This window comes from Somniosus microcephalus, chromosome 8, assembly GCF_052327205.1.
Source record: "Somniosus microcephalus isolate GS21.2 chromosome 8, FLI_Smic_1.0, whole genome shotgun sequence".
NCBI classification, from domain to species: domain Eukaryota; kingdom Metazoa; phylum Chordata; class Chondrichthyes; order Squaliformes; family Somniosidae; genus Somniosus; species Somniosus microcephalus.
Genome location: NC_140994.1, coordinates 111,628,970 through 111,773,148, shown reverse-complemented (window position 1 = coordinate 111,773,148; position 144,179 = coordinate 111,628,970). Strand labels below are relative to the sequence as shown.

General features: G+C 48.1%; 1 protein-coding gene across 1 annotated transcript; it reads right to left on the bottom strand.

Moving 5' to 3' along the window:
- Positions 1-98,829: 98,829 nt before the first annotated feature.
- On the bottom strand, positions 98,830-141,538 carry LOC147113750 (A-type potassium channel modulatory protein KCNIP1-like). Its single transcript, XM_085995062.1, has 5 exons — positions 141,173-141,538; positions 108,146-108,253; positions 106,535-106,639; positions 102,792-102,854; positions 98,830-99,351 (listed from the first exon to the last, which is right to left on the bottom strand). Exons 1-5 carry the CDS (start codon positions 141,233-141,235, stop codon positions 99,304-99,306), a joined length of 387 nt encoding a protein of 128 aa, XP_085851188.1. The 5' UTR covers positions 141,236-141,538; the 3' UTR covers positions 98,830-99,303.
- Between the last annotated feature and the right edge of the window lie 2,641 nt (positions 141,539-144,179).

Sequence of the window (144,179 nt, the reverse complement as noted above, 5' to 3'; positions counted from 1 at the left end):
GACGGGAAGTTAGACTCCCCGTCACAGGCTTGTGATTGGACAGTGTTCTCAGATCACAGAAATCACAGAAACCTCACAGTACAGATAGAGGCCATTTCAGCCCATCGAGCCTGCACCGACACATATCCCACCCGATCCCCGTAACCCCTACACCAACACATATCCCACCCTATCCCCGTAACCCCACGTATTTAATCCCCCTAACACTAAGGGTCAATTTTTATCATGGCCAATCAACCTAACCCCACACATCTTTGTGACAGATAGTTGGATTCTCAGTCACAGAGTTGTGATGGACAGTGATCTGAGACAAGATGTTGGACTCTCAGTTGCAGATTTGTGATTGAACAGCGATCTGAGTCAGGATGTTGGACTCTCAGTCTCAGAGTTGTGATTGTACACTGATCTGTGACAGGAAGTTCGAATCTCAGTCACAGAGTTGTGATTGGTCAGTGCTCTGAGAAAGGATGTTGGACTTTCAGTCACAGATTTGTGATTCGACAGTGACCTGAGATAGGAGTTTGAACGCTCAGTCACAGAGCTGTGATTGGATAGTGATCTGAGGTAGGAAGTTAGACTTTCAGTCACAGAATTGTGATTGGACAGTGATCTGAGCCAGTAAGTTAGACTCCCAGTCAGAGAGATGTGATTGGACAGTGATCCGAGGCAAGATGTTGGTCTCTCAGTCACAGAGCTGTGATTGGACAGTGATATGAGGCAAGAAGTTGGACTCACAGTCACAGAGTTGTGTTTGGAAAGTTATCTGAAACAGGAAGTTAGACTCCCAGTCACAGAGTAGTGATTGGACATTGACCTGAGATAAGAAGTTGAAATCTCTCTCACAGAATTTTGATTGGACAGTGAGCTGATACAGGCAGTTTGTCTCTCAGTCACAGAGATGTGATTGGACAGTGGTCTGTGACAGGAAGTTAGAATTTCAGTCATAGCTTTGTGACTGGACAGTAATCTGAGGGAGGAAGTCAGACTCTCAGGTAGAGATTTGTGATTGGACAGAGATCAGAGACAGGAAGTTGCATCTCAGTCACAGAGTTTTGTTTGAACAGTGATCTGAGTCATGAAGGTGGAATCTCAGTCGTAGAGTTATGACTGGACAGTGGTCTGAGACAGGAAGTTGGACTCTCAGTCACAGAGTTGTGGTTGGACAGTGACCTGAGGTAGGCAGTTGAACTACCCGTCACAGAGTTGTGATTGGACAGTGATCTGAAGGAGGGAGTTAGACTCTCAGTCACAGAGCTGTGAATGGATAGTGATCTGAGACAGGGCGTTTGAGTCTCAGTCACAGAGATGTGATTGGACAGTACTCTGAGACAGGAGGTTGGACTCACAGTCACAGAGTTCTGATTGGACAGTGACCTGAGACAGGAAGTTGAAATCACTGTCACAGAATTTTGATTGGACTGTGATTTGAGACATGTAGTTGGACTCTCAGTCACAGAGTTGTGATGGACAGTGATCTGTGACAGGAAGTTAGACTCTCAGTCACAGAGTTGTGATTGGACAGTGATCTAAAGCAGGGAGTTGAACGCTCAGTCACAGAGCTGTGATTGGACTGTGGTCTGAGACAGGAAGTTGGACTCTCAGTCACAGAGTTGTGAATTGACAGTGATCTGCGGCAGGAAGTTGGACTCTCAGTCACAGAGTTGTGATGGACAGTGATCTAAGACAGGATAGAAACATAGAAGACAGGAGCAGGAGTAGGCCATTCGGCCCCACGAGCCTGATCCGCCATTCAATGAGATCATGGCTCATCATCCAAACGCAGTACCCTGTCCCTGCCTTCTCCCCATATATTTTGATCCCTTTAGTCTTAAGAAATATATCTAACACCTTCTTGAATATATTTAATGAATAGGCCTCAACTGCCTTCTGTGGTAGAGAATTCCACAGGTTCACCACTCGCTGGGTGAAGAAATTCCTCCTCAGCTCTGTCCTAATTGGCTTACCCCTTATCTTTAGACTGTGACCCCTGGATCTGGACTCCCCCGCCATGGGGAACATCCTTCCTGCATCTAGTCCGTCTAGTCCTTTTAGAATTTTATAAGTTTCAATGAGATCCCCTCTCATTCTTATAAACTCCAGACTGTATAAGCCCAATCGAGCCAATCTCTCCTCATACGTCATTCCTGCCATCCCAGGTATCAGTCTGGTGAATCTTCCCTGCTCTCCCACCATGGCAAGAACATCCTTCCTCAGATAAGGCAAACAAAACTGCACATAATACTCAATGTGAGGTCTTGTGGCGTACCGATCACAGAAAGGACACAATCTGCTTTTCGGTCCGTTGACTATAAATCAGGCGTCATGCCTTTAAGAAGGATCACACCTTTAAGAAACTCGATTTGCAGCATAGTTAAGCCCAGAGCGGGGGAGGGGCAGTCTGAGCTGTGGACTGATGAAAGACAGTCGGATTTGGTGTAGTCTCTGGCGCCATTTTTGTGTTCAACATGTGGCCTCAGCAATTAAACCTTTTCTGTTGAACCTTTCCGAGTTCAGTATATTTTGTTAGGAGTACGTAGACTCCTACATTGGTGACCCCGACGCTCAAGACGACTCCTAAGCGTAACCATGGCTGACACAAACGCAGTTTCTGTGAAGCTGCTGGAGTTCTGGGAGAACCTAGTCACCGCCTGGTTCCTACAACCCGAATCGCAATTCCGACTCCGCGGCATCACCGCCGACGCAACGATGTACGACTACCTCCTCGCCTCCCTGGGCAGCTCCACAATCACGAAAGTCTGGACAACACTACAAAACCCTTCGGAGGAAGGCAAGTATGCACATCTCAAGGCCGCGCTCCTTAAAAAATTCACAGTCTCCCAATTCGTGCGCAACTGCCACCTCCTCGACCTCCCGGGCCTCGGTGACTCCACGCCGTCAGTCTTGCTCTCACACGTGCTTGCTCTGACCGACGAGAAACCACCCGGCTCCCTCTTCCGCATGCTCTTTATCCGCCAACTACCCCCCAGCATCCGCCCGGCGATCGTGGCATCCAGCCTCACGGACCTCGAGGACCTGGCCGACGAAGCCGATATGCTCCTGTCCGCCGGCTCCAACCACGCCGTCACTCCCGACCTGGCCTCCGCAGCGTCGGCGCGCGCTCCACCCTCTATCGCGCGGCCACACAGCTCGGCCACGAGGCCCCCCAGCCCCCACGTCCCCCAAGCCCTCCAACCCAGGGCTACTGCTACTTCCATACCTGGTTCGGTGCACGGGCATGCCGCTGCAGCCATCCCTGCACGTTTCCAACTGCCCCCACACCGACCTACACGATGGCCATGGGGCAAGCAGGCGCGCTGCTGTACGTTACGGACAGCGCCTCCGGAAGCCGTTTCCTATGCGACACAGGCGCGCAGCGCAACATCATCCCTGCGTCCGCCCTCGAGATCCAGCGAGGCGGCCGCGGCCCTGCGCTGGCTGCCGCCAACATCACCGACATCTGGACGTACGGCACCCGCACCGTCACTATCGACCTCGCAGGCCGCCGCTATCACTGGGAGTTTATCACCACCAAGGTGCTCTCCCCGCTCCGCGGTGCGGATTTCCTGTGCGCCCACGGCCTGTTGGTCGACATGCCTCGGCGCCGCCTCGTGGACATGAACACCATGTCACCTATCCCGGGCGCCATGGCTCCCCCACAACCTGCCGAAATGGCGTGGCAGTGCCGCGCCCGCTCAACGGATGACTACTCAGCACTCCTAGCTGAGTTCCCAGCCCTCACCAACCCGACCTTCTCCACGAAAGTTGCTAAGCACGGGGTAGAACACTTTATCCCCACCACAGGCCCACCGGTGTATGCCCACGCCCGCAGGCTGGACCCGGCCAAGCTGGAGATCACGCGGGCCGAGTTCGCCACAATGGAACAGCTCGGCATCATCCACCGCTCCAAAAGCCCCTGGGCCTCCCCACTCCACATCGTCACCAAACCCGACGGGGGATGGCGCCCCTGCGGGGACCACCGGAGCCTAAACAATGCCAGCACGCCGGATCGGTACCCCATACCGCACATTCACGACTTCTCGGCTAGACTGGCCGGCCGCTCAGTCTTCTCCAAAGTCGACCTGGTGCGCAGTTACCATCAGGTGCCAGTCCACCCCACGGACGTCCTCAAGACGGCCATAATCACACCTTTTGTGCTATTCGAGTTTCTCCGAATGCCCTTCGGCCTCAAAAACGCGGCCCAGGCCTTCCAGCGGCTCATGGACTTGGTCCTGCGGGACCTGAAGTTCCTCTTTGTCTACCTGGATGACATCCTGGTAGCTAGTTCCTCCAAGCAGGAACACATCGAGCACCTCCACACCCTGTTCCAGTGGCTCAGTGAGCACGGGCTCATCATTAGCCCAGCCAAGTCCCAATTCGGCCTCAGCAGGATCGAATTCCTCGGCCACCACATCACACAGGACGGAGCCATTCCCCTGCCCGCCAAGGTGCAAGCCGTCCTGCAGTTCCCCCGGCCTACCACCATCAGAGGCCTCCAGGAGTTCTTGGGGATGATCAACTTTTACAACCGCTTCAACCCCGGAGCGGCCTCCCTCATGCGGCCCCTATACGACGCCCTCCGGGGTAAGAAAGACAGAATGGCGATCGAGTGGTCGGCGGACATGTTGACCGCTTTTGACTCGACCAAAAAGGCGCTCGCCGACGCCACCATGCTCGCTCACCCACAGCCCAACGCCAGGGTGGCCCTCACCACGGACGCCACCGACCACGCGGTCGGCGCCGTGTGCGAACAGTGGGTCGACGGGGCCTGGCAACCACTGGCCTTTTTCAGCCACCAACTGCGCCCCCCGGAGGCCAAATACAGCGCCTTTGACCGCGAGCTCCTCGCACTGTACCTGGCAGTCCGCCATTTTAGATTTCTTCTGGAGGGCCGCCCCTTCACCGCGTTTGTCGACCACAAACCCCTGACATTCGCGATGGCAAAATCTGCGGACCCGTGGTCAGCCAGGCAACAAAAGCAGCTCGCCGCGGTGTCCGAATTCACGACGGACATCCGGCACGTCTCCGGTCGAGACAACGTGGTGGCCGACTGCCTATCCCGCCCCGCCGTCCACGGCGCCCACCTGGCAGTGGACTATGCTCAACTGACAGCGGAGCAATGCACCGACCCCGATCTGCTCTCCGTGCCCACAACCCTCCCAGGGCTGCGACTGACCGACGTCGCCTGCGGCCCATCCGCCATCACAGTCAAATGTGACAGCTCCTTGGCGCAACCCCGCCCCATAGTCCCGGCGTCCTGGCGAAAACGGGTGTTCGACATCGTCCACGGCCTCTCACACCCCGGCACCCGCGCGTCCATTAGACTGGTGGCCAACCGATTTGTCTGGCGCAGCCTGCACAAAGATGTGCGCGTCTGGTCCAGATCCTGCATAGCTTGCCAGCGTGCCAAAATCCACCAGCATGTCAAAGCCCCACTCGAGGAGTTCACTGTGCCAGAAAGAAGGTTTTACCACGTCCACATCGACCTCGTTGGCCCCCTGCTGCCATCACAAGGTCACACGCACCAGCTGACAATCGTGGACCGTACCACCCGCTGGCCCGAGGCCATTCCACTGACATCCACCACCACCGCCGACATCGCGAGGGCGTTCATCGGGACCTGGGTCGCTCGGTTCGGCGTCCCCTCCGACATGACGTCGGATAGAGGCCCGCAGTTCACCTCTGATCTGTGGGCCGCCATCACCCAAAACCTCGGGGTGGCCGTTCACCGCACCACGGCTTACCACCCCCAAGCCAACGGACTGTGCAAGCGATTCCACAGGTCCATGAAGGCATCCCTCCGTGCCAGCCTCGAGGACGAGGCTTGGATCGACCGCCTCCCGTGGGTGCTACTTGGCCTACGCTCCGCGGTCAAGAAAGACCTGCAAGCCTCGGCGGCGGAACTCGTTTACGGCCAGCCGCTGCGCGTACCCAGAGAGTTCCTGCCCACCGCCACGACCCCCTGGTTGGCTGACCAGCAACGCCGCGCTTTCGCCAACTGAGCACAACAGTTCGCTCCGGTATCCACCAGCCGGCACAGCGAACCAGCAGCCCGCGTACAACCTAGCCTGCACATGGCCAAATTTGTTTTCGTGCGCCATGACACCCACCGAGGACCTCTACGGCCCCCATACGATGGACCCTACAAGGTACTCCAGACGGGTAACAAGTTCTTCCTCCTCCAAGTTGGCGGCAGAACTGACAAGGTGTCGGTCGACCGGCTCAAGCTGGCGCACCTAGAGCCCGACGAACCCGTTCAAGTGGGCCAACTCCCACCGCGGGGCAGACCGCCTAAGAGCCTGACGCGTCCGACCGCCCCACTCCCGACACCAGCCGCCAAGAACCGTTCCGGCCGTGCCATCAAGCCGCCACGCCGGTTCGTACACTCCCTACTAGCAGATTGTGGGGGGAGCTGTGTGGCGTACCAATCACAGAAAGGACACAATCCGCTTTTCGCTCCGTAGACTATAAATCAGGCGTCATGCCTTTAAGACGGATCACACCTTTTAGAAACTCGATCTGCAACATAGTTAAGCCCAGGGCGGGGGAGGGGCAGTCTGAGCTGTGGACTGATGAAAGACAGTCGGACTTGGTGTAGTCTCTGATGCCATTTTTGTGTTCAACATGTGGTCTCAACAATTAAACCTTTTCTGTTGAACCTCTCCGAGTTCAGTATATTTTGTTAGGAGTACGTAGACTCCTACAGTCTCACCAAGGCCCTGTACAACTGCAGCAAGACATCCTTGTTCCTGTACTCAAACCCTCTTGCTACGAAGGCCAATATACCATTTGCCTTCTTAACCGCCTGCATACTTACCTTCAGGGACTGGATTCTTAACTCTCAGTTGATACTGGACAGTGATCTGTTGCAGGAAGTTGCACTCTCAGTCACAGAGTTTTGATTGGACAGTGGTCTGAGACAGGAAGTTGAACTCTCAGCCACAGTGCTGTGACTGGACAGTGGTCTGAGGCAGGAAGTTAGACTTTCAGTCACAGAATTGTGATTGGCCAGAGATCTTTGACAGGACTTTGAACTATCAGTCAAAGAGATGTGATTGGTCAGTGATCTAAGATAGGAAGATGCACTCTCGGTCACAGAGTTGTGATTGGACAGTGACCTGAGATAGGAAGTTGAACGCTCAGTCACAGAATTGTGATTGGACAGTGATCTGAGACAGGACATTGAACTCTCAGTCAAAGGAATGTGATTGGTCAGTGATCTAAAACAGGAAGTTGCGCTCTCAGTCACAAAGTTTTGATTGGACAGTTGTATGAGGCAAGAAGTTGGACTCACAGTCACAGAGTTGTGATTGGGCAGTGATCTGAAACAGGAAGTTAGACTCCTAGTCACAGAGTTGTGATTGGACAGTGATCTGTGCCAGGAAGTTGGAATTTAAGTCGTAGCTTTGTGACTGGAGAGTGATCTGACGGAGGAAGTTAGACTCTCAGGTAAAGATTTCTGATTGGACAGTGATGTGCGACAGGACTTTCAACTCTCAGTCACAGAGTTTTGATTGGACAGTAATTTGTGGCAGGAAGTTAGAATTTCAGTCATAGCATTGGAATTGGACAGTCATCTGAGGGAGGAAGTTAGACTCTCAGGTAGAGTTGTGATTGGACAGAGATCAGAGACAGGAAGTTAGAATCTCAGTGATAGCGTTGTGATTGGACAGTGATCTGAGGCAGGAAGTTGGACTCTCAGTCAGAGTTGTGATTGGACAGTGATCTGCGACAGGAAGTTGGACTCTCAGTTACAGACTTGTGATTGAACAGTAATCTGAGAGACGAGGTTGCACTCTCAGTCACAGAGTTGTGATGGGACAGTGACCTGAGATAGGAAGTTGGACTCTCAGTCACAGAGCTGTGAATGGATAGTGATCTGAGACAGGGCATTAGACTGTCAGTCACAGAGATGTGATTGGACAGTACTCTGAGACAGGAGGTTGGACTCTCAGTCACAGAGTTGTGATGGACAGTGATCTGTGACAGGAAGTTAGACTCTCAGTCACAGAGTTGTGATTGGACAGTGATCTGAAGCAGGGAGTTGATCTCTCAGTTACAGAGCTGTGAATGGACTGTGGTCTGAGACAGGAAGTTGGACTCTCCTTCACAGAGTTGTGAATTGACAGTGATCTGCGGCAGGAATTTGGACTCTCAGTCACAGAGTTGTGATGGACAGTGATCTAAGACAGGATAGAAACATAGAAGACAGGAGCAGGAGTAGGCCATTTGGCCCCACGAGCCTGATCCGTCATTCACTGAGATCATGGCTCATCATCCAAACTCAGTAGCCTGTCCCTGCCTTCTCCCCATATGTTTTGATCCCTTTACCCTTAAGAAATATATCTAACACCTTCTTGAATATATTTAATGAATAGGCCTCAACTGCCTTCTGTGGTAGAGAATTCCACAGCTTCACCACTCGCTGGGTGAAGAAATTCCTCCTCATCTCTGTCCTAATTGGCTTACCCCTTATCTTTAGACTGCGACCCCTGGATCTGGACTCCCCCGCCATGGGGAACATCCTTCCTGCATCTAGTCCATCTAGTCCTTTTAGAATTATATAAGTTTCAATGAGATCCCCTCTCATTCTTATAAACTCCATAAGCCCAATCGAGCCAATCTCTCCTCATACGTCATTCCTGCCATCCAGGTATCAGTCTGGTGAATCTCCGCTGCACTCCCTCCATGGCATGAACATCCTTCCTCAGATAAGGCAAACAAAACTGCACACAATACTCAAGGTGTGGTCTCACCAAGGCCCTGTACAACTGCAGCAAGACATCCTTGTTCCTGTACTCAAACCCTCTTGCTATGAAGGCCAATATGCCATTTGCCTTCTTAACCACCTGCTGCAACTGCATACTTACCTTCAGGGACTGGATGCTTAACTCTCAGTCACAGAGTTGATATTGGACAGTGATCTGTTGCAGGAAGTTGCACTCTCAGTCACAGAGTTGTGTTTGGACAATGATCTGTGTCACGAAGGTGGAATCTCAGTCATAGAGTTAATATTGGACAGTGAACTGAGACAGGAATTTGGACTCTCAGTCATAGAGTTGTGATTGGACAGTGGTCTGAGACAGGAAGCTGCACTCTCAGTCACAGAGTTTTGATTGGACTGTGATCTGAAGCAGGGAGTTGAACTCTCAGCCACAGAGCTGTGACTGGACAGTGATCTGAGGCAGGAAGTTACACTTTCAGTCACAGAATTGTGATTGGACAGAGATCTGAGACAGGACTTTGAACTCTCAGTCAAAGAAATGTGATTGGTCAGTGATCTAAGATAGGAAGTTGCACTCTCGGTCACAGAGTTGTGATTGGACAGTGATATGAGGCAAGAAGTTGGACTCGCAGTCACAGAGTTGTGATTGGACAATGATCTGAAACAGGAAGTTAGACTCCTAGTCACAGAGTTGTGATTGGACAGTGATCTGTGACATTAAGTTAGAATTTCAGTCGTAGCTTTGTGACTGGACAGTGATCTGAGGGAGGAAGTTCGACTCTCAGGTAGAGATTTGTGTTTGGACAGTAATCTAAGACAGGAATTTGAACTCTCAGTCACAGAGTTTTGATTGGACAGTGATCTGCGGCAGGAAGTTAGAATTTCAGTCATAGCTTTGTGACTGGACAGTCATCTGAGGGAGGAAGTTAGACTCTCAGGTAGAGTTGTGATTGGACAGAGATCAGAGATAGGAAGTTAGAATCTCAGTGATAGTGTTGTGATTGGACAGTGATCTGAGGCAGTAAGTTGGACTCTCAGTCACAGAGTTGTGATTGGGCAGTGATCTGAGACAGGACATTAGACTCTCAGTCACAAAGATGTGATTGGACAGTCATATAAGGCAAGAAGTTGGACTCGCAGTCACAGAGTTGTTATTGGACAGTGATCTGAGAGAGGAAGTTATAATTCTAGTCACAGAGTTGTGATTGGACTGTGATCTCTGACAGGAAGTTAGAATTTCAGTCATAGCTTTGTGACTGGACAGTGATCTGAGGGAGGAAGTTAGACTCTCAGGTAGAGAGTTGTGATTGGACAGAGTTCAGAGACAGGACGTTTCATTCTCAGTCACAGAGTTGTGAGTAGACAGTGACCTGTGACAGGAAGTTGGACTCTCAGTCACAGAGTTGTGATCGGACAGTGATCTGAGATTGGAAGTTGGAATCTCAAGACACAGAGTTGTGATTGGACGATGATCCAAGACAGGAAGTTGGACCCTCAGTCAAAGAATTTTGACTGGACATTGATCTGAGACAGGACATTGGAATCTCAGTCAGAGAGAAGTGATTGGACAGTGATCTGAGGCAGGAAATTAGACTCTCAGTCACAGATTTGTGATTGGACAGTGATCTGAGGCAGGAAGTTGGACTCTCAGTCAGAGAGTTGTGATTGGGCAGTGATCAGAGACAGGAAGTTAGAGTTGTAATTAGGTCGTGATCTGAGACAATGTTACCCTCTCAGTCATAGATTTGAGATTGGACAGTGATCTGAGATGGGAAGATGCACTCTCAGTCATAGAGTTGCATACAATCTACAAGTTGTAACAAGTAAATTCTTGCACTTTAACTCTTAGCCAGCTTAGTATCTAAGGACTAATCGAGTGTAAGCTGTCTTTGCGCGATAAGTTTTTTTGAATTCACATTTTGGAAAGGGCAGGGAAATATAATTCCCGACATTGTGTGTGACAGGGGTCACATGTTGCCAGACAGGATATGGATCAGGCTCCATTCCAGGAAAGACATCACTGAACTTGTTAATTTTCTTTTACAACAGTCTCACATCTTCTGTTCTTCCTGGAATGATATCAGCAAATAGTGATGATATTTGTCTGTGTTTGATTACTTATGCCTTACAGCATATTTGTCTGTGTTTTTGATTACTTGTGCCTGACCAGCAGAGGTCATGTGAGAGACAAGTAGTCCAGAGGAGTTTTACTTTCAGTTTCATTCTTGATGCATCACAGCATAGTGTGTTCTGTAAAAAGCTGTAGAAAGTCTTGAACAAGACTTTAGATTAAACAACATTCTCTTTCAGAAATGAGTCTTTATTGAACCCAAAAAGAAATCAAAACATGATGTCAGAAGTGGCTGAAAGAGAAAAAATCTGAAGTTAGCAACTTGATGGGACAGTGAAAGCAGTTGTGGCAAGTAAGCGAAATCAGCTCTCCACATATTAGCAAGCCAGAAGAGAACATCGTTGCTTACCATTAGAGAATAGCTAACGAAGTGAAAAAATGGAAGGTTTACTCCCACTGGCGATGCTTCAATTGACAGGTAATGTGGCTGAAAATTGGAGAAGGTTCAAACAACGTTTAGAGTTGTATTTAGCGGCAATCGGAGCTGACGAGAAAAGTGATAAACAAAAATCGTCCGTGTTCTTACATGTCGTGGGTGATGCAGTGCTGGAGGTATATAATAATTTCATATTTGCTGTTGATGGAAACAAAATGAAGCTAGATAAAATAATGGAACAGTTTGAGGCCTACTGCATACCTAAATGCAACGTGACCTTTGAGAGGCACAAATTTTTCACATGTGTACAGAAAATCGGCGAGACTATTGATCAGTATGTGACTGAATTGAGAAACCAGAGCAAATCATGTGAATTTGGGGGACTCACAGACTCGCTGATAAAAGACAGATTGGTGTGTGGTATTCCAGATAATGGTCTAAGGGAAAGGCTGCTAAGAGAGCAAGATCTAGACCTGGGAAAAGCCATAGCATTGTGTAGGGCTACAGGGACTGTGAAGTTGCAGGCAAAGGAGCTGTTCAGTGACAGTAGCTGCAACGTGGATGCAGTGAGAAAGAACGGATACAAACCGTTTAACAAAGAGAGCGCCAATGTGAAAAAAGAGACGTGGCCAGCAAACGAAAATGCAAGAGACAATCGGAAGTCATGTAGTCGATGCGGTACACAGCATCCACCAAGAAAGTGTCCAGCATATGGTAAAACATGCAATAGATGCAACAAAAACAACCATTATGCCCGTTGCTGTAAGAACCAAGCGCAACAAAGCAAGGTCCATACAGTAGATGAAAGCGAGATAGAGGAATTCAATGTAGATGTTGTGTCTGAAAACAAAAAAGAAAGAGACTGGATGTTGACACTAAAAGTGAATGACATACACATTCCATTTAAATTGGATACTGGAGCACAAGTTAATGTGATATCAGAGACCGATTTTAAGAGAATTAGACCCAGACCAAAGTTACATGGAATACAAGTGAAAGTGACCGGATACTCAGGTACTGATATACCAGTGAAAGGAAAATGCATTGTCAAAGTAACACACAAGGACAGAGAGCACACGCTAGCATTAATCATGGTGCCAAAGGATGTGCAAGCCATACTAGGGTTAAAAGCCTGTGAGAGACTGAACCTGGTAAAGAGAGTCCTCGTTGTGGAAAGCGAAGGAGAGACAGTCTATGATGAACTCATGAAAGAGTACAAAGACCTATTTAAGGGTCTAGGCTGCATTCCAGGAGAACACACGATCAGAGTAGATAAAAGTATGACACCGGTCATACATCCATGCAGAAAAGTTCCGTTTGCTCTTCAAAAGCAATTGAAGGCAGAGTTGGACAGGATGGAAAGCCTGAACGTGATTCAGAAGATAGATGAGCCAACTGAGTGGGTGAGTTCCCTCGTCGTAGTGGACAAAAAGAATGGAAAGCTCAGAATTTGCCTGGATCCAAGAGATCTAAACAGAGCAATAAAGAGAGAGCACTTCAAGCTTCCTACACGTGAGGAAATCATGGCACAGTTTGCAAATGCAAAATATTTCAGCAAGTTAGATGCGTCCTCAGGATTTTGGCAGATGAAGCTGGACGAAGCAAGTTCAAGACTGTGCACGTTCAACACTCCATTTGGCAGATACAGATTCCTAAGGTTACCATTTGGCATTGCCTCAGCTCCTGACATGTATCACAAGACTATCCATATGATCTATGAGCACCTGGAGGGAGTTGATACATCAATGGATGACATCATAGTATGGGGAACCACGAGAACTGAGCATGACGAGAGACTGAAAAAAGTGCTGGAAGCAACAAGGAAAACAAAGCTGAAGTTGAATAGAGAGAAATGCCAGCTCGGGGTGACAGAACTGACATTCGTGGGAGATATCCTTAGCAGTGAGGGCATCAGACCAGATCCCAGAAAGGTGTCCGCCATTGAGAATATGCCAAGGCCACAATGCAAAAAGGACGTGCAGAGGTTTAATGGAATGATCAACTACATGGGTAAATTCATATCCAACCTCTCAGAAAAAATAGCGCCACAGAGAAGACTAACTGAAAAGAACATAGAATGGGAATGGAATCATGAGCATGAGAAGTCATGGAGCGATCTAAAGAAACTGCTCACAGAGGAACCAGTTCTGAGGTTTTATGACCCAGCGAGACCCATCAAGATATCATCAGATGCATCACAGAGTGGGCTCGGTGCCGTTCTTCTGCAACAATATGACTACTGGCAACCTATTGCATATGCATCACGCTCAATGACAGACGCGGAGACGCGATATGCTCAAATAGAAAAGGAGCTGCTCAGCATCACATACGCCTGTGAAAGATTTCACCAGTTTGTGGCAGGACAAGCAATCAGTGTAGAGACTGACCATAAGCCCTTGATTGCATTGTTCCAAAAGCCACTGAATAGCTGTCCGCTTAGAATACAAAGAATGATGATCAGGCTGCAACGCTATACACTGAATGTTGCGTACACACCGGGTAAGCTGATGTATACAGCAGACACGTTGTCCAGAGCCGTTGACCCAAGTGAGCCCGCAAACACCACAATGGATGAAAAAGTGAACGCCTACGTGGACATGATCACAAGTGCACTGCCCATAGCAGATGCAAAAATGGAGCTCATAAAGACTGAAACAAACAAAGATGAAACAATGAGACGACTGAGAAAATGCATCTTGGATGGATGGCCCAACATGAAGCAAGACTGCTCACCTGATATAGCAGAGTACTGGAACTGCAGGGCGGAACTATCAGTGGTCGAAGACATCATCTACAAAGGAAGTAAAATAGTTATCCCAAAGAGTCTGAGAAGAGAGATGCTAAAAAAGATCCATGGAGGACATCTGGGAATCGAAAAGTGTAAGAAAAGAGCACGAGAGGTGATGTACTGGCCATGAATCAACCAAGATGTGACAAATGAGGTGTCAAACTGCACAATAGGCCTGAAATATCGAGCAAGCAATCCGGTAGAACCACTAAAGCCACACCCAGCACCAGACAGACCTTACCAGAAGGTAGGCGCTGACCTATTCGTATGTCAAGGGAAGGACTATCTTGTCGTCACAGACTATTACTCCCTGTATCCAGAGGTTTGTAGACTGTACACCACCACTGCAGAAGCTGTGATAAGAAGTATGAAAGCCATATTGTCCAGACATGGCGTGGCAAGCGAGGTCTTCACAGACAACGGACCCCAGTTTAACAATGCAAATTTCCGACACTTTGCCAAAGAGTGGGACTTTGTCCACACAACGTCAAGTCCTCACTATGCACAGTCCAATGGACTAGTGGAAAAATCGGTCCAGACAGTGAAAAGACTGATGTACAAGGCAAAAGACAGTGGAACTGACTTCTACCAAAGCATGCTTGTATACCGCACAACGCCGCTCGAGTGTGGTATGTCACCAGCCCAACTCCTGATGGGACGTCGGCTAAGGTCAAACCTACCCATCCCGGAGAACCTCCTGAAAACAAAAGAGGGGGAGAAAGTGAGGAAGTTCAAAGAGCAACAGAAGAAAAGCAAAAGTACTACTATGACAGAGGAACACAAAACCTACCTGAACTCCACACTGGTGACCAAGTAAGGTTGAAAGACAAAACAAACACATGGACTCAGAAGGGAACTGTCCTGAGTAAAGTTCAACCAAGATCATACACCATTCAGACAGATGAGGGTGCTGTTCTGAGAAGAAATCGTCGAGATCCTCTCATGGGACCAGCCACAGCAGGTCAAGAGACTGATACTGGTGAACAACCTGCTCACACAGCTGAGAACCAATCAATCAGAAAATCCTCAAGACACGTGAAGCCTCCTGAGAGACTCATTGAGCAAATTTAAGGACTATTGTTAAAGAAGGAAGTAATGTTATCTTATTCTTTCTTCAAGTTCTAGTGTATTGACATATTTCATGTGAACACACAAAGCAAGGGTAAAAAACCTTGATCATGATAATGATAATGTAAGTTCATTAAATGTTGTTAGTTAAAAGTAAAATACTTTGGTTTTAAGAAAGGGAGATGTAATGATATCAGCAAATAGTGCTGATATTTGTCTGTGTTTGATTACTTATGCCTTACAGCATATTTGTCTGTGTTTTTGATTACTTGTGCCTGACCAGCAGAGGTCATGTGAGAGACAAGCAGTCCAGAGGAGTTTTACTTTCAGTTTCATTCTAGATGCATCACAGCATAGTGTGTTCTGTAAAAAGCTGTAGAAAGTCTTGAACATGACTTTAGATTAAACAGCATTCTCTTTCAAAAATGAGTCTTTATTGAACCCAAAAAGAAATCAAAACACTTCCCAATCAATGTTAAAAAAATATTCAGGGCGCTGGTACAACAGAGTTTGTGATATAAAAAGAGTTGTGTTGAAAAGGGATAACTGGCCTTACAATGGATTATATAGGGCATTCGGCCCAACTAGTCCATGTCGGCGTTTATGCTCCACTCGAGCCTCCTCCCGTCTTTCTTTGTCTAAATCTATCAGCATAACCCTCTATTCCCTTTTCCCTCATATGCTTGTCCAGCCTCCCCTTAAATGCATCTATTTGTTTCAACCACTCCCTGTGGTAGTGAGTGCCACAATCTCACCACTCTCTAGGTAAAGAAGTTTCTTCTGATTTCCCTGTAGGATTTCTTGGTGACTATCTTATAATGATGTCCTCTAGTTATGCACTTCCTTACAAGTGGAAACATTCTCTCTCCATCCACTCAATCAAAATTTTTCATAACTTTAAAAACCTCTATTAGCTCACCCCTCAGCCCTTTTTCAAGAGAAGATAGACCCATCCTGTTCCTCCTTTCCTGATATGTATACCCTCGCAATTAGGGTATCATCCTTGTAAATCTTCTCTGTACCAGCTCCAGTGCCACTATATACTTTTTATAATATGGTGATTGGAACTGTGTTCAGTGTGGACAAACCTAGGTTTGATACAAGTTTAGCATACTTTTTAATTCTATCTCTCTAGAAATAAACCCCAGTGCTGGGTTTTCTTTTTTATGGCCTTGATAATCTATGTCACAACTTTTAATGATTTAGAAACATAGAAGATAGGAGCAGGAGTAGGCCATTCGGCCCCTCCAGCCTGTTCTGCCATTTAATGAGATTGCAGTGGGGAAAGAGTTTAACTGACATCGCTGGCAGTTTCACTGAATAGTGTAAGGACAGGGACTAACATGACAGACCACATCCATAAAAATGCGGTGTAAGATAGCTGACCTTTGGAGAGATATAAAACAATTAAATGGAGACTGGATGTCCAGCATTTCAACTGCCTGTAAGAACTTTATTACCTAGGTTACCTTCCAAGGAATCTTTTAATTAGCATTCAGCAGTTTGAGTGATTGATTGAGGAGGCAGCTTATATATGTTTATATTAAGATTCATAACCAATCCATGAAGGTGCATGTGGGCCAAGATCCAATCAGGTGGCAGGAATGAATTTAACATGAGGTGGCCATGCTTATTGTAATGTATAAAAATGTAGTGTTTTCTGTAACAATTTGGAAAGGTCTGGCTAAGACAGAGCAGACTGTTTCCCCACCGGTGCAATAAAGACAACTTGACTATCGATCTAAAACCTTGTGTCGAGTGTTGGTTTAAAATACTCCACCAAATTGGCATCACGAAAGGATCCACATGGATGGGAGGCACGGGCGAGTGAAGCTGAAATAAAAACGTGAGTACTTTTAAATACCATGTACAGTTAGGGCAAAGCAACACCATCTTGCATCCACTGCCCCCTTTGGAATCAAAGAACTAAAAGGTTTGAATCGATAAGTCAAGCGGTCTTGGGGTTAGGATGAAATGCGCGGAAGTATAGGCGGTGTATGAGTTGCAAGTTGTGCATTCACTTTGGAGAAAAACTCTAAAGCTTACCTCTGACAATTCGAGTTGCAAGTAGTGCAGAAAGTTTAAGCATACCTCTGACAATTCGGGTGAGAAATTGAGTATAGCCCCGTTTGGGGCGCCAGCCTCACCAGGGCGCTAAAAGTAGCGCCCCGGAAACATTCGCGTCCCCGCACCGGAATTTGAGTGGTTGTACCCCAAAGGAAAGCGCGGCGCTACTGGAAGCGCCCCGCATCCCTTTTGGGGTGCTGCGAGTGAATATCGTGGTGCAACGTGCTGCAGCGCCACACGCTGCTGCACGTTGCGCTGCAGTATTGCAGGCCTTCCTCCCCTTCTTAAAGGGGAGGGGCCTTGTGCAGCTCGATCTGGGGCCCAGCTGGGCCCCCTAGGATCGGGCGTGCAGGCAAAAGAGCCCAGCACCGAAGAGAAGTGCCGGGCTCTTGGAGCGCAGCTGGCACTCCGCGGGGGGGGGGGGATTTAGGAGGCTGGGGACGGGAGCGCAGGCAGGTGCTGGCAGGCGGCAAACAACAAAAATAGCCGCCCCGCACCTCGCCTTTAATTTGCGCCTCCCCAGCCGCAGGTAGGCCCCCCTGATCCCGTCGGACATAGCGTCCGGCGGTAAATCAGGGGGCGCTGCTGAATATCGTGGCCGGGGTGTCAGCGGGGTGCTGCGCACACCGATGATGTCATCGGCAGTGGCGCAGCGCTAACGGTTAGTGCCACCACTAATGTCCCGCGGAATTTAGCGGGAGGCATGGGCAGTGCTGCGCCCGGGCGCCTGTTGGCTTGTGACCCACTTACTGCCCTCTTAAGGTGCTAATAGGCGGCGCAACCAACCGAATTTCTAGGCCTTCAAGTTGCAAGTAATGCTATGCATACCTTTGACAACAAATTACCAGAATAAAATTGTTGCAAGTAGTGCGTTAACTTTGGAGCAAAAGTCTAAAGCATACCTCTGACAATTCAAGTTGCAAGTACAGGTTGACTATCCCTTATCCGAAAACCTTGGGACCAGCTGTGTTTCGGTTTTCGGAAATTTTCGGATTTCAGAAGGTATTATTTCAGACTGGGAAACTCTGAACATTAAATTAATTTGGTAATTAGTAATTGTATTTAATATAAATTTTTAAAGTTCAGGCTACCTCTTGCGACTGTTCCGTGTCTCATTCCCCTTCCTGCTTCTCTGAATTCCTTGACTTAGCGGGGGTCTGTGGCTCGACTGCCGCCGCCAGTTGTGGGAAAGCCGGATATCGTCTGACTCCTACGCTAAGCTGGCCCGCAAATCAGGTCAGGGGGGGAGAAAAGAATATCGGACGGGCCGCTGCAACAATCGGACGGGCCGCTGTATTGTTGGGTTCACTCTCCCGGTACCTCCTACACACTGCCCGGCTCGGCCTGCAATCTCCTACCCAGGAGGGAACTCTGTGACCCTCTGGCCTGCTCACAGGGAAAGGCAGAGCTCCCTCAGTCACACTTAACCTTGAGAGCGAAGGCTGGCGTGTCGACAATCTGCAGGAATTCTTGTTCTGGGCCCCGGAGGACCACTCCTGTCTTGTTTTGCACCACTCGGGTCATGTCGTGCGCACGACTTACGCTGATCGAAAAAACTTTCGGTTTTCAGAGGTTTTCGGTTTTCGGACGTTCAGATAAAGGATAGTCTACCTGTAGTGCTAAGCATACCTCTTACAACAAATCAGCAGAATAAAATTGTTGCTAGTAGTGCGTTAAATTTGGGGAAAAAGTCTAAAGCATGCCTCTGACAATTCGAGTTGCAAGTAGTGCTAAGCATAACTCTGACAACAATTCGCCAGAACAAAATTGTTACAAGTACGATCTCACTCTGTGCTAGTAAAGTAAGGGACATACCGCTGACAACTGTGGTTACAAGTACGATCTCACTCTGTGCTACTAAAGTAAGGGAGGTACTGCTGACAACTGTGGTTACAAGTACCGTCTCACTCTGCGAGAGTAAAGTAAGGGACGTACCGCTAACAACTGTGGTTACAAGTACGGTCTCACTCTGCGAGAGTAAAGTAAGGGACGTACCGCTGACAACTGTGGTTACAAGTACTGTCTCACTCTGCGTGAGTAAAGTAAGGGACGTACCGCTGACAACTGTGGTTACAAGTACCGCCTCACTATGCGAGAGTAAAGTAAGGGTCGTACCGCTGACAATAATTAACCATGGGAAGTGAAAAACTTGAGTGGGGACCGGTGGGGTTTCTGACACGTTATTTAGCGGACAAAAATAAAAGATTAATTGACAAAGTGGTTAAAAATGATTGGCAACCGAATGACCCACCAGCCAAACAAAGAGAATGGTGGGCTAAAGAAACAATATTAAAGGAAGAAAAAGCCATCATTTTAGTGGCTCACGCATATTATGAGTTGAGTAGACGTACTCGAATTTGGACCAAAAACGGGTGCCAAAATTGTACCCGAGTACCAGTAATTTCAGAAATAAGGAAAAAAATTAAAGTTTTATCGACACAGATGATATCAGTTTCTGTCCAAAACAAGTAAAATCCAGGATTTGCTGAGTAAAAGGAATCTTAAAAGGAATGCTGGAATCTCAGTTTGTGTGAAAGTGTGTGTTAAAAGTGTGGAAGTATTCTGTCTTTGAAAGTAAATGTCTTTGAAAGAAAATGTCTGTTGTGTTTGTTTTAACTCCATCCACTCTTTTGTACAGAGAGCTAAAAGCTGTTTAACCCTTTGAAGACTTGTCTTGAAGGATGGACAAGCGTGTGTCGTTTTAAGTTTGTTAATTGTTTTACAAAAGATAAGCTTCAGCCTTGAAGTCACAGTTGCCAATGTGCCTGGAAGAAAATTAAGCTATGGTTTCTTTCTTTTGCAGGTGATACTGGTTAGTTTAAAAAAAATTGAGCTGGATTGAATTGGAGTTACTGAGGGTAATTAACCTATTAAAACCAGACTTTTATTGTGGCCACGGTGAAATTCTGGTCGGTGTAAATTTGTGTAGACCACATTGACTAAGATATTTAATGGTCTGAAACCAGACTTTAAAATATTTACAGTCTTGGATATAGCGAACGGGTTCTGTTCCATACCATTGGCAGAGGAATCACAAAGGGAAACTTCGCCTTTACTGTCAGGTATAGACAATATACATGGATCAGGGTCCCACAGGGGTTCCACAATAGTCCAAATATATTCCACCATGTACTGAGTCAAGCCTTAGATGAGTTAGACCTATCAAAGTACCAGAGCGCCCTACCAATATGTCGATGACATAATGATTGCATCAAAGGATGCCAAAGGGCACATGGGAGCAGTACTAGCCACCCTCCAGACACCTAAGAAAGCTGGCTTTAAACTGAACCCCAAAAAGGCACAGGTTGGACTGTCCAAAGTAAAGTATCTGGGGCACGAAATTAGCCAGGGGTATAAGGCACTCCCGCAGGAACAAAAGGCAGCCATAAAAGACATGCCAAGGCCAGTGACTGTCCGGGGAGTAAAGAAAGTGTTGGGACTATTTAACTACTGCAGGAATTTTATATCCGACTTTGCAGGGAAAGCAGAGCCGATTCAATGGTTAGTTAAAGGTGGGAGACCCACCACGGATAAGATAGAATGGGAATCGGAGCAGGACGAGACTTATGCAAAATTAAAAGCAGCCCTGACATCCGAACCTGCACTAGGATTGCCAAATATAGTCAAACCATTCCATATATACTATAGAATAGATGGGAACTTCTATAACACTGTAGTCACCCAAGAGTACGGGGGAGATATGAGGCCAATTGCCTATTACTCCAACCAACAAACCCCCTTGACTAAAGGAATGGTGAGATGCATGGCGGCCCTCAACTGCACCGCATGGGCGGTGCAGATATGCGAGCCCGTCACTATGTCAGGACAGCAGATATTGCACACACAACACACAGTGGTGGACCTGCTAAACACAGGCAAAATGAAGGCTGTATCAGACAGAAGAAAGGCAGCTTGGGAAGCAGTATTGATACCCAAGGACAGATCAGACCAGATTATAAGGGAACATAGAGTCAACCCCGCAGAGGGAATGCTATCAAAGGGTGAGGCACACGATTGTCAGTTAGTAATCAAAGAAGAGGTCAGAGGAACCGTATCAGAATCGCCCCTTGAAAATCCCGAAAACTCCTTTTATGTAGACGGATCTCATGATATATAAATGGGGAGCCACACACGGTTGGGCAGTAGTATCCGAGAACGGAGAAACAGTCGCAAAGGGAGGGCTTGAAGGAGGAACCTCAGCACAGTTAGCAGAACTAGTGGCTCTCACGGAAGCATTGAAATTGGCAAAAGGGAAAACAAGTAAATATATATACAGACAGTAGATATGCATTTGGGGTAGTACATGATTATATGATAGCATGGAATAGGAGAGGATATGTAACCTCCGGAGGAGGACACGTACAGCATGAGGAGGTAGCAGTGATTAAAATAAAGGCACACCGCAAGATAGTGAGCAAGTAACAAAAAGGAAATATGCTAGCTGATCAGGCAGCAAGAACAGCAGGTAGAATAACAGCAGAGGAAGCAAACATTAAAAGAATCCAAGAGGAGACTGAAATGGAGGAGCAGGAGCAGTGGACAAAGAGAGGTGCAGCCAAAGGTAGAGATGGGATATGGAAAAAGGACCACAGGGTGACCGGACTGACACCATATGAACTCATGACTGGACGAGCAATGTGTCTGCCGGAAGGCGTAGTATCTGGTAGCGAGGGACTAGGACCCTTAAAAGATAAAATTAGGAAATACGTACAAACATTGGATAATCAATTGAAGGAGCTCAAACAAGAAATTAAAGAACAACAAGACATCAGAGATAAAAATACACAAAAGCAGGGGGCCTCAGAGCCCCTACCCAAGGTGGGCGAGCAGGTATTTGTTAAAATATTGCCAGAGAGATCGGGATTCTCACCTAGATGGACTGGACCATTTGAGGTTATCATGACCAGCGATATGTGTGCATGTATCGATATGAAGGGAAAGGGTAGATGGAAACATTGGACCCAATTAAAACGATAAAGCAATAACCCCTCTTATCTTAAATCCCACAGGAACAATGGAATAAACACCGGAGATAAACTAACCTCTTGTGACGCCCAGGCTTCTGCTTAATTTACAGGGAAACTTCACCATGAAGGTGGGATTACTGCTGGGAATCGTATGCATCACGAAATAAGCGAAGGGGCATCCCACATTACACAACAAGTACATGATGAAGAAGCACCATGTCCCAAATACACAGAAAGAAGAGACAAGCGAACCGAGGATGCTACAATGTCCAGATATGAAACCTGGGCCTATGAATGGACTAGTATTATTTACCAAGGGAGAACAATTGTATGGTAACGTGAGACACAAAATTGTACCGGTGCTACTGAACTTAACTATGTTACAGTGGCCAGGATATTGTGAAAGGTTTACTAAAACTAGAGAATTGTATGCATATATGATAAAGAATGTAATTATGATGCAACAGGGGCAACTAATTATCGGGGACATGCTGCATTCCACTAAAGGATTAAGAGGAGCTTAGGAATCGATATACTCACAGGAATAAACATGGGGACATCATTCATTAATGCCCGAGATATACAAGGAGTCCAAAGTAGTGTGGAACGACTACAAAGGGTAATACAACAGATTTTAGAGAAGGATACTGGTTTGGTTCGAGAAGGGTCAGAGTTGAGAGGACATACGATAAGGAAATTACTCGAGGGAATCAAGGTTACAGAGGACCATGCTAGCATTATCAACAAACTAAACTATAGAGATGAGGAACAGGCAAAAGACGGGATAGGGAGAGGCTTGTGTCATGCCTATGGCCAATGGATCACCGGACAATTAAAACATAACCTGGCACAGATACAGCGAGTCAAGGTATCAGACTGGATTAACAGCACACAGCTCTATGGCCGGAGCCATAATCCAGGCCCTCTGAGTGCTTGCATCCCCAAAGGGATGACCAGAGTATATATGGTGATACAAAAATGTAAAGCAGAAGCGACAGCAATGATAGGCATGGTACTCCTGATACCAGTGGTGGGACGACACATGACTATATGCCCAAACATAGGCATAGTGAGGGGTGAGACATACCTCCAATATGATCCAATTGATACCTATGCCATCAGAAAGAATGGTACTATGAGGGGAGTCTCCCTAAACGGATGCCACGGGAAAGGCACGTTTCCGATATGCCCACATCCAGTAGGAGAAGGCCCTAAGGATGAGTGCGGCTATAATAAGACAGAGGGGTGTGTGTTAGAATTATCACATGTTGATCACCATCACACCTGCTCGGGATATAGAGGTGATGGGGAGTATTGTATAGCCACCACAGAGACTGAGTACCAATATAGTAACCCTGTATGTGCAATCACAATGCCTAACTTCTGCTTTAACCCAAAGATCCCTGTGACAATTGGACACACCAGATTGGTGTATGTACATTCAAGGGAGGAGATAAAACTAGATGTGCCAGATAGTCTAAAGGACGAGTTGGTCAATTACGAAGATCCGGTAGTTGTTAGGTCCGTGCATCTTGATGTTGTGTCCTTCAATAATTAGACAAGAGACTGCAGGGAACAATCAACAGGTGTTTACTGGATGAGGGTTAATCTAAAACTAATTGTACAGATCCCTACTCAGGGTTTATATACAGGTGTGGTCACTGCCGGTACTACACTATATAGGAGCTGTAAAAAGTAGTTCTCCCCTTAAAGGTACATACATGACAATTCCTCCCCTTTTAGACTAACAGTACCATAACATTCATTTAACAATTAAATATCAACTAATTACAATTAACACTTTTAACATGCAACATTAACTGAAAATAGTCTATTTATAAACTCAGTCTTTGGGGAGGCTTCCTGATCCTTTCTGGATAGCGCCTTTCCTGAGTGTCTTGCTCGTGGTGCGGAGGCGATTCTGGCCCCCTGTCGTCGGTTGGTTCATCAGCTTCTGATGCTACTGTTTCTGGGGTAGATGCTACCTGTATGTTGGGTTCATCACCAGGTACGTATGGGTGAGACATGGGGTTGACTCGTTCCTGTGACTCTAGGATCTGGTCAAAATGGCATCTCACAATGTTCTCCCCAACATCCAATGTGTACATTAGTGGCCCCTGCCGTGTGCATATCGTTCCTGGTTGCCATTTCTCTGTTCGGTAGTCGCAGGCCAAGACTGGTTGCTCTACATTGAAGCTCCTTGTCGGCTTCTCATTGATGTGCTGGAATTGCTTATTCTCAACATCTCTTCGTACATTTGGTCTGAGCAAATCGAGACGAGATCTCAACCTTCGGTTGAAGAACATCATGGCCGGGGTCTGGTCGGTGACTGCATGTGTCGCATTTCTGTAGGCTAACAGGAAATTGTCCACCTTATGCTGCAGTGGAATGTCGTCATCGCACATGGCCCTTACTGCTTTTTTAAAGGTTTGTACGAACCTCTCAGCCAATCCATTTGTGGCTGGATGGTACAGGGCTGATGTGTAATGCCTTACCCCATTCCTTTTCATAAATCTTCGAAACTCTTCGGACACAAACTGTGGTCCGTTATCAGAGCAAATCTGCTCTGGCAAGCCGTTCCTGGCAAATATGGTCCGTAGGACTGCAATCGTTTTATCCGTGGTGGTGGAGGACATTTTGATCACCACAGGCCATTTCGAGTGCGCATCCACGGCTATTAAAAACATTGAGTCCATGAATGGACAAACAAAATCAATATGCACCCGTTGCCATGGAGATGAGGGCCACTCCCATGGGTGTAGAGGGGCATGTGGTGGTGCATTTTGGACCTTCTGGCATCCTGAGCAGCTCTTTGTCAGGTCCTCGATTTGCTGATCGATCCCTGGCCACCACACATAAGCCCTAGCAAGGCTTTTCATTTTCACCCCTCCCAGATGGCCTTCGTGAAGCTCATTTCGCACTCTCTCCCTTAACTTGGGTGGAATTACCACTCGGGATCCGCACATCAAGGTCCCCTGGCATACTGACAGCTGTTCTCTTCTGGATGAGAATGCTGGCAACAGTGAGTCGCCATGTGTTGGCCATCCCTTCATCGTCAAGTCATATACCCGAGACAGTGTCGGGTCATTTCGGGTCTCCTTCTCTATATCAGCGTTAGTTACTGGCAAGCGTTCAATTATAGTCGAATGAAATAATTCGACAGGGTCCACTGCTGGTGCTTCCTCCGCAGTAGGCAATGGCAGGTGTGATAGCCCATCAGCGTTTCCATGCTGTTTCGTGCCCTTATACTCTATTTCATATTGGTTCGCCCCTAGAAAAGGGGACCATCTTTGTAGCCGTTGCGCAGTCATCACCGGAACGCCCTTCTTTGGATTAAAGATGGAGACAAGTGGTTGGTGGTCAGTCAGCAAGGTGAACTTCTGCCCGTGCAGATAGTGATTGAACTTTTTCACTCCCCACACTAGGCTGAGGGCCTCCCTGTCAATCTGGGCGTAGTTACGCTCGGCTGAGGTTAGTGACCGAGACGCAAAGGCTACTGGCCTCTCCGAGCCATCCGGGAATTTGTGCGACAGCACCGCTCCAATGCCATAGGGTGATGCATCACACGCCAATCGAATTGGTAGTGCTGGGTTGAAATGAGCCAGCACCTCTTTTGATGTGATCAATGCTTTGCTCTTCTGGAAAGCTCGTTTACATTCGTCATTCCACTTCCATGGTATCCCCGTTTGCAGTAGGGTGTTCAGTGGGTGTAGAACTGTAGACAAATTCGGCAAGAACTTATGGTAGTAGTTCACCAGCCCGAGAAACCACCTCAGTTGTGACACAGTTTCCGGTGCTGGAGCCTGGACTACTGCCTCAATCTTTTCAGTGGACTTATGTAACCCCTCTTCATCAGTAACGTGGCCACAATATGAGATCTGCTTCTGGAAAAACTCGCATTTGTGGCGATTAGCTCGGAGCCCATATTCCTTCATTCGAGAGAGCACCTGCTCCAGGTTGGCGAGGTGATCACTGTCATTTTCGCCCATGACCAGGGTTTTGTCCAAATAACACTGGGTCCCTGGAATCCCTTGCAGGACTTGATCCATTGCCCTTTGCCAAATAGCCGGAGCTCATGCTACCCCGAACACCAGCCGGTTGTATTGGTAGAGACCTTTATGAGTGTTGATCGTGAGGTACTGTTTTGAGGCTTCTTTTTCCTCCATTTGCAGGTACGCCAGGGCCAGATCAATCTTAGTGAAGCGTTTCCCTCCAGATAGCGAGGCGAAAATATCTTCAATCCGCAGAAGCGGATATTGTACCGTGTGAAGGACTGGGTTCACTGTCACCTTAAAGTCCGCACAGATGCGAACCTTCTTTGGTTCCCCAGGCGTATTACTCAACGACCTCTTCATTACAGGAATGATGGGTGTAGCCCACTCGCTCCAGTCCACTTTGGACAGTACTCCTGAACATTCCAAACCTTCCAGCTCTGCTTCGACGGCTGGGCGGATCGCATAAGGCACCGGTCTGGCCTTTAAAAACTTTGGGCTTGCCTTTTCCTCTATTTTGATCATCGCTGTTATGCCTTTCAGCATTCCGAGTCCCTCCTGGAACACTTCTTCTGCATCAGTTAGCATTTTTGACAGTCGTCCAGGTGTGACGTCGTCATCCTTTTTGGCATCTACAGTCAGTGCTTGTATGGAATGCCAATCTAGCTGTATCTTCTGGATCCATTCACATCCTAGTAGTGGTGGTCCTCCATCTGGCAATACATATAGGTCAATTTTTGGTGTTTCCTTGCCGTTATATATAACATTCACCCTTATTTACCTTCGTGTAGTTCTCCTGTGGAGATTTCTTGCTGCTGGTTTTCTTTCCCGACCTGCAGACTCTTGCTATGTGTCCTACTTTCCCACACTGTCTGCACACTTTATCCTTGAACCAGCAATCCTTATGGTCGTGTATTGTTCTGCCGCAGTGAAAGCACTTCACTGTTCCGTATGACATTTCATTTGTGCCATATTCTTGCGGTCTCCGTTGTATCTCTGCTGCGCCCCGTGCTGCTGCTTCATGTGATACTGCCATGCTGAAAGCCTTGTCCAGCGTAAGATCCTTTTCTGATAGAAGCCTTTTCTGGGTTCCTTCACTTTGAAGCCCACACACGAACTTGTCCCTTAAAGTATCTGCTAGTCCCGTTCCAAACTGGCAGTGTTTCGATAGCTTGCGCAGTTCCGTTAAATACTCAGCCTTACTTTCATCTTTATGCTGGTTCCTTTTGTGAAACTTAAATCTTTCTGCTATCAGCAGCGGTGTGGGGTTTAAGTGGTCCTGTAGGATTGACACTATGTTTTCAAAATCCTTTTCCACTGGCTTCTCTGGGGTTACTAGGTTTCGCAGTAAGCCATATGTTTTGCACCCATTGAATTCAACAATACCAGCGCTTTCCTGTCATCTGGCACTTCATTCGCCTTGCAGTACACTTCTATGCGTTCGACATATGTCGTCCAATCTTTGACTTCATTGTCGAACGCTGTGACACTGCCACTCTTCGGCATCCCTGGGTGTGGTTAGATTGGCTCAAAATGGCGTCTCCCGCGCTCTCCCTTCTTCTCCGCTGCAGCTCAAAATGGCGGCTCCCGCGCTTTCCTTTCTTCCACGCTGACGCTGCTCGGCCCTTGAACACCGGCTGCGCTCTGTGCATTTTCCTGCACGCCTCTCTCTCTCGTTGACGCTGCTCGGCCTTTGAACACCGGCTGCGCTCTGCTCTCTCTCGTTGATGCTGCTCAGTCCTGAACACCAGCTGCGCCCTGTGCGCTCTACCCTCCCTCTTCTCCCATCGACGCCGCTCGGTCCTGAACACCGGCTGCGCCCTGTGCACTCTACCCTCTCTCTTCTCCTGTCGACGCTGCTCGGCCTTTTTTTTCTGTGCCGTCGGTCGGCTCCAGCCGCCGCTGTCTGGGAAGGGTCTGCGCCATACCTGTTGCTAGCCCGTTTCCCTGGACCACCGTGACTGGAGAACCAAGCCCAGCTCTCGACAGCCTCCCCTGCGATGCTCAAATCTCCGCTGGATGACTGGGGGATTTCCCGTGGTCGACGCCCATGCTCCTGGACTCGGCCTTCTTCTTTCACTGTTCTCCAGGAGCGAATCCCTGGGAGGTGATGCAGAGTTGCAGGTAGGTTTGAATCTTCTCGTCGCCAATGTTAGATCCGTGTATCTTAATGTTGTGTCCTTCAATAATTAGACAAGAGACTGCAGTGAACAATCAACAGGTGTTTACTGGATGAGGGTTACTCTAAAACTAAATGTACAGATCCCTACTAAGGGTTTATATACAGGTGTGGTCACTGCCGGTACTACAGTATACAGGAGCTGTAAAAAGTAGTTCTTCCCTTAAAGGTACATACATTACAGTAGTGGCCCCAATACTCCACCTGCAAGAGGATCTGCAAGAAATGAAAGAGGATTTACATAAGATGGTGAAACAATACATAGTATTGCAAAGGAACCTTGGGGAATTAGAAAGGGACATAAAGGTAGAGCTACAGGAAGTCCCATGGTATGAGAAACTGTGGGATTGGAGAATGAATGTCAACATACACCCATGGATCCATATCATTTCTCATCATGACTATAGGATGGGGAATAGCAGCATGCACCACTTGTAAAAAGAAACAGACCAAACAAAGAGATAAAGCGAGTCGGAAAAAGCTGGAAAACACAAGGTTGCTCTAGACATGATGGGCATGCAGGGCCTCCCAAACCAGCGCCTGATCACTGCATGGGGCAGGAGGCACAGCGATGCTTATACATGTGGTTTAACTTGGGCAAGGGCCAAGTACCAAAAGGGGGGATTGCAGTGTGGAAAGAGTTAAACTGACATCACTGGCAGTTTCACTGAATAGTGTAAGGACAGGGACTAACATGAAAGACCACATCCATAAAGATGCGGTGTACGATAGCTGACATTTGGAGAGATATAAAACAATTAAATGGAGACTGGATGTCCAGCATTTCAACTGCCTGTAAAAACGTTATTACCTAGGTTACATTCCAAGGTATCTGGTTAAGACAGAGCAGACAGTTTCCCCACCAGTGCAATGAAGACAACTTGACTATCGATCAAAAACCTTGTGGCAAGTGTTGGTTTAAAATACTCCACAACAGGATCATGGCTGATCATCCAAATTCAGTACCCTGTCCCTGCTTTCTCCCCTTATCCCTTGATCCCTTTAGCCTTAAGAACTATATCTAACTCCTTCTTGAATATATTTAATGAATTGGCCTCAACTGCCTTCTGTGGTAGAGAATTCCACAGATTCACCACTCTCTGGGTGAAGAAATTCCTCCTCATCTCAGTCCTAAATGGCTTACCCCTTATCCTTAGACTGTGACCCCTGGTTCTGAACTCCCGCATCATCGGGAACAGCCTTCCTGCATCTAATCTGTCTAGTCCTGTTAGAATTTTAGAAGTTTCAATGTGATCCCCTCTCATTCTTCTAAACTCTAGTTAATATAAGCCTAATCGACCCAATCTCTCTTCATACGTCATTCCTGCCATCCCAGGTATCAGTCTGGTAAATTTTCGCTGCACTCCCTCCATGGCAAGAACATCTTTCCTCAGATAAGGTGACCAAAACTGCACACAATACTCAAGGTGTGGTCTCACGAAGGCCCTGTACAACTGCAGCAAGACATCCTTGCTCCTGTACTCGAATCCTCTCGCTATGAAGGCCAACATACTGTACCATTTGCCTTCATAACTGCCTGCTGCACCTGCATGCTTACCTTTAGCGACTGGTGCACAAGGGCACCCAGGCCTCATTGCACTTCCCCTTTTCCCAATCTATTGCCTTTCAGATAATAATCGGTCTTCCTGTTTTTGCCACCAAAGTGGATAACCTTACATTTATCCACATTATTTTGCCTCTGCCATGCATCTGCCCAATCACCCAACCTGTCCAAATCATACAGGAGTTTCTCTGCATCCTCCTCACAAATGTATGTATTTGTACTCCTAGATCCCTTTCTTCCTCTATCCCACCTAGACTCACACCCTCCAAGTGATAAGTGACCTCAGTATTCTTCCTTAGAAAATGTACTACCTCGCATGTATCTGTGTTGAACTTCATTTGCCAATTATATGCCCATTCTGCAAGTTTATTAACGTCTTGTTATTAATTATTAATAAATTGTTGCAGTCCTCCCCAGTATTGACACATCCCCCCCAATTTGGTGTCAGCTGCAAATTTAGAAATTGTGTTTTTGATTCCTAAGTCTAAATTGTTAATGTAAATTGTGAACAGCATTGGTCCCAGCACTGATCCTTGTGGAACACCACTACCCACCTTCTGCCACTGTGAATATCTACCCTTTACTAGTACTCTTTGCTTTCTGTCCTGACGCCAGCCAGCAATCCATTCTGCTACTTTTCTCCTAACTCCCCATTCGCTGAACTTTATAATCAATCTATTATGGGGTAGCTTATCGAAGGCCGCTTGAAAATCCAGATGAATTACATCTACTGCATTACCATTGTCTACTCTCTCTGTTACCTATTCAAAAATTTAAATAACTTTGGTCAAGAAAATTCATGTTGACTATTCATTATTATATTTTTGTTTCTAGATGTTCTTCCATTTTCTCCTTTAGTAGGGATACCATTATTTTTCCTACCACCGATGTTAAGCTGACTGGTCTATAATTCCCTGGACATGTTCTATCCCCATTCTTAAATATCAGTATTACGATAGCTATCCGCCAGTCCTCTGGCACTACACCTTTTTTCTAATGAATTATTAAACATGTGCAGTAATGCCTCTGCTATCTCTTCCCTAGATTCTTTTAGAGAGCGTGGATGCAATCCATCTGGTCCACTGGTTTTATCCTCCTTGAGTTTGATTAATTATTTAATATATCCCATTTTAAATGTTAAATGATCTTATCACATCTAATCTCATCATCCAATGTCAATGAGCGGCCGAGCGGACCTGTGAGGAGCGGGAGCAGTGGTGGCGGCAGTACAAAAAGCGAGCCCCAGGACCAGGTAGGCCTCAGAGCGTCTGAGCGGACCAGTGAGGAGTGGGAGCGGCGGCGGCGGCAGTACAAAAATCGAGCCCCAGGACCAGGTAGGCCTCAGCGCAGCTGAGAAGACCTGTAAAGTGCGGCAGCGGCGGTGGCAGCAGTACAAAAAGTGAGCCCCAGGACCAGGTAGGCCTCAGAGTGGCTGAACGGACCTGTGAGGAGTGGGAGCAGTGGTGGCGGCAGTACAAAAAGCGAGCCCCAGGACCAGGTAGGCTTCAGAGTGGCTGAGCGGACCTGTGAGGAGCGGGCGCGGCGGTGGCGGCAGTACAAAAAGCGAGACCCAGGACCAGGTAGGCCTCAGAGCGATTGCGCAGACCTGTGAGGAGTGGGAGCGGCGGCGGCGGCTGTACAAAAAGCGAGTCCCAGGACTAGGTAGGCCTCAGCGCAGCTGAGTGGACCTGTAAGGAGCAGCAGCGGCTGTGGCGGCAGGACAAAAAGCGAGCCGCAGGACCAGGTAGGCCTCAGCGCAGCTGAGCGGACCTGTAAGGAGCGGCAGCGGCGGTGGCGGCAGTACAAAAAGTGAGCCCCAGGACCAGGTAGGCTTCAGACTGGCTGAGCGGACCTGTGAGGAGTGGGAGTGGCGGTGGCAGCAGTACAAAAAGCGAGCCCCAGGACCAGGTAGGCCTCAGAGTGGTTGAGCGGACCTGTGAGGAGCAGGAGCGGTGGCGGTGACATTACAAAAAGCGAGCCCCAGGACCAGGTAGGCCTCAGAGTGGCCGAGCGGACCTGTGAGGAGCGGGAGCAGCGGCGGTGGCAGTACAAAAAGCGAGCCCCAGGACCAGGTAGGCCTCAGAGTGGCTGAGCGGACCTGTGAGGAGCAGGAGCGGTGGCGCTGACATTACAAAAAGCGAGCCCCAGGACCAGGTAGGCCTCAGAGTGGCCGAGCGGACCTGTGAGGAGTGGGAGCAGCGGCGGTGGCAGTACAAAAAGCGAGCCCCAGGACCAGGTAGATTTAGCAATCCGAGAGCGAAGTAAAAAGTAATGGAAGTGTGACGTCACCAGAAAGCAGGTAAGTGATTGGTTGGTGAGTATTTCTCTCCTTTTTAAACTTTAACACTCTGGTTTATAGTTTCTAAGCTCTCTCTGGTGTAGCGGGGACTGTTTGTAAACGAGGGCCCTTAAATATAACATTTAACTGTAGTGTAATAGGTGGTATTGATTTGATTTAATTTATTTTGAATTAATTAAAGGGTAAGTCATGACAGGAGAGCTCTGCCCCATGGTATGCTCCTCCTGTGCTATGTGGGAACTCAGGGACACTTCCTGCATCCCTGACAAACATGTGTGCAGGAAGTGTATCCAGCTGCAGCTACTGGCAGACCGCATTGCGGCGCTGTAGCTGCGATTGGATACATACTGGACCATACGCGATGCTGAGGACGTCATGGATATCACGTTAAAGAAGTTGGTCACACCGCAGGCAACGGTTCGACGGGCAGAAAGGGAATGGGTGAACAACAGGCAGATTAGTAGGCACAGGCAGGTACTGCAGGGGTCCCCTGTGGCCATCCCCCTCTCAAACAGATATACCACTTTGGATACTGATGGGGGGGATGGCTTACCAGGGGAAGGCAGCAGCAGCCAAATTCCTGGCACCGGGGGTGGTTCTGCTGCACAGGACGGGAAGTAAAAGAGTGGGAGAGCTATAGTGATAAGGGATTCTATTGTAAGGGGAATAGATAGGCTTTTCTGCGGCTGCAAACGAGACTCCAGGATGGTGTGTTGCCTCCCTGGTGCAAGGGTCAAGGACCAAAGGTGAGCAGGGTGTTCTGACTCCTCAGCAAGGCAACCTAGCAGGTGTTAGGGGGTGGTGATTTAAGGGTAATTGCTAAGATTGCTAAGTAACATTGGAGCCATTTTATCCCTCGTTTTCGCCATCTGCAACCCCCCTGTTATATAGTTTTACTGTAATTACTGTGTATGGTGGTTTATTTAGGTAATAAAACTTGATTTTTCTCTCATCCAAACCACTTGTCCATTTTAATATCATTAATTATAAGTTCCTCCACTCAGAACTGAAGGAGGGGTAGCGATTTGAAACCAGGTAATTACCATAAATCAGTTAAAAGATGCCCCCCTTACAATGAGACCACACCTTGAGTATTGTGTGCAGTTTTGGTCGCCTTATCTGAGGAAGGATGTACTTGCCATGGAAGGAGTGCAGCAAAGATTCACCAGGCTGATACCTGGGATGGCAGGAATGATGTATGAGGAGAGATTGGGTCAATTGGGCTTGTACTCGCTGGAGTTTAGAAGAATGAGAGGGGATCTCATTGAAACTAACAGGACTAGACAGACTAGATGCAGGAAGGATGTTCCCGATGGTCGGGGAGTCCAGAACCAGGGGTCACAGTCTAAAGATAAGGGGTAAGCCATTTAGGACAGAGATGAGGAGGAATTTCTTCACCCAGAGAGTGGTGAACCTGTGGAATTCAGTACCACAGAAGGCAGTAGAGGCCAATTCATTAAATATATTCAAGAAGGAGTTGGATGTATTTCTTAAGGCTAAAGGGATCAAGGGATTTGGGGAGAAAGCAGGGACAGGTTACTGAATTTGGATGATCAGCCATGATCTCATTGAATGGCGGAGCAGGCTCGAGGGGCCAAATGGCCTACTCCTGCTCCTATCTTCTATGTCATGCCCATCTGTTCTATCTACCTGGTAAATACTGAAGGAAATTAATTATATAGTATTTCTGCCATCTCTCTATCGTTACCTGTGGTATTATCCTGGCAAACCATTAATGGCCCTATTCACATCCCAACCTTCCTTTTTTATTGATTTGCCTATATAATATTTTACTATTTTGTTTTATGTTCCTTGATAATTTAATTTCATAATTGCTCTTTGCCTCCCTAATTGTTTTTTTAACTTCTCTCCTGATCTTTTCATATTCTCTCTTATCATGCACACCCCTGCTGTCGATATACTTAAAGTTAGCCTCTGTCCTTACCCTCAATTGTTCACTTATGGCTTTATTCATCCATGGAGGCTCATTATTTTACAGTTTTTTCTTTCCATTTAGCGGAATATATTTTTCCTGCACTCTGTTGAACATCATTTTAAATGTTTCCCATTGCTGTTCTACATCGTTGTTTGCCAATATTGTTGCCAATTTTTTCCCTCAGTTCTATTCTCAGCCCTTCAAAATCAGCTTTTCTCCAATGTATTAACCTGGTTTTATTATACTTATGTCCTTCTCAATTATCATCTTAATGCATATTATATTATAGTCATTATTGCCTATATGTTCCCCTACCTTTACTTCTCTTATCTGCTCTGTTTCATTCCCCATTACTAGATCCAATAGCGAATCCTGCTTTGTTGGGCTTTAACATATTCAGAAATTCGGGTACGCACGGGGTACTCACCCGTCGGCCCAATGGAAGTGCCGGTTTCCTGCATGCACTGTGCATGCGCAGGAAACCGGCACTTCCATTCCCCTGAAAGCAGGGGTTCAGAGTTCGAACGCGTGCGTGGGAGAGGATGCGCGTCGAACTTCATTTTTTTTCACAGGTTTTCCCGGGAAGGTAAGCCTGCAGAATTTAGAAATGTAAAATGCAGGCGTAAGGCCTGCTTTTTACAAGGTAAGTGGTGAATTAATTAAAATTAAAACATTTTTCTACAGGTTTATTATTTTTAAATACTTTAAAGCAAGATAAGTTTATTTTTAGCCCCGTTAGAAAATAAAATTATTGTTTTCAAAAATTTACATTATTGTTTAAAATATTTATTTCATTTAAATTATAATTTATTTAAAAACTGTGTTTTTTTAAATTTATTTGAAGATTTAGTGATGTTTTGTAAGAAGAAAGGGCCCACAGCATTTCTAAGTTTGACAGCACTTCCTGTCAGACTTATGAATGGAGCATTCCCTGCTCCGATTGGCTCCCCATGGCCCACGTGATCCCAGGGGATGCTTCATACTAACTGCGCCCCTGGGATACGCAAGCACTGCGCGCCGGCAGCTGGACCAGGCCCCGGATCGGAATCCCACGGGGGCCCACAGCTCAATGGCCGGCGCGCTAGGTAAGTGCAGATCGGGGGCTTGCACCCGCGGGAAGCCCCCGACCCGAATTTCTGGGCCAATGTGTTAGAAAGTTAGAAAGTACACATTGTAGGAACTGCATTCCCTTATCCTCTTCAACCACCTCTTCTGTTCATTTAATATCGAGGTAGTTGAAAAATCCCATTATTATTATTCTATGTTTTTTACTCATTTCCCTAATGTTCTGCATATTTCATCATCCACCTCCCTTCCACTATTAGCTGGTCTATAGACTATGCCTATGTGTGATTAATCCTTTATTATCTTTTATCTCTATCCATATGGATTCTTGTTTTGTCTTGCTGATAGCTGTGTCAATTTTTTCTACTGCCATTATGTCATCTCTTGTTTGTTTAGTGACTGTAATTAATGTCAGGCACAGATTGAAGGATTACACACACTCTGGTACCTCCATCAACAGGCATTACCAACCTTTTATGTTAGACAATGTTATCAGGCTTCTTGTTCATTTTCAAATTTCAGCTCAGAAAGCTGTGTCACTGGTACAGTAATCACATCCATCAACGGATCCAGTAAAAAAAAATTACCCGAGCTCCATTAAACTGCTGCTTTTGCTCCCAGCCTGATGTATAATTTCCCTGTTTATTTCTCTTCCTTACAGTTAACTTAGTGGTGATTGTGATCTTGTGTTGGGGAAAGTGCGGTCTCTCCAAATGTGTCACTCGCTACCTGGTGGCCATGGCAGCAGTGGATCTGCTGGTCACCATCATGACCTGATATTAAGGCAAATTCCGGTTCGGTACTGGAGATGGTTTTTCTTCCTGCTTTACTTGCCTGGGTGTAATATCCACGCCATCCTACTTTATGTAGCCACGGACTGTTCTGTCTGGTTCACCGTCACTTTCACCTTTGATCGATTTGTGGCCATTTGTTGCCAGAATCAGAAAACTAAATATTGCACCGAGAAAACGGCAGCTGTGGTTCTGGCAACAGTGACTGTGCTGAGCTGCTGAAAGAACATTTTCTGGTATTTTATGTTTGAAAGTAAATATTATCTTGTCAATATCCCCTGGTTTTGTGATGTATCAGTCACTATTGTTAATTCAAGCACGTGGACAGCAACTGAATTTCTTCATTATATTCTAATCCCGGGGGTCGCATTTGTTCTGATTCTGCTGCTCAATGCTTTAACCGTCAGACACATTTTAGTGGCCAGCAGAGCCCGCAGGAGGCTCCGGGGTCACAGCAGTGGGGAGAATCCCAGAGACACAGATGGAGAGCCGCAGGGAATCCATCATTTTACTATTTGTTATCTCGGGGAATTTCATCCTGTTATGGGCGGTGTTCATGGTGTTTTTAATAAGGATCAGAATGTGGACATTTGGGTATGGGTCTGTGACTCCACCTGACGTTGTGAGAGAAATGGGATTCATGCTCCAGCTCCTGAGTTGCTGCACAAACACTTGGGCCTAGAAATTCAGTGGGCTGCACCACCAGTTAGCGCCCAAAGAGGGCACTCAGTGGCTTTAGCGCCACTGGCCACGCCTCCCGCGATATTTAGCGGGGCGCTAATGGCGGCGTTAGCTTGTAGCGCTGCGCCGCCACCGATGACATCATTGGTGTGCGCAGCGCCCCGCTCCCGCCCCGATCACCATATTTGGTCGCGCCCGCCTCTTTAACGTCGGTCGCAAATCGCGACCGGTTCACAGGGCCTACCTGTGGCGGTAGTGGCGCAAATTAAGGTGGAGGTGGGGGGCGGCCATTTTTTCCGGTGGCCGCCTGCCAGCACCTCCTCGCGCCGCCCTCCCCGGCCTCCTGATCCACCCCCCGGGCAATGCCGGCTGTGTCCCAAAAGCCCGGCACTTCTCCTCGGTGTTGGGCTCTTCTGCTGGCACTCGCGATCGGTGATCGCGCTGGTGCAGGCCCCTCCCCCTTAAGAAGGGGAGGAAGGCCTGCAGTACAGCAGCGCGCCGTGCCGCAGCATGTGGCGCTGTGGTCCGTAGCGCAGCGATATTCAGTGTGAGCGCCTCAAGCGGGACGCGGGGAGCCTCGAGTAGCGGCCCGCTTCCGTTTGGGGCGCTGAAACTGAATATCGGGATGGCGCAAGTGGCTCCGCTCGCAGCGGTAATTCCGGCGCCCAGGCGAGCTTGGCACCCCAAACGGGGCGCCACTGAATTTCTAGGCCTTGGACTTATGCCGTGACCCAGACTAAATTCAGAGAGCAGTTGAAGAATGGAATGAAATATCCCTTTACTCTAATTGGTAAACTCATTGAATAATATGAAACTGAAAAATATACTGCCACAGTACTCTCCCAGTCTGTGGTACACGCACAGTAGGGCTGGGCTAGTGGGGCAATAACTCCGTGTATATTCCGGGATGTGGAACTATTTGAATTGAGCGGTGAGCGGTGCGTCTGTCCCCAGGGTCCAGGGAGCACTGCCCGAAAGGGGCACGAATTTCACAGCGGTTCCCTGCCGTCACATATCGTGGTTGACTGTTATGCCAGAAGTTTTTAAAAAACGTTTAAAAAAATACAAATGTAAAGCGGTAACAACCATTGGCTCAACACTTCTAGGCCCCATTCCTACCGAATCTGCTTCTGACGCTCAGGATTGTCTCTGATTTCACGAGTGTTGCCTGCTCCGTGTTTTCCCACAAGGTGTTGGTGGCGGACACATGCCGCTCCCCTCCTAGATTCCGGTGCAGTTTGGAGAATTACGAAATGGGTAGACCCAGCTGAACTGGAACTCGCATTAAACTGTGGTGGCAACTCGCAGTGCCTGCACCCTGAATTCAGGAAATTCGGCTCAGTCTATTCTGTATTCCTGAAATAACAGCTGAAAATTATTTATTTCAAGCGCCTTAATCTAAGCGACTGAAGATATTGAGGTTTAACTGCGATGGGATTGTTCGAGCTCCTGGATTCGACACTATTGCGGTTTCCCCACTCAGGTCTCCTCACTGTTTCCAGCCCATTCTCTCAATACTCCAAGTATCTCCTTTTAATTGAAATCCTCTCCCAGTGGCTGTGGGTGGCAGTGAAATTATTCAGTGGCTGCACGTTTCCGTTGCCAGCGGCTCATTGGTCTCGGGCAGGGGTGGGCTGTGGCATACCGATCACAGAAAGGACACAATCCGCTTTTCGGTCCGTAGACTATAAATCAGGCGTCATGCCTTTAAGAAGGATCACACCTTTAAGAAACTCGATCTGCAACATAGTTCAGCCCAGAGCGGGGGAGGAGGAGTCGAAGCTGTGGACTGATGAAAAGCAGTCAGACTTGGTGTAGTCTCTGACGCCATTTTGTGTTCAACATGTAGTCTCAACAATTAAACCTTTTCTGTTGAACCTCTCCGAGTTCAGTATTATTTGCTAGGAGTACATAGACACCTACATTGGTGACCCCGACGCTCAGGACGCCTCCTAAGCGTAACCATGGCTGACACAAACGCAGTTTCTGTGAAGCTGCCGAATCGCAATTCCGACTCCGCAGCGTCACCGCCGACGCAACGATGTACGACTGCCTCCTCGCCTCCCTGGGCAGCTCCACAATCACGAAAGTCTGGACAACACTACAAGACCCTCCGGAGGAAGGCAAGTACGCACATCTCAAGGCCGCGCTCCTTAAAAAATTCACAGCCTCCCAATTTTTGCGCAACTGCCACCTCCTCGACCTCCCGGGCCTCGGTGACTCCATGCCGTCAGACTTGCTCTCACACATGCTTGCTCTGACCGACGAGAAACCGCCCGGCTCCCTCTTCCGCATGCTCTTTATCCGCCAACTACCTCCCAGCATCCGCCCGGCGATCGTGGCGTCCAGCCTCACGGACCTCGAGGTCCTGGCCGATGAAGTCAAAAAGCTCCTGTCCGCTGGCTCCAACCACGCCGTCACCCCCGACCTGGCCTCTGCAGCGTCGGCGCGCGCTCCACCCTCTATCGCGCGGCCACACAGCTCGGCCACGAGGTCCCCCAGGCCCCCACATCCCCCAAGCCCTCCGACCCAGGGCTACTGCTACTTCCATACCCGGTTCAGCACACGGGCACGCCGCTGCAGCCATCCCTGCACGTTTTCAACCGCCCCCACACCGGCCTACACGATGGCCATCAGGCAAGCAGGCGCGCTGCTGTACGTTACGGACAGCGCCTCCGGACACCGTTTCCTATGCGACACAGGCGTGCAGCGCAGCATCATCCCCGCGTCCGCCCTCAAGATCCAGCGAGGCGGCCGTGGCCCTGCGCTGGCTGCCGCCAACGGCACCGACATCCGGACGTACGGCACCCGCACCGTCACCATCGACCTCACAGGCCGCCGCAACCACTGGGAGTTTATCACTGCCAAGGTACTCTCCCCGCTCCTCGGTGCGGATTTCCTGTGCGCCCACGGCCTGTTGGTCGACATGCCTCAGCGCCGCCTTGTGGACATGAAAATCATGTCACCTATCCCGGGTGCCATGGCCCACCCCAACCCGCCGAAATGGCGTGGCAGTGCCGCGCCTGCTCAACGGACGACTACTCAGCACTCCTGGCTGAGTTGCCAGCCCTCACCAACCCGACCTTCTCCGCGAAAGTTGCTAAGCACGGGGTAGAACACTTCATCCCCACCACAGGCCCACCGGTGTATGCCCAGGCCCGCAGGCTGGACCCGGCCAAACTGGAGATTGCGCGGGCTGAGTTCGCCACAATGGAACAGCTTGGCATCATCCGCCGCTCCAACAGCCCCTGGGCCTCCCCACTCCACATCGTCACCAAACCCGACGGGGGATGGCGCCCCTGCGGGGACTACCGGCACCTAAACGATGCCACCACGCCGGATCGGTACCCCATACTGCACATTCAAGACTTCTCGGGTAGACTGGCCGGCCACTCAGTCTTCTCCAAAGCCGACCTGGTGCGCGGTTACCATCAGGTGCCAGTCCACCCCACGGACGTTCCCAAGATGGCCATAATCACCCCTTTTGGACTATTCGAGTTCCTCCGAATGCCCTTCGGCCTCAAAAACGCGGCCCAGGCCTTCCAGCGGCTCATGGACTCGGTTCTCCGGGACCTGAAGTTCCTCTTTGTCTACCTGGATGACATCCTTGTAGCTAGTTCCTCCAAGCAGGAACACATCGAGCACCTCCGCACCCTGTTCCAGTGGCTCAGTGAGCACGGGCTCATCATCAGCCCAGCCAAGTGCCAATTCGGCCTCAGCAGGATCGAATTCCTCGGCCACCACATCACGCAGGACGGAGCCATTCCCCTGCCCGCCAAGGTGCAAGCCGTCCAGCAGTTCCCCCGGCCTACCACCATCAAAGACCTCCAGGGGTTCTTGGGGATGATCAACTTTTACAACCGCTTCATTCCCGGAGCGGCCTCCCTCATGCGGCCCCTATACGAAGTCCTCCGGGGTAAGAAAGACAGAATGGCGATCGAGTGGTCGGCGGACATGTTGACCACTTTCGACTCGACCAAAAAGGCGCTCGCCGACGCCACCATGCTCGCTCACCCACAGCCCAACGCCAGGGTGGCCCTCACCACGGACGCCTCCGACCACGCGGTCGGCGCCGTGTACGAACAGTGGGTTGACGGGGCCTGGCAACTGCTGGCCTTTTTCAGCCGCCAACTGCGCCCCTTGGAGGCCAAATACAGCACCTTTGACCGCGAGCTCCTCGCACTGTACCTGGTAGTCCGCCATTTTAGATTTCTTCTGGAGGGCTGCCCCTTCACTGCGTTTGTTGACCACAAACCCCTGACATTCGCGATGGCGAAATCTGCGGACCCGTGGTCAGCCAGGCAACAACGCCAGCTTGCTGCAGTGTCCGAATTCACCACGGACATCCGGCACGTCTCTGGTCGAGACAACGTGGCGGCCAACTGCATACCCCGCCCCGCCGTCCACGGCGCCCACCTGGCAATGGACTATGCTCAACTGGCAGCGGAGCAACGCACCGACCCCGATCTGCTCTCCGCGCCCACAACCCTCCCAGGGCTGCGACTGACTGACGTCGCCTGTGGCTCGTCCGCTGTCACAGTCAAATGCGACACCTCCTTGGCGCAACCCCACCCTGTAGTCCTGGCGACCTGGCGAAAACGGGTGTTCGACATCGTCAACGGCCTCTCACACCCCGGCACCCGCGCGTCCATTAGACTGGTGGCCAACCGATTTGTATGGCGTGGCCTACGCAAAGATGTGCGTGTTTGGTCCAGATCCTGCATAGCTTGCCAGCGTGCCAAAATCCACCAGCACGTCAAAGCCCCACTCGAGGAGTTCACCGTGCCAGAAAGAAGGTTTGACCAGGTCCACGTCGACCTCGTCGGCCCCCTGCCGCCATCACAAGGTCACACGCACCTGCTGAGAATTGTGGACCGTACCACCCACTGGCCCGAGGCCATTCCACTGACATCCACCACCACCGCCGATATCGCGAGGGCGTTCATCGGTACCTGGGTCGCTCGGTTCGGCGTCCCCTCCAACATGACGTCAGATAGAGGCCTGCAGTTCACCTCTGAACTGTGGGCCGCCATCGCCCGAAACCTTGGGGTGGCCATTCACCACACCACGGCTTACCACCCCCAAGCCAACAGACTGTGCGAGCGATTCCACAGGTCCATGAAGGCGTTCCTCCGCGCCAGCCTCGAGGACGAGGCTTGGATCGACCGCCTCCCGTGGGTGCTACTTGGCCTACGCTCCGCGGTCAAGGAAGACCTGCAAGCCTCGGCGGCGGAACTCGTGTACGGCCAGCCGCTGCACGTACCCGGAGAGTTTCTGCCCACCGCCACGACCCCCTGGTCGGCTGACCAGCAACGCCGCGCTTTCGCCAACCGAGCACAACAGTTCGCTCCGGTACCCACCGGCCGGCACGGCGAACCAGCAACCCGTGTACCACCTAGCCTGCACATGGCCAAATTTGTTTTCGTGTGCCATGACACCCACCGAGGACCTCTACGGCCGCCATACGACGGACCCTACAAGGTACTCCAGACGGGGAACAAGTTCTTCCTCCTCGAACTGGGCGGCAGAACTGACAAGGTGTCGGTTGACCGGCTCAAGCTGGCGCACCTAGAGCCCAATGAACACGTTCAAGTGGGCCAACCCCCACCGCGAGGCAGACCACCTAAGAGCCCGACGCGCCCGACCGCCCCGCTCCCGACACCAACCGCCAAGAGCCGTTCCGGCCGTGCCATCAAACCGCCACGCCGGTTCGTACACTCCCTGCTAGCAGATTCTGGGGGGAGCTGTGTGGCGTACTGATCACAGAAAGGACACAATCCGCTTTTCGGTCCGTAGACTATAAATCAGGCGTCATGCCTTTAAGAAGGATCACACCTTTAAGAAACTCGATCTGCAACATCGTTAAGCCCAGAGCGGGGGAGGAGGAGTCGAAGCTGTGGACTGATGAAAAGCAGTCAGACTTGGTGTAGTCTCTGATGCCATTTTGTGTTCAACATGTAGTCTCAACAATTAAACCTTTTCTGTTGAACCTCTCCGAGTTCAGTATTTTTTGCTAGGAGTACGTAGACTCCTACAGGGCAATTATTTGGGCTGGAGGGCCACTTAACAAGTTTCCGTGAGCTGTTGAGGGCCGCACATATGAAATGAATTGTGTTAACAGCAACTAACTTTAATAGTTGTTATGGCATTTATTGTATGAAGAAACCTTCATGTCATTTCCACCCTTAAAAAAATAACAACACTCATTAACTTTCTAACAGACATTATACTGGTTCGTTATCCAACATGTTTACCTGTCAGATTTGGGCTTGCACTGCTGGTCACACTCTCAATTTTTTCCACTCCACTCCTAATTTTGACATGCACTGATTTACAGCCTCCAATAAATCTGTTCCTGTTGTCATACCTTACTAATGAAGTTGAGGTCCTACTGGCATTAGGACCTTGATTTGTAATGATTAATGAGGCCCCAGTCTGTTTCTGGCCACCTACTTCAAAGCCCCCTTTAATAGTGGACAGGATGATGGTGTTAAATTTACCATTGAGATTTTGGCCTCACTACGGCCTCATTCCTGCCACCCCTGTGTGTTAATTGAATATCATTGATTTATTGCAGTGGCTTATTTGTGAAGAGAGCGGCTCTTTGGGCTCGAATTTCCAAGCCCCGTGGAGGTGGGTTTGGAGGTGGGAGTGGTGGGAAAATTGCAGAATCGGGGGGCAGGAACACATCCCGCCCCCAACCCACCCCCGTGCCAATGTCCCAGGAGGCGGGTATCCGACCTGTGCTGGGAGCCGCCTCCCCGAGACGGGAAGGGGATTAGTGCCAATTAACTGTAACAGGTAGTTAACAGGCAGTTTTTTGCCTAATCCCTAGTTTTAGCCCTGAAGTGTGGGCTTCCCGATGTCTCCAAACCATGCCAAGTTAGTGAGGTGGACCAGCAGTCTGAAGGGGTTGGAGGGGTCGAGATGTCCGTTGTGCAGGTGAGCGATGGGTGCATGTATGCAGAGGTAAGGGTGTGAGGTAAGTGTAAAGTGTTTTAATAAGTTTTACTTACCTTTACTTTCTCCTGCAGGCTTCCTTCCTTCAGTTCTCGCGAGTCCCTCAGTTCACCGGCACAGAAAGCAGAATGGCTGCTGAACTGTCAAAAGCTGCAGCCTTCTGCTTTCTGGTCTGGAGAGCTCTCTAACTGAGTCTAAGTAGAAGGACTCAAGTTAGAAGACAGGTTGTCAGTGTTTGACAGCTTCACAGAGATGTCAAATGCTGATTTTTCATCTTTCAAAAGCTTTTGACAGATGAAATGTCAATCGCTGACGGCACCAGTAGCCAGGTGTCCCTTAATTGGCCTGCTGAGCCCGCTGGGCAGGCTTAACAAGGTCAATCAAGGGAAAATAATGTGGGTTGGCCACAAGTTGATGGAGGTGGGACTACAACCCAAAAAGTGGGAGTCCCGCCTCCATCACGTCCCCATTGATAAATTCGAGCCCTTTGTCTCTTAAAACAGTTTTCTGCACCTGTGGGCATACTCAATTAGCTCAGCATTTTAAACTATTCTCACTCTTTCCAATGGTCATAAAGAACTATCAAAACAATATTTGTAACTGGGACTCCTGTAAAGATGGTTTCCTCCCCCAAAGCTTTTGCTCCCAGAATCCATTCCCCAAATCAGCCCCGAAGCTCTCAGACTTCATGCCAGCTCTAACACAAGGGGCTCGATTTTGCCAGGCCCAAGGAGGTGGGAATGGAGGCGTGTGGGGTGTTAAAATTGCAACAAGTAGTGGGCGGGCCCGACCCTGCCTCCATCCCTCCTCCAAGCAATTTTCCCAAGTGCGTGGTTTCTGATCCCATCTCTGTCCCGCCTCCAAGAGGCGGGATAGGCCCTTAAGGCCCTTAACAACCACTGAATTACCTCTATAATCCCATTTTGAGAGGCCTTTCCGATTTTAACCCTTTTCCCATGTGATGCACGCCTCCTCTGAAACACGACGGTGAAACCTGGCGGTGGCACAATTGGATTGCTGACTATCAGCAGCAGCTCCACCATTAAATAAGAGATTTGATCAGCCATCATTTGCAGGTGGCAGGACTTTGTTGTCTCAGGTCTGGGGGAACATTTAGCAGGCATAACCATAGCTGTGGAAGTTTGGAGCTTGACACCCATTTCCAGCGTGACCTCCTGGGAAAACCCTCTCGCCACCTTGACTGAGCACTTCCTCAACTGAGGCATCTACCAGAAGCATGTGAACCATTTATTTCCTTTCCTCCTGGACATCAGATTTGGCGTGTGCGGTTGGATGAACTAATCTGGCAGGCTTTCCAAGGGTGCAGGGTGTCGTTGACTGCACACATGTGGCCCTTAAGGCAGCCCATTGCAATCCAGGTATTTTTGTCAACCGCAAGGGCTTCCACTCCCTCAACGTGCAGCTGGTGTGTGGCCACAAGAAGGAAATTTTGCATGTTTGTGCCAAGTACCCTGGCAGTTGCCATGACTCCTTCATACTGCGCCAGTCTAGTGTGCCTCCACTCTTCAGTCCGCCAGACCAACTTAACGGATGGCTACTTGGAGACAAGGGCTATCCCCTGAAGACATGACTAATGATGCCGTTGAGGAGCCCAGCCAACGAAGCTCAGGAGAGCTACAACTACAGCCACATTTCCACCAGATCCATAATCGAGCAAACCATCAGCTTGCTGAAGATGCGCTTCAGATGCCTGGATAGATCAGGTGGAGCCCTGCAGTACTCAGCAGCCAGGGTCTCCAGAATCGTCGTGGTTTGCTGTGCACTTCACAACATGGTACAGCGTCGTGGCTTGCAGATGGCCGAGGACCAAGTGGCTCCTCACATATCCTCCTCAGATGAGGAGGAGGAGGAGAGCAAAAACGAACATCTTGCAGAGGCCCATCAACCAGCGGCAGCAGTACGCGAGATCATTGCTGCCCGGGATGCAAGGAATGCACTCATCCTGGCCAGATTTGCTTAGCCCAGCCAATCAAGCACTTTTGCCTCGCAGCTTCTTACCAGAGCATCGACAATGGCCAAGAACCAGCGGATTCCTAGCACTCTGACCACCATACTGACAACTGCAAGTAATCCTAAGCCCTCAATGTGGAAGTCCCATTAGAAAAATGACACACACCACAACTGCAACAGTTGCCATAAAAATTGTTATTTACAATAACCAACTGATGGCATTTTAAAAATAAGCACAACATTTCACCCACATGACTACTGTTGTGACTATTTGTGCATTATCTTTCTCTTACGCGTGCTCCTACGTGGTGGTTCCCCCTTGGCATCAGCAGATGTGGAGGCCCCTTGCTCACTTTCTTGCTGCTCCTGTCTCGATACCTTTGGCGGGCGTCCTCTGGCGTTGCGAACCTGTGAGGGCTCGGCAACAGTCTGCTGCTCCTGCGGCTGTGCAGGGGTTGAGATACCGATCTCAGTTGGGTGGGGACTCTGGTGGGGCTCTGACTGAGGACTTGGTAGTGACATGGAAGTGTGAGTGCGTGGAGAGAAGCGCCCACTTCCTTGTTCTCTGCCACCAACATCCCTCTCATGGGTCAGGTCCACCTCAGTGCTTGCAAGTGGCTTGAAAGCACCTTGCTGCACATCAGGGGGGCCATGGGGACTCGTATCTGCATTGGCAGGCCTACTCAGAAGGACTTCCATGAAGGTCTGGTTTCTCTGTTCAATAGCTGACCATCGCTCCTCCAGAGATGTCAGTCTATTCTGAACATGCACCATGTTTTCTACACTCTGGCGACTTAGGTCCTCCATGGCCATAGCCATCCTCTCGTCTACTGTAGCCATCCTTTCCACGGAGGTTGCTATCCTTTCCATGGTGCTGCGTTCATGCGCCAATGACTCCACAAAGGCTCTGCTCATGTTCACGATGGACTCCTCCATTCGCTCCACACTCACAGCGACCCTGGAGACAAAACCTGCCAGAGACTCCTGCACCTGTTCCTGGAGTTCCAGCACTGCTGTACTTCTGGATGGACCCAGAGGCAGAGGGTCGACATGCAGCTGAGCCGAGCTGGGAGAGTCCTGCGCCCTCCGACTAGGACTCTACTGTCGCTTTCGCCACAATCTGCTGATACTCACTTGTGAGCTGTGGTACACCAGGTGACAACACTACTCTATCTTGCAATGATCCCAGCGAGGTGTGAGTGTCTGCGCTGGTGCTGGGTTGGCTTAATTCTGCTGACACTCTGCCCTCAAAGGTTGCAGCTTCCTCTGAGGCATCTGGAGGCTCAGCCTGTTCCTCCTGGATAGTGGGGACGGGTGCTTGCAATGGTCCTGTGGGGGAGTAAAGGAAAGAGTCAGAGATGTGAGGCCAAGGTTACATGTACATTGCATATTGCAGATGATCATAAGTCCACCTGTTAGAGCTTCAGAATCATTATCAGCGACTCATGCAATGTCAATGAGAGAGATGAAAAACGATTTTGTCACCAGCTTTCTCTGATGCACCCGTCTGTCCGTCCCCCACTTGCGCATCATCCTCGAGTCCCACGATCTCCAGGACTGCCTCCTCCCAAGGGGTGAGGTGGGCTACTGAGGGTGGCCCTCCTCCTGTCCTCACTCTTTCCCTCTTATTGTGAGTTCTATTTTCCTGCAATGCGGGAGACAAGTGGAGTTTGAGTGAGAATGAAGGAGTGAGTTAGAGAATCCATAGCATAGATGCTTAGAAGGAGACAAAGATGAAGTGAGTTGGCAAGACCAAGGGCCCTCCCTGTGTTTTGTAAGTTGTTTTCATAGCATCACAGTGATAGGGAGTGTGAGGGCTGCATAGTCGAATAGTTAGGTGAATGTGACCACAGAGAGAGAGGGAATGGGTAAGGGTGCAGGGATGTCAGTGTCAAGTGGGAAGTGGAGGAAGAGGTTGCTAAAGCTGTGTGCTGGTGAGGAGAGGCAATAGGGAGCAGATTCAGGGTGATGGGAAAGTCATATTCACTTTTCCAGTGCGCAGAAGGTCATGAAACCTCTTCCTGCACTGAAGCCAGGTTCTGCGGATCAGCAACAACGAGTTGACCTCCTGGGCCACCTCGATCCATACAGCCTTCGTCTGCTGGGGAGGCTTCTTCCTCCCTGAAGAAGGGAAGAACACCTCCTTACTAGCTCTTGCTCCCTCCACCAAAGCTTGCAGAGCGACGTCATCAAATCTGGGAGCAGACTTAGGTCTCCCGCTGCTCATTCTGCCTCCTGGTCCCTCTCACTGCAAAGGCAAAAAGGTTGGCAGTCTGCAGAAGAAGCAATGCTTCTTGCAGACTTTAAATGCAACAGCAATGATGATGTCATCGGAGGCAAGTTTCAGTCTGAATAAACTAATTGGGCCATGGGTTCCCACACGCTGGACCTCAATTGCCCAATTAGGTGAAAATCGCATAATTCTCCCACATCGATTTGGAATCGGGTGGATAAAATGAAAAGCGGATGACACGACCACAGCCCACCCCAATGACAAAATCGAGCCCTAGCTCTCTGATTGACAACTCAGCCTCAGTCTAGGCCTCCGTTTTGCCCGTGTACGCTGCTAATTTTCTCTGGCATATGTTCATTCGTAAATGAACTTTTAGTAGCATAGAAACATAGAAGATAGGAGCAGGAGTAGGCCATTCGGCCCCTCGAGCCTGCTCCGCCATTCAATGCGATCATGGCTGATCATCCAAATTCAGTACCCGGTCCCTGCTTTCTCCCCATACCCCTTGATCTCTTTAGCTTGGAGAAATATATCCAACTCCTTCTTGAATATATTTAATGAATTGGCCTCTACTGCCTTCTGTGGTAGAGAATACCACAGGTTCACCACTCTCTGGGTGAAGAAATTACTCCTCATTTCTGTCGTAAATGGCCTACCCCTTATCCTTAGACAGTGACCCCTGGTTCTGGACTCCCCGACCATCGGGAACATCCTTCCAGCATCTAGTCTGTCTAGTCCTATTAGAATTTTATAAGTTTCGATGAGATCCCCTCTCATTCTTCTGAACTCCAGTCAGTACAACCCAATCGATCCAATCTCTCCTCATACGTCATTCCTGCTATCCCAGGTATCAGCCTGGTGAATCTTCACTGAACTCCTTCCATGGCAAGAACATCCTTCCTCAGATAAGGCGACCAAAACTGCACACAATACTCAAGATGTGGTCTAACCAAGGCCCTCTACAACTGCAGCAAGACATCCTTGTTCCTGTACTCAAACCCTCTCGCTACGAAGGCCAACATACCATTTGCCCTCTTAACCACCTGCTGCACCTGCATGCTTACCTTCAGCGACTGGTGCACTTCCCCTTCTCCCAATCTATTGCCATTCAGATAAAAATCTGCCTTCCTGTTTTTGCTACCAAAGTGAATAACCTCACATTTATCCACGTTATATTGCATCTGCCATGCTTCTGCCCAATCACCCAACCTGTCCAAATCATCCTGGAGTTTCTCGGCATCCTCCTCACAGCACACATGCCCACCCAGCTTTGTGTCATCTGCAAATTTGGAGATATTGGCCCCGAAATTCGGGTCGGGGGCTTCCCGTGGGTGCAAGCCCCCAACCTGCACTTACCTTGCCTGCCGGCAGTTGAGCTCTGGGCTCCCGTGGAATTCTGCACCGGGGCCTGCTCCAACTCCCGGCGCGCTGTGCTTGCGTGTCCCAGGGGCGTAGTTAGTGCGATGCGTCCCCTGGGATCACGTGAGCCATGGGCAGACAATCAGAGGAGGGAAAAGCCCATTCATAAGATTGACAGGAAGACCTGTCTAAACTTATGAATATACGGGCCCCAAAATAACAGTAAACCTTCAAACAAATGTTTTAAAAATAAATCACAATTTTAAATAAACTATAAATGACATTAAATAACTATTTTAAACAATAATTTAAATTGTTGAAAAAAATAATTTTATAAAAAAACGGGGCTGAAAATAAACTTACCTTGCTTTAAAGTATTTAAAAATACAGGTAGACTATCCTTTACCCGAAAACCTCGGGACCAGCCGTGTTTCGGTTTTCGGAAAATTTCGGATTTCGGAAGGTATTTTATAAGACTGGGAAATTTGTCAGGGGTGGGTCGGCGGGGGTCGGCGGGGGGGTCGGCGGGGGGATCGGCGGGGGTCAGGGTCGGCGGGGGTGTCGGCGGGGGGGTCGGCGGGAGTCGGGGTTGGCGGGGGGGTCGGCGGGGGTCCGCGGGGGGGTCCGCGGGGGGGTCGGACGGAGTCGGGGTCGGTGGGGTGTCCGCGGGGGGTCCGCGGGGGGTCGTCGGCGGGGGTCGGGGTCGTGCGCCACTCTGGTCATGTCGTGCACACGACTTACGTTGAATGAAAAAACCTTCGGTTTTTAGAGGGTTTCGGTTTTCGGAAGTTCGGATAAAAGGTAGTCTACCTGTAATAAACCTATGGAAAAAATGTTTAAATTTTAATTAATTGACCACTTACCTTTTAAAATGCAGGCCTTACGACTGGTTTTTACATTTCTAAAATCTAAAGACTTACCCTCATGGAAAAACCTGTAAAAAAAACGTAAGTTCAAAGCGCACGCGCAGACACCTGCGCGCACGCGTTCGACCTCTGAACCCCTTCATTCAGAGGAATGGAAGTGCCGGTGTCACGCGCATGCGCAGTGCATGCAAAAAACCGGCACTTCCATCGGGTCCACGCGTGAGTACCCCGTGCGTACTCATGTGTTGGGACCCGAATTTCTGGGCCATTACATCTAGTTCTCTTGTTTAGATCATTAATATATATTGTGAATAGCTGGGGTCCAAGGACCGATCCCTGCGGTACCCCACTAGTCACTGCCTGCCACTCGGAAAAAGACCCATTTATTCCAACTCTTTGCTTTCTGTCTGCCAACCAGTTCTCTATCCAAGTCATTACCTTGCCCCCAATCCCATGTGCCTTAACTTTACACGCTAATCTCTTATGCGGGACCTTATCAAAAGCCTTCTGAATGTCCAAATACACCACATCCACTGGTTCTCCCTTAGCTATTTTACCAGTTACATCCTCAAAAAATTCCAGTAGATTAGTCAAGCACGATTTACCCTTTGTAAATCCATTTTGACTTTGTCTGATCCTGTCACTGTTTTCCAAGTGCTCTGCTATTACATCTTTTATAATGGACTCTAGCATTTTCCCCACTACTGATGTCAGTCTTACCGGTCTGTAATTCCCCGTTTTCTCTCTACCACCTTTTTTGAATAGTGGGGTAACATTAGCTACCCTCCAATCCATGGGTACTGTTCCAGATTCCATCGAATGTTGGAAGATGATCAGCAATGCATCTATTATTTCTAGGGCCACTTCCTTAAGTACCCTAGGATGTAGATTATCAGGCCCTGGGGATTTATCGGCCTTCAATTCCATCAATTTCCTTAACACCATTTCCCTACAAATACTGATTTCTTTCAGTTCCTCCCTTTCATCAGACCCTATGTTCCCCGACATCTCTGGGAGGTTATTTGTGTCCTCCTTTGTGAAGACAGAACCAAAATATGTATTTAATTGGTCCGCCATTTCTTTGTTCCCCGTTATAAATTCCCCTGATTCTGACTGCAAGGGACCTATGCTTGATTCACCAATCTTTTTCTCTTCACATATCTATAAAAGCTTTTACAGTCATTTTTATGTTCCCTGCAAGCTTACTCTCATATTCTACTTTCCCCTTCTTCATTAATCCCTTTGTCCTCCTTTGTTGAATCCTAAACTGCTCCCAATCCTCAGGTTTACTGCTTTTTCTGGCCAATTTTATATGTCCTCTCCTTGGATCTTATGCTATCCCTAATTTCCCTTGTTAGCCACGGTTGAGTCACCTTTTTTGTTTTATTTTTATGCCAAACTGGGATGAACAAATTCTGTAGTTCATCCATGCGGTCTTTGAATGTTTGCCATTTCCTATCCACCGTCAACCCTTTGAGTGACATTCACCAATCAATCCTACCCAACGCGCGCCTCAGACCATCGTAGTTTCCTTTATTTAAATTCAGGACCCTAGTCTCTGAGTCAACAACTTCATTCTCCATCTTAATGAAGAATTCTATCATGTTATGATTGCTCTGACCCAAGGGGCCTCGTACAACAAGATTGTTAATTAATCCTTTCTCGTTACATAATACCCAGTTTAAGATGGCCTGATCTCTGGTTGGTTCCTCGACATATTGGTCCAGGAAACCATCCCGTAAACACTCCAGGAATTCCTCCTCCACAATATTGTTACGAATTTGGTTAGCCCAATTTATATGTAAATTAAAGTCACCCATGATGCCTGCCGTGCCCTTATTGGACGCTTGTCTAATTTCCCTTTTAATGCCATCCCCAACCTCCGCATTACTGTTTGGAGGTCTATATACTACTCCCACTAAAGTTTTCTGCCCCTTGGTATTTCTCAGTTCTACCCATACAGATTCCACATCATCAGAGCTAATATCCTTCGTTACAATTGTGTTAATCCCACCTCCCTTTCCTTTTTGCCTATCTTTCCTGAATATTGAATACCCCTGGATGTTGAGTTCCCAGCCTTGGCCACCCTGGAGCCATGTTTCCGTAATCCCAATCAAATCATAATCGTTTACCTCTATTTGCGCAGTTAATTCATCCACCTTATTACGAATGCTCCTCGCATTAAGACACAAAGGCCTAGAAATTCAGTACCGCCACGTTTGGGGCGCTGCAGCCGGGCGGTCGCTAAATTAGCGCCTGGCGCAACTTAGCGCCACCTTCACCGAAATTGAGTTGCATCGCCCCAAGAGGCTGCTGCTGCGCTAAAGCAGGCGATGCATGACTCTCATAAGGCGCTAAGCCGGCGAGCCGAGGCGCTACCACCGAGATCGAACGCAGCACAGCTGCGGCAAGTCATCGATTGCAGGCAGGCACGTTGGCGCCGGTCAGCTCTTGAAGGGGGAGGGTTGATTTGGTTTGCTGCCACGCCCTGCACACTGCAGCCCTGAATCTAGGCCTGGACAGACCTGCTTCAGCAACGCAACGCCCAGGACCGTGGAGAAGGCCAGGGAGCGAGCGCAGTGCTTCAGTGGGGGTGCCCTGTACGTTCTGGTTGGTGCAGTAGAGCGCAGGCGACCTGTCCTCTTCCCTGACAGTGGCAGGAGGCCGCTGCCCAGCGAATACAGGAAAACTTGGAGGGAGGTGGCAAACAGAGTGACCTCCAACAGCTTGGTCCCCAGGACATCCACGCAATGCAGAAAGAAGTTCAACGACCTCACTCGGGTTGTCAGGGTGAGTACCCTTTCCAGTTTCCTCTTCATTCCTGCATGTGCACTTGACTTTCTGGCCAAAGGGTCCTGAAAGCCCCAATGCCCAGCCCTCATCCAACACCTATGGGACTCTCATGAAAATCACATGCACATTCACCACTTTACACACTGTCAGGGCTATTCGACCATGGGAGGCAGTGCAGACAAGATCAGGGCTTGACGCTGTCAGGGCTATTCGACCATGTGAGGCAGTGCAGGCAAGATCAGGGCTTGACACTGTCAGGGATATTCGACCATGGGAGGCAGTGCAGGCAAGATCAGGGCTTGACACTGTCAGGGCTATTCCACCATGGGAGGCAGTGCAGGCAAGATCACGGCTTGACACTGTACCGAGAGCCTGTCCTTTAAGAACATAAGAACATAAGAAATAGGAGCAGGAGTAGGCCATACGGCCCCTTGGGCCTGCATCGCCATTCAATAGAATCATGGCTGATCTGAATCTAGACTCACGTCCACTTCCCTGCCATCTCCCCGTAACCCCTAATTCCCTTATCTGCTAGGAAAATGTCTATCTCCATTTTAAATTTATTTAATGTTGCAACTTCCACAGCTCTCTGGGGTAGCAAATTCGATAGATTTACTACCCTCTGAGTGAAGAAGTTTCTCCTCATCTCAGTTTTGAAAGGGCAGCCCCTTATTCTAAGATTATGCCCCCTAGTTCTAATCTCACCCATCAGTGGAAACATCCTCACCGCATCCACCCAATCAAGCCCCCTCACAATCTTATATGTTTCGATCAGATCGCCTCTCATTCTTCTGAACTCCAATGAGTAGAGTCCCAACCTACTCAACCTTTCCTCATACGTCAACCCCCTCATCTCTGGAATCAACCAAGTGAACCTTCTCTGAACCGCCTCGAGAGCAAGTATATCTTTTCTTAAATATGGAAACCAAAACTTGCACGCAGTATTCCAGGTGTGGCCTCACAAATACCCTGTATAACTGCAGCAAGACTTCCCTGTTTTTATACTCCATCCCCCTTGCAATAAAAGCCAAGATTCCATTGGCCTTCCTGATCACCTGCTGCACCTGCATACTAACTTTTTGTGTTTCATGCACCAGGACCCCCAGATCCCTTTGTACTGTAGCACTTTGCAGTTTCGCTCCATTTAGATAATAACTTGCTCTTTGCAGGGCAAGCTGGCCCACAATCGGCGGCAGCAGCGACGGACCGGGGGAGGCTGTCCTGAACTTACAGACCTCACCGACCTGGAGCAGCAAGTGGAGCGGATTATGAGAGGCCGGATGATTGGCCTCGTCACCACTGAGATGCCCACCCCGTTCTGGACAGCAATGGTAAGGTCATGAACTTTTTGACCTCTCTTTTTCCACTTGTACCTCACACCAGCATCCTTTGCCACTCTCGAACCAATGCAGTGCATTGCAGCACTCATGGCTGCCTCGCTGCCACCCTGTCCTCACTCTAAAGCAACTCCTGTGCCTCCCTGCTTTCAGATGCTGATTCGCCAGGTGAGGAGGCGGGCCCTCAAGCTGGCACTGTGAGTGATTCGGAAGGCGAGGAGGAGGAAGAGGAAGCCGGACCATCAGTGCCACCCTCAGCCGAGGCAGCCCATGGCCATGATGGGGATACGTCTTCCCTGGAGAGGAGCAGGGTGGAAGGGTCTGATGATGGTGAAGCTCCGGGGCCCAGCGGGCTGCAGCAACGCGCGAGGCGTAGGGAAGCTCGGCGGCACTCTCCCTGGAGGGTGAGTGCGGCCTCCAGGCCTGCTACAGTGAGCGCAGAGGAGGTGCAGCTCCTTGGTGAAATGGGCGCCCAGGCTGAGCGCAGGCACATTGAGCTCATTGTAATGTATGTACCTTTAAGGGGAGAACTACTTTTTACAGCTCCTGTATACAGTAGTACCGGCAGTGACCACACCTGTATATAAACCCTGAGTAGTGATCTGTACAGTTAGTTCTAGAGTAACCCTCATTCAGTAAACACCTGTTGATCGTTCCCTGCAGCCTCTTGTCTGATTATTGAAGGACACAACAACAAGGTACACGGATCTAACATTGGAGACGAGCAGATTCAAACCTACCTGCAACTCTGCATCACCTCCCAGGGATTCGCTCCTGGAGAACAGTGGAAGGAGGTCGAGTCCAGAAGCGTGGACGTCGACCACGGGCAACCGCCCAGTCATCCAACGGAGATTTGAGCATCGCAGGGGAGGCGGTCGAGAGCCAGGCTTGGCTTTCCAGTCACGGTGGTCCAGCAAAATGGGCTGGCAACAGGTATTGCGTAGACCCTTCCCAGACAGCGACGGGCTAGAGCCCGACCAAGAGGCACAGAAAAAGGTGGAGCAGCGTCGACGGGGGAGAGAGAGAGGGCAGAGCGCACAGGGCGCAGCTGGTGTTCAAGACCGAGCAGCGTCAATGGGGGAGAGAGGCGAGAGAGAGCAGAGCGCAGCCGGTGCTCAAGGGCCGAGCAGCATCAACGGGGGAGAGAGGCGCGCAGGAAAACGCGCAGAGCGCAGCCGGTGTTCAAGGGCTGAGCAGCGTCAACGGGGGAGAGAGGCGCGCAGGAAAACGCGAGGCGCTTACATTGCCACGAGGACCGCAGAGAGCGGCATTGGCAGCAGCGCAGGAGCAGCGCAGGAAACCCACAGGGCATCGCCATTTGCCACGAGGACCATCGAGAGCAGCGTTGGCAGCAGCGCGGGAGACACCATTTTAAGCCGCAGCGGGGAAGAAAGGAAAGCGCAGGAGACGCCATTTTAAGCCAGTCTAACCACACCCAAAAATGCCGAAGAGTGGCAGTATCACAACAGCGTTCGACAATGAAGTCGAAGATTGGACGACATATGTCGAACACATAGAAGAATACTGCAAGGCGAATCAAGTGCCAGATGACAAGAAAGCGCTGGTATTGTTGAATTCAATGGGTGCAAAAACGTATGGCTTACTACGAAACCTAGTAACCCCAGAGAAGCCAGTAGAAAAGGATTTTTAAAAAATAGTGGCAATCCTACAGGACCACTTAAACCCCACACCGCTGCTGATAGCAGAAAGATTTAAGTTTCACAAAAGGAACCAGCATAAAGATGAAAGTAAGGCTGAGTATTTAACGGAACTGCGCAAGCTATCGAAACACTGTCAGTTTGGAACGGGACTAGCAGATACTTTAAGGGACAAGTTTGTATGTGGGCTTCAAAGTGAAGGAACCCAGAAACAGATTCTATCAGAAAAGGATCTTACGCTGGACAAGGCTTTCAGCATTGCAGTATCACACGAAGCAGCAGCACGGGACGCTGCAGAGATACAACGGAGACCGCAAGAGTATGGCACAAATGAAATGTCATACGGAACACTGAAGTGCTATCGCTGCGGCAGAACAACACACGACCATAATGATTGCTGGTTCAAGGACAAAGTGTGCAGACAGTGTGGAAAAGTCGGACACATAGCAAGAGTCTGCAGGTCGGGAAAGAAAATCAGCAGCAAGAAATCTCCACAGGAGAAGTACAAGAAGGTACATAAGGTGATGGAGAGTAGTTCAGACGAACAGAAGAGTGATACAGACTCCGGAAGCATGGGGCTGGGTTGTCTGAAACTACATAATGTGATCAAAACGGAGGATCACCAAACTATCTGGGTCATGCTCAAGATAGCAGGTGTCCAAGTGAAAATGGAATTGGACACAGGATCAGCCCTAACAGTCATAACCCGAAGGGACTTCAAGCGGCTATTCTCACATATAAGCTTGAGAGATACAAAGATTGTCTTGAAGATGTACACGGGGCAAAAAGCCTACCCCAAAGGAAAAATAAGGGTGAACGTTATATATAACGGCAAGGAAACACCAAAAATGGACCTATATGTATTGCCAGATGGAGGACCACCACTACTAGGACGTGAATGGATCCGGAAGATACAGCTAGATTGGCATTCCATACAAGCACTGACTGTAGATGCCAAAAAGGATGACGATGTCACACCTGGATGACTGTCAATAATGCTAACTGACGCACAAGAAGTGTTCCAGCAGGGACTCGGAACACTAAAAGGCATAACAGCAATGATCAAAATAGAGGAAAATGCAAGCCCAAAGTTTTTTAAGGCCAGACCGGTACCTTATGCGATCTGCCCAGCCGTCGAAGCAGAGCTGGAAGGTTTGGAACATTCAGGAGTACTGTCCAAAGTGGACTGGAGCGAGTGGCCTACACCCATCATTCCTGTAATGAAGAGGTCGTTGAGTAATACGCCTGGGGAACCAAAGAAGGTTCGCATCTGTGGGAACTTTAAGGTGATAGTGAACCCAGTCCTTCACACTGTACAATATCCGCTTCCGTGGATTGAAGATATTTTTGCCTCGCTATCTGGAGGGAAATGCTTCACTAAGATTGATCTGGCCCAGGCGTACCTGCAAATGGAGGTAGAAGAAGCCTCAAAACAGTACCTCACGATCAACACTCATAAAGGTCTCTACCAATACAACCGGCTGGTTTTCGGGGTAGCATCAACTCCGGCTATTTGGCAAAGGGCAATGGAACAAGTCCTGCAAGGGATTCTAGGGACCCAGTGTTATTTGGACGACATCCTGGTCACAGGCAAAAATAACAGTGATCACCTCGCCAAACTGGAGCAGGTGCTCACTAGATTGAAGGAATATGGGCTCCAAGCTAATCGCCACAAATGCGAGTTTTTCCAGAAGCAGATCTCGTATTGTGGCCATGTTATTGATCAAGAGGGGTTACATAAGTCCCCTGAAAAGATTGAGGCAGTAGTCAAGTCTCCAGCACCGGAAAATGTGTCACAACTGAGGTCGTTCCTCGGGCTGGTGAACTACTACCATAAGCTCTTGCCGAAATTGTCTACCGTACTAAACCTACTGAACACCCTACTGCAAACAGGGATACCATGGAAGTGGAGTGACGAATGTAAACGAGCTTTCCAGAAGAGCAAAGCATTGATCACATCAAAAGAGGTGTTGGCTCATTTCAAACCAGCACTACCAATTCGGTTGGCGTGTGATGCATCACCCTATGGCATTGGAGTGGTGCTGTCGCACAAACTCCCGGACAGCTCAGAGAGGCCAGTAGCCTTTGCGTCTCGGTCACTAACCTCAGCTGAGCGTAACTACGCCCAGATTGACAGGGAGACCCTCAGTCTAGTGTGGGGAGTGATAAAGATCAATCACTATCTGCACGGGCAGAAGTTCACCTTGCTGACTGACCACCAACCACTTGTCTCCATCTTTAATCCAAAGAAGGGCGTTCCGGTGATGACTGCGCAACGGCTACAAAGATGGTCCCTTTTTCTAGGGGCGCACCAATATGAAATCGAGTATAAGGGCACGAAACAGCATGGAAACGCTGATGGGCTATCACGCCTGCCACTGCCTACTGCGGAGGAAGAACCAGCAGTGGACCCTGTCGAAATATTTCATTCGACTATAATTGAATGCTTGCCAGCAACTAACGCTGGTATAGAGAAGGAGACCCGAAATGACCCGACACTGTCTCGGGTATATGATTTGACGGTGAAGGGATGGCCAGCACATGGCGACTCACTGTTGCCAGCATTCTCATCCAGAAGAGAACAGCTGTCAGTATGCCAGGGGACCTTGATGTGTGGATCCCAAGTGGTAATTCCACCCAAGGTAAGGGAGAGAGTGCTCAATGAGCTTCACGAAAGTCATCTGGGAGGGGTGAAAATGAAAAGCCTTGCTAGGGCTTATGTGTGGTGGCCGGCGATCGATCAGCAAATCGAGGACCTGACAAAAAACTGCTCAGGTTGCCAGAAGGTCCAAAATGCACCACCACATGCCCATCTACACCCATGGGAGTGGCCCTCATCTCCATGGCAATGGGTGCATATTGATTTTGCTGGTCCATTCATGGACTCAATGTTTTTAATAGCCGTGGATGCGCACTCGAAATGGCCTGACGTCATCAAAATGTCCTCCACCACCACGGAGAAAACTATTGCAGTCCTACGGACCATTTTTGCCAGGAACGGCTTTCCAGAGCAGATTTGCTCTGATAACGGACCACAGTTTGTTTCCGAAGAGTTTCGAAGATTTATGAAATGGAATGGGGCCTTAGCATTACACATCCGCCCCGTATCATCCAGCCACAAATGGATTGGCTGAGAGGTTCGTACAAACCTCTAAGAAGGCAATAAAGGCTATGTACAATGACAACATTCCGCTGCAGCACAAGGTGGACAATTTCCTGTTCGCCTACCGAAATGCGACACATGCAGTCACCAACCAGGCCCCAGCCGTGATGTTTTTTAACCGAAGGTTAAGATATCGCCTGGATTTGCTCAGACCAAATGTACGAAGAGATGTTGAGAGTAAGCAATTCCAGCACATCCATGAGAAGCCAACAAGCAGCTTCAATGTAGGGCAACCAGTTTTGGCCCGCGACTACCGAACAGAAAAATGGCAGCCAGGAACGATATGCACACGGCAGGGCCCACTAATGTACACAGTGGATGTTGCGGAGAGCATCATGAGACGCCATGCTGACCAGATCCTAGAGTCACAGGAACAAGTCAACCCCATGCCTCGCCCATACATACCTGGTGATGAACCCGACGTACAGCTAGCATCTACCCCAGAAACAGTAGCATCGGAAGCTGATGAACCAACCGACGACAGGGGGCCAGAATCGCCTCCGCACCAAGAGCAAGACACTCGGGAAAGGCGCTATCCAGAAAGGATCAGGAAGCCTCCACAAAGACTGAATTTATAAATAGACTATTTTCAGCTAATGTTGCATGTTAAAAGTGTTAATTGTAATTAGTTTGATATTTAATTGTTAAATGAGTGTTATGGTACTGTTAATCTAAAAGGGGAGGAATTGTAATGTATGTACCTTTAAGGGGAGAACTACTTTTTACAGATCCTGTATACTGTAGTACTGGCAGTGACCACACCTGTATATAAACCCTGAGTAGTGATCTGTACAGTTAGTTCTAGAGTAACCCTCATTCAGTAAACATCTGTTGATCATTCCCTGCAGTCTCTTGTCTGATTATTGAAGGACACAACGACAAGGTACACGGATCTAACACTCATGCCTGCAGTGGCAAGAATGCCTGACTCCATCGAGTCACTGGCAAGGAGTGTGCAGGAATTCGGGGCAGCACAGGCCAGGATTCTGCAGGACTTCGGGGCAGCACAGGGCAGGAGCCAGCAGGACGTCACTGCATCACATGCGGCTTCCAGCCAAGTGCTTAGTCGTGCCATGCATTCACTGGCTGGTCTGATACAGGCACAGATCAGGGCCACACGGGCACTAACTGCTGCCACCCTCGCTGGTTCAGCCTGGAATCGCCGGGGCCCTCGCTGCACCGCAGCAGCCCAGCAATCTGTGCTTCAGCAGATTGCTGCGCATGCTTCAGTGCTGGCCCGTGCGAGTGCCAGTGTCTCGGCCGACCAGGGAGTGCCTGTGCTCTGTCAGGTTGGCAGCATGCTGCCAACACTGTCACTCCTCCACTGCAGCTGCCACCACCTGTAGGACAGACTGCTGCCGCCCAAGCAGAGTTGGAACAGTCCGCAGCCAGGCCCTCCAGGCCCAGAGCTGGTCCAGGCCTGTAGTGTCCGCGTATCACTAACACACGGACTGCAGGAGAATGGTAATAAGAGGTGTTTACTGAACAGAGGGTATGCTGGAACTGAAAGTACAGAAGCCTGCTACGGCTTTATATACAGGTGTGGTCACTGCCGGTACTACAGTATAAAAGCAGTTCTCTCTTAAAGGTACATACACAACAATTCCCCCCGTTTTAGATAAACAGTACATAACATTCATTTAACAATTGAATAATAACTAATTACAATTACAATTTTCTTTATACAATATACATCAGCTGAAAGTAATCATTTATAAATTCAGTCTTTGAGGAGGCTTCCTGATCCTGTCTGGATAGCGCCTTTCTCGAGTATCCTGTTCTTGCGGCAGAGACGATTCTGGCTCATTGTCATTGGTTGGTTCGTCAGCTTTCAATACCACTGATTCTGAGGGAGACGCAATCTGTACTTCGGGTTCATCACCAGGTGCGCATGCTCGTGGTATGGGTTTGACTTGTTCCTGTGACTCTAGAATCTGGTCAGCATGGCGTCTCACGATGCTCTCTCCAACGTCCACTGTGTACATTAGTGTTCCCTGCCGTGTGCATATCGTTCCAGGCTGCCATTTTTCTGTTCGGTAGTCGCGGGCCAAGACTGGTTGCCCTATCTTGAAGCTCCTGGTTGGCTTTTCATTGATGTGGCGGAATTGCTTATTCTCAACATCTCGTCTTATGTTTGGTTTGAGCAAGTCCAGGCGACATCTTAACCCGCGGTTAAAGAACATCATGGCTGGAGCTTGGTTGGTGAATGCATGTGTCGTATTTCGGTAAGCAAACAAGAAATTATCCACCTTGTGTTGCAGTGGTATGTTGTCATTATACATCTCCTTTATTGCTTTTTTAAAGGTTTGAACAAACCTTTCAGCCAATCCATTTGTGGCTGGATGATATGGGGCAGATGTGTAATGCTTCACCCCATTATTCCTCAAAAACCTCCGGAAATCCTCGGACACAAACTGTGGTCCATTGTCGGAGCAAATCTGTTCTGGCAAGCCATTCCTGGCGAAGATGGTCCGTAGGACTGCAATAGTTTTCTCCGTGGTGGTGGAGGACATTTTGATGATCTCTGGCCATTTCGAATGTGCATCCACGGCGATTAAAAACATTGAGTCCATAAATGGACCAGCATAATCAATGTGTACCCATTGCCATGGAGATGAGGGCCACTCCCATGGGTGTAGCGGGGCCTGTGGTGGAGCGTTTTGGACTTTCTGGCATCCTGTGCATCTCTTGGTCATTTCCTCGATTTCTTTATCGATTCCCGGCCACCACACAAACGACCTCGCTACGCTCTTCATTTTTACCCCTCCCAGATGACCCTCATGAAGCTCATTGAGCACTCTTTCTCTCAACTTGGGTGGAATTACCACTCGAGATCCACACATCAAGGTCCCCCGGCACACTGACAGCTGTTCTCTCCTTGGCGAGAATGCTGGCAACAGTGAGTCGCCATGTGCTGGCCATCCCTTCACCGTCAAATCATAGACCCGAGAGAGTGTCGGGTCATTTCGGGTTTCCTCCTCGATACTTGAGTTTGTAACAGGTAGACATTCGACTATGGTTGAATGGAATATCTCAACAGGGTCCACTGCAGGGGCTTCCTCCACCGTAGGCAGCGGCAGGCGCGACAGCCTATCAGCGTTTCCATGCTGTTTCGTGCCCTTATACTCTATGTCGTATTGATGTGCCCCTAGAAAAAGGGACCATCTTTGCAGCCGTTGCGCCGTCATCACCGGAACGCCCTTCTTTGGGATAAAAATGGAGACAAGAGGCTGGTGATCAGTCAGTAAGGTGAATTTCTGCCCGTGCAGATAGTGATTGAACTTCTTCACCCCCCACACCAGGCTGAGGGCCTCCCTGTCAATCTGGGTGTAGTTACGCTCGGCTGAAGTTAACGAGCGTGACGCAAAGGATATTGGCCTCTCTGAACCGTCAAGGAATTTGTGCGACAGCACCGCTCCAAGGCCGTAGGGAGACGCATCACATGCCAACCGAATCGGTAGTGATGGATTGTAGTGGGCCAATACTTCTTTTGAAGTGATTAGGCATTTACATTTCTGAAAGGCATGCTTACACTCATCACTCCACTTCCATGCTACGCCAGTTTGCAGCAGGGCATTCAGCGGGTGCAGAATTGTAGACAAATTTGGCAAGAACTTATGGTAGTAGTTCACCAACCCGAGGAACGACCTCAGTTGTGACACATTTTCCGGTGCTGGAGCCTTGACTACTGCCTCAATCTTGTCTGGGGACTTATGTAACCCCTCTTCATCAATCACGCGGCCACAATACAAGATTTGTCTCCTGAAGAACTCGCATTTGGGGCGGTTAGCTCGTAGCCCATATTCTTATAATCTAGTGAGCACCTGCTCCAGGTTGGCAAGGTGTTCACTGTCATTTCCGCCCGTAACCAGGATGTCGTCCAAATAACACTGGGTTCCCAAGATCCCTTGCAGGACTTGTTCCATCGCTCTCTGCCAAATTGCCGGAGCTGATGCTACCCCGAATACCAGTCGGTTGTACTGGTAAAGACCTTTGTGAGTGTTTATCGTGAGGTATTTTCTAGATGATTCATTTACCTCCATTTGTAGATACGCTTGGGCCAGATCAATCTTCATAAAGCGTTTCCCTCCAGATAGTGAGGCGAAAATATCTTCTATCCATGGAAGTGGATATTGTATTGTGTGAAGGATTGGGTTCACAGTTACCTTAAAGTCCCCACAGATGCGAACCTTCTTCCCTTCCCCAGGCGTGCTGCTCAATGATTTCTTCATTACAGGAATGATGGGTGTGGCCCACTCGCTCCAGTCCACCTTGGACAGCACACCTGCACGCTCCAGACTCTCCAGCTCTGCTTCGACGGCTGGGCAGATCGCATACGGTACCGGTCTGGCCTTAAAAAAAATTTGGGTTTGCGTTATCTTCAATTTTTATCGTTGCCGTTATGCCTTTTAGAATCCCAAGTCTTTGCTGGAACACCTCCTTCGCGTCAGTTAGAATTTTTGACAGTCATCCAGGTGTGGCGTCGTCATCCTTTTTGTCAGCCACAGCTAGCGCCTGAATGGAATGCCAATCCAATTGTATTTTTCGGATCCATTCACGTCCCAATAATGGTGGTCCTCCATCTTGTAGTATATATAGATACAGTTCCTGTGTTTCCTTGCCGTTGTATTTAACGGGCACCCTTATTTTTCCTCTGGGGTAGACTTTTTGCCCCGTATATGTCTTCAAGACAATGGACGTATCCTTCAAGGGAATGTGTGAGAATAGCCGCTCGTAGTCTCGTCGATTTATGACTGTTAGGGCTGATCCTGTGTCCAATTCCATCTTTAGTTGGGACCCTGCTATCATGAGGGTGACCCAAATGGTTCGGTGATCCTCCTTTGCGATCACGTTGTGTAACTTTAGGCAACTTTGTCTCCTGCTCCCGGAGTCATTATCACTCTTCTGGGCTTCTGAACTACTGTCCGTCATCTTTTGTACTTTCTTGTACTTTTCCTTAGTAGTTCTTTTAGTGTTGGTTTTCTTTCCCGACCTGCAGACTCGTGCTATGTGTTCCACTTTTCCACATTGCCTGCATACTTTGTCCTTAGCCCAGCAATCCTTCTGGTCATGGTTTGTTCTGCTGCAGTGATAGCACTTTTCTGCTCCATATGCCATTTCATTGGTGCTATATTCTTGCGGTTCCTGTTGTATTTCCGCAGCTCCCCGTGCTGCTGCTTCGCAGGATACTGCAACGCTGAAAGCCTTTTCTAGCGTAAGGTCCTTTTCCGAAAGTAGTCGTTTCTGGGTTCCTTCACTCTGGAGCCCACAGACAAACTTATCCCTTAAGGTATCTGCCAGTCCTGCTCCAAACTGGCAGTGCTTCGATAACTTGCGTAGTTCCGTAAGATAGTCAGCATTACTCTCATCTTTGTGCTGGTTTCTTTTATGGAACTTGAATCTTTCTGCTATCAGCAGCGGTGTAGGGTTTAGATGTTCCTGTAAGATATTGACAATCTCTTCAAAGCTTTTCTCCATTGGTTTAGCTGGGGTAATTAAATTCCGCAATAGGCCGTACGTTCTCGCGCACATCAAATTTAATAATACCGATGCCTTCATTTCATCGGCCACCCCATTTGCCTTGCAGTACACTTCAATTCTTTCCACATACGTGGTCCAGTCTTCTATTTCGTTGTCGAAAGCAGTGATACTGCCACTCTTCGGTATCTTGGGTGGTTTAAAATGGCGCCTCCCACGCTTTTCCTTCCTCCCCAATGGATTAAAATGGCACCTCCCGCGCTTTTCCTTCTTCCCCTTGCTGCCAATGCTGCTCCTAGCGTTCTAAATAGTAATGGTGGTGCCCCACGGCTTCGGCGCGTCTCTCTTTTGTTAGCTAAATTCCTTCATTTTATTCTTCTTCGACGCTGTCCACTGCTCATCTCTTTTCCTTCCCCTCTTTTATTTTCTCTAACGCTGCCCGGCTCTTGAGCACCGACCGCGCCCTGTGCGCTCCACCCTCTCTCTCTCTTTTCCTTCCCGACGACGTTGCACGGCCCCCTTGCAGAGCCGCTCGATCGAACTCAAGCCCACCGCAGTCCGGAAGGGTCAGCGCACTACCTGCTACCAGCACGATTTGCTGGAACACCTTGACTGGGGAGCCAAGCCCAGCTCTCCACAGCTTCCCCTGCGATTCACTGAACTCCGATGGGTCACTGGGCGGTTGCCCACGGTCGACGCCCGTTGCTCTGGCTTCGACCTCCAAGAAGCTTCTTTTCAGGGATGGATCCCCGTGAGGTGATGCAGTACTGCAGGTGAGTTCGAACCTGCTCCTCGCCACTGTAGTGTCCGCGTATCAATAACACATGGACTGCAGGAGAACAGTAATAGGTGTTTACTGAACAGAGGGTATGCTGGAACTGAAAGTACAGAAGCCTGCTACGGCTTTATATACAAGTGTGGTCACTGCCGGTACTACAGTATAAAAGCAGTTCTCTCTTAAAGGTACATACACACAAGGCCGTCCCCCAAGGGCATCTGCCGACTCACTCTGTGACCCTCAGCAGCCTTCCCACAGCCTTGCTGCAGCCACTGGGGTCCCATTGAGGAGGAGCTGCAGGGCTGGAAGGGGCCATTCGTGCAAGCGAGGCGGATCACCCTCGCAGGCCAAAAAGTAGGAGTTGTGGCAAAATGTTGAGTTTTTTATGAAGGCTGAGAATGTTATGTTGAGTTTTTTATGAAGGCCGAGTATCATGGTCATTTTTGTTTAACTGTTTTGTAGATTTTCACCAGGTTGTGAGAGCCAGTTATGTGTTGGACTGTTTTTTGGGGGGTTTCTCTGTTTTGGTTTGTCATGCGGGAAGGGCATAGAGTTTGTAGAATAAAAAATGTTCTTTATTCAGATTGTCCATGTTTGCACTTTGAACTATTTGTTGCCTTGACCACCTCAGGGTTTGCAGAGCGGCTCCATTCATGTTCTTTCAATGGCACAAGCCATTCCCTGAGAGGGGGCCTCGAACCGACTTCCAATAAGCCGGCGATGGACGGCCCTTGCACTTTGTGCCTCCCTATCATCTGGGCGCTCCTCCTCCTCCTCCTCCTCTGGTGGTCCTCCAATGTCTGCTGGCAGTGGCTGAGTCCTGAGGATAGCCAGGTTGTGCAGCATGCAGCACACTACAACGAAATGGGAGACTTGCTCAGGCGAGTACTGTCGGGCTCCCCCGGAATGGTCCAGACAGCGGAACCGTTGCTTCAGCACGCCGATTGTGTGCTCAATGATGTTCCTGGTCGCTTGATGGCTGTCATTGTATCGTTCTTCAGCAGGGGTGCTGGGCGCATGGAGCAGGGTCATCAGCCAGGTGCACAAAGGATAGCCCTTGTCCCCGAGAAGCCAGCTTCCTGGGTGAGCTGGGGCTTCGAAAATGTCTGCCACAGAAGTCTGGCGCAGGATGAAGGCATCGTGGCTGCTGCCTGGAAAGCGGGCATTGACAGCTAGTATGAGCTGCCTGTGGTCACACACCAACTGGATGTTGAGCGAATGGTAGGCCTTCCAGTTGCGGTAATCCTCGGCATTCTGTAGAGGCGCCCGCAAAGCCACATGGATGCAGTCAATAGCACCCTGGACCATGGGGAAGCCAGCTATTCTCGCAAATCCCATTGCGCGCTCTTGCTGCTTGTCCAGGGTCATGGGGAAGGAAATGTACTGACATCTCCTTCTGAAGAGGGAATTCATCACCTGGCAGATGCAGCAATGCACCGCGAACTGGGAGATATTGGCAATGTCCCCAGTAGCGGATTGGAAGGAGCCGGTGGCATAGAAGTTGAGAGCCACTGTCACCTTCACTGCCACCGACAGGGACGTCCTGCTCCTCAGCTGTGGCTGCAGATCTCTCTGAAGCAGGTGGCAGATCTCAGTGACTACCTCCCTTCTGAATCGCAGCCTCCGAATGCACTGCTCCTCAGACATGTTGAGATATGAGAACTGCTGGTGGTATACCCTGGGTAGGTAAGGCCTCCTGTGCCGACGCCTGTTGGCCCTTCTCCATCTGGCCATGATTGGCACTCTCTCTCAGCGTCTCTGAGCCCTTTCAATGCAATGGAGAAACCCAACGTTTCCACCCATTGCAGCCCCCATTATATGTGGCGACACAAGGCTATGGCACTGAAAGTTAAATCCAACTGCATAGCTCTGGCCTGAAGCCAGAAGTACCTGTGCGAGCACTGAGTCAAAGCAGAAAGCTCTCTGCCTTTGTCTCTCTCCAAATCTCTCTCTCTCACACAGAAGGCGTGCAACAAAATGGCTGCCACAAAGAATGCAGGAAGAGTCCCCTTTAAATAGCGCCCCCCGCGCCCCCCAGCGACTGGGAACTGTTCCACTCAACCAGTCGCTGGGGGCACCAGAAGCACAGAAGGGCAGCGCCACTGAAGTTCCAATTCGGGGCGCACTAAGGGCGTTGCACCATCAAATGATGTCAGGATCTGCGCGCGCAGCTGAGCGGGCGCTGCGGTTTTGCGCTGCCGCTAATTCTTGACTGATGTTTGCGAGAGGCGCAGATCGCGCCGCACCCGGGCGCTAGCCGCCTCGCACCCCGCTTCTCGGCCTCTTAAGGCTCTAGCGGCTGGCGCTAACAACTGAATTTCTAGGCCAAAGCCTTCAGGCTTGTTCTTTTAACGCTCTTACACCTATTAGAATTATTATTTACAGTGGCCATGTTTGATTTCAAGTGTTCATTCCTCTGACTGCCACTTTTGTTTTTCTCCTTCCTATCTTTTTCTTTTATCCTTGTTTCCCTTTCCTCTGTCCCTCTGCTCAGGTTCCCAACCCCCTGCCATTTTAGTTTAAACCCTCCCTCAGAGCACTAGCAAACACTCCCCCGAGGACATCGATCCTGGCCCTGCCCAGGTGCAAACCGTCCAGTTTGAACTGGTCCCACCTCCCCCAGAACCGGTTCCAATGTCCCAGGAATTTGAATCCCTCCCCCTCACACCATTCCTCTAGCCACGTATTCATCTGAAATATCCTTTTATTTCTACTCTGACTAGCACGTGGCACTGGTAGCAATCCTGAGATTACTACCTTTGAGGTCCTATTTTTTAATTTACCTCCTAACTCCCTATATTCAGCTTTTAGAACCTCATCCCGTTTTTTACCTATATCGTTGGTACCTATATGCACCACGACAACTGGCTGTTCAGCATAGTAGCCTGACCAAGAATGCTATTATTAACTAATTCAAGATCACACCTGGCCTATGAAGACTGCCTGAATCAGACCATTTTGCACAGATGAGGTCTTTGACTTGCCTCCTGAATCCAGAAATGCCTAAATCTCAGAATTGCGCCAATTTGCACATGCATGGAAATGTACGCAATTCGTGCATGTGGAAATCGGCATACTTCACCGCGAGATTTAGCATTCCATTGACAACCACTGTGCAGGCTAGATACGGCCCCAGGCCATATTTTGCCCACCACTGGTCTAGGGGTATGATTCTCCTTTAGGGATTTTCGATAATTCAAGTATGAGAGATCCGAGGTTCAAATCCAACAGAACCCTGCTTTATCACCCTTTCTGGTGAAAATTCACCAACTGGCTTCTCGCATCTATTCAGTGGAGCCGAAGACAGGATGGACTTTATATGCAGAGCATGTTTGAGCACCAGAGTAACGAAATCAGAGGGATTGTCAACTAAACACACGGGGAGAAAAGAAAATGTTTCAAGATGGTGTGCAAAAAGAAGCTGAAGGTGAATTTATTCCAATTCAGGTGATCGTGTGTGTTAAATGTAAAGATCCTGCACTGGATGGGAATTGAACACAAATCTCCCAAATGTCAGGTGAAAATATGACCCCGGAACAAGCAACGCTTGCACAGCAGCTGGCTGCATGTGCCCAGTTGGAAATCTGTCTGAAAGAAAATGCAGTCTGACAGAAAATGAAACCCAGCAGATTGTCTATTTTTGTAATGTTTTCTGTGAATTGCCCTGAGCGGGAGATTCCCTGGAATTTGGAAGGTTAAGGGGTGATGTGATTGATGTTTCAAGATATTAAGTGGAAATGATAGGATTGATAGAGAGACACTATTTCTGCTGGTTTGGGAGTCTAGGACGAGGGGACATAACCTAAAGTTAGAGCCAGACTTTTCAGGAGTGAAATTAGAAAACGCTTCTATGCGCAAAGGGTGACGAAAGTTTGGAACACTCTTGCACCAGCGGCAACTGATGCTAGGCCAATTGTTAATTTTAAAGCTGAGATTGATAGATTTCAGTTAACCAAAGCTATTATGGGATATGGGGCAAAGGCGGGTATATGGAGTTAGGTCACGGATCAGCCATGATCTCATTGAATGGCAGAACAGGCTAGAGGGGCTGAATGGCCGACTCCTGTTCGCTATGGGTACCGGAACAGAGAGACCTTGGGGTATAGGTACAAAAATCCTTGAAGGTAGCAGGACAAGTTGAGACAGCTTTTAAAAAGCATATGGGATCTTTGGCTTTATTATTAAAGGCACAGAGTACAAAAGCAAGAAAATTATGCTAAACTTTTATAACACACTGGTTAGGCCTGAGCTGGAGTATTGTGTTAAATTCTGGATACTAGGCTTTAGGAAGGATGTCAAGGCCTTAGAAACAATGCAGTATAGATTCACTGGAATGGTACCAGGGATAAGGGACTTCAGTTACGTGGAGAGACAGGAAAACCTGGGCTTATTCTCCTTAGAGCAGAGAAGGCTAAGAGGAGATTTGATAGAGGTGTTCAAAATTATGAATGGTTTTGATAGAGTAAGTAAGGAGAAATCGTTTCCTGTGACAGAAGGGTTGGTAACCAAAGGACACAGATTTAAGGTGATTGGCAAAAAAACAGGCGAAATGAGGAAAGGTTTTTTTACACAGTGAGTTGTTGTGATCTTGAAAGTGTGGTGAAAGCAGATTAATAAAAACTTTCAAAAGGGAATTGGGTATGTATTTGAGAAGAAATTTACAGGGCTATAGGGAAAGATCAGGGGAGTGAGAGTTGTTGGATAGCTCTAGCAAAGAACCGACAGAGGCACGATGGGCTGAAGCTTCTCCTTCAGTACTGTATCATTCTTTGATTCTCTGATAATAGGAAATTGCTGTTTGAGAAATGCTGGTGTGTCTGAGTCTGTCTCCCTTTCCCTGTGGATGATTGCTGGAAATAGAGGAGCTGAGTCCGTGTGAAAATTCAGCACATGGTGTGTCACTATGAAAAGAAGCCAGTGTCTGTCTGTTTATACACACAGGGAGCGCCTCTTTACTGAGAGCCACAGAAGAGAATATTTGTGCTCAGGACCTTGATACTGAGATTCCCACAAACCACTTTCTATCGACACCCAGTGGAGTCACTCCTGGAATAGAATAATTTCCCTTTTACATTCCAGTTTGATACCCCTTTTGAATTCCGGCTCCACCCTCTGATGATGTAATGTCCGGGTCTGCACTTTCTGATGATGTCATGTCCGCCCCCCAATGATATCATGTCCGGGTCTCCCCTTTGATGATGTCATGTCCACATCTCCTCTCTGATTATGTAATGTCCGGCCTACCCAACTGATGATGTCAGGAGCTCAGGGTCTTTCTGCTTTTAAGGATCCATGGGGTCTTTGTGCTTTTCTTTGCAAGGGTCTGTCACTAACACTAAAAACAGCTGCTTTTGGTCAGTTTGCTGCACTTCGTAGAGTTACAATTGATTGTCCACTTCAGCTGTATAATTTTACTATATTAGTTGTATAATTGTAATGGTTTTAATCTCAGTAGTCAATTGTAGTAGTGACAGGCACATCTGCATTACTCTTAATAGTGAATCACAGTAGTGACAGACATGACTGCATTAATCTCAGTAGTGAATCGTATTAGTGACAGGCACGACTGCATTAATCCCAGTAGTGAATTGTTGTAGTGACAGTTATGACTGCATTAGTCTCAGTAGTGAATCGTATTAGTGACAGCCACAACTGCATTAATCCCAGTAGTGAATTGTAGTAGTGACAGTTACGACTGCATTAATCTCAGTAGTGAATGGTAGTAGTGACAAGCACAGCTGCATTAACATCAGTAATAATAATAATCATAATCAACTTTATTGTCATTGTTAGTGCACAAGTGCAGTACAACGAAATGTAAGCTTGCGGCTCCCGAGAGTGTACATTTTGATTAAGACATTTAACATTCATTTGACTTGTAACATAAACATAAACATAATAAAGTGCATTGGCAGTTGTGCAGGCTTTAGAGTTTATTTGCAGAGTTCAATAGGATGACAGCCCTGGGAAAGAAGCTGTTCCTAAATCTGGTCGTTCGGGTGCGAATGCATCTGTAGCATCTCCCAGATGGCAGGGGGGTGAACAAACTGTGGCTGGGGTGGGTAGGGTCTTTGATGATGGTCAGTGACCTCCGTAAACAGCGTTTCTGGTAGATGTTCTCAATGGTCGGTAGCCGGGTGCCGGTGATGCGTTGGGCAGTTTTGACTACCCGCTGCAGGGCTTTCCGGTCATAGGAGCTACAGCTGCCATACCACACTGTGATACAGTTCATCAGGATGCTCCCTATTGTGCAGCGGTAAAAGTTAGAGAGGATCAGGGGTGACAGGTTACATCCCTTCAGCCTCCTTAGGAAATATAGGCGCTGGTGGGCCTTCTTCACCAAAGAGGAGGTATTGAGGGACCAGGAGAGGTCTTCCGTGATGTAGACTCCGAGGAACTTAAAGCTGTCCACCCTTTCCACCACAGCCCCATGGATGTGGATGGGGGTGTGTCTTCCGCCTTTAGACTTCCTGAAGTCCACAATGATTTCCTTGGTTTTCTTGATGATAAGGGCCAGGTTGTTATCGGCGCACCACTTCACGAGATGCTGGACCTCCTCCCTGTAGGCTGACTCATCGTTGTTGGTGATCTGGCCTACTACCGTGGTATCAGCCGCAAACTTGATGATGGTGTTGGAACCATGAACAGCCACACAGTCGTGGGTGAAGAGGGAGTAGAGGAGGGGGCTCAGCACACATCCTTGTGGGGCCCCCGTGTTCAGGGTCAGGGGGGGGGAGGTGTGGTTACCTAATTTGACAGACTGGGGTCTTATAGTTAGGAAGTCCAGAGTCCAGTTGCAAAGGGAAGTGTTCAGGCCAAGAGTGTGGAGTTTGGTGGCCAGCTTGTTGGAGACGATAGTGTTGAATGCTGAGCTGTAGTCTATGAACAGCATTCTGATGTAGGTCTCTTTACCGTCTAAGTGTTTCAATGCAGAATGTAGAGCAGTTGTGATTGCATCCTCCGTTGATCTGTTTGCACGATAGACAAACTGGTGTTGGTCAAGAGAGGCGGGAACACTGGCTTTGATGTGAGCCAGGACCAGCCTCTCGAAAAACTTCATTATGATGGGTGTGAGTGCGACAGGTCGATAGTCGTTCAGACACGTCACAGCCGTTTGCTTTGGCACAGGAATAATGGTGGCGGTCTTGAAGCATTTAGGGACTACTGCCTGGGCCAGTGACAGATTGAAGACTCATAGTAGTGACAGGCACAACTGCATTAATCTCAGTAGTGAATTGTAGTAATGACAGGCATAATTGCATTAATCTCAGTAGTGACTCATAGTAGTGACAGGTACTACTACATTAATCTCAGTAGTGAATCGTAATAATGGCAGGGCATGGTCCCTTTAAAGTGCTGCTCTCAAAATATGAGGCTGGGGTTGAAATTGGTCTTTGGCCATAGCTCAAAACATGGTGAATGGACAGCCCGAGTTACACTGACTTTAGTGGAATAGAAAATCATGCAGGGTGTAAAATGGACTGTCCATTCGCTATCACCCGTGTTGCACTAACGTCAAAGACTAATCTCACCATCGGGGGTCTCCTCGACATCACGGAGAGTTTCTGTTTGAATGAAATCAGTATTTGTTTGAATGAAATCAGTATTTGTAGGGAAATGGTATTAGGGAAATTGACGGGATTGAAGGCCGATAAATCCCCAGGGCCCGATAATCTACAATCTTAAGGAAGTGGCCCTAGAAATAGTAGATGCATTGCTGGTCATCTTCTAAAATTCAATAGACTCTGGACCAGTTCCCATGGATTGGAGGATAGCTAATGTAATCCCACTATTTAAAAAAGGTGCTAGAGAGAAAATGGGGAATTATAGACTGGTAAGTCTGACATCGGTAGTGGGGAAAATGCTAGATTCCATTATAAAAGATGTAATAGCAGAGCACTTGGAAAACAGTGACAGGATCGGTCAAAGTCAACATGGATTTACAAAAAGTAAATCATGCTTGACTAATCTGCTGGAATTTTTTGAGGATGTAACTGGTAGAATAGATAAGGGAGAACCAGTGGATGTGGTGTATTTGGACTTTCAGAAGGATTTCGATAAGGTCCCGTATCAGAGATTAGCGTGTAAAGTTAAAGCACGTGGGATTGGGGGTAAGGTACTGTCTTGGATAGAGAACTAGTTGGCAGACAGGAAGCAAAGAGTTGGAATAAACGGGTCTTTTTACGAGTGGCAGGCAGTGACTAGTGGGGTACCGCAGGGATCGGTGCTAGGACCCCAGCTATTCACAATATATATAAATGATTTAGACGAGGGAAATAGATGTAATATCTCCAAGTTTACAGATGACACAAAGCTGGGTGGGCGTGTGTGCTATGAAGAGGATGCAGAGAAACTCCAGTATGATTTGGACAGGTTGGGTGATTGGGCAGATGCGTGGCAAATGCAGTATAATGTGGATAAATGTGAGGTTATCCACTTCGGTGGCAAAAACAGGAAGACAGATTGGCCCAGAAATTCGGGCCTCCACGGGTGAGTACGCACGGGGCACTCACCCGTAAGCCCAATGGAAGTGCCGGTTTTCTGCATGCACTGTGCATGCGTGGGAAACCGGCAGTTCCGTTCCCCTGAAAGCAGGGCTTAAGAGGTCGAACGCGTGCGCAGGAGAGGCTGCACGTGCACATCGAACTTACGTTTTTTTTGCAGGTTTTCCCGGGAGGGTAAGTCTCCAGAAATTACACATTTAAAAAGCAAGCGTAAGGCCTGCTTTTTACAAGGTAAGTGGTGAATTAATTCAAATTAAAACAATTTTCCACAGGTTTACTATTTATAAATATTTAAAGCAAGGTAAGATTATTTTTAGCCCTGTTAGAAAATAAAATTATTTTTTTCAAAAATTTAAATTATTGTTTAAAATAGTTATTTCATGTAATTTATAGCTTATTTTTAAAAAAAAATTATTTGAAGATTTAGTGATGTTTTGGGGCCTGTAGTATTTCTAAGTTTTGAAAGCGCTTCCTGTCAAACTTATGAATGGAGCATTCCCTGCTCTGATTGGCTCCCCATGGCCCACGTTATCCCAGGGGACGCATCGAACTAACTGCGCCCCTGGGATACGCAAGCACTGCATGCCGGCAGTTGGAGCAGGCCCCGGATCAGAATTCCACGGGGGCCCACAGCTCAACGGCCGGCGCGCAAGGTAAGTGCAGGTCGGGAGCTTACACCCACGGGAAGCCCCCAACCCGAATTTCTGGGCCAATATTATCTGAAAGGCAATAGATTGGTAAAAGGGGAAGTGCGACGAGACCCGAGTGTCCTAGTGCACCAGTCGCTGAAGGTAAGCATGCAGGTGCAGCAGGCGGTTAAGGCGGCAAATGGTATGATGGCCTTCATAGCGAGGGGATTCGAGTACAGGAGCAAGGATGTCTTGCTGCAGTTGTACAGGGCCTTGTTGAGACCACACCTTGAGTATTGTGTGCAGTTTTGATCACCTTATCTGAGGAAGGATGCTCTTGCCATGGAGAGAGTGCAGCGAAGATTCACCAGACTGATACCTGGGATGGCAGGAATGATGTATGAGGAGAGATTGGGTCGATTAGGCTTATATTGACTAGAGTTTAGAAGAATGAGAGGGGATGTCATTGAAACTTATAAAATTCTAACAGGACTAGACAGACTAGATGCAGGAAGGATGTTCCCGATGGCAGGGGAGTCCAGAACCAGGGGTCACAGTCTAAGGATAAGGGGTAAGCCATCTAGGACTGAGATGAGGAGAAATTTCTTCACCCAGAGAGTGGTGAACCTGTGGAACTCTCTACCACACAAGGCAGTTGAGGCCAATTCATTAAACATATTCAAGAAGGAGTTCGATATATTTCTTAAGGCTAAAGGGATCAAGGGATATGGGGAGAAAGCAGGGACAGGGTACTGAATTTGGATGATCAACCATTATCTCATTAAATGGCAGAACAGGCTCGAGGGGCCGAATGGTCTGTTTTTGCTCCTATATTCTATGTTTCTATGGTACTGTCCAGGTGGAAAACACATCCATCCTAAACTAATAAATGTATTGATAGATTGGGCTAGACTGGGAACTTTTAACCTATGATTTAAGGGGTAATGATTTTTAGTTTATTGGACAGTAAGGTTCCTCCAGGGCTCACAATCAACTTGAAATGGTAAAATTATGGGCCATTTAATTAATTTGACATGAGGAAGTGACTGAGTGTATGAGGTATAAACAAGAAAATTGTTCCACCAATTGGAATCTACAATCAGCATCCCAGATGATCATGGGTGCTCATGGGGACATTTTGTGTAAAGCGGAACCAAAGGATCTGGAGAATGATGTGTGAGTGCACCGGTGAGAAACATAGATCACCTGGCAACAACCCCAAAGGGCAACAATCAGGAATCAATATTCAATCCAGTGAAACTCAGGAAAGTGGAATGAAGAATACTTAATTGAAAGCTTACTCTTGGAGATGGTTGCATCCTTGCTATACTGAACAGTGAGAAGAATATTTAATAACCCGGCCACTACCTGAAATATTGGGATCATGCAGGGGGAGATAAGCAAAGACCTCCAGACACCCCATGATCTTTTGACCATAACCTGAAAGTGTAGGAATGGCTGGTATTTGATGTCACCCGTGGCATGATTTTGGGAAACTGGTGCGTGTGAAACTGTGATATGTTGCACTTGAGGCAACTAGTATGCGGAATGCATGATGAAGCTACACTGAAGAACGGGTCTCAGACATGCTCAGTCATGTTGAAACACCACACCATAAAATGGTTAACATGATTAGGAGAGTGCGGACATATACTTATCACTACTGATTTAAAATTGTTAAGGCACTGATACATGCTCCATAGAGAAAATGACTTTTTACATACAAATTATTAAAAGAATCACATAGATTTAAACACACTGGTGCCTATCAGAGGCATTGGGCTGAATTTTCCGGGGTGGTAGCGGGCGGGAGTGGTGGTGGGTCGGTTGGGAAAGTTGTTGGCCCAGATATTCCGATCGCAGGCCTCCCATGGGCGGAGGGCTGCAATCTGGAAAAATCTGCGCCTGGACCGGAGGGCTCCCAGTAGTCACAGAGTTCCATTGCTGGGCCTCTCCAAACTGCCCGTGCGCAGGGCACACGTATCCCAGAGGCGCAGGTAGTTCGCAGCGTCCCTGGGATCACGTGGGCCATGGGGGGCCAATCAGAGAAGGGCTGTCAAATATATGAATAGCGATCACCCCCAAAACATAGTAAAACATTAAATACATTTTTTTTTAATCACATTTTTAAAATGACTTTAAATTAAGTATTTCAAACAAACATTTTATTTTTTGAAAAAAAAATTAAAGTTTTTAATGGGGCTAAAAATAAACTTAGCTTTCTTTAAAGTACTTTTAAATGATAAATCAGTGTAAACATTTTTAAAAACTTTTTTCAACTCTTATCCTGGTAAAAGCAGACCTTGCGCCTGCTTTTACCAGGTGCCAGAATTGTAAGTGTTTTCTGCGGGCGGAGAGTCTCCAAAAAACGGAACTCTCCACCCGCAGAGGCCCTGCTCCAGTGCAGCCGAAGGATCTGTCAAGAGCTTTCTTGACAGATCGGAGATGCCGGTTTCCAGCGCATGCACAGTGCATGTCTAAAACCAGCATTTCCGTTGGCATTACGCGTGAGTACACAGCGCGTACACACCCGTAGGGACCAGAATTTCTGCCACATTATTTTGACAGTGGGTCAGGAACCCACTGACATCTCACTCCTACACGCCTTTCCTTCCAGGCATGTCTGTCATCGTGGAGCCAACCCGGCGGCAGTGGCGGGTGACCCAATTGAGATGATTATCAGGTAATTTACAGGCACTTAAGAGACTTTTCTCACTTACTTTTTAAATTTCCCTGCATGGCCACAGGATTCACGCAACACGGGAACCATGTCTGTCAACCTGAGGCGGGCGTTCCATGGCCATTGCTGATTACATGACAGCATGAAAAACAAACCAAAATAAAAATGTCTTCATTACATCAGCTAACTGATTGATGGAAATTGTGTTCTACTTGAAAAGCTACTGAAAAATGTTAATTCAGAAATTCCTGAAAGGATGTGAGTGCTGAAGGCTCCCTCCTATGCTGGATGGTGAGGGAAATATATTTCATTGGCAATTCTTGGCTGTTGCCTTCCAACTCAACAGTAAATGTAGTGAATTGATCTGCACTATAAAAGATGACATATAAATAAATGTTTGTGTTGTTTCTGGTCAGGTTTTTCCGCACAGCATACTGTGATTGTCTAGTTACACATTAACTCAAGTCATTAAATGCAACAATTTCATTCTCATCCCTCATTCCACTGGTACAATTTGTTTTCAGTCCCTGAATATAACTGATTTATTTTTTCAGTCTGAGGGGGAAGAATTTGGTTGCTTTGCGCCTCCCATTAGTGCCCTAAGAGGGCATTAAAGGGGCAACTAGCGCCTGGGTGCGGCGCCACCAACGCCTCCTGCGAAATTCAGCAGGAGGTTAGCGCCGGCGGTAAATGGTAGCGCCCCACGCGTGCCCCGGCCGTGATCTTCAGGAGCGCCCTCTGACTTGCCACCGGACGCTATGTCCGATGGGTTCAGGGGTTCTACCTGTGGCCAGGGAGGCGCTATGTAAAGCTGAAGTGCGGCGCAGCCATTTTTGTTGCTGGCTGCTGGCCAGCACCTACAACCGCTCCCGTCCCCGGCCTCCTTACCCAATCTGCGCGGAGTGCCGGCTGCGCTCCATGAGCCTAGCAATTCTCTTGAGTGCCGGGCTCTTTTGCCAGCACTCCTGATCGCTGGGGGTTCAGCTGGGCCCCAGGTCACGTTGTGCAAGGACCCTCCCCTTTAAGAAGGGGAGGAAGGCCTGCAATACCATGGCATGTAGCACCGCGATATTCCCTTGCAGCACCCCAAGAGGGAGGCGGAGCAGTTCCAGTAGCGTCCACTTCCCTCTTGGGGCGCTACTACTCAAATTCTGTCGCTGGTGTGCTAATTTCTCCGGGGCACTAAAGTTAGCACCCCAAAGGGGGTGCTACTCAATTTTTAGCCCTGAGACTTTGTGAGTGAATTTCTGCCGAGGCGCTCTCACTTGTTCACTGTTAACTTCAACGGAAGAGCTGCAGAAATCCAAGAAACACATTGTAAGCACCACTTACACTGTTGTCAGGGATTCCGAGCTCTTCCGCTGAACTTGCATAAGATACAATTCCATTTAAAATCTGCTTAATTTTATGTATTACCTATACACACACATCTTTTTTTTGTAACAGTTACTGATACAAAAGTCTATAGATTTGTGACTAAAGCACCAATAACTTCCCAATTAATGTACTTTTTAAATTATATTTTAATCATTTTTGAAGATGGCATCATATTATTTAATAATATTATTTAAAGATTTCCTTGTCATTCATATAAAACCTTTTTTATATTATTGTAGAGTAACGATTCAACACCCACTTTGTTAGATTAAACTTCAAATGTAATTTGGCCATGATTCCTTTAAGGAGCCCGACTGAAAATGCATCATGAATGATGTCACCAGATCCACTCCATCTAGTGGGCGGGTAATGTGCTGGGCGGACTCAATAGGCCCCATTAAGATAAGTTCATTTTCAACAGTGGGATAGAGCCAGCAGCAGGGCCGCAGCCTGACATGGACACCGCCCGCACTGGACGTGCCCAGGTAGGCAAATTCTGGCCATTGAAATTAAGTAAAGAGGGACATAGAATTTGCAACAGATGGCCGGTGAACACACTGACCCTGAGCTAAAGGTGGCCTGTGAACACACAGACCCTGAGCTAATGGGAGCCTGTGTACACACAGACCCTGAGCTAAAGGGGTCCTGTGTACACACAGACCCTGAGTGTAGGGGGGCATCTATTAACTGGTTTAAGGTAATGTCCATGGTCTTGCAGCCTTTGCCTGCACTCTGACCAATTCTAATCTTTTACCTGGTTTACGGTAATTCATCTGGTCAGGCAGCCTGCTGCTACACTGTAAACCAAATTCCAATAAACCAATTTTCAAATAGCGGTTTCGAATCACTACCCCACCTTCCAGTTCTGACTGAAGGACTTATAATTAATGATATTAAAATGGACAAATGGTCTGGATGAGAGAAAATCAAGCTTTATTAACTAGAAGAAACTATAATCAAATATAAAACTATACAACACGAACACAGTAAATTACAGTAAAATTACTTAAATGGAGGAAGGCAGATGGCAAAAACGAGGGGTAAGTGGCTACAATGTTGATTAAACAATCTTAGCAATATCCCCTTAATTACCATCCCCCAGCTCCTTACTAGGTTGCTTTGCTAAGGAGTCAGAAACCTGCTCACCTGGGGTCCAGCGAAGTGAGAGCTAAGAGAGAGATAGCTTCTCAGGAGCTATCTTTACACCTGGAAAAGTCTGTCTGCAAAATTTGCATCCAAAGTTCCAATACACAAGAGAAACGCTGATGATTGGTTGATTCAAATTGGTTGGAAAGGGTTAATGTGTCTGCAATGTGGGGCAGAAATGTTCCTGCCCACATCCAGAGCTCACCTGGGCTAAAACAAAAGGGAATCCAACTGCCCTATTGTCCAGAATGATGGGTGCTTCAAACCGATTCAATGCTTAAACTGTTGCATATCAAAATCCATTCCACAGTTTCAGTATCTCATTGTCTGTGAGTGCTTCGAATGGCTGTGTAAACAGAAGCAGTTTCAATCGATTGTCCTGCGGTTAGTCTCAAGTAGTTGTAATCCCTTATGTCAATAAGCAACTTCAATTGCTTAGAAGGGAACCTCCCTTTGATTGGCAGTTCTTTATACACAGAGCTCACGGGCTGGGTTTTTTTAAGCCCCAGTATCTTGGCCAATGCTTTCTGTGGCCATTTTAAAACCTTTTGTGATTGCCCAAACTCCAGGGAACAATTTTATTAATAAAAGTCCTGTCTTAAGTTGTGTGAATATTTTCCACAGAGCTCCATGAGTCCGGTGTTGTCCACGTTCTTCCATTTCAGAGCAGTCTTTTGCAGTTCCAGGCACAATTTAAACCATTGTAGACAAGTCACATCACCCAATTCTTCGTCCACAAGGTGGACCAATATTTTCAATCTTCAGGGAAAAATAGGGGAATTTTGCAAAACCCCTACATTCCTGCCTTTTGATACTTCCACCTTGCTTGCAGTATCAACTCGAAGGAGTGAGCACAATTTTCAGAGCCCCTCACAAACAACCATCCCCTGTATTTACCTAACAGCTATCTGCCACTGATCCCCCGAACAGTCTATTCCCCTAAAATTCGAGAAAAAACCATGGTACGGTAGGCATCTTACAGATACATCAGTTTACAATAAGTGGTCTCATACCCCTACATGCTTGTAAAATTACAATGCAATGTAATCAAAATTTGCAATCACAATGTAATCAAAATGATCCCAAGCACGGAGAGGGTCCTATGCCTCTGCTCAACTTGGAGTTGTCACAAAATGATCCCAAGCACGGAGAGCATCCTACGCCTCTGCTCAACTTGTGGCTGTAACACAATACACAAAAAATCTTGAACAACTTGCTTAAACAAACCCCGACCATCATGTGCCAATGATGGGTCGCAAAATTCGAGTGGGTATTGCTCCTCGCACCCGGGCAGTAAATGTACCTTCCACCCCCCCTTTGATTGTCTTAAACTTTGAAACAAACAGAATGGATTTACAGACCAGCCTGCTCCGCTAGCCCCGAGCCATTCCCTTGTCCCTTTGTGGAGGTGGGGTACCCCTCATGTTTAAAATTACGTTGGCACAGACCGAGACCGGAGAGTATGGGATCGCGACTCCCAGTCCCTCCCCCTCCCGCCTTCCCTCGACTGGCTGCAGAAAATGATGGGTGCCTGTGTGGCGGCTCTCGCTGGCCCCACACTCAAACTTGGATCCCAGATCCGGCCATCCATTCATCCTCCCCAGCCACACTTACACTAACCTTGCCCGTGGGCCCCGGGTGAGTTCCTCCCTCCCCTGAACACACGCATGCAACTCTTGGGCCTTCCCCTCCCTTTTAAAATCTTTCCCGGGCCATCACCACCCACTCCCGGGGAACGCGTCCTATCTAACAAGGCACCCGCGCTTCCCCACCATAACTCCTCAACAGCGAGGTCTCCCACAAGTGAACTTCAGTCAGGATAGTGCTGGGTTGGGGGCCATGGCCCACCCAGCTGGGGCCATCTCTTCCGTGTAGGAGTAGGCAAGTTCCTCCGGACCCTGTCCAGTTTCTCCTGAAGGTCGCTGCGGGGTTTCCCTCTGGATTCGTCCAGTGGCGAGGTGATCCCCAACATCCTGTATCCATATATTCATTCGATACCCTGCTCGGGCTGGGTGAACAGGGCTGCTTCTTGGTCCAATCTCCTGCAAAACTTAAAAGGACATGCAGCCAGGTCTCACTGACCTGCTGCCTTAGGTAGAGACATGGTGGGGCCCTCGATCTCGGATCAAAATACAAACATTTGGCACACTTATAAACTTAAACTTTAAACTTAAACTTACAAAACTAGTTATATCAAACTAAAATACACCTTAAAAGCATGCTATATTCACACCAAAGCTATAATACAAATGCCGCCCATCTCGGACAGCCAGGCTAATCTCTGGCATGGACGCAGATTGCTGCTGGCTGCAGTGAAGCTGGACTGCCTCCTGCCTGTGGTCCCTCGCAGCTTATGGCCGCTGGTTGGGGACCTCTGTTCTTTGGCTTCTCACTGGTTCGGGAATCTGCCTTACTCCACTGTAAAGTGGGTGACTATCTTGTCTCGGGCTTGCGGACCCGCTGAGAACTTCTGAGGGGCGTCTCTGTGGGGGAAACTTTGGCTGGCGGACCCTGAGCCAGGGTCGCAGCCCTAGCTGGCTGGGAGCCTTCTCCCCCTGGTGCCAACAGCCTGCACTGTATATGATACCTGGCAGCCTGCCGGTACTGTGGGTTTGCCTCCTTTTCCCTGCCCACTCCTGTGCTGGGGGCAGGAATTCCCTCACCACCCGCTGCTGGTGGCTGCAAATCCTCCTCTCCAGGTCCACAACCTGGTGCCAGCTCACCCCCCTGGGTCCCCTGTAAGAGGAATTACTATCCCTGCCTCCCCAGGGTCCCACATCATGGGGGGTACCATTCTAGAGGCTGGCTGGGAAGCTGGTCCCTTTAAACAGGTGACTGCACCTGCGCGAATCTCCTCCCCTGAGTCCCTCGGCAGAGGCTGTGAAGCCTCTGGCTTCAAACAGGCGATTGCGCCTGCACGGGATAACTTAGAAAGAGCCACTGGGGTCCCGCAGGCAACTGCACCTGCGCGTTAGGTTATTTTAAAAAGGGTTAGGAGAACCGTTGGGTCTTCCAAGCAGGCCTGTGTGCCTGCACGTAAAAATTGAGCAGCAGGGATCTTTAAATGGCCGACTGCGCCTGCGCGCTCGGCCTCACTGTGAGCAAGAGCCGCTGGGGGTTCCGGGTTCGCGACTGCGCCTGCGCGAACCCAGTGTTGAGAAACCCTTTCCGTCAGCCGCGCGGCTGTGCCTGCACGGCCCTCCTGTTGGCAAAACTCTCCCCTCAGGCGCCCGACTGCACCTGTGCGGGAAAACTGATAAAGATCCGCTGGGGGTACCGGCTGGGGAACTGCGCCTGCACAAACCTGGTCTTGGGAAACTTCTCCCCTCAGGCGCATGACTGCGCCTGCGTGAACCTGCTGTTCAGAAGACTGGGGGATTCCTGTCTCCAGACTAGCGACTGCACATGTGCGGGCAGTCTCCAAGTGATCTTCTGTGAATGGATGGGCAGCAGCCTGCTGATTTCTGATCCCAGGCTGCTGTTTCTCCATTTCTAAGCCACATAACCATTTCAAATTTAAACTTAGGTTTGAATTTAAGATATTGCCAAAATTTAGGTCCCACTGGGGCGGGGAAGTGTCCCAATTTGTGGGCTGGACAACTTTTCCCTGGAAACAAGGCACAGTGCCTGTCTTTACAGGCTGTGAACTTTTACTTGGCTGGTGGGCAAACTCATGTTCTCTTACCCGGGTGGCTTTAAATGGGGAATTTTGGACTTGGACCTGCCTTTGGTCTGGGGCCAAAACTATCCCGTGGGGCCCCCTTGTCCCAGATTTCTGCTACTGGACCTGCCCTACAGGGGTCCCAGAACTCTCCTTCCCAGTTCCCCGGATTAAGCAGCTTACTCTGTTCAGGAATGGCTCCTCCCCCCACACAAGCCACCGCACTTGCCTGTGAATTTGTACCTACTGTGGGCTGAGGGTTCCTATTCTCAGGCTCACTCCCAGCTGCCTGGTTGGGGTTGGTTTTAAACCGCTTTCTTTCCAGTCATTGTGGGGAGGCAGAGGTGTGCGAGGGGGCTGCAGCACCACTGATGGCTGCTCCCTTTCCCTGATTAGCCCTCATGAGAGATTTTGACATCTCTAGGACAGACTCGATTGTGTCTGTCTCAGCCTTCTGAGTTGGGGCGGCGGGATTCCTGGCTGTATCATCTCTCCCAGGCCTTTTACAATCCCTGCACCAGTGGCCCTCCTCCCCACACTTGTAACAAGTGACCTTGTTCTGGGAGGGATGGCTCCCCTCCTGGCGCCACTCTTTCTGATATGGAGCCCCAGGTTTATCTAATTCCCTATCCAGCACCATTCTGGGTGCTGCCTGTGGGATGGTTCTACTTGGGCTGCCAGTAAAATCCGGCTGACCTGCCTTCGGGCTGATCAGGCAAATCATTCCCCTTGCTACCTTTAAAGCCACATTAAGGCTTTCTGTCTCTGCCCTACAGGGGCCATGATCTGTTTCACTAAACCGTGCATGCTCTTCCCGCAGTCTCATCTCACTTTCCCTGGCCTCAGTGACTTTCTGCACCAGGCGCTCTATAAATGCCTGGCATTTTTCAAACTGGGACTCCTGATTCTTGGCCTCTTTAGCCTCCTCCTGCACCCTCACCTCACCCTTCTTAACCCAGCCACCTATACCATGATAGGTCAGCCTACACGCCGCTGCTAACATCCGCAGGGCTAGCCACATACTGAAAACGAGAAAAACAAGAGCTAATGCTTTCTCCAGATCCAGACCACATATCCAATCAAAAACGGCCTCCAGTCCTACCGCGGTTGCCATTTTGTAGGGGGCATCTATTAACTGGTTTAAGGTCATTTCCATGGTCTTGCAGCCTTTGCCTGCAGTCTGACCAATTCTAATCTTTTACCTGGTTTACGGTAATTCACCTGGTCAGGCAGCCTGCTGCTACACTGTAAACCAAATTCCAATAAACCAATTTTCAAACAGCGGTTTCAAATTGCTACCCCACCTTCCAGTTCTGACTGAAGGACTTATAATTAATGATATTAAAACAGACAAATGGTCTGGATGAGAGAAAATCAAGCTTTATTAACTAGAAGAAACTATAATCAAATATAAAACTATCCCACACGAACACAGTAATTACAGTAAAATTGCTTAAATGGGGGAATGCAGATGGCAAAAACGAGGGGTAAGTGGCTACAATGTTGATTAAACAATCTTAGCAATATCCCCTTAATTACCATCCCCCAACTCCTTACTAGGTTGCTTTGCTGAGGAGTCAGAAACCTGCTCACCTGGGGTCCAGCGAAGTAAGAGCTAAAAGAGAGATAGCTTCTCAGGAGCTATCTTTATACCTGGAAAAGTCTGTCTGCAAAATTCGCACCCAAAGTTCCAATACACAAGAGAAACGCTGATGATTGGTTGATTCAATGTGGTTGGAATGGGTTAATGTGTCTGCACTGTGGGGCCAAAATGTTCCTGCCCACATCCGGAGCTCACCTGGGCTAAAACAAAAGGGAATCCAACTGCCCTATTGTCCAGAAAGATGGGTGCTTCAAACTCATTCAATGCTTAAACTGTTGCATATCAAAATCCGTTCCACAGTTTCAGTATCTCATTGTCTGTGAGTGCTTTGAATGGCTGTGTAAACAGAAGCAGTTTCAATCGATTGTCCTGAGGTTAGTCTCAAGTAGTTGTAATCCCTTATGTCAATAAGCAACACCAATTGCTTAGAAGGCAACCTCCCTTTGATTGGCAGGTCTTTACACACAGAGCTCATGGGCTGGGTTTTCTTAAGCCCCAGTATCTTGGCCAATGCTTTCTGTGGCCATTTTAAAACCTTTTGTGATTGCCCAAACTCCAGGGAACAATTTTATTAATATAAGTACTGTCTTAAGATGTGTGAATATTTTCCACAGAGCTCCACGAGTCCAGTGTTGTCCACGTTCTTTCCATCTCTGAGCAGTCTTTTGTGGTTCTAGGCACATTTTAAAACATTGTAGACAAGTCACATCACCCAAATCTTCGTCCACGTTGTGGACCAATATTTTCAATCTTCAGGGAAACATAGGGGAATTTTGCAAGACCCCTAGATGAGCTATAGGGAGCCTGTGTACACACAGACCCTGAGCTAAACGCGGCCTGTTTACACACAGACCCTGAGCTAAAGGGGGCCTGTGTATACACACAGACCCTGAGCTAATGGGGGCCTGTGAACACAGACCCTGATCTAAAGGGGACCTGTGAACACACAGACCCTGAGCTAATGGGGGCCAGTGAACACAGACCCTGATCTAAAGGTGACCTGTCAACACACAGACCCTGATCTAAAGGGGACCTGTCAACACATAGACCCTGAGCTAAAGGGGTCCTGTGAACACATAGGCCCTGAGCTAATGGGGGCCTGTGTACACACAGACCCTGATCTAATGGAGTCCTGTGTACACACAGACCCTGAGCTAATGGGGTTCTGTGTACACATAGACCCTGAGCTAAAGGGGGCCTGTGAATGCACAGACCCTGAGCTAAAGGGGGCCTGTGTAGACATACACCCTGAGCTAAAGGGGGCTTGTGAACACACAGACCCTGATCTAAAGGGGTCCTGTGTACACATAGACCCTGAGCTAAAGGGGGCCTGTGTAAACACAGACCCTGAGCTAATGGGGTCCTGTGTACACATAGACCCTGAGCTGAAGGGGGCCTGCGTACACATAGACCCTGAGCTAAAGGGGGCCTGTGTACACACAGACCCTGAGCTAATGGGGTCCTGTGTACACATAGACCCTGATCTAATGGTGTCCTGTGTACACATAGACCCTGAGCTAAAGGGGGCCTGTGTACACACAGACCCTGAGCTAATGGGGTCATGTGTACACATAGACCCTGAGCTAAAGGGGGCCTGTGTACATAGACCCTGAGCTAAAGGGGGCCTGTGTACACACAGACCCTGAGCTAAAGGGGGCCTGTGTACACACAGAGTCTGAGCAGTTCTGATAGCGTTCAAGGAATGTGAGTAACAAATCCACATCAGGGAGAGTTTGCGTGAGAAGAGCGGTATAAAGAATTCTAGTTTTACACTTGAATTCATAGAGGCATAGGACAGGGACAAAAAGAGAGACAGACAGACAGACAAGCAACCATCCTGGGGTTACGGCTTCTATCCAAGGAAGGAGGCGGGTAGCATCACTTGCTTCTTTCTAATTCCAATGGCTTAAATATTGTATGTGTTGATACTTGGTTAAACTCTGTAAAGGATTAATCACAGCCATATTGGTGTCAAGTCTGAATTGATCTTACAATGTGATGCTAACAAGATGAGGTGTAAATCTTGCTGTGAACCCCCAGGATCCCACAAAAGGGGAATTGTTAGAGATTAAGATTGAGAAGTAGTAAGGGAAACCATTTTTGTGGATTATTTGTGTTATTTAAAAACTCTAATATTAAAAGACTGACCATGCATCTTTACCAATGATCATGTACAGCCTGCTCATAGAAAGAATTTTGGACTTTTCCATATGGACTATTGGTACCTGGATTTAAGAGGACTAGGTAAGGCCTGTGGAGTGGGAACCATCAGGGCAAAGGTCGCCTCAGAACCTTCAGGACCATAACTTTCGCTGTTTTGTGTTCCAGCTCCCTGAGATCAAGGCCAACATTATATTTGCCTTTTTACACAACTATTCCTTTTAATGCACTGGTCTGGAAACCATCAGGTCCTGGAGGTTTATCTATTTTGTCCCATTATTTTCCCCATTATTGTATTTTTTATTTGTAATAAATCCACGAAGTTATTTGACTTGAGTTACTTTTAGTTCCTTTGTCCTGCTTGTGTTTTGTCCCCAAGCCCTACATTGGAAATGGATACAAAGCCCTCATTTAACAAGTCTGCCAGTTCCTTATAGTCTTACCTGTATCTGTCTCTAATAGGCTCACATGCCCCCTTTTCACTCTCTTTCTCTAAACAATTGCTGTGAAGGAGAGAAAATGCCCAATGGATTTTGGAGTTAGTTCAGTATGATTTTAATGGGGGTGATCAGCTAGAATATTTAGGGCCAATACATAAGCTGCAGTAGAGGCAACATTGTCAATCATTTTTGGGAACAATGTATACTCTTGGGTCTGGTGCTGAACTGCTACTGCGGGCCTCAAAGTGTTAATCTTCAGCCAAAGTGAGTCATGAATGTAAAACTAACATTGTCACTCCCTGCACCAAGTGTTTATAAGAATTTCACTTCCTGTTCTGGTTCCTCACTCTCCCCGGTGCAGTGTGAAAACTCTTCATGTGCTGTGACAATGGAGCTCGGAGCTTTAGAGGCTGAATTAACTTGTGCTGTGTGTCTCCACATGTACGAGGATCCTGTGGAATTACCCTGTCAGCACAGTTTCTATTTTAAATGTATTGAGGGAGTTTGGGCCCAGACAGCAGGCCCAGGAGGTTTCAGTGTCGCCGGAAATTCAACCCCCAGCCCAGTCAGAGGAGACTTGAATTACATAAGAGGGTAAATAATAATGGTTATAGCTCAATAAGACTTTTCTACAAAACAATCAGAAATATGGAGTGCAGAATCCCACAGGTAGGCTCAGTATACCCAGTTGATGCTTCTCACCGATTTGAATATTGTCACATCGTGGAGAGAGGCAGAGAAAAGAGATCACCCAACTCCTTCCCCTCACTGCCCAGAGCTCCAGCCCATCCATTTCCCAGAGGCTCCTCCTCAGCTTATTCCCCACACCGCCCAGAGCGCCAGCCCATCAATTGATCGGAGACTCCTCCTCTGCTCCATCCCCTCACTGCCTGCAGCTCCAGCCCATCCATCTCCCAGAGACTCCAACTCTGCTCCTTCCCCTCACTGCCCAGAGTTCCAGCCCATCAATCTCCCAGAGACTCCTCCTTTGCTCCTTCCTCTCACTGTCCAGAGCTCCAGCCCATCAATCTCCCAGAGACTCCTCCACAGCTCCATCCGCTCACTGCCCAGAGCTCCAGGCCATCAATCTCCGAGAGACTCCAACTCTGCTCCTTCCCCTCACTGCCCAGAGCTCCAGCCCATCAATCTCCCGGAGACACCTCCTCTGCTCCTTCCCATCACCGCCCAGAGCTCCAGCCCATCAATCTCCCAGAGACTCCACCTCTGCTCCTTCCCATCACCACCCAGAGTTCCAGCACATCAATCTCCCAGAGACTCCTCCACAGCTCCTTCCCCTCACTGCCCAGAGTTCCAGCCCATCAATCTCCCAGAGACTCCTCCTTTGCTCCTTCCCCTCACCACCCAGAGTTCCAGCCCATCAATCTCCCAGAGACTCCTCCTTTGCTCCTTCCCCTCACCACCCAGAGTTCCAGCCCATCAATCTCCCAGAGACTCCTCCTTTGCTCCTTCCCCTCACCACCCAGAGTTCCAGCACATCAATCTCCCAGAGACTCCTCCTTTGCTCCTTCCTCTCACTGTCCAGAGCTCCAGCCCATCAATCTCCCGGAGACACCACCTCTGCTCCTTCCCCTCACCACCCAGAGTTCCAGCACATCAATCTCCCGGAGACACCTCCTCTGCTCCTTCCCATCACCGCCCAGAGCTCCAGCCCATCCATCTCCCAGAGACTCCACCTCTGCTCCTTCCCCTCACCGTCCAGAGTTCCAGCCCATCAATCTCCCAGAGACTCCTCCTTTGCTCCTTCCCCTCACCACCCAGAGCTCCAGCCCATCAATCTCCCAGAGACTCCTCCTCTGCTCCTTCCCCTCACCACCCAGAGTTCCAGCCCATCAATCTCCCGGAGACACCTCCTCTGCTCCTTCCCATCACTGCCCAGAGCTCCAGCCCATCAATCTCCCAGAGACTCCACCTCTGCTCCTTCCCCTCACCGCCCAGAGCTCCAGCCCATCAATCTCCCCGAGACTCCTCCACAGCTCCATCCTCTCACTGTCCAGAGCTCCAGCCCATCAATCTCCCAGAGACTCCACCTCAGCTCCTTCCCCTCACCGCCCAGAGCTCCAGCCCATCAATCTCCCAGAGACTCCTCCTCTGCTCCTTCCCCTCACTGCCCAGAGCTCCAGCCCATCAATCGCCCGGAGACACCTCCTCTGCTCCTTCCCCTTACCGCCCAGAGCTCCAGCCCATCAATCTCCCAGAGACTCCTCCACAGCTCCATCCGCTCATTGCCCAGAGCTCCAGCCCATCAATCTCCCAGAGACTCCTCCACAGCTCCATCCGCTCATTGCCCAGAGCTCCAGCCCATCAATCTCCCAGAGACTCCTCCACAGCTCCTTCCCCTCACTGCCCAGAGCTCCAGCCCATCAATCTCCCTAGGACTCCTCATTTGCTCCTCCCCTCAGCACCCAGAGCTCCAGCCCATCAACCTCCCGGAGACACCTCCTCTGCTCCTTCCCATCACCGCCCAGAGCTCCAGCCCATCAATCTCCCAGAGACTCCTCCTCTGCTCCTTCCCCTCACCGCCCAGAGCTCCAGCCCATCAATCTCCCCGAGACTCCTCCTCTGCTCCTTCCCCTCACTGCCCAGAGCTCCATCCCATCCATGTCCCAGAGCCTCCTCCTCAGCTCCTTCCCCTCACCGCCCAGAGCTCCAGTCCATCAATCTCCCAGAGACTTTTACTCAGCTCCTTCCCCTCACCACCGAGAGCTCCAGTCCATCAATCTCCCCGAGACTCCTCCCCAGCTCGTTCCCCTGACTGCCCAGAGCTCCAGCCCATCAATCTCCCAGTGACTCCTCCTCAGCTCCATCCTCTCATTGCCCAGAGCTCTAGCCCATCAATCACTGGAGACTCCTCATGAGCTCCTTCCGCTCATTGCCCAGAGCTCCAGCCCATCCATCTCCCAGTGACTCCTCCTCAGCTCCATCCTCTCATTGCCCAGAGCTCCAGCCCATCAATCACCGGAGACTCCTCCTGAGGTCCTTCCTCTCACTGTCCAGAGCTCCAGCCCATCAATCGCCAGAGACTCCTCCTGAGCTCCTTCCGCTCACTGTGTGTAGAGTGCCAAAGAATACACACTAAGTAGAATATCCATATAAATACATATTAAACTAACTCTGCTGTAGTTGTCTATTAATAAGATTGCTATCAGTCTCCACGTGCAGATATAAGCTGGAATCAGCTGTGGGAGATGTATGAAATCAGGAATGGTTCCTGCTGGCCTTGGTGTAGAAGGGGAGTGTAAGAGATGAATATATCTCTATAGTAATCTGGGATGTTATGATTAAGGTTATCCACCAGGTGGTGCTGTAGCCAATGCTGCTGCTAAGGTCAGAGGTTTGCTTCCTGTTAAGGTCAGAGGTTTGCTTCCTGTCAAGGTCAGCAAAGGTGAAATGCCAGGATGCTGGCATGATTTTTGTTACTCTGTTTGTTAATAAAGTACTCGTGCTAATTCTACGATATCGCCTCTTCGAGTCCTTGTCTCACTACATGGATTTATCACAATCTCCCTGTAATAAATATTGAGGATAGGTAGGTGAGTGATTGTCAATCAGACAGCCATGATCACTGATGTAGAGAGAACAATGAACAGAATAACAGAACACATGCACTCTTGGGAGAGGCGAGCTGTAACCTCACTTGGCGTAGTGACGTATGAGTCAAACGTACAACACATAGATGGAATGTGTTTATGTGATTACTTTACGTTCGGGAGACATGATTAACATTAATGATACAGTGCACCGGAGCCTCTTAGAGACTTTTACCTGGTCTTGCTCTTGCTTGCCTGAACGGTCAAGGTGACAGGCTTACGGGACGTGATGAGTCTGTTGTTATTGAGTATTCTGATGGACACTGCGTGTAATGGCTTATATCAATGGTTTGATCAATTAAGAGTAGTAATCAGATGTCTCAGTATTTCCTGGTGCTTGAACTTGTATTGAGGGAAAAGTTACATGACAATATTCTATAAGCCCAACACACAGTACTAGCTTGCTGGTTAGGGAGTGGAAGAGGAAACGGTTGAGGGAATGGGAGCGACAGCATGAGGGGGGACGTTAATGGGAGAGGAAGGAGAAGGGGAGGGAATGGGAATGGGAGTGAGAGCAGGAGAGGGAACATTAATGGGAGAGGAAGAGGGAGCAGGAAAGGGAATGTGTAGTGTCCGTGTGTAGATAAAGACACTGAAGACAGGAGTTGGTTCATAGGTATTTACTAAGCAAGTCTGGGGGGGGGGTTTCTAAAGGATATACACAATACACAGGCTTATATAGCCCAAGTGGCAATTCACAGAAATCACAGAAACCCCACAGTGCAGATAGAGGCCATTTCGGCCCATCAAGCCTGCACCGACACATATCCCACCCGATCCCCGTAACCCCTATACCAACACATAGCCCACCCTATCCCCGTAACCCCACGTATTTAATCCCCCTAACACTGAGGGTCAATTTATCACAGCCAATCAACCTAACCCGCACATCTTTGGACTGTGGGAGGAAACCGGAGCACCCGGAGGAAACCCACGCAAACACGGGGAGAACGTGCAAACTCCACACAGACAGTCACCCGAGGCCGGATTCGAACCCGGGTCCCTGGCGCTGTGAGGCAACAGTGCTAACCACTATGCCACCGTGCTGCCCACCGTGCTGCCCGGCATTACGCACACCTGGGGCTCTTAAAGGCACATACACCATAATTGCTCTTAAAGGCACATACACCACAATTCCTCCCCTTCTAGCTAACTAGTACATCATATTTTAAGTAATTATTAATTACATGTAATATGCACAATAATATACATTGCTGTATTAATTAATTATAAGTTAATCTCTCAGGAGGCTTCCTGACTCGGTCCGGATAACGCCTCGGGGGTGTAGTAGTTTCTGGTGGTGTAGTAGGTTCTTCTGGCAAGGCTGATTCGGCTTGAAGGCCAGTGTCGGGTTCATCGGGCTCCAGTATCACCGGATCGGAGGTAGATATGGGTATCTCTACTTCATCGTTAGATGTATAGAGTGGTGGTGTAGGTTGTCCCTTTTCGGATGACTTGATGATTTGGTCAGCATGGCACCTTATTATGCTGTCTCCGATGTCCACGGTATACATCAGTGGTCCTAATCGTGTGCAGATAGTTCCAGGCTGCCATTTCTCGGTACAGTAGTCCCGGGCCAAAACCGGTTGGCCTATCTGGAAGGCCCTAGTTGGCCTTTCATTCATGCCCTGTAACTGCTGGTTCTCCACGTCCCTTCGGATGTTGGGCTTGACCAAATCCAGCCGGCATCTTAGGTTTCTATTGTAGAAAATCATGGCGGGAGTTTGGTTAGTAACCATATGCGTTGCATTCCTATATGCAAATAAGAAGTTATCCACCTTGTGCTGAAGTTTTATGTCTTCATTACCCATGGCCTTGATGGCCTTCCTGAAGGTCTGGACAAACCTTTCAGCCAATCCATTGGTGGCGGGATGGTATGGGGCGGACGTGTAGTGCTTTACCCCATTGTTCTTTAAGAACTTTCTGAATTCTTCGGACATAAATTGCGGCCCATTATCAGAACATATCTGCTCCGGCAGCCCATTCCTGGCAAATCTGGTCCTTAATACTGTGATGGTTTTTTCCGTGGTGGTGGAGGACATCTTTATTACCTCCGGCCACTTGGAGTGTGCATCAACTGCGATTAAGAACATTGTGTCCATAAATGGACCAGCAAAGTCGATGTGCACCCTTTGCCAGGGAGATGAGGGCCACTCCCATGGATGTAGAGGGGCCTGTGGCGGAGCATTTTCGACCTCCTGGCATCCTAGGCAGCTCTTGGTCATGTCTTCGATGTCTCCATCGATACCTGGCCACCATACAAACGCCCTAGCTAGGTTCTTCATTTGCACTCCACCCAGATGCCCCTCGTGAAGCTCCTTTAGCACTTTATCCTGGAGTTTGGGTGGAATCACCACTCTGGATCCACACATCAAGGTTCCTTGGCACACTGACAGCTGTTCTCTTCTTTGCGAGAATGCTGGCAACAGTGGGTCGCCATGTGCTGGCCATCCCTTCACTGTTAAATTGTAGACCCGTGAGAGAGTAGGGTCATTTCTTGTCTCCCTTTCAATGGCAGAATTTGTCACCGGTAGACATTCCACTATGGTAGAGTGGAATATCTCTACTGGGTCTACTGTAGGTGCCTCTTCTATCGTTGGCAACGGTAGGCGTGATAAACCGTCAGCATTCCCATGCTGTTTTGACCCTTTGTATTCAATGTTGTATTGGTGTGCCCCTAGAAAAAGGGACCACCTCTGTAGTCTTTGTGCCGTCATAATGGGGACACCTTTTTTAGGGTTGAATATGGAGATGAAGTGTTGATGGTCAGTCAGCAAGGTAAATTTTTGTCCGTGTAGGTAATGGTTGAATTTCTTCACTCCCCATACCAGGCTGAGTGCTTCCCTGTCTATCTGGGCATAGTTACGCTCAGCTGAGTTCAATGAGCATGACGCAAAAGCTATCGGCCGTTCCGAGCCATCAGGGAATCTATGGGACAATACCGCTCCTATGCCGTAAGGGGATGCATCGCACGCCAGTCTGATTGGTAGTGATGGGTTGTAATGAGCCAAAATTTTCTCGGATGTGATTAAGTCTTTACATTTATGGAAGGCACGTTTACAGTCTTCGTTCCATTTCCAAATCACTCCTGTCTGTAGAAGATCATTAAGAGGGTGTAGAATAGTTGATAAGTTCGGTAAAAATTTATGATAGTAATTTATTAATCCCAGGAATGACCTTAATTGTGAAACATTTTCAGGTGCTGGGGCTTTTATAACTGCTTCAATTTTTTCAGGTGACTTATGCAACCCTTCCTTATTAATTATGTGGCCACAATATGATATCTGATTTTGGAAAAATTCGCACTTGGGGCGATTTGCTTGTAGGCCCCGTTCTTTCAGCCTAGTGAGCACCTGCTCCAAATTGGCAAGGTGCTCGTTGTCATTTTCTCCTGTTATAAGGATGTCGTCTAGGTAGCATTGAGTCCCCGGAATCCCTTGCAGGACTTGCTCCATAGCTCTTTGCCAGATAGCTGGAGCTGATGCTATTCCAAAAACCAGTCGATTGTACTGGTACAGGCCTTTGTGTGTGTTTATTGTGAGATACTTTTTAGAGGTCTCCTCAACCTCCATCTGTAGATATGCCTGTGCCAAGTCAATTTTTGTGAAACGTTTCCCTCCAGATAGTGAGGCGAAAATATCTTCTATTCTCGGAAGAGGATACTGTACCGTGTGAAGGACCGGGTTTACAGTCACCTTAAAGTACCCACAGATGCGAATTTTTTTCTGTTCCTCAGAGTTATTTTTCAATGTTTTTTTTATGACTGGAACGATGGGTGTTGCCCATTCGCTCCAATCTATTTTGGATAATACGCCTGCCTTTTCCAAATTCTTCAGCTCTGCCTCGACTGCCGGACGTATTGCGTATGGCACCGGTCTTGCCTTAAAAAATTTTGGAATTGCTGTATCTTCCACTTTTATTGAGGCGGTGATGCCTTTCAAGGTTCCTAGTTTCTCTTGAAACACTTCTTTGGCGTTGGCCAAGATGTCTTTTAATCGTTCAGGTATGATGTCATCATTGTTTTTTTCCTTACTGGTCACCGTCAGTGCCTGAATGGAGTGCCAGTCTAAACGTATCTTCCTTATCCATTCACGTCCCAACAATGGTGGACCACCACCTTGTAGAATGTATAAATACAACTTTTGTATTTCTTTGCCGTTGTATACCACAGGCACCCTTATTTTTCCTTTGGGGTAGACTTTCTGCCCCGTATATGTTTTTAAGATAATGGATGTGTCTTTTAGAGGTATATGCGAAAATAGCCTCTCGCAATCTCGTCGATTTATTACGGTTAGAGCTGATCCTGTATCTAGCTCCATTTTAACTGGGGACCCTGCTATTGTGAGGGTAACCCAAATGGTTTGGTAATCCTCTTTGGCAAGTACATTATGTAATTTGAGACAGCTTAGTCTCTTGTTTCCGGAGTCGCTATCGCTATTCTGGTCTTCGGAGCTACTGTCCGCCATCATTTGTACCTTCCTGTACTTTTCTTTATTGATTTTTTGTTTTCTGTCAGTGGATTTATTTTGTCCAGATTGGCATACCCGTGCAATGTGTCCAATCTTACCACATTGCCTGCATGCTTTGCCCTTGAACCAGCAGTCCCTCTGGTTATGGGTGGATCTGCCGCAGCGATAACATCTTCTGAACTCCTGTGTCATTTTATGGGTGCCGAAGTCCTGTGTCTCTTGTTGTATCTCTGCAGCTCCTTTTGCTGCTGCTTCGTATGATACAGCCATACTGAAAGCTTTGTCCAATGTTAAATCTTTTTCAGAAAGCAGTCTTTTTTGTGTTCCTTCACTTAAGAGACCGCAAACAAATTTGTCTCGAAGATAATCCGATAGTCCTGCTCTGAATTGGCAGTACTTTGATAGCTTTCTTAATTCAGTTAGGTAATCAGCGTTACTTTCATTCTTGTGTTGATTTCTCTTGAAGAACTTGAATCGTTCCGCTATCAGCAGCGGTGTTGGGTTTAAATGCTCCTGCAGGGTATCAACAATTTCTTTAAAAGTCTTGTCCTTTGGTTTGGCTGGAGTGATTAAATTTCGTAACAGCCCGTATGTCTTCGCGCCCATTAAGTTCAGAAGTACTGAAGCTTTTTTTTCATCTGTTATTCCATTTGCAGTGCAATAAACCTCTACTCTTTCCACGTATGTGGTCCAATCTTCTATTTCGCCATCAAAAGCCTCAATATTACCAGATTTAGGCATTTCAGAAAAGATATGGCGCTTCCCGTGCTTTTTTTTTCTCTCTGCAGCAACGATATGGCGCTTCCCGCGCTTTCCCGCCGCTGCTACCGATAACAACGCTGTTTATTCACTGTTGGAGCCTCGTTCCCGACGGAGGTCTAAACGCTGACCTGCTTGCCGCGCCGGTCGTCTCTCGAGTGCACCCTCCCAGTCCGTTATTGCTTGCCTCCGATTTCGCTGCCTGTCTCAGCTGTAGAGCCCACCGCTGGAGCTCCAGCCTGACGCCCAGGAAGGATTAGCGCAGTACCTGTCACCAGCTTGGCCAGCTGGTGAAACCACAGTTTCTCTTACTTCCTTGAGTCTTCTGGACGCTGGAGGAATTGATGTCCTTGAGGTGCTGCCGAATTGCAGGTAAGTCCGTTTCCACTTCGTCGCCAATGTAGTGTCCGTGTGTAGATAAAGACACTGAAGACAGGAGTTGGTTCATAGGTATTTACTAAGCAAGTCTGGGGGGGGGTTTCTAAAGGATATACACAATACACAGGCTTATATAGCCCAAGTGGCAATTACCGGCATTACGCACACCTGGGGCTCTTAAAGGCACATACACCATAATTGCTCTTAAAGGCACATACACCACAGAATGGTTGATGGAACGGGAGCAGGAGAGGGAGAGGAAGCTGGAGTAACGAGTGGGAGAAGGAAATGGAGAGTGCGTGGGAAAGGGAGAGTGAGTGGAAGAGGGAGAAGGAGTGGGAGAGGAAGAGGGAGCTGGTGTGGGAGCGGGAGCAGGGGAGGGAGTGGGACCAGGACCAGGACTAGGAGCAATTATTCCTCCCCACTTTCCTTGAAGGCTCAGCAGTTGATTGGAAAACCTCAGCCCCTCCACAGGGCCGTAATTCCTCCAGTTGTTGAGGGACTGCATCTGGCGATTGGTTCAGTAAGGTTAAACACCTGACTGATCGATTGGAAAATTATCACAAATTTAATTTAACATTTGCTTTTAAAGTAATGTCGGCCAGAAGTAAAATTAGACACTTTTAAAACTGAAACATGATTGTCCAGCTGCCGAACAGCGAGAGCGAATCATCAGCGAGCGTAGGACTAGCACTGGTTCGAGGACAAGTGACCAGAAAGGGGCAATGGGGGCTTGTGATTCTGTTCATGATTGTAAATGGATATAGCTCTCCTCCATGCCTCACTAACAGTCACACGTGGTTATTGCTCACTGGAATACTGGAATCCTACACTCGGTGTTAGCAGCTCATCATTTCAAATTGGATTCCACCTGCCTCAAACACCTCAAAATCCACTGAATTCCTTCAAGCGAGAGCTGGCCTGTTTCTGGCTGGGGCAGAGATCACTTCGGAGAGGAATTTATTCTATTTCCCCCCTTTCCCCCCCCCCCAAATTGGCCTGCTTTTTTATTTGTTTTTTTCCCCTCTCCCAGGAGATCAGATGGTTTTGGGTGGGATGGTGTGTATCTATTGTGATAGACAAGGTGTCACAATCGTGTGGACAGGCTGGATGGACTAAAGGGTCTTTACCTGTCTGTCATTGTTCGTATGTCCGTCTATAAAATGATTACATGTACAGTCCCTTCGTCCAAAGGATCATTTCTCTCGGGTTTGTTATCTCCAATAAAGGTTCCAAGAATTTATTAATTTAACAATACATATACTGGCAACTATTGACATCACAGAACTCATTTGGCTTCTTGTATGTTCAGCTAAATAACACAGCGGTGGGAGTTGGTGTGATTCTGAGCTCATGGGTCTATGGGGCATGTATGCAAACAAAAAATGTCCAATTGCATTTCACACATTGCTCCATATTCTGGTTTGAGAGAGTGGACTTCTAAAAGTGCCCAAGCAACTAATACAGGCCCCAGAAATGGAAAAGTAAAACATTTAAACCATCGCGTCTCAGAGAGTTCAAGATATATTTAATAGGAAGGAGTGGTCCTTGTGGAATGGTGGGCAGTGAGGTCGTGGAGAACGGACTGAAGCCGGGAAGGGAGAGACAATATAAAGGAGAGTGCAGAGAGGGAGAAATGAGGCAAGCAAGGCAGAAAGAAAGAGGAGAGAACGAGAAAAGAATGAGGGGGAAAAAGGAGGAAAGAGAAAAAAACAAGGGAAAAAATGAGGAAAGGGAAAAATGAACGGTAAAAGGAGTGAGAGAAACAAGGGGAAAGGGAAAGAGGGAGCGAAGGGGAAACAATAGAAAGAGAGTGATAAATGAGAGGAACAAGGAAAGAGAAAACAATGAGAAGAAAAGGGATAGAGAGAAATAATGCGAACAGAGAGAAATGAGGAGAAAGAGTAGGAAACAAGGGAAAAACACTGAGAAATGAGTGGAAAGAGAGAAATGAAGGGACTAGGAAGGAGAAAAAAACAAAGGGAAAAGGAGAGAGAAATACTGGAGGAAGAGGGAGAGAGAGAAATAGAATGCAGGGAGGAGCGGCCCTGTGCTTGTGCTCATATCTTTGAAGCAGTGATGGTCAGACTCTAACACACTGTAATGATATCAGCAAATAGTGATGATATTTGTCTGTGTTTGATTACTTATGCCTTACAGCATATTTGTCTGTGTTTTTGATTACTTGTGCCTGACCAGCAGAGGTCATGTGAGAGACAAGCAGTCCAGAGGAGTTTTACTTTCAGTTTCATTCTAGATGCATCACAGCATAGTGTGTTCTGTAAAAAGCTGTAGAAAGTCTTGAACAAGGCTTTAGATTAAACAACATTCTCTTTCAGAAATGAGTCTTTATTGAACCCAAAAAGAAAACAAAACACACACCAGCTGTGAAAGTGCTCTCTGATGATTCGCAGGGTCCCCATTCACCCACCTCGACAATGCAGCATGCTTTACAAAATCAAACATGGCTTTTAAAAGTTCTTTGCAAGTTCATGGGGGTTCTGTTGTAGAAAATTGCTGTGTAGGAATCGCTTTTGGGTTAGATGTAGCCCCAAGCATGAAGCATGCACCAGTGGAGGGGGAGGTCCAGGTGTAGCCCCTGTTTCGAATTGTCCCATTAAAATCACAAGGTCTGGGAGTCCGGCAGCACTTTCGGAATCTGAATGGCTACATGACGTTTTCAAAAAGCTGCAAGGATCTCATGATATTTTCATCCTAAAAGGAAGAGACAGAGTTACAGGTGATTAAGGTTTAAACACAGAGCAGGAAGAGCCCAGGCTCCATTCCTGGCCTGTTCTGAGTTGGCTGACCTCACCCAGTATCGTCCTCTTTGCCACCACTGCTGTCCCGATTGACCTTATGACCCAACAGGTCCTTCTCAATCTTTGGCGCTATTGGTCTCCTCCCACCCATTCCCCCTGCTATTGGCCTCCTTCCATTCATTCACCCTACTATTGGCCTCCTCTCACCCATTCCCCCTACTATTGGCCTCCTCCCACCCATTGCCCCTGCTATTGGTCTCCTCCCACCCATTCCCCCTACTATTGGCCTCCTCCCACCCATTCCCCCTACTATTGGCCTCCTCCCACCCACTGCCCCTGCTATTGGCCTCCTCCCACCCATTGCCCCTGCTATAGGCCTCCTCCCACCCATTGCCCCTGCTATTGGCCTCCTCCCACCCATTGCCCCTACTATTGGCCTCCTTCCACCCATTGCCCCTGCTATTGGTCTCCTCCCACCCATTCCCCCTACTATTGGCCCCCTCCCAACTATTGCCCCAGCTATTGGCCTCCTCTCACCCATTCCCCCTACTATTGGCCTCCTCCCACCTATTGCCCCTGCTATTGGCCTCCTCCCACCCATTGCCCCTGCTATAGGCCTCCTCCCACCCATTGCCCCAGCTATTCGCCTCCTCCCACCCATTGTCCCTGCTATTGGCCTTCTCCCACCCATTGCCCCTGCTATTGGCCTCCCACCTATTGCCCCTGCTATAGGCCTCCTCCCACCCATTGCCCCTGCTATTGGCCTCCTCCCACACATTGCCCCTGCTATAGGCCTCCTCCCACCCATTGCCCCTGCTATTGGCCTCCTCCCACCCATTGCCCCTGCTATTGGCCTCAACCCACCCATTGCCCCAGCTCTCCACCCACCCATTGCCCCTGCTATTGGCCTCCTCCCACCCATTGCCCCAGCTATTGGCCTCCTCCCACCCATTGCCCCTGCTATTGGCCTCCTCCCACCCATTGCCCCTGCTATTGGCCTCCTCCCACCCATTGCCCCTGCTATTGGCCTCCTCCCACCCATTGCCCCTGCTATTGGCCTCCTCGCACCCATTGCCCCTGCTATTGGCCTCAACCCACCCATTGCCCCAGCTCTCCACCCACCCATTGCCCCAGCTCTGTCACCCGTCTGCCCCTATCAGCACGGTTATTATCTGTGGTTAGTGGAGGTTGATGCTTTGACACACATTGAAGGCCTCTGAATGGCTCTGGCAGCTTCCAATGGTTCACTCTTTGCATCTCTGGCCACAGCACCATGCAACCTTGCTTTAGGCAAGTTGTTTTTTATAAAAGTCTAGATTGATGCGTTGCACCTGGAGAAATGGTGCAAATGGCTAATATTATCTATTAACACTGCCTTTCCACATTGAAGTCCTCCATCAGCCCAGCTCCAATCATCTGCAGCTCTGTAAACCTGCTAACCCAATGACCCCATTTAGTCTCCATCTCTGGTGTTTGACAATCGGAGATATATTAAAATCTGATGTTTACACACTCTCCTCTCAATTTCTTTCCCATTATAAATTCCTATGTCCACATTTAGAACGGGAACTGCCTACGTAAATGTGTCACGTTCTAATTACACCCTCCTGTATATAGAGGAGCTGTAGCATTGCCACTGGTAGGGGGTGTAATTACAACAGGACTCGTTAACAGAAATCCAGTACTAAGGACCGAATGTATTGCCATTCATTTCTGCAGATACCCCTGAGAGAACAGTGTAAGTGGCACTTAGGCTGTTTGTTCCAGGATTCTGTGAATCTCCCACCCAATTGCTGCAAACAGTCCAGAATTTCAATCCTTATGACCTTAAAATGGGGACTGAAATACGTCTGTACGTCCCAGTCCAACCATTCCCCTAACCTCGCTTCACCTGAAGGCTACTCCTGGTCTTGACTCCTTCTGTGCAAGGCATATACATATTAAAAACTGTGCATCACTCCTAAAGAAATGGCAGCTCACCCTCAAAATAAGGGTGACTTGGAAGGTGTGCAGGTGGGACTATCCGTCTGAGTTACTCTTTTCTTTTATTCGTTTATGGGATCTGGGCATCGCTGGCAATGCCAGCATTTATTGCCCATCCCTAGTTGCCATTGAGAAGGTGGTGGTGAGCGGCCTTCTTGAACTGCTGCAGTCCGTGTGGGGATGGTACTCCCACAGTGCTGTTAGGTAGGGAGTTCCAGGATTTTGAACCAGCGACAACGAAGGATCGGCGTCATAGCATCATAGAATAGTATAGCACAGAAGAAGGCCATTCAGCTCATCAAGTCTGCCCCGGCTCTTTCAAAGATCAATACAGTTAGTCCCACTCCTCCGCTATTTCCCCATATCCCTGCAATATTTTCTCCTTCTAATATTTATCCAATTCCCTTTTGAAGGCTACTATTGAATCTGTATCCACCACCCTATCAGGTAGTGCATTCCAAATCCTAACCACTCGTTGCGTAAAAAAGTTTTTCCTAATATCGCCTCTGGATCTTTTGCCAATCACCTTAAATCACTGCCCTCTCATTATTGACCCTTCAGCCATGGGAAACAGTTTCTCTTTATTTACTCTATCTAAACCTTCATGATTTTAAACACCTCTATCAAATCTCCTCTTAGCCTTCTCTGCTCCAAGGAGAACTTCTCTAGTCTAGCTACATAACTGGAATCCCTCATCCCTGGAACCATTCTAGTAAATTTCTTCTCGACCCTCTCCAAAGCCTTCATGTCCTTCCTAAAGTGTGGTGCCCAGAGTTGGATGCAATACGCCAGCTGGAGCTGAATTGTGTTTTAGCTGTGGCTCAGTTGTTAGCACACTTGTCTACTGAGTCAGATGGTAGTGGGTTCAAGTCCCACTCCAGAGACTTGAGCATATAAGTCTAGGCTGACAGTGCAGTGCTGAGGGAGTGCTGCACTGTTGGAGGTGCCATCTTTCAGAAGAGATGTTAAAAGTGCGGCCCTGTCTGCTCTCTCATGTGGATGTAAACAATCCCATGGCACTATTTTTGAAGAAGAGCAGATTATTTGGTCATTATCACATTGCTGTTTGTGGGACCTTGCTGTGCGCAAATTGGCTGCCGCATTTCCAACATTACAGCAGTGACTCAACTTCAAAAGTACTTCATTGGCTGTAAAGCACTTTGAGACGTCCGGTGGTCATGAATGGCGCTAAATAAATGCAAGTCTTTCTTTCTTTATATAGGTTTAGCATAACTTCCTGGCTTTTGTACTCTATGCCTCTATTTATAAAGCCCAGGATCATATATGCTTTATTAACTGCTTTGTTAACCTGTCCTGCCACCTTCAAAGATTTGTGCATAAGCACCCTCAGGTTTCCCTGTTCTTGCACCCCCTTTAAAATTGTGACTTACACAGTGACGAGACACTTACCTGCAGGCAGGATTCTATGAACTCATCAATAGTCACCACGCCATCTTTGTTTTTGTCCATTTTCTGTTTAAGGCACAGATTGATATTAAAGGTCGTTAGGAAATACTTTGTTTGGGATCACACAGGCAGTTCTCAGCGCTGGTCTGCTCCATGCATGAAGCAGCCACATTGAGGTTTAAATTTTAAATACTTGATTAAATATCATAAACATAAAAACTGACTGTAAAAGGTTTTATAGATATGTAAAGAGAAAAAGATTGGTGAAGTCAAGCGTAGGTCCCTTGCAGTCAGAATCGGGGGAATTTATAATGGGGAGCAAAGAAATGGCAGACCAACTAAATACATATTTTGGTTCTGTCTTCACAAAGGAGGACACAAATAACCTCTCAGAGATGCCGGGAACATAGGGCCTGATGAAAGGGTGGAACTGAAAGAAATCAGTATTTGTAGGGAAATGGTGTTAGGTAAATTGATGGGACTGAAGGCCGATAAATCCCCAGGGCCTGATAATCTACATCCCAGGGTACGGAAGTGGCCCTAGAAATAGTAGATGCATTGCTGGTCATCTTCCAGAACTCGATAGACTCTGGAACAGTACCCATGGATTGGAGGGTAGCTAATGTTACCCCACTATTTAAAAAAGGTGGCAGAGAAAAAGCGGGGAATTATAGACCAGTAACGGTAGTGGGAGAAATGCTAGAGTCAATTATAAAAGATGTAATAGCAGAGCACTTGGAAAGCAGTGACAGGATCGGACAAAGTCAACATGGATTTACAAAAGGTAAATCATGTTTGACTAATCTACTGGAATTTTTTGAGGATGTAACTGGTAAAATAGATAAGGGAGAACCAGTGGATGTGGTGTATTTGGACTTTCAGAAGGCTTTCGATAAGGTCCCGCATAAGAGATTAGCGTGCAAAATTAAGGCACATGGGATTGGGGGCAAGGTATTGACTTGGATAGAGAACTGGTTGGCGGACAGAAAGAAAAGAGTTGAAATAAACGGGTCATTTTCCGAGTGGCAGGCAGTGACTAGTGGGGTGCCGCAAGGATCGGTCCTAGGACCCCAGCTGTTCACAATATATATTAATGATCTGGACGAGGGAATTGGATGTAATATCTCCAAATTTGCAGACGACACAAAGCTGGGTGGGAGGGTATGCTGTGAGGAGGATGTCATGAAACTCCAGTACGATTTGGGCAGGTTGGGTGATTGGGCAGAAACATGGCAAATGCACTATAATGTGGATAAATGTGAGGTTATCCACTTTGGTGGCAAAAACAGGAAGGCAGATTATTATTTGAATGGCAATAGATTGGGAGAAGGGGAAGTGCAAAGAGACCTGGGTGTTCTTGTGCATCAGTCGCTGAAGGTAAGCATGCAGGTGCAGCCGGCGGTTAAGAAGGCAAATGGTATGTTGGCCTTCGTAGCAAGAGGGTTCGAGTACAAGAACAAGGATGTCTTGCTGCAGTTGTACAGGGCCTTGGTGAGACCGCACCTTGAGTATTGTGTGCAGTTTTGGTCACCTTACCTGAGGAAGGACGTTTTTGCCATGGAGGGAGTGCAGCGAAGATTCACCAGGCTGATACCTGGGATGGCAGGAATGACGTACGAGGAGAGATTGTGTCAATTGGGCTTATACTCACTGGAGTTTAGAAGATTGAGAGGGGATCTCATCGAAACCTATAAAATTCTGTCAGGTCTGGACAGACTAGATGCAGAAAGGATGTTTCTGATGGCCGGGGAGTCCAGAACCAGGGGTCATAGTCTAAGGATAAGGGGTAAGCCATTTAGGACTGAAATGAGGAGGAATTTCTTCACCCAGAGAGTGGTGAACCTGTGGAATTCTCTGCCACAGAGGGCGGTGGAGGCCAGTTCATTAAATATATTCAAGAAAGAGTTGGATATTTTTCTTGAGGCTAAAGGGATCAAGGGATATGGGGAGAAGGCAGGGACAGGGTACTGAATTTGGATGATCAGCCATGATCTCATTGAATGGCGGAGCAGGCTCAAAGGGCCGAATGGCCTACTCCTGCTCCTCTCTTCTATGTTTCGACAAAGCCCATGAAATGGAATGAGAGTGCTTGCCTGCTCTTGTCCAGCTGTCACAGGGATACTGTCGAGACTTGGTGGGTGAGAGTACACACTGACAGGGAAGCCAAGGGCAGCAAGCGCATGAAAACACCACCACCTCCAAGTCACTCAGCATCCCGACCTGGACATATATCACCGTTCATCGTTGCTGGGTCAAAATCCTGGAACTCCTGACCTAACAGCACTGTGGGAGTACCTTCACTACATGTACTGCAGCGGTTCAAGAAGGTGGCTCAGCACCACCTTCTCAAGGGCAACTAGGGATGGCCAATAAATGCTGGCTTTGCCAGCAACGTCCACACCCTGGAGAACAGTTTGAAAGGAACTGAAGTGCCTAAGTAGACGTGCCCACTACTGGTGCAGTTGAGGTACCTGAATCACAGGTAAGATACCTGAACAACAGGTGAGATACCTGAACCACAGGTGAGGTACCTGAATGATAGTTGAGGTATCTGAATCACAGGTAAGACACCTGAACAACAGGTGAGCTATCTGAATGAGAGGTGAGATACTTGAACCACGGGTGAGGTACCGAACCACGGGTGAGGTACTTGAAGCACTGGTGAGGTACCTGAACCACGGGTGAGGTACCTGAACGACAGATGAGGTACTTGAACCACAGTTGAGGTTCCTGAACCATGGGTGAGGTACCTGAATGACAGGTGAGCTACCTGAACCACAGGTGAGGTACTTGAATGACTGGTGAGGTATCTGAACCACAGTTGAGGTACCTGAACTACAGGCCACACAAAGCTTATAAATTGAATGCATGAGGTTTGGATATGAACCTGAGGCAGTTTAATAGGGGCACTGGGTGAAAGGGGCAGATCTTTTTACTCCCTTCCCTCATAATGGGGATTTAGTCCAGCCTCAAAAAGCCTTTTAAGTTTGTCAGTCTGCTATTAGCTAGTGTCAAATTACAGATAGGTTTATATCATGGATCTGCTCTCCTCAGGGAACTGTCCTGAATTTACGAACCCTATCAGGGCCAAGGCATTGAGACTCACCCCATCAGTCTGGCCTGGATCTCACCACCTTCAGGGCTACTTGAAAATCAATCAGCGGGCTCCCTGTTTATAAAGCCACTGTGTAACTGAGCCATTGAGATGAGGGAGGTCTGAGGTTGGAACCTTAGCTTGTGCTCAGGCAGAGCAAGAGGTAAAGTTGCTCCAACTGGCCTCAGCACCACTGAGCTAAGGGAAAGAAAAAACTTGCACCTTTCACGACCTCAGAACATCCTGAAGCGCTTCAGAGCCAATAAAGTACTTCTGAAGTGTAGTCACTGTTGTAATGTACATGGAAAAGTCAGTCAGGGTCCCTGTTCCTGCGTGCAGCCCAGTGACTCATGCTGAGAAGTGATCAGATCCAGTGCCTCCCATGGTAGAAAAGCCAGAACATACTCAGGAAGAATGGCTATTGGTGCAGGGTCTCTAATGGAGCATGTTGCTCCTCTGACCAATTCACCGAGTGACCCACCTCACACCCACTGGGCACAGAATGGCCTGGCCCAGCCCAAAAATATTTCCATCACCCATTGGCATGGACCGAATCCAAACCCAAGGTGAAAGGTCGAACCCTCACCCGCTGCTCCCACTCGGGCCCGTAAAATGACACATTTTGACCATGACCAGCTCTGAAAGCACATACCTGAAAAAAGACATCCACGTGATGCCTGGGAGCGTCGTGCTTGAGTACAGGGTATGTGTACTTCCCCATCATGTCGTAGATGGCCCTCACAATGTCAGTCATCTCCTGCAGGTACAGTAACACAAAGAGTTCACAGCCTTCCCTACACACACATACACAAACACACACACAGGCCCATACACTGCCCCACTCCCCCAACACACACACAGATATTAACAGATTAAGTCAATGGGCAAAACTGTGGCAAATGCATTTCAATGTGAGGTCATCCACTTTGGACTTAAAAAAGGATAGAGCAGAGTACCTTCTAAATGGTGACAAGCTAGAAGTAGTGGAGGTCCAAAAACACCAGGGGTCCATGTACATAGATCATTAAAATGTCATGGATAGTTACAGAAAATAGTCAAAAAGGCTAATGGAATGCTGGCCTTTATATCTAGAGGACTAGAATACAAGAGGGTAGAAGTTATGCTGCAGCTATACAAAGCCCTGGTTAGACTACACCCGGAATACCGTGAGCAGTTCTGGGCACCACACCTTCGGAAGGATATATTGGCCTCGGAGCGAGTGCAAGTGCGGCGTAGATTTAATAGAATGATACCTGGACTCCAAGGGTTAAATTACGCGGAGAGATTACACAAACTGTGTTCCCTGGAATTTAGAAGATTAAGGGGTGATTTGATCGAAGCTTTCAAGATATTAAGAGAAACTGATAGGGGAGATAGAGAGAAACTATTTCTGCTGGTTGGGGAATCTAGGACTAGGGGGCATAGTCTAAAAATTAGAACCAGACCTTTCAGGTGTGAAGTTATGAAACACTTCTACACACAAAGGATGGTAGAAGTTTGGAACTCACTTCCGCAAACAGCAGTTGACGCTAGGTCAATTGTTAATTTTAAATCTGAGATTGATAAATTTCTGTTAAGCAAAGGGATGTGGAGCAAAGGCCAGTTAGTGTTAGGTCACAGATCAGCCATGATCTCATTGAATGGTGGAACAGGCTCAATTGGTGAAACTACACCTGTTTCTATGTTCCTATGTTCCATTGAAGCCCATCCATCTAATGAACTAACTCTCCCATTGAACCTCCCATTGAACATCCTCCCACTAATACACTAACTCTCTCATTGAAGCTCATCCCTCTAGTACAATAACTCTCACACTGAAGCCCATCCCTCTAGTACAATAACTCTCACATTGAAGCCCATCCCTCTAGTACACTAACTCTCCCATTGAAGCCCATCCTTCTGAAACTAACTCTCCCAGTGAAACCCTTCCCTCTAATACACTAACTCTCCCATTGAAGCCCCCTTCCTCTAGTATCCTAACTCTCCCATTGAAGCCCATCCCTCCAGTAAACTAACTCTCCCATTAAAGACCATCCCTCTAGTACCGTACCTCTCCCATTGAAGACCATCCCTCTAGTACCCTTACTCTCCCATTGAAGCCCATCCCTCTAGTACACTAACTCTCTCATTGAAGCCCCGCCCTCTAGTATACTAATTCTCCCATTGTAGTCAATACAAATTACACAGCATCACAACAGCCTCTGACATCACTCCAGAAAGTCAACCACTACTTATTAGTGGTGATTAGCTTAAGGTTTCTTACCTCTTTATTGATATATCCATCCTTATTAATATCATACAGGTTAAATGTCCATCTTAACTTCTCATGAACGGTCCCCCTCAGCAACACTGAAAGAGCCATCACAAAGTCCTGAAATTAAAAGAGCACAGAATGAAACACCTCCCTTGAAATTTGCCCCTGCTCATTTACACTCCGATCAATCAAATTGTGATTTATGTAATAGGTTCATGTGATTGTAAGCAAACAGAAATGGGTTACCCCTCCCCCAGCACACTGTGTTATTGACTGTATCTCTACAGATGTTCATCCAGTTCCCTCAAACTGACACTCAGTAACCCATCCTTCAGCGCCCTGTTACTGACTGTATCTCTATTGATGTTAATCCAGCTCACTCACACTGTCACTCAGTAACTTCTCTACCCAGCGCCCTGTGTCACTGAATGTATCTTTAGCTGATGTTAATCCAGCTCCCTCACTCTGTCAATCAGTAACCCCCCTCCCGCAGCGCCGTGTCACTGACTGTATCTGTACTGATGTTAAGAGTGATCCCTCACACTATCACTAAGTAACTCCTCACCCCAGCACCCTGTTACTGAATGTAACTCTACTGATGTTAATCCAGCTTCCTCACACTGTCACTCAGTAACTCCTCATCCCAGCACCCTGTGTCACTGAATGTATCTGTACTGATGTTAATCCAGCTCCCTCACATTGTCACTCAGTATCCCCTCCCCCAGCAGCCTGAGTTACTGCCTGTATCCCTACTGATGTTAATCCAGCTCCCTCACACTGTCACTCAGTAACCCCTCCCCCAGCATCCTGTGTTACTGACTGTATCTCTACTAATGTTAATCCAGCTACCTCACACTGCCACTCAGTAACCACTCTCCCCAGCACCCTGTGTTAATGACTGTATCTCTACGGATGTTAATCCAGCTCCCTCACACAGTCACTCAGTAAACCCTATCACCCAGTGCCCTGTGTTACTGTCTGTATCTCTACTAATGTTAATCCAGCTCTCTCACACTGTCACTCAGTAACCCCTCTCTCCCAGCGCCCAGTTTCACTGACTGTATCTCTACCGATGTTAATCCAGCCCCCTCACACTGTCACTCAGTAACCCCTCCCCCAGCACCCGTTGTTACTCACTGTACCTCTACTGATGTTAATCTAGCTTCCCCACACTATCACTCAGTAACCCGACTCCCCCAGCGCCTTGTGTCACTGACTGCATCTCTACTGATGTTAATCCAGTTCCCTTACAATGTCACTCAGTAACCCCTCTCACGCAGCACCCTGTTTCACTGACAATATCTGTATTGATGTTTATCCAGCACCCTCACACTGTCACTTGGTAACATGTCTCCCGCAGAGCCCTGTGTTACTGATTGTACCTCTACAGATTTTAATCCAGCTCCCTCACACTGTCACTCAGTAATCCCTCTCCCCATCACCCTGTGTCACTGACTGTATCTGTACTGCAGTAAAAGGGGTAAAAACAGGAATAAATTGTCAGAAAACATATTTGAAAGTTCTTTATCTGAATGCACGCAGCATTCATAACAAAATAGACGAGTTGACGCTACAAATAACTACACATGGTTATGATCTGGTGGCCGTTACGGAAACATGGATGCAAGATGATCATGACTGGGAACTAAACATACAAGGGTATTTGACAATTAGGAAGGACAGACAGGAAGGAAAGGGAGGTGGGGTTGCTATGTTAATCAAGGATGGAATCACTGCAATAGTCAGAAATGATATTGGGTCAAAGGATCAGGCTAGTGAAACAGTTTGGGTGGAGATAAGGAATAATAAGGGGAAAAGTCACTAGTGGGCGTAGTCTATAGGCCTCCTAACAGTTGCAACTCTGTTGGTCGGAGTATAAATCAGGAAATAGTTGAGGCTTGTAATAAGGGAACATCTATAATTATGGGGGATTTTAACTATCATATTAATTGGACAAATCAAATTGGGCAGGGCTGCCTTGAGGATGAGTTCATTGAGTGTATTAGGGATGGGTTTCTTGAGCATTATGTAACTGAACCGACCAGGGGGCAGGCAACCTAGATCTGGTCCTGTGTAACGAGACAAGATTAATTAAAAATGTCTTGTAAAGGATCCCCTTGGAATGAGTGACCATAACATGGTTGAATTCCATATTCAATTAGAGGGTGAGAAGGTTGGATCTCAAACAAGCATGCTAAGCTTGAATAAAGGAGACTATGAAGGTATGAGAGCGGAATTGAGTAGAGTGGATTGGGAAAATAGATTAAAGGGTAAGACGATACATGATCAGTGGTGTACATTTAAGGAGTTATTTTACAACTTCCAAAAAATATATATTCCACTGAGAAGAAAAGGGTGTAAAAGAAAAGACAGCCATCCGTGGCTAAGTAAGGAAATTAAGGATAGTATTCGACTAAAAACAAGGGCATATAAGGTAGCCAAATCTAGTGGAGGATAGAGGATTGGGAAAACTTTAAAAGACAGCACAAAATAACAAAAAGATTGATTAAGATAGGGAAGATAGATTATGAAAGTAAATTAGCAAAAAATATAAAAACAGATAGTAAGAGTTTTTATAGTTATATAAAAAGAAAAAGGGTGGCTAAAGTAAATGTTGGTCCCTTAGAGGATGAGACCGGGAAATTAATGGTGGGAAATATGGAGATGGCAAAAACACTGAATGAATATTTTACATCAGTCTTTACAGTAGAAGACACTAAGAATATCCCAACACTGGACAAGCAGGGGGCTAAAGGGGGGGGAGGAGCTAAACACGATCAAAATCACTAAGGAAGTGGTACTCGGTAAAATAATGGGACTCAAGGCGGATAAATCACCTGGACCTGATGGCTTACATCCTAGGGTCTTGAGGGAAGTGGCGGTAGGGATTGTGGATGCATTGGTAATAATTTTCCAAAACTCCCTGGACTCAGCAATGGTCCCGGCAGACTGGAAAACTGCTAATGTAACACCCTTATTTAAAAAGGGCAGTAGACAGAAGGCTGGAAACTATAGATCGGTTAGCCTAACATCTGTGGTAGGTAAAATTTTGGAGTCCATTATTAAAGAGACAGTAACAGGACATTTGGATAATCATAATTTAATAGGACAAAGTCAGCATGGTTTTATGAAGGGGAAGTCATGTTTGACAAATTTGCTGGAGTTCTTTGAGGAAGTAACATATAGGGTGGATAAAGGGGAACCAGTGGACGTAGTGTATTTAGACTTCCAAAAGGCATTTGACAAGGTGCCACACAAAAGATTATTGGTTAAGATAAAAATCACAGGATTGGGGGTAATATTCTGGCATGGATAGAGGATTGGCTATCTAACAGAAGGCAGAGAGTTGGGATAAATGGTTCATTCTCAGACTGGCAATCAGTAACTAGTGGTGTTCCGCAGGGGTCAGTGCTGGGTCCCCAACTCTTTAAAAGCTATATTAATGATTTGGAGGAGGGGACCGAGTGTAACATATCAAAGTTTGCAGATGATACTAAGATGGGGGGGAAAGTAGTGAGTGAGGAGGACATATAAAACCTTCAAGGGGTCATAGACAGGCTAAGTAAGTGGGCAGAGATTTGGCAGATGGAATACAATACTGGAAAGTGTGAGGTTATGCACTTTGGCAGGAAAAATCGTAGAGCAAGTTATTATCTTAATGGCAAGAAACTTGAAGTACTGAAGTACAAAGGGATCTGGGGGTCCTGGTGCACGAAACTCAAAAGGTTAGTATGCAGGTGCAGCAAGTGATTAAGAAGGCCAATGGAATGTTGGCTTTCATTGCTAGAGGGATAGAATATAAAAATAGGGAGGTATTGCTTCAGTTGTACAAGGTATTGGTGAGACCGCACCTGGAATACTGCGTACAGTTTTGGTGTCCATACTTAAGAAAGGACATACTTGCTCTCGAGTCAGTACAAAGAAGGTTCACTCGGTTAATCCTGGGGATGAGGGGATGGACATATGAGGAGAGGTTGAGTAGATTGGGACTCTACTCATTGGAGTTCAGAAGAATGAGAGGCGATCTTATTGAAACATATAAGATTGTGAAGGGGTTGGATCGGGTGGATGCAGGGAAGGTGTTCCCGATGATGGGTGAAACTAGAACTAGGGGGCATAGTCTTAGAATAAGGGGCTGCTCTTTCAAAACTGAGATGAGGAGGAACTACTTCACTCAGAGGGTGGTAGGTCCATGGAATATGCTGCCCCAAAAAACTGTAGAAGCTACATCATTACATAAATTTAAAACAGAAATAGACAGTTTCCTAGAAGTAAAGGGAATTAAGGGTTACGGGTAGCAGGCAGGAATTTGGACATGAGTCTAGGTTCGGATCGGTCATGGCCCTGTGGGTAGCGGAGCGGGCCCAGGGGCCGTGTAGCCTGATCCTGCTCCTATTTCGTGTGTCTAATTCTGTTAGATGCAGGAGATGGTTCTGTGATAGTGGATTGGCAGTTAGGATCAGATCAGCCATGATCTTATTGAATGGCGGAGCAGGCTCGAGGGGCCGATTGGCCTACTCCTGCTCCTATGTCTTATCTTCTTATGTAAATCAAGAAATAGCTGGGGCTTGTAATAAGGGAACAGCTATAATCATGGGGGATTTTAACTTTCATATTGACTGGACTAAACAAATTGGGCATGGCAGCCTTGAGGAAGAGTTCATAGAGTGTATTAGGGATGGGTTCCTTGAGCAGTATGTAACTGAACCAACCAGGGGACAGGCAATCTTAGATCTGGTCTGGTGTAATGAGACAGGATTAATAAATAATGTCCTAGTAAAGGATCCCCTTGGAATGAGTGACCATAATATGGTTGAATTCCAAATTCAGTTTGAGGGTGAGAGAGTTGGATCTCAAACCAGCATACTGAGCTTAAATAAAGGAGACTATGAAGGTATGAGAGTAGAATTGACTGAAGTGGACTGGGAAAACAGATTAAAGTGTAAGACGGTACAAGAGTAGTGGCCTACATTCAAGGAGATATTTCACTTCTTTCAAGAAAAAAATATTCCACTGAGGAAAAAGGGGAGTAAAAGAAAAGACAGCCATCCGTGGCTTAGTAAAATAATAAAGGATAGTATCCGACTGAAAACAAGGGCATATAAAGTAGCCAAATCTCGTGGGAGGATAGAAGATTGGGAAGCATTTAAAAGCCAGCAAAGAATAACTAAAAGATTAATTAAGAAAGGGAAGATAGATTATGAAAGTAAACAAGCAAAAAATATAAAAACAGATAGCAAGAGTTTCTACAGCTATATAAAAAGAAAAAGGGTGGCTAAAGTGAACGTTGGTCCCTTAAAGGATGAGACCGGGAAACTAGTGGACGGGAACATGGAGATGGCAAAGATGCTGAACAAATATTTTGTATCAGTCTTTACAGTAGAGGACACTAAAAATACCCCAACACTGGACAAACAGGGGGCAATGGGGGGGGGAGGAGCTAAACAAGATTAAAAACACTAAGGAGGTGGTACTCAGTAAAATAATGGGACTTAAGGCGGATAAATCCCCCGGACCTGATGGCCTACATCCTAGGGTCTTGAGAGAAGTGGCAGTAGGGATTGTGGATGCATTGGTGATTATTTTCCAAAACTCCCTGGACTCAGGAAAGGTCCCGGCAGATTGGAAAACTGCTAATGTAGCACCCTTATTTAAGAAGGGAAGTAGACAAAAAGCTGGAAACTATAGACCAGTTTGCCTAACATCTGTGGTTGGTAAAATGTTGGAGTCCATTATTAAGGAAACAGTAGCAGAGCATTTGGATAAACATAATTTAATAGGACAGAGTCAGCATGGCTTTATGAAGGGGAAGTCATGTTTGACAAATTTGCTCGAATTCTTAGAGGACGTAACATACAGGGTGGATAAAGGGGAACCAGTGGATGTAGTGTATTTGGACTTCCAAAAGGTATTTCACAAGGTGCCACACAAAAGATTACTGATCAAGATAAGAAATCACGGGATTGGTGGTAATATACTGGCATGGGTGGAAGATTGGCTATCTAACAGAAGACAAAGAGTTGGGATAAATGGTTCATTCTCGGGCTGGCAATCAGTAACTAGTGGTGTTCCGCAGGGGTCAGTGCTGGGACCCCAACTCTTTACAATCTATATTAATGATTTGGAGGAAGGGACCGAGTGCAACATATCCAAGTTTGCCGACGATACAAAGATGGGAGGGAAAGCAGTGAGTGAGGAGAACATAAAAAACCTGCAAAAGGACATAGGCAGGCTAAGTGAGTGGGCAGAGATTTGGCAGATGGAATATAATATTGGAAAGTGTGAGGTTATGCACTTTGGCAGAAAAAATCAAAGAGCAAGTTATTATCTAAATGGAGAGAAACTGCAAAATGCTACAGTACAAAGGGATCTGGGGGTCCTGGTGCATGAAACACAAAAAGTTAGTATGGAGGTGCAGCAGGTGATCAGGAAGGCCAATGGAATCTTGGCTTTTATTGCAAGGGGGATGGAGTATAAAAACAGGGAAGTCTTGCTGCAGTTATACAGGGTATTGGTGAGGCCACACCTGGAATACTGCGTGCAGTTTTGGTTTCCATATTTAAGAAAAGATATACTTGCTCTCAAGGCGGTTCAGAGAAGGTTCACTCGGTTGATTCCAGAGATGAGGGGGTTAACGCATGAGGAAAGTTTGAGTAGGTTGGGCCTCTACTCATTGGAGTTCAGAAGAATGAGAGGCGATCTTATCGAAACATATAAGATTGTGAGGGGGATTGATCGGATGGATGCGGTGAGGATGTTTCCACTGATTGGTGAGACTAGAACTAGGGGGCATAATCTTAGAATAAGGGGCTGCCCTTTCAAAACTGAGATGAGGAGAAACTTCTTTACTCAGAGGGTAGTAAATCTATGGAATTTGCTACCCCAGAGAGCTGTGGAAGTTGCAACATTAAATAGATTTAAAACGGAGAGAGACTGCTTCCTAGCAGATAAGGGAAATACGGGTTACGGGGAGAGGGCAGGGAAGTGGACGTGAGTCTCGGTTTGGATCAGCCATGATCCTATTGAATGGCGGAGCAGGCCCGAGGGGCCATATGGCCTACTCCTGCTCCTACTTCTTATGTTCTTATGATGTTAATCCAACTCCCTCATGTTGTCACTCAGTTACTCCTCCCCGAGCGCACTGTGTTACTGACTGCATCTGTACTGATGTTAATCCAGCTCCCTCACACTGTCACTCAGTAACCCCTCTCCCCCAGCACCCTGTGTTACTGACAGTATCTGTACTGATCTTAATCCACCTCCCTCACACTGTCACTAAGTAACCCCTCTCCTTCAGCGCCCTGTTTTAGTGACTGTATCTCTACTGATGTTAATCCAGCTCCCTCACACTGTCACTCAGTAACCACTCTCCCCCAGCGCACTGTGTCACTGACTGTATCTCTCCGGATTGTAAGATTCGCAAAATTCTGCAGATCCCCCAAACCAAGAAGATCACCCCAAAAGAAGAGATTTTTGGACTGTTTAAAAACCATGTCAGAATGGTAAAAGAATATTGGGCCAAAAAGGGGCTTAAAGTCAAAACCCCAGGATTTTGGTTATTTTAAAAGGCATGTCCAAGCCTGTGAAAGGCTGCGACAAAGAGGTTGGGATGGGCCTCTGTAAACCGAGCAGTTTGGATATTTGCATAAGCCAAACTGTCTGGGAACGTTCTGGACTGTCTCAGTCGTTTTACATAATGATAAAAGACCAGCGGAAGAGCCATTCCCACCAAAAACTACAGAGCCATCCAAAGTATGCCTAATGCAGAACATGCCACTGACCAACAAAAGGGACCCTGACCCCAGCAGGAAAAGACAAATCTTACTAATCAAACCAGAGATTAAACAGTCATTTAAAGCCAATTTAGGTTTCGGTGGACCATCCTGAAACTAATTCACACAAACTTAATCCGATTAAGGTAGATGGGGCCAGCTGGAAACCCGTTAAAGATTTCAAAAACTATTAATGTTAACGAGCCCGCCAAAAATGACAATGGGCCAGAGAAGATTTGGCGGGCAGATAAGCAAGGCCTCAAACAGTATATTGGGGCCTGCTTTTTCAGTTGGAAGAGTGAGTCGGTTCATTCGGTGAAGGAGTTCGGTTCAGTACAGTCCGGAAGAAGAGAACAGTTCAGTTTCGGCCCGTTCGATACAGCACGGCTCATGTAGAAGAGAAGAAGAAGTCGTCTTCAAAATCCACGTCAAGTCACAAAAGTATCCGGAGTCTGAGCCAGGAGAAGACATCATTGAACGCCTCGCGGCAACCAAAAGCCCCAATAAAAAAAAAATATATTACCAGCAACTAGGTAATACTGGGCCACCGCGACCGACAAGAAACCAACCTGGAAGAAACCAAAGTTTCACAAGTTTGTTTCCACTCTACAAACTATTCTGACTTAGCCCTGGGTAAGATTTGATAAAAAGACTCTAGACCTTATTTCTGACCAAAAGAAATTGGGTACTTACCCGATAGATCCAATACGCATCCGACCGCATCAGCAGTCATGCAGAGACTGAAACAGCAACGCAGGTGAAGTCTTCTACCGTGTCCTGGGTATGGCAGGCCCCAACCACCACACCTAGAGAACCCCGAAATCGCGAACCTCTACAACTGTCAAAAGAAGTCGTTTGGTGAGCGTTATCCCTGGTCCTCTGGAGTCCAACTTCGTTAGTGTAGTGGGATTGGGAGGGGTGAAGTATTCTGTCTATTGTTATTCTCCCTCGTATATTCTGAAGTGTTCCACCTTTTAGAGTGATAAGATTGTTGTATGATAGCAAAATACTGCAGATGCTGGAAATCCGAAATAACAACGGAAAATGCTGGAAAAACTCAGCAGGCCAGCAACATCCGTGGAGAGAACATAGAGTCAACGTTTCGGGTGAACCCTTTGTCAAGACTAAAGCGGCCTCGTAGACCTGATTGGAGCGAGGCACCGGAGGTAAATAAAAGCGGCAGCGAGGCTAGAGAGGCCCCATCGCGGACCGGATTGGAGCGAGGCAGCACCGGAGATAAATAAAAGCGGCAGCGAGGCTCGAGAGGCCCCATCGCGGAGCTGATTGGAGCGAGGCACCGGATGTAAATAAAAGCAGCAGCGAGGCTCGAGAGGCCCCATCGCGGACCTGATTGGAGCGAGGCAGCACCGGAGGTAAATAAAAGCGGCAGCGAGGCTCGAGAAGCCCCATCGCGGACCTGATTGGAGCAAGGCACCGGAGGTAAATCAAAGCGGCAGCGAGGCTCGAGAGGCCCCACCGCGAACCTGATTCGAGCGAGGCACCGGAGGTAAATAAAAGCAGCAGCGAGGCTCGAGAGGCCCCATCGCGGAGCTGATTGGAGCGAGGCACTGGGTGTAAATAAAAGCGGCAGCGAGGCTCGAGAGGCCCCATCGCGAACCTGATTGGAGCGAGGCACCGGAGGTAAATAAAAGCAGCAGCGAGGCTCGAGAGGCCCCATCGCAGACCTGATTGGAGTGAGGCAGCATCGGAGGTAAATAAAAGCAGCAGCGAGGCACGAGAGGCCCCATCGCGGACCTGATTGGAGTGAGGCACCGGATGTAAATTAAAGCGGCAGGGAGGCTCGAGAGGCCCCATCGCGGACCTGATTGGAGCCAGGCACTGGAGGTAAATAAAAGCGGCAGCGAGGCTCGAGAGGCCCCATCGCGGACCTGATTGGAGTGAGGCACTGGATGTAAATAAAAGCGGCAGCGAGGCTCGAGAGGCCCCATCGCGGACCTGATTGGAGCAAGGCAGCACCAGAGGTAAATAAAAGTGGCCGCGAGGCTCGAGAGGCATACCAGTCTCCGAGCTCAGAGGGAGGGAAGTAAAAAGTAATCAAAGTGTGACGTCACCAGGAAGCAGGTAAGTGATTGGTTGGTGAGTATTTCTCTCTTTTTAAACTTTAACTCTATGGTTTATAGTTTTTAAGGTCTCTGTGGTGTAGCGGGGACTGTTGGTAAACCAGGCCCCTTAAGTATATCATTTAACTGTAGTGTAATTGGTGGGATTGATTTGATTTAATTTAATTTCAATTAATTAAAGGGTAAGTCATGGCAGGAGAGCTCGGCCTTGTGGCATGCTCTTCCTGTGCTATGTGGGAACTCAGGGACACTTCCTGTGTCCCTGACAACCATGTGTGCGGGAAGTGTATCCAGCTGCAGCTACTGGCAGACCACATTGCAGCACTGGAGCTGCGATTGGATTCATACTGGACCATTCGCGATGCTGAGGAATTCGTGGATAACACGTTTGAGCAGTTGGTCACACCGCAGGCAAAGGTTGGACAGGCAGAAAGGGAAGGGGTGACCAACAGACAGAGTAGTAGGCGCAGGCAGGTAGTGCAGGGGTCCCCTGTGGACATCCCCCTCTCAAACAGATATACCGCTTTGGATACTGATGGGGGGGATGGCTTATCAGAGGAAGGCAGCAGCAGCCAATTTCCTGGCACCAGGGGTGGCTCTGCTGCACAGGACGGGAGGAAAAAGAGCGGGAGAGCTATCGTAATAGGGGATTCTATTGTAAGGGGAATAGATTGGCGTTTCTGCGGCCGCAAACAAGACTCCAGGATGGTGTGTTGCCTCCCTGGTGCAAGGGCCAAGGATGTCTCAGAGCGGTTGCAGAACATTTTGGAAGGGGAGGGTGAAAAGCCAGTTGTCGTGGTGCATATAGGCACCAACGATATAGGTAAAAAACAGGATGAGGTCCTAAAAGCTGAATATAGGGAGTTAGGAGGTAAATTAAAAAATAGGACCTCAAAAGTAGTAATCTCAGGATTGCTACCAGTGCCACGTGCTAGTCAGAGTAGACATAGAAGGAGATTTCAGATGAATACGTGGCTAGAGGAATGGTGCAGGGGGGAGGGATTCAAATTCCTGGGGCATTGGAACCGGTTCTGGGGGAGGTGGGACCAGTTCAAACCGGACGGTTTGCACCTGGGCAGGGCCGGGATCGATGTCCTAGGGGGAGTGTTTGCTAGTGCTCTGGGGGAGGGTTTAAACTAAAATGGCAGGGGGTTGGGAACCTGAACAGGGGGACAGAGGAAAGGGAAACAAGGGTAAAAGCAAAAGATAGGAAGGAGCAAAACAAAAGTGGCAGTCAGAGAACACAATGGTTTAAATCAAACATGGCCACAGTAAATAATAATTCTAATAGGTCTAAGAGCGTTAAAAAAAACAAGCCTGAAGACTTTGGCCTAGAAATTGAGTATAGCCACTTTTGTGGCGGTAAAGTCGGGCGGCCGCTAAAGTTTGTGCCCGCCGGAAAGTGGAGGCCACTTCGCCGATATTCAGTAGCTTTGGCCAAGGAGTTTGCTCGAGCGCTAAAACTGGCGTTGCACGGCTATCTTTAGGCGCTAAGCCGGCGGTGCAGACTGATACCGCCGAGGCCGGGCGCAGCGCAGGTGCGGACATGTTTTGATTGACAGCAGACACCCTGGCGCCGGCCAGCTCTTAAAGGGGGAAGGGTCGACTTGGTCTGCTGCCACGCCCTGGATACTGCAGCCCTCCAGCTAGGCCTAAACACTGCTGCTGGAGAGAAATAGAGCCAGGAAGGATGCAGAGGGCCCGTGAGCGAGCGCAGCGCTTCTCTGCCCAGGATTTAAAGGTGCTGGTTAGGGCTTTGGAGAAGAGAAGCCATATCTTGTTCCCGGACAGTGGCAAGAAGCCTCCCAAGAGGGTATACAGGAGAGCCTGGAGGGATATCGCCCAGAGGGTCACAGCCACCTGCGATGTCCCCAGGACTGGTGTCCAATGGCGGAAAAAGTTTAACGACCTCACTCGGATTGTCAGGGTGAGTACCCTTTCCAGTGTCCTCCTCATCCTTGCATGTGCACCTCACATTATGGGCAAAGGGACCTCAAAGGCCTAATGGCCAGCCCTCATCCAGCAGCTATGGCACTGGCATGAACATCAATTGCACTTTCTGCACTTTACACACTGGCCAAGCTAATCGACCATGGGAGGCAGTGCACACAACAACAGGGCACCACACTGGCCAAGCTATTCGACCATGGGAGGCAGTGCACACAACAACAGGGCACCACACTGTACTTAGAGGCCGTCCTTTCTCTTGCAGGCCAAGCTGGCCCAGAATCTGAAGAGCCGGACTGTCACCGGGGGAGGCCGTGCCCAGTTCCAGCAGCTCAGTGACCTGGAGGAGCGCGTGGGTCGACTCATGGGTGCCCGGGTGATTGGCCCCGTTGGGATGCCGACCCTGTGCTGGGCCCCAATGGTAAGGACATGACCGTTTGGACCTCTCTCGTTCCCCTTGCGCTTCAGATCTACATCCTTTGCCACTGTCCAACCAATGCGCAGAATGCCACCACTCATGCCTCCCTCGCTGACGCCCTGTCCTCACTCTAAAGCTACTCTTGTGCCTTCCTGCTTTCAGCTGGTGAGGAGGAGGTCCCTGAAGCTGCGAGTGTCAGTCCCTCGGAAGAGGAGGACAAGGAGGAGGAACAGGAAGGCGGCACATCGGGGGAACCCTCATCCGCGCCAGGGGATGGCAATGGAGGGGACACGTCTTCCCTGGAGGAGAGCCAGGGGGAAGTGTTGCAGGGGGGTGTAGCTCCTGTGCCCAGTGGCGTCCAGCCACGCGGGAAGGGTCGGGCAGCACGCTGCCTTCTCCCCAGAGGGGGGAAGTGTTGCAGGGGAGTGTAGCTCCTGGGCCCAGTGGCATCCAGCCACGCGGGAAGGGTCGGGCAGCACGGCTGCATTCTCCTCAAAGGGGGGGAAGTGTTACAGGGGAGCGTAGCTCCTGGGCCCAGTGGCGTCCAGCCACGCGGGAAGGGTCGGGCAGCACGGCTGCCTTCTCCCCAGAGGGGGGAAGTGTTGCAGGGGAGTGTAGCTCCTGAGCCCAGTGGCGTCCAGCCACGCGGGAAGGGTCGAGCAGCTCGGCTGCCTTCTCCCCAGAGGGAGAGTCTGGCCTCCAGTCCGGAGACCGTCCTCGCCCAGGAGGTGCGCCTCCTTGATCAAATGTCCACGGACACGGATCGTCGGCACACCGAGTTCATGGGGGTTGTGGCACAGTTGCCTGAGGCCATCGAGTCCCTGGCTCATAGTGTGTCCGATTTCAGGGCCTCACAGGCCAGGGGTTTCGAACAACTCGCGGCAGCACAGGCCAGGGGTCTCGAACAATTCGGGGCATCACAGGACGCGAGCCGGGCCAAATTCGGGGCATCACAGGTCGCGAGTCGGGACGAATTCAGGGCAGCACAGGACGCGAGTCGGGACGAATTCAGGGCAGCACAGGCAGCGAGTGGACAGTTGATCAGTGGTGCCGTGCAGTCACTGGCTGGTCTGATGCAGGCACAGACCAGGGCAGTATAGGGCACTCACTGCTGCCACACTCGCTGTGTCAGGCAGGCATCGCCAGGGCACCCGCCGCGCTGCAGCAGCACAGCGGTCTGGCCTTCACCAGATTGCTGCGCTTGCTGCAGTGCCAGCCCGTCCGAGTGCCAGTGTCTCAGGCGAGCAGCGAGCGCCCGGCATCAGCCAGCTTGCCCCCATTGCTGCAGCCGCCACTGCCACTCCCCCAGCGAAGCTGCGACGAGCTGCTGGAGGGACTGATGCTGCCCAGCCACAGCTGCAGCAGTCAGCAGCCAGCCCCTCGAGGGCCAGAGCTCGTCTAGGCCGACCCCCAAGGGCATCTGCCGTCACGCAATGTGCCCCTCAGGAGCCTTCCCCCAGCCTTGCAGCACCCACAGGGCCCAGGTTGAGGCGGAGCAGCAGGTCGGCCAGGGGCCGGAATAGTCTGGACAAGGACTCGCCCTCTCGGCACACAAAGTAGAGTGTGTTGGCAAATGTTTTTTTATATGGGGGTGGTTGTCTTGTCTATGGGGGGGGTTCTTTTGGTAAGGCTGAGGATGAAGGCCATTTGGATGGGCAAGTTTTGTTATTCCTCCCCAGGTTGTGGGAGTGAGATATGTATTTGAGTGTTTTTTGGGGGTGTTGTCTGTTTTTCGGTTTCATGTGGGAAGGGCCCTGAGTTTGTTCAATAAAGCTTTTTCTTTATTCAGCTTGTCCAAGTGTGATGTTTCAAGTGGTTGTTGCGTTAACCGGCTGAGGGCTTGCGGAGCGGCTGCATTCATGTGCGTTCATTGCCGCAAGCCATTCCCTGACAGGGGGCCTAGAAGTGTCGTTCAATAAGCCGCCGATGGACGGCCCTTGGACCTTGTGGCTCCCTCCTGGGCTGGTACTCCTCCTCCTCCTCCTCCTCATGGTCCTCCTGCTCATCCTCCTGAGGTGGTGGTCCAACGTGAGGTGGCAGTGCCTGAGTCCTGCGGATAGCCAGGTTGTGCAGCATGCAGCAAACGACGACGAACTGGGAGACTCTATCCGGCGAATACTGCAGAGATCCGCTGGAGCGATCCAGGCAGCGGAACCGTTGCTTGAGGACGCCAATCGTTTGCTCTATGATGTTCCTTGTGGCTTGATGGCTTTCGTTGTATGCCTCCTCAGCAGGGGTCCTGGGCGCGCGGAGCGGGGCCATGAGCCATGTACACAAAGGATAGCCTTTGTCCCCGATAAGCCATCCTCTTGGGGGAGGCTGTGCCTGGAACATGTCAGCCACAGTAGTCTGTCGCAGGATAAATGCATCGTGGCTGCTGCCTGGAAAGCGGGCATTGACAGCTAGGATGCGCTGGCTGTGGTCACACACCAGCTGTACATTGAGGGAATGGTAGCCATTCCGGTTGCGGTAATCCTCGGCATTGTCGATAGGTGCCCGCAAAGCCACATGCGTGCAGTCAATGGCGCCCTGCACCATGGGGAAGTCGGCGATCCTCGCAAATCTGACTGCACGCTGCTCCTGCCTCTCTAGGGTCATGGGGAAGGAGATGAATTGGTGTCTCCTTGTGAAAAGGGCATCGGTGACCTGCCGGATGCAGCGATGCACGGGGAACTGGGAGATGTTAGCTATGTCCCCAGCAGCGGCTTGGAAGGAGCCGCTTGCATAAAAGTTCAGAGCCACCGTGACCTTCACTTCCACCGACAGAGACGTCCTGCACATCAGCTGTGGATGCAGATTTCTGTGAAGCAGCTGGCAGATCTCTGCAACCACCTCCCTTCTGAAGCGCAGCCTCTTAACACACTGCGCGGCAGTCATGGTGAGATAGGACACCTGCTGGCGGTATTCCCTGAGTGGGTAAGGCCTACGTTGCCGACGCCTGATGCCCCCTCTGCGTCTAGGCATGGCTGCCCCTCTCACACAGCGTCTGCGAGCCCTTTGCACATAATGCTGGAACTGAGGGTTGGAACCCCATGCAGCCCCCATAATATACTTGCAAACAGTGAAATCACAATGAGTCAAATTTCCAAGCTCTGGCCAGAAGCCAAAAATACCTCTCCTATGTTGGGCCAAATCAGTAAGGTGTCTTCCTTGGTCTCTGTCCAGAAATCCGTTGCACTAAAGTCATTGCAGCAAAATGGCTGGCCTTTATAGGTCAGTGTAAGTGCCCTTTAATTAGCGCTCCCCGAGGCCCGCAGGGCCTCTGCTGCGTTCCACTTCACAGTTCTTAACACCGCCACGCCCACATTGGGCGGGCGCGACTGAAGTTCCGGTTTGGGGCGCACAAAGGGCGTTGCACGACGAAATGACGTCATAAGTTGCGCGCGCAGCTGAGCGCGCGCAAACACTTTGCGCTGGCGCTAAATGTCTACTGAAGTTGGGCGTAGGCGCAGATCCTCCTGCGCCCGGGCGCTAAGTGCCTAGCGCTCGAGATCTACCCCTCCTAAGGCGCTAACTGCTGGTGAACGCAACTGAATTTCTAGGCCTTTGTGTCTTAGTGCAAGGAGCATTCGGAATAAGGTGGATGAATTAGCTGCACAAATAGAGGTAAACGAATATGATTTGACTGGGATTACGGAAACATGGCTCCAGGGTGACCGAGGCTGGGAACACAACATCCAGGGGTATTCAATGTTCAGGAAAGATAGGCAAAAAGGAAAGGGAGTTGGGGTAGCATTGCTGGTTAAAGAAGTGATTAACATAATTGTAAGGAAGGATATTAGCTCTGATGATGTGGAATCTGTATGGGTATAACTGAGAAATACCAAGGGGCCGAAAACGTTAGTGGGAGTGGCATATAGACCTCCAAACAGTAATGTGGAGGTTGGGGATGGCATAAAAAGGGAAATTAGAGAAGCGTGCAATAAGGGCACAGCAGTCATCATGGGTGACTTTAATCTACATATAGATTGGGCTAACCAAATTAGTAACAATACTGTGGAGGAGGAATTCCTGGAGTGTTTACAGGATGGTTTCCTGGACCAATATGTCGAGGAACCAACCATCAGGCCATCTTAGACTGGGTATTATGTAGTGAGAAAGAATTAATTAGCAATCTTGTTGTACAAGGCCCCTTGGGTCGGTGCAATCATAACATGATAGATTTCTTCATTAAGATGGAGAATGAAGTAGTTGACTCAGAGACTAGGGTCCTGAATTTAAATAAAGGAAACTATGCTGGTCTGAGGCGCGAGTTGGGTAGGATTGATTGGGGAATGTCACTCAAAGGGTTGACGGTGGATAGGCAATGGCAAGCATTCAAATACTGCATGGATGAACTACAGAAATTGTTCATCCCAGTATGGCATAAAAATAAAACAAAAAAGGTGACTCAACTGTGGCTAACAAGGAAAATTAGGGATAGCATAAGATCCAAGGAGAGGTCATATAAATTGGCCAGAAAAAGCAGTAAACCTGAGGATTGGGAGCAGTTTAGGATTCAACAAAGGAGGACAAAGGGATTAATTAAGAAGGGGAAAATAGAATATGATAGTAAGCCAGCAGGGAACATAAAAACTGACTGTAAAAGCTTTTATATATATGTGAAGAGAAAAAGATAGGTGAAGTCAAATGTAGGTCCCTTGCAGTCAGAATCAGGGGAATTTATAATCGGTAACAAAGAAATGGCAGACCAATTAAATACACATTTTGGTTCTGTCTTCAAAAAGGAGGACACAAATAACCTCCCAGAGATGTCTGGGAAAATAGGGTCTGATGAAGGGGAGGAACTGAAAGAAATCAGTATTTGTAAGGAAATGGTGTTAAGGAAATTGATGGGACTGAATGCCAATAAATCCCCAAGCTCTGATAATCTACATCCTAGGGTACTTAAGGAAATGGCCCTAGAAATAGTAGATACATTGCTGATCATCTTCCAACATTTGATGGAATCTGGAACAGTACCCATGGATTGGAGGGTAGCTAATGTTACCCCACTATTCAAAAAAGGTGGTAGGGAGAAAACGGGGAATTACAGACCGGTAAGCCTGACATCAGTAGTGGGGAAAATGCTAGAGTCCATTATAAAAGATGTAATAGCAGAGCACTTGGAAAACAGTGGCAGGATCGGACAAAGTCAACATGGATTTACAAAAGGTAAATCGTGCTTGACTAATCTACTGGAATTTTTTGAGGATGTAACTGGCAAAATAGATAAGGGAGAACCAGTGGATGTGGTGTATTTGGACTTTCAGAAGGCTTTCGGTACGGTCCTGCGTAAGAGATTAATGTGCAAAGTTAAAGCACATGGGATTGGGGATAAGGTACTGACTTGGATAGAGAACTGGTTGGCAGACAGGAAGCAAAGAGTTGGAATAAATGGGTCTTTTTCCGAGTGGCAGGCAGTGACTAGTGGGGTACTGCAGGGATCGGTGCTTGGACCCCAGCTATTCACAATATATATTAATGATCTAGACGAGGGAACTAGATGTAATATCTGCATGTTTGCAGATGACACAAAGCTGGGTGGGTGTGTGTGCTGTGAGGAGGATGCCAAGAAACTCAAGTATGATTTGGACAGGTTGGGTGATTGGGCAGATGCATGGCAGATGCAGTATAATATGGATAATGCAAGGTTATCCACTTTGGTGACAAAAACAGGAAGGCAGATTATTATCTGAATGGCAATAGATTAGGAGAAGGGGAAGTACAATGAGACCTGGGTGTCCTTGTGCACCAGTCGCTGAAGGTAAGCATGCAGGTACAGCAGGCGTTTAAGAAGGCAAATGGTATGTTGGCCTTCATAGTGAGAGGATTCAAGTGCAGGAGCAAGGATGTCTTGCTGCAGTTGTACAAGGCCTTGGTGAGACCACACCTTGAGTGTTGTGTGCAGTTTTCATCACCTTATCTGAGGAAGGATGTTCTTGCCATGGAGGGAGTGCAGCGAAGATTCACCAGACTGATACCTGGGATGGCAGGAATGACGTATGAGGAGAGATTGGGTTGATTGGGCTTATATTCGCTGGAGTTTAGAAGAATGAGAGGTGACCTCATTGAAATTTATAAAATTCTAACAGGACTAGACGGACTAGATGCAGGAAGGATGTTCCCGATGGTGGGGGAGTCCAGAGCCAGGGGTCACAGTCTAAAGATAAGGGGTAAGCCATTTAGGACAGAGATGAGGAGGAATTTATTCACCGAGAGAGTGGTGAACCCTTGGAATTCTCTACCACAGAAGGCATTTGAGGCCAATTCATTAAATATATTCAAGAAGGAGTTAGATATATTTCTTAAGGCTAAAGGGATCAAGGGATATGGGGAGAAAGCAGGGACAGGGTACTGAGTTTGAATGATCAGCCATGATCTCATTAAGTGGCCTACTCCTGCTCCTATCTTCTATGTTTCTATATGTTTCTATGATGTTAATCCAGCTGCCTCACATTGTCACTCAGTAACACCTCCCGCAGCGCCATGTGTTATGGACTGCATCTCTACTGATGTTAATCCAGCTCCCTCACACCGTCACTCAGTAACCCCACCCTGAGCACCCTGTGTCACTGAAAGTATCTGTAATGATGTTAATCCAGCTCCCTCATAATGTCAGTAAATAACTCCTCCCCCAGTGCCCTGTGTTACTGACTATATCTCTACTGATAATAATACAGCTCCCTCACAGTGTCACTCAGTAACCCCTTCCCCAACACCCTGTGTTAATGTCTGTGCCTCTACTGATGTTAATCCAGCTCCCTCACACTGTCACCCATTAACATCTCTCCCCAGTGCTCTGTGTTACTTACTGTTCCTCTACTTATGTTAATCCAGCTCCCACACACTGTCACTCAGTAACCACTCTCCCCCAGCACCCTGCATCACTGAAAGTACCTGTACTGATGTTAATCCAGCTCCCTCACACTGTCACTGTCACTAAGTAACTCTTATAAGATTCGCAAAATTCCCACATTCCCCCAAGGTTATTAATAAAGGGACCCTGCATGGACATTTTAAAAAGGGTACCCAAAAGATGGCGTCCGCACCTCGTGACCAAAAGCCTGTAAGATTTTAAAAGCTTGGACTCTGCAGCAGCACAGGCAGCTTTGGGAAATTGAAACTTAAAATGCATTTCTGTGAAAAAGGACTTTGTGTTTGGAAAGCCAGACAGCTAGGCAAACACTGAATATGCAATGCGACAGATCAAACCCAGTTAGGCCTATACATGTGGCCATTAGTTTGTCTGCATAAATAATCGGAAACAGCTCAAGGGAGCCACCAAGGCTGGGCAAGTCGATTAAAATGCATTAATGACAATACAACCCGGACATTGGGGACATTAGGTGCGATAAACGGCCATCTACAACCAGTTAACTTAGATTGGTATAATCATTTAGTACAGCCCTCCAAAAGTTAAACAATGGACTGACCTGATTTGGCGCGCAGATAGGAGATGAAGCAACGGGTATAATTGTAGGCCCTCTGTATCTATCGTGCTCTTACTCTTGCCCCTTACTCTTGCTCTCGTGGCTCCGGCCTCTTGGGGCTGCTGCCGCTCGTACTCGTGCCCTGGCCTCGTGGCGGGTTCTCTTCTCGCTCCCCGCGTTAATTTAACAACCAAGGACATCCATACCAATTACAGAGAGGGGAATGAGACCCGAGTCCTGAGTCATACAGGACACACGGGCCACGAAAAAGGACGAGACGAAACAAGACGAGACGAGACGAGGAGAGACGAAGAAGAAGGTAACAACCCAATAAGAGCAGAGAAGGGCAACGAAAGATGCATTGATAAAGACCGAGTGCCTAGTTATAAGCTGGCGCTTGGGGAAGAAATGTATGGACAGTGACAATAAGTTGGCTATTGAACACTGCGAATGAGCTGGCATTAAATGCAGGTGTCCACGCCACAACGAATATACTGGCGTTTGACGCTTGGGTAGTAAAATCTAAGGAGTAAAGACTGCCAACCGTTCCATAAACGCAACGTTACCGCCAACGACTGCCCGAGGGAGAAGAGGAAGAGAACCCATCGCGACGAGACGACGACGGTAGCTGAGGAGAGGGAAGGTGTGTCGCAGCAACAGCTCCAGCGCCATGCCCTGAGACCACGTGGCGACGGAGTACCCAAAAGGACAGAAGACCAAACCTCAAAACTCACATCTGTTAAAGCAACAGGCTTTGGATTGGTGAGCATGAATTCTGGCCCCTCTTAGCTTAATCTAGTTAGGTATAGGGGGTGGGATAAGGATAAGGGGATTTTTAATGCAGTTGTTTTCCCTCGGTGTGCCGTGTGTTCCCCATTCCCTGTATAAGTATAATTTTTATATTTGCCTGTATTTTATACTGGTGATTTTCTCATAAGACTGTGTTTTATTTCTGTTTTAATAAAATCTTGGTTTTCTTACACCAAGCCACTTGTCTACTCGATTTTCTGTATCGCCGCCTGTACCTAAGTCCGGTGTCTAGAACCCAGGGGTGTGGGAGCGATTCGAACCGCTCACAGACAGTCAAGAGCATAACAGACTGGGCGCACGCACCACCCGCCACCCCCTACACTCTTCCCCCAGTGCCCTGTGTTACTGACTGTATCTCTACTGATGATAATCCTGCTCCCTCACACTCTCACTCAGTAACCCCTCTCTCCCAGCGCCATGTTACTGACCGTATCTCTACTGATGAAAATCCAGCTACCTAACATTGTCACTCAGTAACCCCTCCCGCAGCGCCATGTGTTACTGACTGCATCTCTATTGATGTTAATTCAGCTCCCTCACACAGTCACTCTATAACCCCTCCCGCTACCGCCCTGTGTTACTGACTGTATCTCTGCTGAAGTTAATGCAGCTCCCTCACACTGTCACTTAGTAAACTCTCTCCCAGTGCCCTGTGTTACTTACTGTTCCTCTACTGATGTTGATCCAGCTCCCTCACTCTGTCACTCAGTAACCCCTCTCCCCCCAGCGCCCTGTATTACTGACTGTATCTGTACTGATGTTAATCCAGCTCCCTCACACTGTCACTCAGTAAACTCACCCCCAGCACCGTGTCACTAAAAGTATCTCGACTGATGATAATCCAGCTCCCTCACATTGTCACCCAGTAACCCATCCACCCAGCGCCGTGTTACAGACTGTATCTGTACTGATGTTAATCCAGCTCATCACACTGTCACTCAGTAACCTCTCCCCACAGCACTCGGTGTTACTGACTGTGTCTCTACTGATGTTAATCCAGCTCCCTCTCACTGTCACTAAATAACTCCTCCCTGCAGCGCCCTGTGTTATTGACTATATCTCTACTGATGTTAATGCAGCTCCCTCACACTGTCACTAAGTAAGCCCTCACCCAGCGCCCTGTATCACTGACTGTATCTGTACTGAAGGTAATCCAGTTCCCTAACACTGTCACTCAGTAACCCCACCCCCAGCACCCTGTGTCACTGAAAGTATCTGTACTGATGTTAATCCAGCTCCCTCATAATGTCACTCTGTAACCCCTCCCGCTACCGCTCTGTGTTACTGACTATATCTCTGCTGAAGTTAATGTAGCTCCCCCACACTGTCATTCAGTAACCTCTCTCCCCAGTGCCCTGTGTTACTTACTGTTCCTCCACTGATGTGAATCCAGCTCCCTCACATTGTCACTCAGTAACCCATCCACCCAGTGCCGTGTTACAGACTGTATCTGTACTGATGTTAATCTAGCTCCCTCACACTGTCACTCAGTAACCAGTTCCCCAAAACCCTGTGTCACTGACTGTATCTGTACTTGTATTGTATGTACCTTTAAGGGGAGAACTACTTTACACAGCTCCTGTATACTGTAGTACCGGCAGTGACCACACCTGTATATAAACCCTGAGTAGTGATCTTTACAATTAGTTCTAGAGTAACACTCATTCTGTAAACACCTGTTTAATCGTTCCCTGCAGTCTTGTTGTCTAATTATTGAAGGACACAACATCAAGATACACGGATCTAATATTGGCGACGAGCAGATTCGAACCTACCTGCAACTCTGCATCACCTCCCAGGGATTCGCTCCTGGAGAACAGTGGAAGGAGGTCGAGTCCAGAAGCATGGGCGTCGACCACGGGCAACCGCCCAATCATCCAACGGAGATTTGAGCATCGCAGGGGAGGCTGTTGAGAGCCAGGCTTGGCTTTCCAGTCACGGTGGTCCAGCGAAACGGGCTGGCAACAGGTACTGCGCAGACCCTTCCCGGACAGCGGCGGCTAGAGCCGACCAAGCGGCACAGAAAAAGGCCGAGCAGCGTCGACAGGGGAGAGAGAGAGGGTAGAGCGCACAGGGCGCAGCTGGTGTTCAGGACCGAGCGGCGTCAACGGGGGAGAGAGGCGAGAGAGAGCATAGCGCAGCCGGTGTTCAAGGGCCGAGCAGCGTCAACGGGGGAGAGAGACGTGCAGGAAAACGCGCAGAGCGCAGCCAGTGTTCAAGGGCCGAGCAGCGTCAACGGGGGAGAGAGGCGCGCAGGAAAACGCGAGGCGCTGACATTGCCACGAGGACCGCAGAGAGCGGCATTGGCAGCAGCGCACGAAACCCACAGGGCGTCGCCATTTGCCACGAGGACCGCCGAGAGCGGCGTTGGCAGCAGCGCGGGAGACGCCATTTTAAGCCGCTGCAGGGAAGAAAGGAAAGCGCGGGAGACGCCATTTTAAGCCAGTCTAACCACACCCAAAAATGCTGAAGAGTGGCAGTATCACAGCGTTCGACAATGAAGTCGAAGATTGGACGAAATATGTCGAACGCATAGAAGTATACTGCAAGGCAAATGAAGTGCCAGGTGACAAGAAAGCGCTGGTATTGTTGAATTCAATGGGTGCAAAAACGTATGGCTTACTACAAAACCTAGTAATCGCAGAGAAGCCAGTAGAAAAGGATTTTGAAAACATAGTGTCAATCCTACAGGACCACTTGAACCCCACACCGCTGCTGACAGCAGAAAGATTTAAGTTTCACAAAAGGAACCAGCATAAAGATGAAAGTGATGCTGAGTATTTAAAGGAACTGCGCAAGCTATCGAAACACTGCCAGCTTGGAACGGGACTAGCAGATACTTTAAGGAACAAGTTTGTGTGTGGGCTTCAAAGTGAAGGAACCCAGAAACGGCTTCTATCAGAAAAGGATCTTACGCTGGACAATGCTTTCAGCATTGCAGTATCACACGAAGCAGCAGCACGGGGCGCGGCAGGGATACAACGGAGACCGCAAGAATATGGCACAAATGAAATGTCATACGGAACAGTGAAGTGCTATCACTGCGGCAGAACAACACACGACCATAATGATTGCTGGTTCAAGGACAAAGTGTGCAGACAGTGTGGAAAAGTAGGACACATAGCAAGAGTCTGCAGGTCAGGAAAGAAAACCAGCAGCAAGAAATCTCCACAGGAGAAGTACAAGAAGGTACATAAGGTGACGGAGAGTAGTGCAGACGAACAGAAAAGTGATACAGACTCCAGAAGCAAGGAGCTGGGATGTCTGAAACTACATAATGTGATCAAAATGGAGGATCACCAAACTATCTGGGTCACGCTCAAGATAGCAGGAGTCCAAGTGAAAATGGAATTGGACACAGGATCAGCCCTAACAGTCATAAACCGAAGGGACTACAAGCAGCTATTCTCATATATACCCTTGAGAGATACAAAGATTGTCTTGAAGACGTACACGTGGCAAAAAGTCTACCCCAAAGGAAAAATAAGGGTGAACGTTATATATAACGGCAAGGAAACACCAAAAATGGACCTATATATATTGCCAGATGGAGGATCACCACAACTAGGACGTGAATGGATCCGGAAGATACAGCTAGATTGGCATTCCATACAAGCAGTGACTGTAGATGCCAAAAAGGATGACGACGTCACACCTGGACAACTGTCAAAAATGCTAACTGATGCATAAGAAGTGTTCCAGCAGGGACTCGGAACAATAAAAGGCATAACAGCGATATGAAGATATTTTCGCCTCGATATCTGGAGGGAAACGCATCACTAAGATTGATCTGGCCCAGGCGGACCTGCAAATGGAGGTAGTAGAAGCCTTGAAACAGTACCTCATGATCAACACTCATAAAGGTCTCTACCAATACAACCGGCTGGTGTTCGGGGTAGCATCAGCTCCGGCTATTTGGCAAAGGGCAATGGAACAAGTCCTGCAAGGGATTCCAGGGACCCAGTGTTATTTGGACGACATCCTGGTCACGGGCAAAAATGACAGTGATCACCTCGCCAACCTGGAGCAGGTGCTCACTAGATTGAAGGAATATGGGCTCCGAGCTAATCACCACAAATGCGAGTTTTTCCAGAAGCAGATCTCGTATTGTGGCCATGTTATTGATAAAGAGGGGTTACATAAGTCCCCTGAAAAGATTGAGGCAGTCGTCAAGGCTCCAGCACCGGAAAATGTGTCAGAACTAAGGTCGTTCCTCGGGCTGGTGAACTACTACCATAAGTTCTTGCCACATTTGTCTACAGTACTGCAGCCACTGAACACCCTACTGCAAACGGGGGCACCATGGAAGTGGAGTGACGAATGTAAATGAGCTTTCCAGACGAGCAAAGCATTAATCACATCAAAAGAGGTGTTGGCTCATTTCAACCCAGCACTACCAATTCGGTTGGCGTGTGATGCATCACCCTATGGCATTGGAGCGGTGCTGTCGCACAAATTCCCGGACGGCTCGGAGAGGCCAGTAGCCTTTGCGTCTCGGTCACTAACCTCAGCCAAGCGTAACTATGCCCAGATTGACAGGGAGGCCTTCAGCCTAGTGTGGGGAGTGAAAAAGTTCAATCACTATCTGCACGGGCAGAAGTTCACCTTGCTGACTGACCACCAGCCACTTGTCTCCATGATTAATCCAAAGAAGGGCATTCCGGTGATGACTGCGCATTTGGCTACAAATTTGGTCCCTTTTTCTAGGGGCGCACCAATATGAAATCGAGTATAAGGGCACGAAACAGCATGGAAACGCTGATGGGCTATCACGCCTGCCACTGACTACTGGAAGCACCAGCAGTGGATCCTGTCAAAATATTCCGTTCGACTATAATTGAATGCTTGCCTGTAACTAACGCTGGTATAGAGAAGGAGACCCAAAATGACCCGACACTGTCTCGGGTATATGATTTGACGGTGAAGGGATGGCCAGCACATGGCGACTCACTGTTGCCAGCATTCTCATCCAGAAGAGAACAGCTGTCAGTATGCCAGGGGACCTTGATGTGTGGATCCCAAGTGGTAATTCAACCCAAGTTAAGGGAGAGAGTGCTCAATGAGCTTCACGAAGGTCATCTTGGAGGGGTGAAAATGAAAAGCTTTGCTAGGGCTTATGTGTGGTGGCCAGGGATCGATCAGCAAATCGAGGATCTGACAAAGAGCTGCTCAGGATGCCAGAAGGTCCAAAATGCACCACTACATGCCCCTCTACACCCATGGGAGTGGCCCTCATCTCCATTGCAATGGGTGCATATTGATTTTGCTGGTCCATTCATGGACTCAATGTTTTTAATAGCCGGGGATGCGCACTCGAAATGGCCTGACGTCATCAAAATGTCCTCCACCACCACGGAGAAAACTATTGCAGTCCTATGGACCATTTTTGCCAGGAACGGCTTGCCAGAGCAGATTTGCTCTGATAACGGACCACAGTTTGTGTCCGAAGAGTTTCGAAGATTTATGAAAAGGAATGGGGTAAGGCATTACACATCCGTCCCGTATCATCCAGCCACAAATGGATTGGCTGAAAGGTTCGTACAAACCTTTAAAAAAGCAGTAAGGGCCATGTGCGATGATGACATTCCACTGCTGCATAAGGTGGACAATTTCCTGTTAGCCTACAGAAATGCGACACATGCAGTCACCAACCAGGCCCCGGCCATGATGCTCTTTAACCGAAGGTTGAGATCTCGTCTGGATTTGCTCAGACCAAATGGAAGAAGAGATGTTGAGCATAAGCAATTCCAGCACATCAATGAGAAGCCGACAAGGAGCTTCAATGTAAGGCAACCAGTCTTGGCCCACGACTACCGAACAGAGAAATGGCAACCAGGAACGATATGCACATGGCAGGGGCCACTAATGTACACAGTGGATGTTGGGGAGAACATTGTGAGACCCCATGCTGACCAGATCCTAGAGTCACATGAACGAGTCAACCCCATGTCTCGCCCATACGTACCTGGTGATGAACCCAACGTACAGGTAGCATCTATCCCAGAAACAGTAGCATCGGAAGTGGATGAAGCAACCGACGACAGGGGGCCAGAATCGCCTCCGCACCAAGAGCAAGACACTCGGGAAAGGCGCTCTCCAGAAAGGATCAGGAAGCCTCCCCAAAGACTGAATTTATAAATAGACTATTTTCAGTTAATGTTGCATGTTAAAAGTGTTAATTGTAATTAGTTGTTATTTAATTGTTAAATGAGTGTTATGGTACTGTTAATCTAAAAGGGGAGGAATTGTAATGTATGTACCTTAAAGGGGAGAACTACTTTTTACAGCTCCTGTATACTGTAGTACCGGCTGTGACCACGCCTTTATATAAACCGAGTAGTGATCTGTACAATTAGTTCTAGAGTAACCCTCATTCAGTAAACACCTGTTTAATCGTTCCCTGCAGTCTTGTTGTCTAATTATTGAAGGACACAACATCAAGATACACGGATCTAACAGTACTGATGTTAATCCAGCTCCCTCACACTGTCACTAAATAACTCCTCCCCACAGTGCCCTGTGTTATTTACTATATCTCTACTGATCTTAATACAGCTCCCTCACACTGTCAGTCAGTAAGCCCTCTCCCCCAGTGCCCTGTGTCAATGACTGTATCTGTTCTGATCTTAATCCAGCTCCCTGACACTGTCATTCAGCAACCCTACCCCCAGCACCCTGTGTCACTGAAAGTATCTGTACTGATGTGTAATTTATGTACCTTTAAGGGGAGATCTACTTTTTACAGCTCCTGTATACTGTAGTACCGGCAGTGACCACACCTGTATATAAACCCTGAGTAGTGATTTGTACATTTAGTTCTAGAGTAACCCTCATTCAGTAAACACCTGCTGATCGTTCCCTGCAGTCTCTTGTCTAAATATTGAAGGACACAACATCAAGATACATGGATCTAACATTGGCGACGAGCAGATTCAAACCTACCTGCAACTCTGCATCACCTCCCAGGGATTCGCTCCTGGAGAACAGTGGAAGAAGGCCGAGTCCACAAGCCCGGGCGTCGACCACGGGAAACCCCCCAGTCATCCAGTGGAGATTTGAGCATTGCAGGGGAGGCTGTTGAGAGCCAGGCTTGGCTTTCTAGTCATGGTGGTCCAGCGAAACGGGCTGGCAACAGGTACTGCGCAGACCCTTCCCGGGCAGCGGTGGCTAGAGCCGACCGATGGCACAGAAAAAGGCCGAGCAGTTTCGACAGGGGAGGGAGAGAGGGTAGAGCGCACAGGGCGCAGCCGGTGTTCAGGACCGAGCGGCATCAACGAGAGAGAGCAGAGCGCAGCCGGTGTTCAAGGGCCGAGCAGCGTCAACGGGGGAGAGAGGCGCGCAGGAAAACACGCAGAGCACAGCTGGTGTTCAAGGGCCGAGCAGCGTCAATGGGGGAGAGAGGCGCGCAGGAAAATGCGCAGAGCACAGCCGGTGTTCAAGGGCCGAGCAGCGTCAGCGGGGAAGAAAGGAAAGTGCGGGAGACGCCATTTTAAGCCGCTGCAGGGAAGAAAGGAAAGCGCGGGAGACGCCATTATAAGCCAGCCTAACCACACCCAAAAATGCCGAAGAGTGGCAGTATCACAGCGTTCGACAATGAAGTCAAAGATTGGACGACATATGTCGAACGCATAGAAGTATACTGCAAGGCGAATGAAGTGCCAGATGACAAGAAAGCGCTGGTATTGTTGAATTCAATGGGTGCAAAAACGTATGGCTTACTACGAAAGCTAGTAACCCCAGAGAAGCCAGTAGAAAAGGATTTTGAAAACATAGTGTCAATCCTACAGGACCACTTAAACCCCACACCGCTGCTGATAGCAGAAAGATTTAAGTTTCACAAAAGGAACCAGCATAAAGATGAAAGTAATGCTGAGTATTTAACGGAACTGCGCAAGCTATTGAAACACTGCCAGTTTGGAACGGGACTAGCAGATACTTTAAGGGACAAGTTTGTGTGTGGGCTTCAAAGTGAAGGAACACAGAAACGGCTTCTATCAGAAAAGGATCTTACGCTGGACATGGCTTTCAGCATTGCAGTATCACACGAAGCAGCAGCATGGGGCGCGGCAGAGATACAATGGAGACCGCAAGAATATGGCACAAATGAAATGTCATACGGAACAGTGAAGTGCTATCGCTGCGGCAGAACAACACACGACCATAATGATTGCTGGTTCAAGGACAAAGTGTGCAGACAGTAGGAAAAGTAGGACACATAGCAAGAGTCTGCAGGTCGGGAAAGAAAACCAGCAGCAAGAAATCTCCACAGGAGAAGTACAAGAAGGTACATAAGGTGACGGAGAGTAGTGCAGATGAACAGAAAAGTGATACAGACTCTGGAAGCAAGGAGATGGGTTGTCTGAAACTACATAATGTGATCAAAATGGAGGATCACCAAACTATCTGGGTCACGCTCAAGATAGCAGGAGTCCAAGTGAAAATGGAATTGGACACAGGATCATCACTAACAGTCATAAATCGAAGGGACTACAAGCGGCTATTCTCACATATACCCTTGAGAGATACAGAGATTGCCTTGAAGACGTACACGGGGCAAAAAGTCTACCCCAAAGGAAAAATAAGGATGAACGTTATATATAACGGCAAGGAAACACCAAAAATGGACCTATATGTATTGCCAGATGGAGGACCACCACTATTAGGACGTGAATGGATCCGGAAGATACTGCTAGATTGGCATTCCATACAAGCACTGACTGTAGATGCCAAAAAGGATGACGACATCACACCTGGACAACTGTCAAAAATGCTAACTGACGCACAAGAAGTGTTCCAGCAAGGACTCGGAACATTTAAAGGCATAATAGCGATGATCAAAATAGAGGAAAATGCAAGCCCAAAGTTTTTTTTTTTTTTTTTTTTTAAGGCCAGACCGGTACCTTATGCGATCCGCCCAGCCGTCGAAGCAGAGCTGGAAGGTTTGGAACATTCAGGAGTACTGTCCAAAGTGGACTGGAGCGAGTGGGCTACACCCATCATTCCTGTAATGAAGAGGTCGTTGAGTAATACGCCTGGGGAACCAAAGAAGGTTTGCATCTGTGGGGACTTTAAGGTGACAGTGAACCCAGTCCTTCACACTGTACAATATCCGCTTCCGCGGATTGAAGATATTTTCACCTCGCTATCTGGAGGGAAACGCTTCACTAAGATTGATCTGGCCCAGGCGTACCTGCAAATGGAGGTAGAAGAAGCCTCGAAACAGTACCTCACGATCAACACTCATAAAGGTCTATACCAATACAACCGGCTGGTGTTCGGGGTAGCATTAGCTCCGGCTATTTGGCAAAGGGCAATGGATCAAGTCCTGCAAGGGATGCCAGGGACCCAGTGTTATTTGGACGATATACTGGCCATGGTATAAAATGACAGTGATCACCTCGCCAACCTGTAGCAGGTGCTCACTAGATTGAAGGAATATGGGCTCCGAGGTAATCGCCACAAATGCGAGTTTTTCCAGAAGCAGATCTCGTATTGTGGCCATGTCATTGATGAAGAGGGGTTACATAAGTCCCCTGAAAAGATTGAGGCATTTGTCAAGGCTCCAGCACCGGAAAATGTGTCACAACTGAGGTCGTTCCTCGGGCTGGTGAACTACTACCATAAGTTCTTGCCACATTTGTCTACAGTACTACAGCCACTGAACACCCTACTGCAAACGGGGGTACCATGGAAGTGGAGTGACGAATGTAAATGAGCTTTCCAGACGAGCAAAGCATTGATCACATCAAAAGAGGTGTTGGCTCATTTCAACCCAGCACTACCAATTCGGTTGGCGTGTGATGCATCACCCTATGGCATTGGAGCGGTGCTGTCGCACAAATTCCCGGACGGCTCGGAGAGGCCAGTAGCCTTTGCGTCTCGGTCACTAACCTCAGCCAAGCGTAACTATGCCCAGATTGACAGGGAGGCCTTCAGCCTAGTGCGGGGAGTGAAAAAGTTCAATCACTATCTGCACGGGCAGAAGTTCACCTTGCTGACTGACCACCAGCCACTTGTCTCCATCTTTAATCCAAAGAAGGGCATTCCGGTGATGACTGCGCATTTGGCTACAAATTTGGTCCCTTTTTCTAGGGGCGCACCAATATGAAATCGAGTATAAGGGCATGAAACAGCATGGAAACGCTGATGGGCTATCACGCCTGCCACTGACTACTGGAAGCACCAGCAGTGGATCCTGTCAAAATATTCCGTTCGACTATAATTGAATGCTTGCCTGTAACTAACGCTGGTATAGAGAAGGAGACCCGAAATGACCCGACACTTTCTCGGGTATATGATTTGACGGTTAAGGGATGGCCAGCACATGGCGACTCACTGTTGCCAGCATTCTCATCCAGAAGAGAACAGCTGTCAGTATGCCAGGGGACCTTGATGTGTGGATCCCAAGTGGTAATTCAACCCAAGTTAAGGGAGAGAGTGCTCAATGAGCTTCACGAAGGTCATCTTGGAGGGGTGAAAATGAAAAGCTTTGCTAGGGCTTATGTGTGGTGGCCAGGGATCGATCAGCAAATCGAGGACCTGACAAAGAGCTGCTCAGGATGCCAGAAGGTCCAAAATGCACCACCACATGCCCCTCTGCACCCATGGGAGTGGCCCTCATCTCCATTGCAACGGGTGCATATTGATTTTGCTGGTCCATTCATGGACTCAATGTTTTTAATAGCCGTGGATGCGCACTCGAAATGGCCTGACGTCATCAAAATGTCCTCCACCACCACGGAGAAAACTATTGCAGTCCTACGGACCATTTTTGCCAGAAACGGCTTGCCAGAGCAGATTTGCTCTGATAACGGACCACAGTTTGTGTCCAAAGAGTTTCGAAGATTTATGAAAAGGAATGGGGTAAGGCATTACACATCCGTCCCGTATCATCCAGCCACAAATGGATTGGCTGAAAGGTTCGTACAAACCTTTAAAAAAGAAGTAAGAGCCATGTGCGATGATGGCATTCCACTGCTGCATAAGGTGGACAATTTCCTGTTAGCCTACAGAAATGCGACACATGCAATCACCAACCAGGCCCCGGCCATGATGCTCTTTAACCGAAGGTTGAGATCTCGTCTGGATTTGCTCAGACCAAATGTACAAAGAGATGTTGAGAATAAGCAATTCCAGCACATCAATGAGAAGCCGACAAGGAGCTTCAATGTAAGGCAACCAGTCTTGGCCCACGACTACCGAACAGAGAAATGGCAACCAGGAACGATATGCACATGGCAGGGGCCACTAATGTACACAGTGGATGTTGGGGAGAACATTGTGAGACCCCATGCTGACCAGATCCTAGAGTCACATGAACGAGTCAACCCCATGTCTCGCCCATACGTACCTGGTGATGAACCCAACGTACAGGTAGCATCTATCCCAGAAACAGTAGCATCGGAAGTGGATGAAGCAACCGACGACAGGGGGCCAGAATTGCCTCCGCACCAAGAGCAAGACACTCGGGAAAGGCGCTCTCCAGAAAGGATCAGGAAGCCTCCCCAAAGACTGAATTTATAAATAGACTATTTTCAGTTAATGTTGCATGTTAAAAGTGTTAATTGTAATTAGTTGTTATTTAATTGTTAAATGAGTGTTATGGTACTGTTAATCTAAAAGGGGAGGAATTGTAATGTATGTACCTTTAAGGGGAGAACTACTTTTTACAGCTCCTGTATACTGTAGTACTGGCAGTGACCACACCTGTATATAAACCCTGAGTAGTGATTTGTACAGTTAGTTCTAGAATAACCCTCATTCAGTAAACACCTGTTGATCGTTCCCTGCAGTCTCTTGTCTAATTATTGAAGGACACAACATCAAGATACACGGATCTAACATGATGTTAATCCAGCTCCCTCAATGTCACTAAATAACTCCTGCCCCAGCGCCCTGTGTTACTGACTATATCTCAACTGATGATAATCCAGCTCCCTCACAATGTCACTCAGTATCCCCTATCCCACAACATCCTGTGTTACTGAGTGTATCTCTACTGATGTTAATCCAGCTCCCTCACATTGTCACTCAGTAACATACTATCCCACAGCGTCCTGTGTTACTGAGTGTATCTCTAATGATGATAATACAGCTCCCTCACACAGTCACTCAGTAATCCCTCTCCCCAGCGCCCTGTGTCACTCACAGTATCTGTGCTCATGTTAATCCAGGTCCCTCACACTGTCACTCAGGCACTTATCTCTCCAGCGACCTGTGTTGCTGTTTTTGGCTCTACTGATGTTAATCCAGCTCCCTCACACTGTCAATCAGTAACCACTCTGCCCCAGCGCCCTGTTTTATTGACTGTATCTCTAATGATGATAATCCAGCTCCCTCACACTGTCACTCAGGAACCCTCCCCCAGCGCACTGTGTTACCTATGGTATCTGTACTGCTGTTAATCCAGCTACATCACACTGTTCACCTCAATAACTTGTCACAACATGGGCTCATAGTTGGACCCAGAGTATAGGATTCAATATTAAGCAACGATTTAATCACAAATATTATTAAAAGGTTGGTATGAATAGATTTCTGGAATCATGTGCAGTTTTTATTCATTCTTAGGCTGCTTTCACTGGAACAGGTTTTACCTCGAATTTGATAGATCCATTGTGGGCGCTGTCGAAAGCATTAAAGAGGTAATGAGCATACATGCTGGCATCTGGAAAAGTAGAGAAGAAAAGAAATAACTCACTACAGTCTGTCACTGCTTTCTATAGTAACTAACTACAGTCTGTAACTGCTCTATAATAACTCACTATGGTCTGTCACTGCTCTCTATATTAACTCACTACAGTGTGTAACTGCTCAATAATGGCCCAGAAATTCAGGTTGGGGGCTTCCCATGGGTGCAAGCCCCCGACCTACGCTTACCTAGCGCGCCGGCAGTTGACCTCTTGGCCTGCGTGGAATTCCTCTCCGAGGCCTGTCCCAGAGGCCGGCGCGCTATGCTGGCGTGTCCCAGGGGCGTAGTTAGTGCGAAGTATCCCCTGGGATCACATGAGCAACAGGCAGCCAATCGGAGCAGGGAATGCTCCATTCATAAGTCTTGACAGATAGAGCTGTCAAAACGTATAAATGCTGAGGCTGTACAACTGTACTTTACCTTCAAATAAATTTTTAAAAAAAATCACACTTTGTAAATAAACTATAAATGACATTAAATAACTATTTTAAACAAAAACTTAAATTTTTGAAAAAAAATTACATAAAATAACAGGGCTAAAAATAAACTTATCTTGCTTTAAAATATTTAAAAGTAAAAATCCTGTGGAAAAAGTGTTTTAATTTTAAATAATTGACCACTTACCTTTGAAAATGAAGTCCTTATGGCTGCTTTTTACATTTCTAAAATGTACAGACTTACCCGCACGTTAAAACCTGAAAAAAAAAGGAAGTTCAACGCGCACGCGCAGACTCCCATGCGCACGCGTTCGACCTCTGAACCCCTTGGTTCAGAGGATCGGAAGTGCCGGTTTTCCGCGCATGCAAGATTCCGGCACTTCCATCGGGTCCACGCGTGAGTACGCCGTCCGTGCTCACGCGTTGGGACACGAATTTCTGGACCAATAACTCACTACTGTACCGTGTGTAACTGCTCTATAATAATTCACTACAGCCTGTAACTGCTCTATAATAACTCACTACAGTCTGCAATTGCTCTCTATAATAACTCATTACAGTCTGTAATTGCTCTCTGTAACTCACTACAGTCTGTAACTGCTCTCAATAATAACTCAATACAGTCTGTAACTGCTCTATAATAACACACTACCTCCTGTAACTGCTCTATAATAACACACTACAGTCTGTAACTGCTCTGTATAAACATTCTCGTTTGGAACTGCTCTCAATAATGACTCACTACAATCTGCAACTGTTACATAATGATTCACTACAGTCTGTAGCTGCTCTATAATAACTTACTACAGTTTGTAACTGTTCTATAATAGCTCACTTAAGACTGTAGCTGCTCCGTAATAATTCACTACAGTCTGTAACTGCTCTATAATAACTCACTACAGTCTATAACTGCTCTCAATAATAACTCACGACAGTCTGTAACTGCTCTATAATAACTCACGACAGTCTGTAACTGCTGTATAATAACTCACGTCAGCCTGTAACTGCTGTATAATAACTCACGACAGTCTGCAACTGCCGTATAATAACTCACTACAGTCTGTAACTGCTCGCTATAAAAGCTCACTGCAGTCTGTAACTCCTCTATAATAAATTACTACCGTGTGGAACAGCTCTATAATAACTCACTACAGACTGTAACTGCTCTATAATAACTCATTACAGTCAGTAACTGCACTGTATAATAATTCACTACAGCCTTTAAATGCTCTCTATAATAACTCACTACAGTCGGTAACTCCTCTATAATAACTGACTACAGTATGTAACTGCTCTCTATAATAACTCACTACAATCTGCAACTGTCCTATAATAATTCACTAGTCTGCAGCTGCTCTATAATAACTCACTACAGTTTGTAACTGCTCTATAATAAATCACTACAGTCTGTAACTGCTCTATAATAACTCACTACAGTCTGTAACTGCACTGTAATAAATCACTAGTCTGTAACTGCTCTATAATAACTCACTAAAGTCTGTAACTGCTCTATAATAAATCACTACAGTCTGTAACTGCTCTATAATAACTCATTACAGTCTGTAACTGCACTGTATAATAATTGACTACAGTCTGTAACTGCTCTATAATAACTCACTCCAGTCTGTAACTGCTCTATAATAACTCACTACAGTCTGTAACTGCTCTATAATAACTCACTAGACTGTAACTCCTTTATAATAACTCACAACAGTCTGTAACTGCTCTATAATAACTCACTAGACTGTAACTCCTTTATAATAATTCACTACAATCTGTAACTGCTCTATAATAACTCATTACAGTCTGTAACTGCACTGTATAATAATTGACTACAGTCTGTAACTGCTCTATAATAACTCACTACAGTCTGTAACTGCTCTATAATAACTCACTACAGTCTGTAACTGCTCTATAATAACTCACTAGACTGTAACTCCTTTATAATAACTCACAACAGTCTGTAACTGCTCTATAATAACTCACTAGACTGTAACTCCTTTATAATAATTCACTACAATCTGTAACTGCTCTATAATAACTCACTAAATCTGTAACTGCTCTCTATAAACACTCACTACAGCCTCTATCTGCTCTCTATAAACACTCACTACAGTCTGTAACTCCTCTATAATCACTACAGTCTGTAATTGCTCTATAATAACTCATTACAGTCTGTAACTGCGCTGGATAATAATTCATTACAGTCTGTAACTGCTCTCTATAACTCACTACAGCCTGTAAATCCTCTATAATAAATCACTACAGTCTGTAACTCCCCTATAGTAAATCAGTACAGTCTGTAAATGCTTTATAACTCATTACATTCTGTAACTGCTCTGATAATAACTCACTACAGTCAGTAACTCCTCTCTAATTAAACACTACCATCTGTAACTGCTCTATAACAACTCATTACAGTCTGCAACTGCGCTGTATTATTATTGACGACAGTCTATAACTGCTCTCTATAAT

What these genes read in the sequence shown, in the direction of transcription:
- LOC147113750 (XM_085995062.1), bottom strand. Translation starts at nt 141,235, where the DNA reads ATGTATGCTCATTACCTCTTTAATGCTTTCGACAGCGCCCACAATGGA. An exon ending in ATGGATCTATCAAATTCGAG is followed by an intron (nt 108,254 to 141,172) that starts GTAAAACCTGTT and finishes TTTTAATTTCAG; the next exon opens with GACTTTGTGATGGCTCTTTC. An exon ending in ACGTGGATGTCTTTTTTCAG is followed by an intron (nt 102,855 to 106,534) that starts GTATGTGCTTTC and finishes TGCCTTAAACAG; the next exon opens with AAAATGGACAAAAACAAAGA.